General features: G+C 38.7%; 6 protein-coding genes, 2 long non-coding RNA genes and 2 pseudogenes across 12 annotated transcripts; 6 read left to right on the top strand and 4 right to left on the bottom strand.

Annotated features, from left to right (window-relative positions):
• The first annotated feature begins 1,932 nt into the window (after positions 1 to 1,932).
• LOC110785913 (uncharacterized) lies at positions 1,933 to 8,403 on the top strand. Of its 5 annotated transcripts, none has more exons than XR_002532733.2 (8): positions 1,933 to 2,164; positions 4,170 to 4,342; positions 4,525 to 4,651; positions 4,914 to 5,041; positions 5,189 to 5,282; positions 5,496 to 5,660; positions 6,477 to 6,684; positions 8,029 to 8,403. It is a non-coding gene; the product is annotated as an uncharacterized lncRNA (long non-coding RNA). The 5 variants fall into 5 exon arrangements; XR_008922624.1 differs by having other exon boundaries at positions 1,934 to 2,164; positions 4,166 to 4,342; XR_008922626.1 differs by having other exon boundaries at positions 1,934 to 2,164; positions 4,166 to 4,342; positions 4,974 to 5,041.
• A 15,097-nt stretch (positions 8,404 to 23,500) lies between these two features.
• LOC130462931 (uncharacterized) lies at positions 23,501 to 24,980 on the bottom strand. Its single transcript, XM_056831922.1, has 3 exons — positions 24,871 to 24,980; positions 24,492 to 24,579; positions 23,501 to 24,151 (listed from the first exon to the last, which is right to left on the bottom strand). Exons 1-3 carry the CDS (start codon positions 24,978 to 24,980, stop codon positions 23,501 to 23,503), a joined length of 849 nt encoding a protein of 282 aa, XP_056687900.1.
• A 6,282-nt stretch (positions 24,981 to 31,262) lies between these two features.
• LOC130462932 (cysteine-rich repeat secretory protein 9-like) lies at positions 31,263 to 32,130 on the top strand (annotated as a pseudogene).
• A 5,700-nt stretch (positions 32,131 to 37,830) lies between these two features.
• Positions 37,831 to 40,104, top strand: LOC130462933 (cysteine-rich receptor-like protein kinase 26; the record flags this gene model as incomplete). Its single annotated transcript, XM_056831923.1, has 1 exon — positions 37,831 to 40,104. A coding segment is annotated over one exon (798 nt), but the record flags the coding sequence as incomplete, so codon positions are not given.
• LOC110785928 (cysteine-rich receptor-like protein kinase 44) lies at positions 38,740 to 48,240 on the top strand (annotated as a pseudogene).
• An 18,818-nt stretch (positions 48,241 to 67,058) lies between these two features.
• LOC130462435 (uncharacterized) lies at positions 67,059 to 69,886 on the bottom strand. The gene is made up of 3 exons (XR_008922629.1): positions 69,628 to 69,886; positions 67,872 to 67,935; positions 67,059 to 67,091 (listed from the first exon to the last, which is right to left on the bottom strand). It is a non-coding gene; the product is annotated as an uncharacterized lncRNA (long non-coding RNA).
• A 21,462-nt stretch (positions 69,887 to 91,348) lies between these two features.
• Positions 91,349 to 96,245, bottom strand: LOC110785899 (cysteine-rich receptor-like protein kinase 44). The gene is made up of 7 exons (XM_021990415.2): positions 95,382 to 96,245; positions 94,399 to 94,536; positions 94,196 to 94,314; positions 93,018 to 93,228; positions 92,358 to 92,595; positions 92,105 to 92,255; positions 91,349 to 91,960 (listed from the first exon to the last, which is right to left on the bottom strand). Exons 1-7 carry the CDS (start codon positions 96,130 to 96,132, stop codon positions 91,643 to 91,645), a joined length of 1,926 nt encoding a protein of 641 aa, XP_021846107.1. The 5' UTR covers positions 96,133 to 96,245; the 3' UTR covers positions 91,349 to 91,642.
• A 2,520-nt stretch (positions 96,246 to 98,765) lies between these two features.
• LOC110785929 (uncharacterized) lies at positions 98,766 to 100,076 on the top strand. Its single transcript, XM_056831924.1, has one exon. The coding sequence runs from the start codon at positions 98,766 to 98,768 to the stop codon at positions 100,074 to 100,076; it is 1,311 nt and encodes a 436-aa protein (XP_056687902.1).
• Positions 100,077 to 102,064: 1,988 nt separating this feature from the next.
• Positions 102,065 to 102,631, top strand: LOC110785930 (uncharacterized). The gene has a single exon (XM_021990444.1). The coding sequence runs from the start codon at positions 102,065 to 102,067 to the stop codon at positions 102,629 to 102,631; it is 567 nt and encodes a 188-aa protein (XP_021846136.1).
• A 23,601-nt stretch (positions 102,632 to 126,232) lies between these two features.
• LOC110785931 (uncharacterized) lies at positions 126,233 to 129,332 on the bottom strand. Its single transcript, XM_056831925.1, has 5 exons — positions 128,134 to 129,332; positions 127,139 to 127,994; positions 126,959 to 127,054; positions 126,767 to 126,847; positions 126,233 to 126,658 (listed from the first exon to the last, which is right to left on the bottom strand). The coding sequence occupies exons 1-5, from the start codon at positions 129,330 to 129,332 to the stop codon at positions 126,233 to 126,235; spliced, it is 2,658 nt and encodes an 885-aa protein (XP_056687903.1).
• Positions 129,333 to 144,179: the final 14,847 nt, after the last annotated feature.

Below are 144,179 nucleotides of genomic sequence, written 5' to 3' on the forward strand. Positions count from 1 at the left end.
GGCCCTGAAGATAACATTTATCGGCAGTAAATGACACAGTGCATTGATGATTAGTACATAGTTTGTTTACAGATAACAAATTGTACTGAAAATCTGAAACATGCAGAACACCTGTCAGCTGTATGTTTTCATTTATGGTGATAGTTCCCTTATGAAGGACACTTACTTTTCTTCCATCTGGTATTGTTATGCACTCTCCAATTCCAGTAATAGGTTCATATGAATCAAACATGCTAAGACTAGCACACATATGGTCTGAAGCTCCACTATCTAATAGCCAACTCGAATGTGAACAAGTAAGAAAGCAATAATTGTTACCTGCCATGAATGCATGGCCTGAACTGTCCCCTTCCTCAAACTGAGCATGTGTGGCTGCCACTTTCTCAACATGTTGCTTGTTCAGTAAATTTAGCAATTGTGTACATTGTTCTGGTGTGAAGAAGTTTGCCTGTGGCTGCTATTGTGGTTGTTTCTCTCTGTCATTAGGAAAATACTGCTGTTGATATTCAGTCATATCATCATAGTAAGCTTCATCAGTATAGACAGCAGCAACAGCTCTTTTATCACTCTTGAAACCTGTGAATCCTGGTGAAAAACCATGTAATTTGAAACACCTCTTTGTGCTGTGTCCATTAACCTTACAGTGATCACAATAGTAGCTGGATGGAGGTCTCTTATAGCTAGTTGTTTTGTTCCCTCCATTTGACTGATAATTGTTCCTAGGATAGCCTGATTGTTGTGCCCTGTAACTATTTCTCCCTTCACTACTATAAAAATAGCCTAAGAAACCGTGTAAAACAAGGCAAAGAAACCTCACTTTATATGGTGCCTAGGTAGTAGGTCTCTTAGCATAAGAGACCGGAGTTTGCGTCTGGTTTCTTTGATATATCTAAGAAACCGATTTTGACAGAAAACTAGTTTCTTAGATCCTTTTCTGTGAATTTAAATACAAAGAATAAGGGACCGAATTGATGAAATATGCGGTTTCTTTGACTGCACTAGGAAACCACTTCGTTACAAAGTGCGGTTCCTTTGGTATTTTTAAGGAGACTGCATTTTAAGCATCTACGGTTTCTTTGATATGCAGTATAAGAAACCAGATTTTTAAATATTAGGTTTCTTTGATTTAATAAAGTTTTATTTATTAATTTTTAAATACCTGCTATAACCAATAAATTATTGGCTGATAATATATTTTCAAATTACATGGTACCTGTTAGATTCCATCCAATATCTAAATTGGCTCAATGGTATAATAATAATCCATCAACTCTATTTATATGCATAAAAAATCTCCAAACCGACACTACTACAAAAATGGGTTAAGGAACCATTGCTAGAGCACCGCATAAGTCACTTACTCCCTCCGTCCCGGAATACTTGACCTGTTTTACTTATCGGGCCGTCCCTTAATACTTGACCTGTTTCTAAAAATGGAAATATTCTAACAATATTATATTATTTCTCACTCCATCCCTATTAACCCACCTACCCCTACTCCATACAAAAAATAATTAAAAATTCAACCCCTACTCTCCCCCAACCCCACCTCTTAACCCACCTCCCACTAACTACATTAAAATAATACCCCACTATCAACTACTACCTATTAAATTAAATAAGTCAATTCAAGTCTCTTAAACTCTATGCCGGTCAAACCGGGTCGAGTATTCCGGGACGGAGGGAGTATTAGGTTTCTTAGATAAAGAAACCAATTATCTTACAAGTGTGGTTTCTTAGAAAAATAATAAGAAACCTCATACCTAAAATATATGGTTTCTTATATAATATTATATTTTAGAAGAATCAAAGAAACCGAAGATCTCTCAAAATCAGTTTCTTATGCATATATTGTATTAAATTATCATTTTTATTTTATTTTAAGAATTTACTTTAAGAATCATTTTTATTTTTAAGGAACCAAACTACCGAAGATTAGGGGTTGTGATTTTTCCCCCCTTTGGATTCGTTTAGAAATCGCTTACTGCCTTTAACTCCCCAGTCCCCAAATGAAAGAAAATGAAACCCCTAAATCCCCATTACTCTCTCTAACCTCCCCAGTCTCCCACGCACTCTTCATCTCTCCGATTTCTCAACTTTCTGCAACCCTAAATCCTTCTTTCACTCTTCGCACTCTTGGGAAGATTCTTCATGAATTTCGTTGGTATGTTTTCCCCATATGAATCTCTTTAGTACTATTTTTCATATGAATTTATCTCATGATTTTTTTGGAGTATCAATTTGACTTTTAATAATTGATTGCAATTTGCATCAATCTCTATCGAATTTTCTGATAATTCACTGTTAGTTTCTTTTCTATTTTTCGATTTCAATTGCTGTCCAATTTTATTTTTTCTTTCTTACATTTTCAGCAATTGATATAGTGTTGATAAGTCGCATTCTTCAATCCCTAAAAGTTGGAAAATGTTCTTTTGTATAAGTTTTAATAGTCCGAGAATGCTGCCATCAGTTGTTGCGCTTTCCTTGAACTTAAAGTAATGTTGTAATCTGTCAAATATTGTGTAATCTCGTATCTTTCTCATTAATAACACACGTATATATATAGTACAACTCATTACCTAAACCCTAGATTACATATTAGGTAACATACCATATGTAGGACTCATATTAGGTAACATACCATATTTAGGACTCTACAGAATATTCACAATATAATATCTCCTATATTCTATCTTAACATCCCCCTCAAGGTGGAACATGAAGATCTCGAATGCCCATCTTGTTCAAAAAAAACTCAAATTGCTTCTTCCCCAACGCTTTAGTGACGATATCTGCTAACTGAACCTTCGTCGACAGTCTCGACACATACGACGGGCTGATGACTGCCTTGTCTCACTCTCATCACTACACGTCGTCTCATCGACACCTGTCGTTGCTGAGACGACGTCTGATTCCACTCGACTGGGTGTATAATGTTGTTGTTCCTCCCTCACAGGCGACGACACCCCTTCGTCGACGCCACTAGTCAACGACACGTCCTCATTGTCACCTGTATGCGACAACACTCCCTCAGTATCACCCGTAGGTGACGACACTCCCTCAGTATCACCCGTAGGTGACGACACTCCCTCAGTATCACCCGTATCATATAACATAACTCTATCTCATATGATATTCTATCCTCTAGGATAACTACGTTATCCTTAACTCCCTCCCTCAATCGTAACGGCAGTTTCACGAACGTTGCGATTGGAATCACCATTCTTCGATTAAAAAAAATCGAGCAAGAACGCCATTCTTTTCGAACCTGCACTTTTTTTTTTCTCTCTTGATGAGAACGCCTTTCTTTTCGAACTCACCAATTATCTCAATATGAATACTCGAATTGGACGCGATTCCAAGTACGAGTCTTTTCTCCAACACAAACCTCATCTTCTACCAATTTGCAGCGGAATTATTATATTAATTACGAATCCCGCCGGTGGATTTATTTTTCTAACCCACCGGCAGGGGATAATTTTTTTTTTTTTTGTAGACGGGTCGTAGGATCTCCCTAAGCTCTTGATAAGTTTTAATAGTCCGAGAATGCTGCCATCAGTTGTTGCGCTTTCCTTGAACTTAAAGTAATGTTGTAATCTCATCAATAATCTTGTGTCCCGAGTCCTCAATGCTCTAATACTAAACGAAAATCTTGACTGTTGTCATCAGGCTTCTTTCTTTTGACAAGAAAAACACTGATTTAAACTTGTCTAAGACATTGTATTTTTTGTCCTTGTCTGAAGTTATTTGTCTTTCATCTGAACTTTTGTCATCAGTTCTGGAATGGTACTTCAATAAACCTGATCTAATTGGAAATAACCAAGCCTCGCTATGTTGCCTGTATTTGCTGATGTTAGTAGTTATGAGAAATATTTCATCAATAACAGGCCTAGACGCAAGGCTTTTACCCTGGTTCTCAAAGCTAACTGAACTGGCTTCTGATCTTTAGAGATGTACGATGTGTTGAAGACGTAAAGTTTTGTTCTCTAATTAAGTGATGATAGTATATTAGTACTCCGTAGTATTCTTTCTAGTAAATAATAAAAAGGTTATTTATCAACTGATGCAAAACCATTACCTATATATATCATATATGTTCATGGTTACGACTTAAGATTTACCAGCAAGTGAAAGATATACTCCGTACTAACAAGTTATTCTATAGGCAGTGTTCTGCAGACTAAGGAACCTTGAGGAGCTGGATCTAAGCAGGAACAAAGTTGATGGACGACTACAACTCTATCTTGGTCATTTAACTTCCCTACATCTTCTGCAACTAGAAGAGAATAATCATCGAGGAAGAATTCCTGCATCTTTGTTCACCAAACCTTGTTTCTCTTGAGTACGTCTCAAGTTAATTATTGACATTAATCGTATTTAAGTCTTAGAAACAATGGTTGTCTAATAACTCCTTATCTGGTGAACTATCGAATATATCATATTGGTGTTGGCTGTGTAGCATTGACAATTTTCAAGCTTTCAAACAACTATTAACAATGAACTTCTTCCTCAATCTTCTAACAGGATCAATTCCTGACAGCTTGTCCTACTTGAGTCGAATCGAAAGACCAGGTCGTTGCAAGCATCATTAAGCATTCTGAGCCAAGGATCAGGTCCGCCTACTGTGAACTCGCCTGGGGCAATTAGAAAGGTCAGTCCACTTGCTCCTGCATATACATTTTTTTTGTTGTTGTTAGTAAGTAAACAATAATGCCACATTTTTCTACCAGCCTGAAATGCGATGGTAATTGTTGCACAAAAATGTGTAGAAAATTTTGTAAAAGGAGTGATTCCAACTTCTGTGTCTGAAATTTGAATACATAGCTAAATTTTATGGACATATGCGGTTTTGAAATGTGCAAATGAGGTGCAACTATTTTCGTATTGTGTAAAGCTCAGACTCAAATATGCAGGCTGGATTTTCTAGGACGTTTTTATGGCTTTGTATGGCTTTTTGATGTTTGGGGGTTCAGCTGCAGAACTGATTAATTCAGCTTTACCGGGAAATACTGTTGTTGCCCAGCCTCAGGCTTACGCTCTGGTAAGTGGTAACATCCACTTGGACTAGAATAAATTACATCTTAATATTCCTATGTTGTTTTCATGAAACTGACAAAATTACTTGATTGGTTTTTCACGAGGAGGTATATGTACTGGTTTTCATTTACTGATGGGTCGAATTTCTCAGTTTTTGAAGTTTGGGAAAAATGCCGGAGTGTTGTTGTTGGAGATCCGGTTTACATCGCCACCGTCCTTGAGTACCTAGCTTGTTTCGATCTGAGGTATTTTCTCTCTCCTTACCGTGATTTCCATATTCAATTGATTTTGTAACTTTTTAATACTGTTTTAATGAATCTAGGGTTTAATTGTGTTAGTTGGTGATTTTGATTATTTTTTTTTCGATTGTTTAGAACTCTTAGTTTAGGATTTTGATTTCAGATGCTTGTTGTTGTTTTATTGGAGTGATTTAAACATATGCGTATATATTATCAAAGGAAGCAGGTAGCGCACTTCGATTTGACGGAGTCTCTGGCTTAGGGTCCGGCCATCATGTCATTTTAACGCTGAAGCGTGCAACAAGCAATGCATCGTTATGGATTGGGTTAATTTCAGCAGAAGCAGTGCATCCAGTATTCTCATCTGTGTAATTACTTAAGTTGGTACTTGTATCCATCTTCCCTTCAATCATTGCCCATTTTGTGTTCTCGATTATCTCTTTCTTCCTAGTTTCAACATACACCTGAAATATGAATTGTACAGAGTTCTCGATATCAATCTTAAGGTTTGAATTGTTTTTGTTTGCTCTTGATTAAACTACAAATATAATCTTTGGCTTGTAGGCTTGTAAATGATAGTAATTTGAAGTTTTAAGTTTTATAGATTCTAATTTATTAAATAACAACCAAAAATTGCCGACATCTTACCCGGTTTTTTACTTCAATTTCTTTGGTGAATTGTCTCTGAGAGATGAAATTTTGTACCTTGGCATACATATATCATATATGTTTCGATTATTATTGAGTTAAATTCTTGTCTATCGTTGTTTTCTTGTAACTTCAAGCTATGTACTAAACAAATAGTCTAGAATTTAGACCGGATATCAGAGCGGTTAGAAAACTGAAGTAAATATACAAGTTACATATAGTGCAGTTTTTAATGTGCTATCCTGTGTGTACAAGTTTCTTGCAGCAAGTTTAAAGATTACAGATCCATGCCGTTACTTCTGGTGTTAGAAGTTACCAGTAGAGTGAACATGTTACAGGCCAATGCACATTGTTTACCGTAAAGTTTGCATTTTCTCTGTTGTTTTTGAGTCCGAGGATCAGTACATCGTCTTTGCAGCATTGTAATTTGGATCTTATTCTGTGATGGCTAGAAAACCTTATCAGACTCACAGGAGTTTTCTTGTAATATTCTTTATACTTCATATTACTTTACTACTCCGTAGTCCTTAATCCATGTTCATTTATTTTCAGACTGAGATTCCGGCTCTAGTTAATTAGCAGGTCATCCCAGAGTAACTACCCTATAAGTTGCATAACCTCTACCTATTGTACTCTCCTCTGTTCCTGCTACCAACTCATCTCAATCATCTGCTGCTGGTGTTGCTACTGGTGTTGCAGCTGGTGTTGCTGCTGGTGCTGGTCTAGCAGTGTTTTGTGCTGGCAGGTCTATGCTACTGAGGTACTTCATCTCTCATACTTTAATTTCAAAGTTTGTCTTATTTTGCGTCTCTCTTATGCTGAGCATTCAGCATTGTCTGAATTTGTTGGTCAATTGGTGAATCTCATCACATGTATGATCTTTAGTCCATTGTCGAGAAATGTCTTGAAGACTTATTTGATAGATCCTGAGATTGGTCTTTTTATTTAAAATATTCCCCATGTGCTTAAATATGTAATATCTGCACAATTACTTGGAAACAAATACAGTTAAATGCTGCAACACATTGAAGTTTAACCTGTATGCAACCAAGAAACAAGAGTATAAATACAGTTAAATCCTGTATGCAACCAAGAAACAAGAGTATAAATCCTGAAATCCAATATAATGATTACATCACGGAAAATTGTAACTTGAAATTAATTGAACATGGACATGAGTCACTGACCTCCTAGAAACACAGGCAGACAAATAATAGGTGTACATGAATTTAATATGATAAAGTGTATAATTCAATAAAAATAGGGTTTTGTTTAATACAGTATTAAAGAATAAAATCAAGAAGGTGCAATCGAAACTCTATCAACCTGATTTATCTTCTGTGTCTTCCGTGGCAGCTAACTTGATTTATCTCTCTCCTTCTTCCCTCCCCTTAATTATGTTGCTTATGCATTTAAATTCATCAAATCTCCCAGTGTTCTGTTGTTCGTCTAGGTTAGTTTTATTTTGTTGTGTTATGAATTGAATTGATGCTGATTAGTAATTTAGAGAGATTGAATTTAATGTATTTCACTGCTTTAATTCCTAATGTTGAGCGGAATTAATGAAGATTCTGAGTTAGGATGGTATTGAATGTATCTTACTGCAAATACTTTGGTCTTCAGTTTGTTTGAGTCGGAACATGAAGAGTATTTTTGTTGTGTTCTTGGTTGCTTGGCTAAGACTTCTTAATATGATAACCTATTTCCTTGATCCCGGGAAAGTTTTACCTGATTCGTGAATTGATGGAACTAAAATTCCATATTTTCATTCGTGTGATTTTACTTATTGATTGTGAGGAATTCTGTTTTTATATTTGTCTGGTGATTGTGTATGTAGACATGGTTAGCTCCCAACTAAAAACTCCACATGTATCACACTGGTCGTGAGTCAAGGGTTATTACAGTCCCATCTAAAAAAAATTTATGTTTGATTTTTTGAAAAATAAATAAGGGAAAATAAATTTATCATTGCTAATACACCAAACAGCAAAAAATCTGCCCTAATAAAAAACATTTCTAGACACCATAACAAATTTCAACTTCCATTCGGCTCTATATCCTTTAACATATACCTATTTTAATCGTTTTTATGTCTTGTATGCAGTACTTTCCTCAAGTTCCTGCCACTTATTCTCAAGCGATGATTGACGAGACACGGGATACTTTGGTTACATATTTTTCAAGCAAAAACAAGTTTTCAATGATCAGATTGGTGAAGATGAAGAAAATGATATTTTGGACGTTGATCATGAATGATCTTTGTAGCTAGTTCATATTGACACTTTCTAACAAATGTTTTGCGAATCTCATAGCAAGTTAATACATTTGATGTATTCTTTTGGATTTAAGCTTGTGATTGGAGTTTGGAGAATGTTATATATTACAGTAGTTTTATTTAATTTATTGTTTTGGAGAACAAAAAGGTATATTGGTCGGTTTGGAGTATTTTTATGCATATATATAATATAGAGTTAATGGATTTTTACCATTAAATTGAGCCAATTTGGATATTGGATGGAATCTAATAGGTACCATATAATTTGAAAATATATTATCTGTCACTAATGTATTGGTTGTACCAGCCATTTAAAATTTAATAATAAAAAAAAATCAAATATTTAATAAATCTGGTTTCTTAGATTGCACGTTTATAATAGAGGAGCATCAAAGAAACCGTAGATCTTAAAATACAGTCTCTTTAAAATAAAAAAACAAAGGAACCGCACTTCGTAACCAAGTGGTTTCCTAGTACAGTCAAAGTAACCGCATATTTCCTCAATTCGATCTCTTTTTCTTTGTATTTAAATTCACATGAAATGAGATTTCATCTAAGAAACCAGTTTTCTGCCACAATCGGTTTCTTAAATAAATCAAAGAAACCAGGCCAAAACTCCGGTCTCTTATGCTAAGAGACCTACTACCTAGGCACCGTATGAAGTGAGGTTTCTTTGCCTTGTTTTACCCGGTTTCTTAGGCTATTTTTGTAGTAGTGCGACCAGTGTGTTATCCAAAGAATAAATTAAATAAAACTACTGTAACATAACATTCTCCTAACTCATATCACAAGTTCAAATCCAAATTAAGTACAACAAATTTTTTAACTTGCTACGTGACAGGCGATTTTCGCGTCGTTATACGAAAACCACCTAATCAAACAAAATCAGAACACCTAACTAACCAACTATATTGATTATAGCGGTAAGTTCGGGATCGTCCCAAGAGAATGAATATGTTTGACTCTTCAATCTAATGCGTTCAAAAGCTAATTCGAATGGAAAATGAGTTTGAGTATTAAACTAATGAAAGCAAGAAAAGCACGAAATACAAACAAGTAAAGAAATTCTAGAGATTTCGGGAATCGGCAATGGAAATTGGATTAAGGGAAGAACAAGGTCAAAACAATCATGATTATGCAAAGACTTGATTCATAGGGGAATAGAAACTAAAGACGTACTCGCCACCTCTCGGATAGAGCACGCGAAGCATCTAATCTATGGAAAAGCTTTCGCATAGTCCTAAACTAGACCACTTGCATATAAGACCTACTATTCACTTGCATAAAAGAGGTTCACAATGTCTTGTCAAACCTAAACTATGCATTCCAATCAATTCTAATCAACTAGCATTTGCAACTACTACTTAATTAGTCATGGATATCCTATCATCAACTCACATTTAATCACAACATCGATCATGAATTTCCCTATAATTTCCCAAATTCAATCCCAAGGCTTCACCCTAAATCTCTAGACTACGAACTACTCAATTAGCATAATTAAAACTAAGACTAAACTAAAACGAATCCTAATCATGAAACTAAACAAGCAAATCGAACTAATTCAATCAACTAAATCAAACATGAAAATTCAAAGCCAAAATCCAACAAAACTCCATCGAAAATATTCAAAATTCAAATCACAATAACCAAGCATAAACTAATTAAGCAATAAGATCAAAACAATTAAAGAACCAAAGAGAGAAATTATACCATTAGAAGTTGAATTGAAGCCAAAAAAATGAAGAATAAAAATCTGAAAATGAAGAACAAACAAAAAAACCCCAAACCAAAGAGAAAATAATCTGAAATTTTGTGTTTGTAATTCATAAAATTGAGATCTATACTTCAAAAATCGAAAAGCTAAATATCTAAACTCCTCGCTACTATTCTAACATGCACTAGTAGAAAAAACCCTTATTGCAGCGGGCTTTTAGACCCCTGTTGCAGCGTACATCGTATGCTGCAACTGGGGGGCCTGCAACAAGTCTGACCTTTTTGCAGCGTACAATGTTCGCTGCAAAAAGTGGTTTTTTGCAGCGTACATATGTATGTACGCTGCAACAAGTGCCAAAAAATTGGCAAAAATTTGGACTTGTTGCAGCGTACATATATATGTACGCTGCAAAAAAACTCAACTTTTTGCAGCGTACATATATTTGTACGCTGCAACAAGTCTGGAATTTTGCGAAATTCTTTTCCCTTGTTGCAGCGTACAATATATATGTACGCTGCAACAAAGCAATTTTGGCGGGAAAATTCTAATCTTGTTTAGGGATACCTAGAGTGCCTTGCACCAAATATAGAAACCTGTCAAAACAATAATAGAATAACGCAACCTGTATAACAAATATAAAAACAACAACTGGAGTTTTGTATATTTCCCAAAACCAAAAGTGCACATACCGATACATTTAAATATATTTACGTTCCAATTTCAACGTACGCATACATTTTAACATAAAAGATTGTTCTATAACATCTAAACCAACTCGATCAAGCGCCCTCAGGTCAATAATAAATACTTGGTGGTAAAAAACTTCGCCCATTGCTCACGAACCACATCAATTTCCTCACTAGCATAAGGCGCATTCCTCGGAGTGTAGACCTTTACAAAAACAGAAATTTCAATTAAACATTAGTTTAAATACAAATTAAACATCACATTTTAACATTCAAGCAACTAATGACAATGTCCTAATAGTCTAAAATGAGTCCTTAGGTTTTTTAGTTCAAAGTTGGGAGCGAAAATGTCATTTTAGCATAAATATGACCTATAGCGACCCAATGAGCCTTAAAGGTGCATAAATAGATTGGAACGAGTCTTATAAAGTTAAAATTATGCATATTAAACATGTAATAAGTTTAAAATGAGTTCTTAGGTTCTTTATTTTAAAGTTGGGAGCGAAAATGTCTCATTTTAGCCTAAATATGACCTATAACGATCAAACAAACATTAAATGTGCATAAATAGATTAGAATAAGTCTTAGAAACTTAAAACTAAGCATATTAATCGTATAATAAGTTTAAAATGAGTCCTTAGGTTCTTAAGTTCAAAGTTGGGATCAAAAATGTCATTTTAGCCTAAATATGACCTATAACGATCAAACAAGCATTAATGTGCATAAATAGATTAGAATAAGTTTTAGAAACTTAAAACTAAGCATATTAATCATATAATAAGTTTAAAATGAGTCCTTAGGTTCTTAAGTTCAAAGTTGGGAGCGAAAATGCCATTTTAGCCTAAATATGACCTATAACAATCAAACAAGCATTAAATGTGCATAAATAGATTAGAATAAGTCTTAGAAACTTAAACTAAGCATATTAATCATATAATAAGTTTAAAATGAGTCCTTATGTTCTTAAGTTCAGAGTTGAGAGCGAAAATGTCATTTTAGCCTAAATATGACCTATAACGACCCAATGAGCCTTATAGGTGCATAAATAGATTGGAACGAGTCTTATGAAGTTAATATGTTTCTTGTTTTTGACAACTATTTTCATTAATCAAGTTTCAGGTATTATTTTCATTTTTGTCTTTTCTTCGTTTTATGCTTTTAGATTGTTTAATTATTGTTCTTCGTTATTCATTAAACCCTAATTTGTCTTCTATTAATATCATGATGAATTATTCAATGTCTTTAATTTCTTTAAAAATGTGTGAGTAGTCTAATTATATGGTTTTAAGGGATACATGAATACATGAAAGGGGTTGACTTTATTGCTTTCAATTATTGATTAATTTACTATTTCTCCTATTGCTTCTTTTGGATTCTTGTCAATCTTGTTTGGCCAGACTTTATTGATTAAGTGTTGCAATATTATATTATAATCTCACCTCATGTAACATAATCTGGGTTTGTTACAGCTTAAGGCAGCTAGGGTGTAAGATGTAATACGGGATTGTATTAATTATTTACTTTCTCTCTCCATACGTCTCTACTATCTCTCCCTAAACAATTCTCTCTAAGCTGCAGTTCTGAAATCACCACTGTTGTTTTCAAGTTTTCAAACAGCATAATTCTTCTGTTTTCTACATTTATAAACTTTTAATAACATTACATGTTATTGCAGAAACTCTAAATTTGGCTAAAGTTCAAACAATGAACTCCACATAAATATTTGCAAGGGAACATACCAAGCATTTTAAAATTGACAAACATGCATGACAAATAACCAAAACAGCAAAACACAAAGGGGTCATAAAATCAATCTGGTCAAGTATGTTCAGTGGTTCATCTAGATACTCGATAATTTAAGCCAATCAGTTTACCAGATTGTTTCTGGAGTGCTGGTTAATGGACGAGAAAGGTTCTCCATTTCTTCTTCCTTCTTGGCTAAAGCTGCTTTGAGGTTGGAAACCTAGCACAGAACAGAGTGATCACATGCTTCAACTGTCAGTTCAAACTTCAGAGACAGTAAGTTAACTATAAGGAAGTCAACAACTGTAAATACCTGCTCTTTTAAGTCTTTTGTGTCTGCATTGTCTTGGTTTGCCCGAGCAGCACCAAGCTCCCCTGTAGATACACGCTAAGCAAATCCTAAAATTAATACGGAGTATATCTTTTGTAAATCAAAATGTTGAAAAAGTTATCTGGAACAACTTTGAGCAAATATTTAGAGACCGATGGACATGCTCACCAGTATTCGATGTTCCTGTGAGGAGGAAAACCCGTCAGACAGCAGCCCAAATTGTTGGCTATCCTAGTTGCATCTCATTATGGAAAATGCAAGTAACTGATGTGCAGATCAGTACGTGCAGATCAGTAGCCAACTTAGCTGCCACAACTTTCAGATTGGGACCTTGCGCCTGCTCACTCTACCATAAACAACATTGAGTTCAGGTATTGCTGCAGATCAATCCAGATCACTAGGGGCACAAGCAGCATCGAGAGTTGATGTAAGCTTCTTCATGCAGGGAGAAAGAAATAGAAGTCGAAACCAAACAAATTAAGAAGATATGTTGCAGAAATAAATCTAAGGCAGAAGTTATAGAAGATTCAAGAATTAAGAGATACTTATATGTACGGCATACCGTAGTGTCCAGAGCAGACCGTCATAATAAGAATGATCCACATTGGCATCAAACAGGATTCTACAGAATAACAGATATAACAGTGACCATTAAAACAAAGAATCTCCAAAATTGAAATTGCTAAACAAAAAAAGAAGTTTAAGAAGCCATTGACAACAGCAATAGCTCTAGTTTATTCCAGATATAGGAAGGCCTGCTTTTTGTTTCCTTGTCTTTAAAATAAAATAAAACAGCAACAACTCAAGCATGTATACATTTATTCCATTGGCAGGATCTGTGCAGGCCAAGTAAATACAGTTTTACCTCTAACCAACTAACCCAAAAATGACACTAAAAGTGCAGTATAATATATTATAAATAATGATGCTACGTAATAATGACATGAGAAAAGCTTATACCGAGTTACTGACTTACACCCCTGTACCATAAAACTCTGATAGGGGGTGGGGGGGGAGATAAATTGTTTCAAAAGAAAAAAGGTACACTCAGACAATTGAGAAGATTGAACAAACAAGAGTCGGGAGAAGTACACCTGTACACAGCTAACTGGGCCAACCCTCATAGAGAAAAAAAACTCAAGAGATAAAAAATTAGATATTAAATAATGAATAAAGTAAAGATTATTGTAAAGAGTCCTGTTTCTCTTAGTCATGCTTGCTAGAAGTGCAATGCATGATGCTATGAATTTGGTATGAAATAGGATACAATGATATCCCTCAAAGATACATGTATAATATGGAAACAATGATCAACAAGACCTTACTATTGTTGACCATGCTACAAACTATTAATAATATTATTCTCCATCACCAGGGACTTAGCTAGAGAAAACACGATTAAATAAACCATTAATTTAATAGTATAAATCACATAGTTACCTTCTTCGACCAACTGATAAGGCATAAATACAAATCTCTCTCTGGTTCTTCAAATATTGGCCTGCAAAATATCAAAAAAAGCTAAAAGTTCCTGACTGTCTAACAGTTTAGAAATTGTTTTGCCCTTAGACTATTCTTATCAAAATAAAAACGAAAATCAAAACGAAAATCAAAACGAAAATCAAAAACGAAAATCAAAACGAAAATCAAAACGAAAATAAAAAAAAATAATCAAAACGAAAATCAAAAACTAAAATTGAACCCTAATCTGAAAACGAAAATAAAAAACGAAAATAAAAATTGAACACACCATACCGAAACCACCGGAACCACGACGCCGAGCAACCACCGGAACCACGACGCGACGGGGAGATGCTGAACCCCCGGCCGACCAAGAATATATCTTTCAGTGACAGGCCGCGCGAGAATTGAACGGGATGGGGGAGATGAGGCGAGAACACCACACACCGGCGAAGACAGCGACGCAGGGCTGAGCAACGCTTGGGTTCGACGGCGACGCAGGGCTGAGTTCGACGGCGACGCAGGGCTGAGTTCGACGGCTGAGTTCGACGGCTTGCTTGGATATTTGTTTAAGGGAAAAAGCTTGGAGCTAGAAGAGAAGGAACAACGTACGTTTGAGCCCGCTCGTTTGAGCGCGGTTTGTTGCAACCTAGGAAAGTAAAAAATTTTGAAACGCGGACTTGTTGCAGCGGGCAATAACATGTACGCTGCAATAAAGTCGGGTTGTTGCTGCGGGCTTTTATTTTGTACGCTGCAACAAACACATTTGCTGCGAACAACTAAAATGTACGCTGCGATAACCCTTTAAAGGGTTTGACCCGCGTTGACCGACTGGTTGTTGAAGCGTATTTATACATGTACGCTGCAACAAGGGGGCTGCAACAGGGGTTTTTTCTACTAGTGATGCTCCTGCTGGTCTACTGCTCGACCCCAAGAGAAACCAAACCGCAAAAACAGGAACCAAAAACGAAGAGAAAATTCGAATCTGAAAACGAAAATCAAAGGGCTAAAAACTGAAATTCCATCTAATCTACTGCTAAATCTATTCTAAATCGTCGCTGCTCGACTCTAAAACCTAATTTCGAAAACTAAAAGAAACCTAAAACTAACTACTCCCAAAATCGTTGTTTGCTGCTGCTTAAATATAACTCGCAGCGCTGGCCGGTGCGAGCGCGGTGGCCGGAGGTGCGGGCGCACCAAAAGGGAACTCCAATTTCTTAGTTCATGGCAGGAACTTTTTGAGTGCGAGTTTGGTGAGGCTGCAGGCGCGGTGGTCTTTGGTGTGGGCGCACCACTTGTGCGCTGCTGTTGTGGGCGCAGCAATGTATGTGTGGGCGCACACCCTACCAAGGCTGCCTAGGTTGGTGCTCGCTTGTGTGCTCGTGGCATGCCCATGGGACTGTCAGTGCATCGTATAGCATTCGTCGCTACCCATCGTCAAGCATCGTATAGCACGCAATGATATCGTCGCTGTACACAATAAAGCATCGTATAGCTCATTAGAAAATCGCCTAGCACATTAAAAAATCGTATAGCACAACGACGATTCGGAAAACACGTTATTAATTCGGAAAACACTTTATTAATTCGTATCACATTTTTACAAATCGTAAATCATTTCAATCGTCGTCTAAGCTTAAATTCACATTACATAACACGTTAATACTCCAAACGACCCTACGCTATGAAAGTGAGCATAAAAGGCACATTTAGAGCAAAAACGGCTAAAATATACGCAAGACGAGATAATGTTACGATTAATGCAAAAACGCGATAAACGAACTAAAAAATGATAAAACTAAGTAAAATAATAATAAAATCCTAATAAAATGAAATAAAATCCTAGGCTAAGAGCGACATTTAATGTCGCTCATCAAACTCCCCCAAGCTAAACCTTTGCTTGTCCCCAAGCAAAGCTAGAATAAAAACGGGAAGGAGAATGAGCTCATTTATTTGAAATCAAAATTACGAAAATAAGAACTACAAGAATGCACACTAACTCACTGTCGTAGGAATCACGGTTGCATTTAAGCACATGCAACAAGCTCTTTGAACCCCGCAATCGCTCAAGAGGGCGAGTGAGATCTCGCAAGGGTTTCCAAAGAGTTCAACCCATAACTCTTCCAAAAACTCAATCAAGGCAAGACCTAAAAGGAAAACAAACCAAGAAAAGGAAAGAAAATAAAAGAAAAAGAAAAGAAAGGAAAATAAAAGGAAAGGAAAAAAAATAAAATTAAATTACAAAATCCAAGAAAATGGCCCTTATTATGGAACGAGCGCAAAAGAATGCTAATATTACTAACTAAATAAACGAATGCACGCTAACCAATGTCCTAAGTCGAGTGAAAGATTCAACTGCCAAGCAAAGAGAACTAAGGGCAAGCACTTATCAATTCCCCTTCAACCGAGCATACCACGTCAAATCTCTAGATCCCATCTACCCTTAAGAATAGTTTCTCAAGACGCCCCGAAGGCGCCGGAAAACAAGAATTGCAAAGGAGAAGAGAAGGTTACTCGACATCTTAGCATGACAATCCCATTCCATAAACTTGACCAAGTCCTCCCTCCACCGACAAGGACTCAACTCAAAAGGATCAAGAGGACTTTTTAGGGTGTAATGTAGGCTAGGGGTAAGGTGTGGAACAAATTTGGTAATTGGTGCTCATACCTAAAGTGAAGCGCAATGAATGAACTCAACTCAAGCAAATCGAACCAAAACAAACTCATACCACTTATTTGGGGCACCCCCAAGCTTATTCAACAACAAAACTAAACTAAAACTCTTTTTGAAATTTTCCTTGATTTGATTTTCTCTTATTTTTTTTGTGTTTCAATTGAAACTTTTCTCATTGCCTTGTTTTTCTCTATTTTTGGCTTTTTCAAAACTTTCCTTTCTCTTTTTGCTTTTGCTTATTTATTCACTATATACAACATATTTCCCAAACTTTGCCATTCATACCAATATCAATCATTCCTCAACTTTGCATAATCATTCAAAACCATCAAGCATCATAACTCAAAGCTTCACTATCATTTCTAAGGGTGAAAATAAAACAAAGGCTACTAGGCTTGTAATGTGCTCATAAGAAATGAAGGGGAAAGGCTCAAATGGCTAGCAAGGGGGCAAATGCAAACAAAAATATATGAGAAATAGAAAATAAAGTCCTAAACTAAAACGAAAAATAGTCACCGAAAGAAAATGCCTCTATCGTCCCCTAAAGTAGTTCGGTCGCGTCTCGGGAAGGAAATAGTTAAACTCGGGAGATAAGAAAGTCAATGCCAAGGATCCATGCCACTAAATATGTGTAAACAATGTGTTTGGGCTAATGTGAACATGATCCTCACATGGGAGAAAATACTACTCTCTCCGATTTCAAGTCGCTAGAGAGATCGACACCATCTTACCACAAACCAAGGGTTCAAGACGTATGCTACCCAAAGTTCAACCAACTTTCTTGACACCTAAATCCTAGATTCGGACCAAGACATTGAAAACCGTGCAAACATCTACCAATTAGGAATAAAAGCATTCTAACCTACAAGTTCCAATTTTATTTTCCTAAATCAAGAATAATTCCTAAAAGCTAGAAAAAAACTTGCCTTGACAAAGATCGAAAAGGAAAAAGAAAGAAAGAGAAAAGAGAAAGAAAATAAGGAAAAGAAAAGGAAATAAAAAGAAAAAGAAATTAAAGAAAATCAACTAAACTAATCAAGAAATATGCACAAAATCGCAAAATATTCACAAAATCAAGCAATCCATCACATGGAGATCAAAGTAGCAATCCAAAAAATCAAATCTACCCCAAGCTTGAATTAGGCCATGTCCTCAAGGCCTAAAACGAAACTAGGAGGGGCACAACTACCCATCCAACTAATGCCCCGCAAGAAATATGCCCGATCCCAAAGAATGCATGAGAGTTAGAATGATATTACCGGAAATGTCGTGGGAGCAAGTCCCGCAAAGAACCGTAATAACGAACGAACTCACCAATAAGAATAGCCGGACATGGCAAAGATGGATGCAAAGATTTCCACATCAAGAAAGCTTGGGGCACACAAAAACTTCAAAAATCAAGAAAAATTAGTATACATGGGCCAAATGGCCAACACCCACGGGTTGCCTCCCGAGAAGCGCTCTTTTTACGTCATTAGCTTGACGACTTTTACCTCTAGTAAGTACCCCGACAACGATCGCAATAGTTTGTCATATGCAATGGCAAACATATCCAATAGTAACAAGTAGGCAAGAGTCAAATGAGATGCAAGCACAAAGTAGAATGCAACTCTATGCCTACGGGGTGTGGGGTGCCAAGAGTAGGAAAAATCAAAAGCAAAAGTAAGAAAATAAGAAGAAAAATCAAAAGGAGAAAGAGAAAAAGGGAAAAGAGAAGCCTCATGCTCCTCGACGAACTCTTTTTGGGTGGCAAGAGAGCCAATTTCCTCAATATTGTTCAAACAAGGCATAGGGGAGTGAATAGGGGGTGGAAAATCCTCAAGTGGTGGGGTTCGGAGAAAATAAGGAAGTGAGATGGGAAAGGATGGATAAATCTCGAGTTTCTTGATTTGGAAAGGGGTATGAGGGAAGGGAGTGGGAACACAAGTTTCACAAACAACTTCACTCACTTCACAAGGAGCACAAGAAATCTCAACAAGGGATCTTTCAACCAAAATCTCATCATCAACTTCATCACAAATCTCAGAATCATCCAAAACCACCAAATTAGGTGATTCACACTCAATGACATCCTCACTAGAACTATCACATCCCAAATGAACCAAATCATTCTCAATATTCAATGGGCAATCATCAATGGGGTGAGAGTCACTTTCGCTCAAGGGAGGGGAGGAGGGAGAAAGAGGAACAACCTCTAAGTTCAATACCTCACCATTTTCAACATCATTCCCATCACTAGATTGATTATCATCCTTAGCATAACATGAATCGTAATCATAATCATCATCATCAATATAATTGCGACACGGACAAGATTTTGAAAATTCACAATGCAAGGAGTTTTGAGAATCAACATGGGGAGAATGGTTGTCATCAAGCTCATGAGCATTAGCATTAGAAACATGAGGGAAATCATTGACATTCATGCAAGGATGCGAAAGATCACGAGAATAAGCATGAGAGTCAAAATATTGAACTCTAGCAAACCACGTAAAGAAAGGCATGGCATCTCTCCAATGCATGTGTTGAAGCTCTCCATTACAATTGGATTGAAGAATCTCAAATGTTTCCCTATTTACACCATTATATATGACATTACAAGTGTCCCAAGCCGTTAAACCATTAAGAGTTCCATGGGTGTGACGATATTCAATCACCGCATTTACTCTATTAAAATACATCCAAAATGGTTCATGAACACCTTGAGGAAATGAGAAAACTCTTGACATTTTTTTATTTATTTTATATGAAAACGAAAAGAAAAGAAAAAGAACTAGACTAGTGAACTAGAATGAAAAAACAAACAATGATGCCATTCCCTGGCAACGGCGCCATTTTGACAAGCGATTTTCGCGTCGTTATACGAAAACCACCTAATCAAACAAAATTTATAGAAACACCTAACTAACCAACTATATTGATTATAGCACTAAGTTCGGGATCATCCCAAGGGAACGGTGAGAATGAGTTTAACAAAATCAAGCTAGCTTAGAAGAGGAGAGTAAATTGGATTATACTATCTAACAATTCTACACTAATTAACAAGTTAAACAATAGGGAAAGAGCTAGGGGAATTGGGGTTCCGCTTGGGTTTATTAGGGGAGGACAAAGATTCAATCACTAAGATGTTGCAAAGACATGATAATTAGGGGAAAAACTGGTAATGTTGCATTCACCACCTTTCGGATAAAATGCATTGAGTTGCCTAATCCGAGGGAGAGCTTTCGCATGACCCTTAGACTAGGTGACTACCAATTAGAACTAGTTCATCCACATGCTCACACTAATTCACAATTTCTTGCCAAACTAACATGAAATATTCCAATTAATCCAACTAGAAATAGCATTCGCGACTACTAATCTAACTAGACATGGAAATCCTTATCATCAAATCACAATTTAATCACAACATCAACATGAATTCTCTTCTAAAGTCCCCTAATTCATTCCCAAGCTTCCCCCCTAACCCTAGCAAGTAACTACTCACAAGCCATAAAAGGGATCAACAAGCTAAACTTGAAATTCAAACAAAGAACCATCACAATTGAGCAAAATTCAAAGAAATTACCAAAATCAAACAAGCATGTAGTGGGAATTATGGGTATGAAAAACATCAACAAAAATAACAAAGAGAAACAAGTTGAAGAACGAAATTCAAAGGACAAGAGGAAAGAGGAAAGAAATTACTTGAAGCTTCAAAGAATTCTACAAATTGAAGTTGGGTACCAAAGCAATAAGATTATCTAAGTGTTTATCTCTCTAAAAAACCCTAAAAACTGAAAACTAAGAGCAATAAAAATGAATGTCCTCTAAAGGTGGGGAAGAGGGGGTATTTATACCCTTTCCCGAAAAAGAACAAAAGAAAAGTAAATATTTCGAATCCGGACAATGGTGCGGGCGCGCCAAAAAAAGGTGCGGGCGCACAAACGAGGGTCTTCAAGGGCGCACCCTCATTGGGTGTGGACGCACCGATGAGTGAGAGAAAATGGGCAAAAACCAGATCTGACTTGGGTGCGGGCGCACCACATTTTGGGCGGGCGCGCGCCTCTGAGGCGTTTGAGGCGAAGGGAGGCTCAACATGAAGTTGGTTGTGCAAATTTGGTGAAGGTGCGGGTGCAGCCCTTTCTGGTGCGGGTGCACCTTCACAGAAACGTCATTTCACACCTTAGACATAATGTCTTGGAAATCTGCTGAAATGGAGCTTCCCTTCAGGTGCGGGCGCGGCGGGTTTGGCGCGGGCGCACCTTTCTACATTCATGCTCAACTTGCTTTTTCCATTCTCAACTCCATCAAATCCTAGAAAAATCAAACAAAAACGAAATAAAACCAAAGAAAAGTGAACTAAACTAATTAATATACACTACAAATTCAATTAAAACTAAAAAGTAAGCGAAATCATGAAGCAAAAAGGGAAAATAAGAACGGAAATTATAAGAAAATAATAAGAAAATAAAGGTTTAGAGCGACATAAATGTCGCTCATCACTACGAGATTCCCAAAATATTTGTTAGAAAGTTTCAATATGCACTAGCTACAAAGATCGTTAATGATCAACGTCTAGAAGATCATTTTCTTCCCACGTGTCCCCATCTGCGCCATATACCTTTTAATTGCAAAACACTCTCCCTACAGAATACACAAACAACTGAGTATTGGAAAATAGGAATTTCATTTCCACAATTTGAAATTTCAACTGAGTATTTTTACAATGAAAAAAAAGCAAAATATTCAATAAAATCTGAAACTAGTTTTGGATTCTTATACGAAGTATTTTCCATTTCATTTGAAGGTTTCAATGAATTATTTTACAAAAAAAAAAAAAAAAGGTTCAATACACAACTAATTGATGAATGAAACCAATATGACAATCCATCCATCTATCAATTCCCTTTCAACAAATCTCAATCTCGCCTAATGCAAACAAGCTTTAATTTTCTCACTCCTTAATCCCACGAAGCCCAAACACTATTTCCTCCAAATTTTGGTCGACCTCTCCGGCCCCTAAGTCCGTAACCCTAATCTCGGGGCCTCGAACCACTGTTCTTCACCAGAATTTGTTAATTCAAAGGACTTACGGCCACCGTAGTATCTCAGCTTATCATACAAAACAACTTTAACCTATCAAACTAGCAGAAATTTTCAGATCAAAGTGACAGAATTAATGAAGGTTTAAAGACATATAGGAGAGAGAATTACACAGGGAGAGAAGTATCTTTCGCCACTAACAGATCCTTTATCTCCACGCCCTCTAGGAGCACCACCTTGTCCTCTACCTTTGCCTGCACTTTTCTTGCTCTTAGTGATATCTTCTAAAGACATATCCAAAGCTTTATCCATAAGAAAAAAGATTTAAAAGGAACAGCTGCTATCGCAAGTTGAGTGATAAACCCTGAAAATGCACTAAGTTAATTACAAATCGACCTAGCATTTAATTATAATTGAAATGAACATTAACTGGTATGGAAGACCATGTAAATGCAAGTATAAATTACAGAAGAATAATGAACTACGCAATTAATTATAATCGATGACAAACATTTTCAATAACAACCAATACAAATCAACCAGCGGAATAATGGCAACATATACGATGAATGTTAAAATCCCTCATGAATAATTGAACAATAGAGATACAACACAGATACCAAACAACCCATACTCTACAAATGGTACCAAATTATATAGTCATGTAATCTGAAGATCTCAAATAAGAAAATTTCAGACCCATACTCGAGAAACAAGGTGACAAATTAAATTGCAAAGCATTCAAAAAAAAATTAACGAAATCTGCCCTAAATTCAATAAAATCGAACGAAATAGCAGTAAAAAAAACATAACAAAAGAACCCTAAAATTATCAGAATCGTATTCGCAACAAAAAAAAACACGCAAATATCATCAAATACATAAAATCAAATGGAAAACCATAAATCAACCCTAAAAACAACCAAATCGCACAAACATTATAAATCAAAACAATTCGAAGAAAGCAAAGAGTTTGAAAATTGAATCCCTACAACAATGAATGAATGAAGCGAAGGCAAAACGTCGAGCGCAGCAGGAGGTCGGCGACTTTTTCTCTCTTCCGCCCTTTCTTTTTCTCTCTATAGATCGGGGTTAAATACTAACGAAAAAATCGAAAGATAGCGCGGTATCCTTAAATGCTGAAGTCTGAAGCACCATTGAGAAGTTGCTTGGAGGAGAGAAAAAATGGATCTGATTGTTGAAAGAGGAGGAAGAAAGAGAAAACCAGGTCGAAGGAGGAAAGAAATGAATGGCAGAGCCAAAAGAGAAAAACGGAAGTAAAGAAAGGAAAAGATGGGAGGGCATAAACGTCTGCACACTTTCCGCAAGTTAAAGACAAAAAATAAAATAAGGCACAAAATTATGAGTAAGAAACTGGTTTTGAAAGATCTCCGGTTTCTTTGATTCTTTCTTAATTATAATATTATCTAAGAAACTATATTTTCAGGTACAGGGTTTCTTATATTTTTCCTAAGAAACCACACTTCTAAGATAATTGGTTTCTTTATCTAAGTAACCTAATAAGTGACTTATGCGGTGCCCAAGCAATGGTTCCTTATCCCATTTTTGTAGTAGTGCTTGGTAATCATTATACCTTCTTCTGTCTGCTGCAAAAGCATGACTCTCATGTTGTACAGGAGCACTAATTTCCTTCTGTCTTTCTTCTTATGCCAACATCCTATATGCATGTGATAGTGTTGGGAGTGGTTGCATGAGTAAGTTGCCTCTAGCTGCAGCTAAATGCTCTCCTAATTTCATAAGAAACTGCATTAGCCTTTGTTCTTGTTGCATCTTGAAGATCTTTTGTGTCAAATTGCAGGTGCATAAGTTGTAGGTACAAGTTGGTAGAGGATTTGCTGCACTGATGTTGTCCCAAATTGACTTGATCTCAGTAAAGAATTCTGCTACATTATGTGAGCCTTGTGTGATGTCTGATGCTTGTCTTTCAAGAGCATAAAGTTGTGGACCAGAAACAAACCCAAATCTGTCCTCTAGGTCAAGCCATATCTCTCTAGCAGTGTTGAAATACAACACACTCTTAGATATCACTGAATCCAGGTAAAACAATAACCATGAGATCATCATGTCATTGCATCTCAACCATGCTTCATATGTTATATCAGTAGGATCAGGTTTTGGCAATCTTCCATTCACAAAGCCTAGTTTATTTTTGGAAGACATAGAGATCATCATACTCCTTCTCCAATCTCCATATCCTTCTCCCTTAAACTTCACTGAAACCAACTGATTTGCAGTGTTATCTGTAGGATGCAGATAAAAAGGCCTTGCAGGATCTAATTGATTAGGTGGTAAATTCTGTGTTGTCATTTGTAAGATTTTTTAAAAATTTTCTCAGGAATGATTTGAATATTTTGTATGAGGAAAAATGTAATCAAAAGAGTTTTTATGTGTTAATCTAGATGAATTAGATCAACAATTTTCTGGTTAATAGGTTTGGACTAAAAACAAGGAAAAACTGATCGAACAATTGATCGATCAATTTCAGGAAAAAGGAAACAGGTAATACTAGAGTCTAATCACTGATGTAAGCACAGAATCAATCAACTATTGCACTATTCAGAAAGAATCAAGGAGAAACATGTAATATTGTTGCAGAAATCGAAATCAGGTGAACATACCCTCAAGAACAAGATACTGAGTTTCTGGAATCAATTGTATCTACGAATTTAGAAGTTGCTACTGATTTAGGATCTTCAATCACTGCTCTGATACCATGTTGAAAACTGAAATCATGATCAAAACAAATACAGAAAACTTTGTGGCTCCACTGCAGTATAACAGACTGCTAGAAAGAGTAATATTATTGCAATTAGGAAACGGATTACATGCTAAGAAGATTAGGAGAGTTAGTTCTAATACAAGCTACATAACTAACTATATATACTCCTGACTTGGTGTGCTGTCACAACCAATCACAATACAGGAAATAATTCTCAGCCAATCACAAGGCTTTACCAATTAGAGGAAAATAAGACAGCTGGCACATGGCTGACAATGTAACAGAAAACGGCTACATGGGTATCAATCCTCTGTGTGCAAGTCCAGCATTGTAATTCTGACTCAATGGCTGCTCCACTGTGTTGTCAACAGTTGCAGTATCACCAACAGAACTCATACAACACATGTTTAATTCTAAATTCCAACAAATAAAAATAAAAATAATGTATATGTAACCGGATTAAGATGTTCCATTCACACTAAAAAGTACTACGGAGTACCTAAAAGTTTACTATAATAAACTTTAATTTTCTAATCAATAAAATGATACGATCGAGTTAAACTGGCATTAAATAGTCTAATTAGAAACTACTTTACCACTCTACCAAACCCGGATCCTACTATATGTACACCTAGTGTACAAGTGTCACGGTCCGAATGTTTTGGGCACCGGGCCGTGCGGCGCGCTCCTACCTAGAGGGCGGTAGGGACGCAAGCCTTGTGCGGAACGAGTTCAACGGGGCTCGTGAAGCACGAGCAACCAAGGTTTCTGAGAATGAACGCTCTTGTCTTTTGACGACAAGAAGGGACGTGGACGCCGATCGGGCACTTGTGTGCGCACAGCAGTCACAAGTGGGACCGACGACGCGAGTGTATCTGTTTGAGGGACTTTGTTGAGGCAAGTAAGCTTAAAAACGAGCGACAGCACAATATCAATAAAGGCACACAACAACGCAAGTGATTAAGCAAAGGCAACTTCTGGTGAGAGGTACTGAGTCATACCCCTCATAGAGGTTTATTTTGAATTAGCTAAAAGAACCCAGTGAACACTGGAATGACAGTAACATAATAATCTTATCTAAAGCCTAGAAACTTCAAAGAAAAGTCCTAGAAAGTTTAGATAAGATCAATACAAGGGAAATTAAGAAAAGTACAATGCAAGGAAGGTTGGATTCTAACATCCTCCCCCACTAAAGATGTCGACGTCCTCGACGACTTACAAGATTACAAAAGAACTAAAGAAAGCAATAAATAGAGAAGCTGCTTCAGTCTTCAGTTGAGGTGGTTCCGCGCTGGCGGAGCCTGATGTTGGCGCGGGTGCTGATGTTGCGGTTAGAATCTTCTTCATCTGGGTGGTAGGGTTTGAGCCTACTAACATGGAACACCGGATGTATCTTCATCCATGTAGGAGGGTCAACCTTGTAAGCACTCTTCCCAATCCGTTTAGTGATGCGGATGGGGCCTTCATATTTTCTGATGAGCCTGCGGTCTCTGCCTCGGAGGAACCTTAGTTGTTCCGGCAATACCTTCACCATTACCATATCTCCCACATCAAACTCGACTGGCCTTCTGTTTTGATCGGCCCATTTCTTCATGCGCTTCGATGCTCGTTCTAGATAGGCACGAGCAATTTCAGTATTCTGTTCCCATTCTTTTGTGAACTCTCGAGCTTGACGGCTTCTCCCATCTTCGGTTCCCGCTACCGTGTGTGGTAGGAGGGGTTGTTGGCCAGTTACCAACTCAAAAGGGCTTGTATTCGACGCAGAGCTTTTCTGAGCATTGAAGCAGAGTTGTGCCACATCAAGGAGCCTGACCCAATCTTTCTGGTTGGCACTCACAAAGTGACGCAGATATTCCTCCAGTAGTCCGTTGAATCTCTCAGTTTGCCCGTCCGACTGGGGATGGTGACTTGATGACATATTCAGCGCCGACCCCATCATTTGGAACAATTCTGACCAAAAGATACTTGTGAATCTAGGATCTCTGTCACTGACAATGTTCTTCGGCAAACCCCAATACTTCACTATATGCTTGAAGAATAGAGCAGCAGTTTCTTCAGCACCACATGTCTTATGTATCGGTACAAATGTGGCATACTTGGAAAACCGATCAACTACTACCATTACAGAGCAAAACTGGTCCACTTTCGGTAATCCACTGATGAAGTCCATCGAGACACTCTCCCATGGCCGAGTGGGGACGGGGAGTGGCTCCAGTAGGCCTCCAGGTTTCTGTTTATCAATCTTATCTTGTTGGCACACGAGACAAGTCTTCGTATAGCCCATCACATCTTCTTTCATTCCAGGCCAGTAATAGCCCAAGGAGAGCAAGCTGAGGGTTCTCTGCCAACCGGGGTGACCTGCCCACAAGGTATCGTGACATTCTTTCAAGAGCATTCGGCGAAGGCCTCCAGATTTCGGGATGAACAGCTTGTAGCCTTTGGTGTATATAAGATCATCTTCTATCCAAAAGCGTCTGGTCTTCCCCTCTTCTATCATCTTCTTTATGGTGTCCGTCATAGGATCCCCCGCAAGATGCTGCTTGACTTGATCTTTGACAGATGTGGCCACGTTGCTTGCGGACAACGGAGCAAGTCTTCGCAAAGGAGCTAGGTCGGCACGCCGACTTAGGGCATCTGCAACTTTGTTGCTCACTCCAGTTCGATATGTAAATTCTACATCGAACTCTGCAAGTAACTCCTGCCATCGAGCCTGTCTACCTGTCAGTTTGGGCTGGGTGAGGAAGTGGCTTGCAGCTGTGTTGTCCGTGCGGACGATGAACTTCGAGCCCAACAAGTAATGTCTCCATCCTCTCAAACAATGAACGATGGCAAGAAGTTCCTTCTCTTGTGCAGCATACTTTCTCTCAGCCCCATTCAACTTTCGACTCTCGAACGCAACTGGATGCCCTTCTTGCAAGAGCACTCCCCCGAGAGCAAAATCGGATGCGTCTGTTTCTACCACAAAGGGTTTGTTGATGTCGGGGAGAGCCAATACTGGTTCTTTCATCACTGCTTCTTTCAACTTGCGAAATGCCACTTGATGGGTCTCCGCCCATTGCCAGGAGTTGTCTTTTCGCAACAAGTCTGTGAGAGAACTAGCTATCTCCGAGTAACCCTTTATGAATCTTCGATAGTAATTAGCTAGTCCCAAGAACGACCGTAGTTCAGAGGCGTTCTTTGGGGCTTGCCAATCACGTATAGCTTGAATTTTCTTCGGATCCATTCTGATACGGCCAGCTCCTACAAAGTGACCAAGGAAGCCAATCTCTGCCTGCGCGAACGCGCACTTCTCCCGCTTCACAAACAAGTGATGTTCTCTTAGTTTCTCGAACACCTTCCTCAGATGCTCAATGTGTTCTTCAAGTGTCTTGCTGTAGATCACAATGTCGTCCAAGTATACCACTACAAACTTGTCGAGGTATTCATGGAAGACTTGATTCATGAGTGTGCAGAATGTGGCTGGAGCATTGGTTAGCCCGAAGGGCATGACGAGCCATTCGAACGCTCCGTATCTCGTAACACATGCTGTCTTTGGTTCGTCGCCTTGAGCGATCCGAACTTGATGGTACCCCGACCTCAAGTCTAACTTAGTGAAGTAGACTGCATCCCCCAACTGGTCGAACAAGTCTGCCACTAGTGGAATTGGATAGTGGTTCCTCACAGTCACCTTGTTCAGCGCCCTATAATCGATGCACAAGCGGAGACTACCGTCTTGTTTCTTCTGGAATAGGACCGGAGCACCATAGGGTGCCTTAGAAGGGCGGACAAATCCACCTCTCAGCAAATCATCTAGCTGTCTTCGCAGTTCGGCAAGCTCTGGAGGAGCCATTCGATACGGACCTCGTGCCGGAGGCTTGGCTCCGTGCACTAGCTCAATTTCGTGATCAATGGCCCTCCTCGGCGGGAGAACTTTCGGAAGTTCCTCCGGAAGGATATCAGCAAACTCTCTAAGTAAGTCCATGAGATCTGGTGGTGTATCTCCTTGTGTTTCATCGTCTTTCATCGACAGGGTAGCGAGGAATGTAGGTTCATTCATCTTGAGCCCTTTCTTCAACTGCATGGCTGATAAAAGAGGCCCCTTTTGTTTCTTCGTCTCTTTGCCAGGGGCACATGTCTTGAGGAGGCAAGGTTGTTGCCCTGCCACTAGTAAGGAACCCAGGTGCGGCATCGGGACGGCTTTGCTGGCACGGAAGAAATCCATGCCCAACACCAGATTGAAGTCGTCCATAGTCGCCACTGTGAAGTTGAGATGTCCACTCCAGTCTCCCAGCTGGGTGGGAACATTCTTTGCAATGCCGTGAATGGGCCTCGCTGCCGAGTTGACAGTTTTCATTTTCCCCCCTTCACGCATCAACTTTAACCCGAGTCTTTTTGCTTCGCTTTCAGTAACGAAGTTGTGAGTGGCACCTGTATCTACCATAGCTCGGGCTCTCTTCCCATTCACCTGGACTTCTACATACATCAATTCAGTACTGTGGGGTTTTTCTCCTTGAGATTCTTTTCCCATGGCATACATCATGTGGACGGCCCCCAGCTTTGATGGCTCCTCTTCATCATACTCCGACTCTTCTCTATCATCCTGTGGAGTCGACTCTGAAGTGGTCATGGCGGACAACTTCTTCTGCAAACTGTCAATTTCTCCTTTGTGCTTGCATTCAAACCATTTGTGTGGTCCACGACACAATATGCAAGTGAGGGTTTTGTTCCACGACGAAGATCCGGACTGAGCTCCCCCTTTATTGGAAGAGGAGGGACCGCCACTCCTCCGTGATTCTTCTCCCCCACCTCGGTACTTGTTCCCCACACTGTTGGAACTAGCTTGGGAGCCATTCCCAGAAATCTTAGGAGTGCTCGCTGCAGAGTTGTTGTTCCCCTTCTTCTGAGCGGGTGCTCTATCGGACGAGTAATCCATCAACCTTTCTGCTGCCGCAATGGCCCCTGATAAGGTGTCAACTTTTGAGCGCCAGATTTCACGCTGAGCCCACTCCTTCAATCCCTTGACGAAGTTGAATAACCGATCCTTCTCGGTCATGTCTTTAATGTCGAGCATGCACGCGGAGTACTCCTTCACGTACTCTCGGATGGATCCCTTATGTTTCAAGGTTGTTAGCTTCGTCCGAGCAATGAATTCTGTGTTTTCAGGGTAAAATTGGGATATGAGCTCTGCCTTGAACTCTTCCCATGTATCAATCACCACCTTCTTGGCTTGGATGTCGGCGTATTTACACCGCCACCAGAGTTTAGCATCATCCGCCAAATACATTGTTGCAGTGTCCACCATCAGATTGTCCTTCAGTTGGCATATCCTGAAGTATTGCTCCATGTCGAAGATGAAGTTGTCGACCTCTTTGGAGTCCCTCGCACCACAGAAGGTACGAGGCTTGGGTGGCTTGATTCGGCTTGTACCGCCCCCACTAGTGTCTCTGTTAGCACGCATCAGAGTAGCGCACTTGTCCTGCGAGTCATCCACCATCCCTTGTAGATAGTTGAGATGCTCGCGCAATGAGTCTCTTTCAATTTTCAGTTCTTCGACGTCGGCCTCAAGATCGTCTATCCGCTTATCCTGCTTGATGACGATCTTTTCGGTCTGGGTCCATGATTCAGACTTGCCCTCCAGCCAGGCTAGTCTCTCTAGTATTGCTTCCATCTTGAGGTGCTCCCTCGGGTCTCTCGGGTCTAGATTTGAGCCTTGGCTCTGATACCAACTGTCACGGTCCGAATGTTTTGGGTACCGGGCCGTGCGGCGCGCTCCTACCTAGAGGGCGGTAGGGACGCAAGCCTTGTGCGGAACGAGTTCAACGGGGCTCGTGAAGCACGAGCAACCAAGGTTTCTGAGAATGAACGCTCTTGTCTTTTGACGACAAGAAGGGACGTGGACGCCGATCGGGCACTTGTGTGCGCACAGCAGTCACAAGTGGGACCGACGACGCGAGTGTATCTGTTTGAGGGACTTTGTTGAGGCAAGTAAGCTTAAAAACGAGCGACAGCACAATATCAATAAAGGCACACAACAACGCAAGTGATTAAGCAAAGGCAACTTCTGGTGAGAGGTACTGAGTCATACCCCTCATAGAGGTTTATTTTGAATTAGCTAAAAGAACCCAGTGAACACTGGAATGACAGTAACATAATAATCTTATCTAAAGCCTAGAAACTTCAAAGAAAAGTCCTAGAAAGTTTAGATAAGATCAATACAAGGGAAATTAAGAAAAGTACAATGCAAGGAAGGTTGGATTCTAACAACAAGGCATCGGACAATAATAGAGTGACCCTAAGGGTTGGTAACCCTTTTAATATTGAATTTTGATTGGTTACAAATACATTGAAACTTTACATACAACACTTTTTCTCTCCAATTAATTATGCTTACATATTATTTTATGTTATATGTATCTTAGGGGTTGCCAACCCTTAGGGTCAACCAAACATTTTCCAGAATCTTGAACACTAGGTGTACATGTAGCCTTTTCCACCAAACCCAACACAAGCAAATTGATGTTTTAATTTACTCTTTCCTTTATTCATTTGACTTATAGTTTTCTCCACATTAACCACTTCTTCTACAATCTTTGAATTATTAATTAAAAACGACCCGCGACCAAATTTGAATACATTAATTAAGCTTTGAAATATATTGAAACCTACCAATAAGTAGACCATGTCAACACAATATAATGTGATTAATGATGTCTACATGACGACGTGGCCCAGCCCGGCCCGTTAATAAAATCCTTTATTTTTGTAGTTATTATCAATCTTATCATCACTAATTCTAAAAAAATTCGTATTATTTGTTTTCATGGGGAGAAATCTGTGTGTTTTTACCATACTTTTGAGCTCCCAATTTTTTTGTTTTCGTGCTACGGTAGTCTTCGAGGGTCAAGAATGTTCTAGCTATGGTAATTACAACGAGGGAAGCATCTATCAACGAAACCTCAACCGCCTTTTATAAACTTTCTCCTCCCAAGCGTCATCCCGGAGGTTTCACAACTCCACCTCGGGAGATTCATCTAACAAAGTGTACGGCCTTTATCAATGTCGAGAGGATTTCACCCTAGAAGTCTGTAACGAGTGTATCCAAATCGCGACGAAAAAACTTACACAAGCATGTTCTTGGTACGGTGAAGGTATTATATGGTACGATCAGTGTATGTTAAGGTACGCAAATCGTTCGAGTTTCTCCTTGTGCGAGACATCTCCAAAACAAGCCCCGTATTACGATGATAGTGTCTCGAATTATAATTTATTTCTCCCCGTTGTAAATAAAACGATGGCGAATGTTACAAGTCAGGCTACTCGGGGACATTTTGCAAGCACGTACGCGAATTGGACGTCGATCGATAAAATGTACTGTTTTGCTCTTTGCACTGATGATATAGATGAGTTTAATTGTAAGAACTGTTTGGCAATTGGTTTTACCGAGATATCTGGATATTATAACATAAGTACGGGGGTAACGGTGTTCTATCCAAGTTTTTTTTTTTTTGCTAGGCAAGCAAGATCGAATAATATTAAGTTCAAAACAGATTTACAACCTAAACTAACTCAAGGATGAAACAAACCAACTAGGTTGGACCATTCCATCAAAGAGCTAGAAACAGAAAGCTATCTTACAGAGTAGCAAACCACAAGCTATCTCTCCTAGATACATGTTTAGATAAAACTACCAAAATTCGATCTCTAACATTTTGCTTAACTCTAGCTACCATATTCTGAACAGTTGGAAAGGAAGCATTCCAAAAACAACCATTCCTACTTGACCAAACAGCATACACTGCAGCAGCTAGCATTGCAAAGCTAACCTGCCTTCTAAACTTTGACAGTCTGCCATGAGCAATACACCTCATGAGCTGCTTCAGATTACCAGTGGAATAAGTAATCCCTAACCAAGCTTTGAGAGCACTAATGCATCTGCTGCTATAGGGACAAGCAAAGAACAGATGCTTATGATCTTCATCAGCTTGTCCACAAATCAGACAACTTGCAGTATTACTAACACCAAATCTTGCCAATTTTGCAGTGGTTTGAAGCCTGTCCTGCACTGCCAACCAACATATGAATCTATGCTTAGGGATATTCAGCCTATTCCACACCATATTATCCCACTGAATCACAGGTTTTGGACCAATAATTTTCTCATAAACTGTTTTCACAGAATAATGAGGCATAGCAGCTAACTCAGTTTGAGTATAGACTAGTTTCAACCTCTCTTTTATGGCACAAATCTTCTTCCAATACCAGCTAGCAGAAGCTACAGGTTTATACTCCCACCAATCCCCATCCTTAATGTACACAGCATGAACCCATTTGATCCAAACATTATCCTGCTTGGAAGCAATGGCCCAAACATATTTTCCAATGCTTGCAATATTCCATCTGATAACATCTCTAAATCCAAGTCCACCTTGCTTCTTATCACAACATGAACTTTCCCAAGAAATGTTACTGTTTTTCTGACTATAAGCTTGCCCACTCCAGAGAAATGCTCTACAAACTTTAGTAACTTCCTGCAGTACTTTCTTGGGTAAAATAAATACCTGAGCCCAGTACATATGAATACTCATCAACACAGAATTAATGAGCTGCATTCTTGCTGTGTAGGAAAGATTCCTTGAACTCCAGACTTTAATCCTAGCAACCATCTTATCCACTAAGACATCACATTGAGCAGCAGAAATTCTTTTAGCACAGATGGGAACACCTAAGTACTTAAAAGGAAGCTGACTCCTAGTAAAACCAGAAACATTGACAATTCTGTTGATTTCATTCTCAGCCATACCACAGCAGTAGATAGCTGACTTCTGCTTGTTGGCTAACAAACCAGAAGAGTTGGAGAACAGCTTAAAGGCTTGAAGCAGAAGATACACAGAGGGGAACTCACCTTTACTACACAAGATTAGATCATCAGCAAAACATAGATGAGTGAGCTTAAGTTCTTTGCATCTAGGATGAAACTGGAATTGAGACAACTCACTCATTTTGTAGAGAATTCTGGACAGGTACTCCATGCAGATCACAAACAGAAGGGGAGACATGGGATCACCTTGTCTTAAACCCCTTTTTGACTTGAAAAAGCCATGCATTGTGCCATTAAGCATTAGAGAGAACTTAGGGGTGGTCACACACTCCATTACAAGAGCCACAAAAGCTACAGGAAAACCCAGCTGTACCAACATTTCTTGCAGGAAATCCCAATCAACTGTGCCATATGCTTTTTGAAGATCAATCTTCATCATACAACTTGGTTTAGCACTCTTCCTACCATACTGTTTTACCAAATCCTGAACCACCATGATATTATGCACTATGTATCTGCCATGCACAAACCCCCCTTGATTCTCAATGATCAAATCTGGTAATACTTGCCTCAATCTGCTACAGATCACCTTAGTAATGCATTTATACAGAGTATTGCAACAGGATATAGGTCTGAATTCACTCACATTCTTTGGACATTTAGTCTTAGGAATGAGAGTAATGACTGTATGATTTAACTCCTTAAGCAACCTGCCTTGTTGGAGGACATCCAGCACAGCACTGACAACATCATCACCAACAATGCTCCAAGCATCTTTATAGAAGTAGGATCCATACCCATCAGGCCCTGGTGCTTTCCTACCAGGAATAGAGAACAAAGCTTTCTTCACCTCATCAGCTGTATAAGGAGCATTTAGAATATTTCTATGAGCATCTGTAATCAATGGACCAGCTTGGACAATATGACTAAGAACAGGTCTTCTATCAGTGTGAGTAGTACCCAACAAAGTTGTGTAATAATCCAAGAAAGCTTGAGAGATATCAGCAGGGTTATCTCTCCAAATCCCATCCATGCCATGAATGCTGTAAACTTGGTTATGATTATTCCTAGCTTTGATACTCTGATGGAAGAGGGAGGTATTTTCATCACCATCCCTAATCCATGAAACCTTTGCCTTCTGTTTCAAAAACTCTAAATAGGCTTGATGCTTATTTTTGTAATTCTGCACTGCATTGAGTTCTGCATCAGCAAGACTCTGATCAGCAGGATCAAGATGCATTGATGTCTAAGCTGCAATCATGTCATGGTATGCTTGAAGATCAGCAGCTTGAACATCAGAGAATCCCTTTCTATTCAACTCTTTGAGAACCAACTTCACCTTCTTCAGTTTGTGAACAACACCAAACATCTTGCTCCCTTGAACTGTACCACTCCATTGTGCTTGGATAAGAGTCAGAAAATGAGGAACAGATTTCCACATTGTAAAATACTTAAAAGGCTTTTTCCCCCCTGTATCCCTAGGATAGACAGTCAACAATCCAGGGGAATGATCAAAACAACCCTCATTCATAAAACACACTTCAGCTGAGCTATAAACACCTAACCACTTAGGATTAGCCATTATTCTATTAATTTTAGAAAAAACTCTAGCTGCACCATGCTGCTTATTGTTCCAAGTGTAGAAATTACCCACACTCTTAATATCTTCCATACTACAGAAATGCATACAATCACACATATCCACTATTTCAGTATTCCTAACAGGGGAGCCAACTCTCTCATCAGTACTCATAACACAATTGAAATCTCCACACAAGATCCAGGCATCCTGTGTGTTTAAAGCTTTCAAATCTTTCCACAACACTTCTCTATTAGAGCTATCATTGAAAGCATAAATGAAAGTACAGAAAAAACTAGGCATACCACTCACTGGTTGAATGAAGCAATGCATAAACTAACTAGAAGCTGCTTGGATACTCACAGAAAAGCTTCCTGGATTCCAAGCCAAAATAATTCTGCCACCATTATGATAACTTGCATTACTAGAGAAACACCAATTTGGGAAAACTCTTTGGTAAAGCTTCCCTAAGTTAGGAAGCTTAACCTTATGCTCTAGGAGACCAACTAACCCCACATGATATTTATGAAGAAGATGCTTCACAGTATCCTGTTTCTGAGCTAGGTTGATACCCCTAACATTCCAAGATAATATCCTATCCATAAGATTTGGAAGAGTTCCCTCTTCCTGTGCTACCCTCCTCAATGTCATCTTCCCTATCCAACTCAGCAGTACTGCAAGCACTGTGACCACCATCATCATTCAGTATTTGGAAAGAATTAACAACTGGTGTTGGAACCAAATTGGTAGGTCTAACCCTGATTGGCCTGAGAGTTCTCTGAAACCCCTCCTGATCCACCTCTGGTGCCACCACTTCTGTGTGATTCTGAACTTGTTTTTTCTGCACCCATATTCTCTTAGTTTTCCCCTTCCTACACTCAATGGTTGAATGTCCAACTAGTTTGCAATTATCACAAACAGTTGGTCTCCACTCATAGGTGATAGGTACCTGAACCAGCTCACTATGCTCATTCATAAATGAAACTTGATCAGGAAGCTTTTGTGTGATTGGCATATCAACCAACACCCTAGCATACTGAAGTTTATCCCTACTCACAGTGGCTGCATCCCTCTTAATTGGTTTGCCTAACTGACTCACAATCTTGAAAAGAGATTTTTCACCCCAATATTTAAAATTCAGAATCAACTGAATCCAGATGGGGACAGATTTGATCTCTTCCTTCTCCATATCCATATCAACACTCCAGGGTTTCACTATCATAGGTTTGCTGTCAAAGAAAAAATGGCCAGAAGTGACTTTGTCTCTCATGTCCATAGTCAGAAATCTCACTAAGTAGATCCCCTTTTTCACCAACACCACCTTATTAACATTAAAGTTCTTCCAGATTCTCCTAATAAACCCTTCCATAACATGTATTGGGGGATTAGCACCAATAATATAGCAGATTATGGAAGAATTCCAAAAATCCACCTCATCCTGTATATCATTAAAATCAATCTGTACAGGGCTAGAAACAGGATGCATTTCAATTGGATCAGGTGGCCTAAATTCATCATCAACACTATCAGCCTGTTCAGTCATTACTTCATCAAATTGTTGCAATATTGGAATGGAAATCGTACCAATATCAACATTAGATGGAGTATTATTCACCTTGTTAGCTGATCTGTGAACAGATTGCATCCACTCATTGAAGGAATGCCTGAGTTCAGAACGAGCTTGCAAGTGTTTCAATCCAGATTTGGGGGTGAGAATTTCATTTTCAATCGTCAAATCCAGTGCTTCGACTCCTAAAACCTCCTCAATCGATCGAGTCCTAAGAGCCTGAGAATCAGATGAAGGTCCTCTTGGTTTCTGCTTTGCATTGCCATGCTTACTACCTTGCATTTTGCCCCCAGACTTCCTTGCCATGGCAGCAGTGCACAATGGAGATCATGCACCGAAGGGAAACTTGGGGGAGAAGGCAAGGTTTTCTCTCGCTTCTCTCTAGAGTTTCTCTCTCTTTAGATTGTAAGCTTTTTGTTCTATCCAAGTTGCCAATTAGGTTATGATACGCAACTTGATGAGATGACGCACACACACCGCTAGCTCCCGGTCAAGCTCTAGGTCAAGCTCCGACTTCAAGTAAGACCCTGAATTTGTATACTTTCTCCGTTTCATAAACATCGCATTGTATTGCACTACAAGAATTTGTACCTTTAACGACACCCTAATTATGACGGGTTAAAAATCTCGTCGTAAAAGTCTTTTGCGACGGGGCTAATAACCAAACAAAGACGGGAACAACCGTCGCAAATATCTTTTACGACGGGTTAACGACGGGATTTTCCATTAGCGACGGCCCCCTTTTATGACGGGTTCGCGACAGGAAATCCCGTCATTAATCAACGATTATTGGCCTTTAGCGACGGGATTTCCGTCGTTAATGGTACATTTTCTTGTAGTGTTGTTTTTTACACTATTCACACTAGACATTTGCTTATCTTTTACGATTCATACTTAAGAAAATTGTATTCATAGGACATCTTGTTAGATTCATATTGATATATATTTTATAAATATCAATTTTTTTTATAATTTTTACATTTACATAATTTGAGATATTAGAGTCAAAGTATGTGTTGGAAAGCAAAAAGTCAACCATTGTGCATATCTAAGGAGCGGAGGAAATATATGCTTGTTAAAAGCCCACATGTCAAACAAACATGTGTGAATAATGTCAAAACCCAATTATATTATGTAAATAAGAACGAGGAAAATATATATTAAAGGCACGGGCATCCATGTTGTTTGGGAAAAAGTAGGTTGTCCTTTCCACACGATGACATGATAATTGGCGAGTAACCGATGCCAAAATTAGGATATGTATGCCTTTATTTCTCTAGTGACAAGTTTTCTTTTTCTTTTTCTTTCCCCATCTGATTTTTTTTTTGTTTTCACACCGATTTATTTTGTTGACTTTTCCAACTATTTGGCCGATGTTAATGTAGCGGTTGTCTTTGAACATTATGATTGTTCTTCTACACACGGTAACTACACCAAGGGAAGTACGTACCAACATAATCTCGACCGCCTTTTCTCAAGCCTCTCCTCCCAAACCTCATCTCGAAAGTTCTACAACACCACTATTGGCGATTTTCCTAACAAAGTATACGCCATTTACCAATGTCGAGAGGATTTGAGCTTCGAAATATGCACCAAGTGTATCCAAGTTGCGACGATAAAAATATCACAAGTATGCCCGTTATATGTCGAAAGCATAGTTTGGTATAACGAATGTATGTTAAGGTATGCAAACCGTTCCATTTTCTCCTTGTGTGAGACAACTCCAACAAGAGAGTCATGGTATGAAGGTAGTGTCTCGAACTATGTTATGTTTAGTCCAGTAGTCAAAAGAACGATGAATACGATTGTTAGGCTGGCTTCTCGAACTACTGCTCGGGGACATTTGGCTAACACGTATGCCAATTGGACATCGATAGATAGAATGTACGGCTTTGCTATGTGCACACCTGATATAAATGAGCTACATTGTAAGAGATGCTTGACAATTGGTTTAGATGAGATATCTGGATTTTACAACATTAGTAAGGTGGTGACTGTCTTCTATCCAAGCTGCCAATTAGGTTATGATACAGAACTTGATCGAATGACACGTATACCATTGGTACTCGCTCCATCTCCGGCTAAAGCTCAAGCTCATATTCCAGGTTAGATCTTGCCAACATGCATACTCCCTCCGTCCCAAATTAATTGTCGCGTTAAGTTTTTCATAGAGTTTTATGTGATAAGTAGATATCGATTTATCTATTACTCTGTATATTTTATGAAAAGTAGATGTAGCAGCAGATAGTGGAGAAATATTTTAATTGAATGATAGAAAAAGTGGGATCCTAACTTTTGGTAGAGGAATAGAGAAATAATAAAGTATTAGTAATTCTTCTCCTGCCCTTATAGCAAGCAGTGCATAGAAGAGATTAAGATTTGGCTAGGTGTTACTGCTACTACTGTTGATTTACACCATCTGCTCAGAGGGATTGGTCATAACAGGCATTCCAAGTTTCAGAAACAAGTCTATTATGCAGGGTTGGCAGCAGCAGTGTACTCTGTATGGCAGTGTAGAAATGGTAGCTTCTGGGATAAGAGTGTTCCAACTGTCCAGAATATTGTAAATGGAATTAAACAGATTGTTAAAGCTAGAATTAAGGTAGTGATGCCTAAGAAAGTTAGTAGGAGAGATTACTTGTGGTTTATGGCTCTGTGAGCTTGTGATTTTGAATAGTTGTGTGTTTGCTTGCTCTTAGGTGATAAGGTCCAACCTAGTTGGTTCGTGTCCCTTTGAGTTAAGCTTAGGTTGTTTTGTTGAGATTAATATTATCATTACCTTGCCTAGCAAAAAAAATAAAGTATTAATAAATCCATGCCGTAAAAATAAAATATGACAATTAAATTGGAACGGTTGGAGAGATAAAGTGTGAAGATTCATTTATACGGAGGGAGTAGTACTCTACTTGCACTTACCCTAACACGTATGCATCACAAGTACTAAGCATGTAGATTAAGCTTAAATTCATTTGGGAATCTTGTAGACAGTAAAATTAGTAACTATTGTGAATTTAGCAACTAATGTTGGAGTAAAATTAAGGCATGGTTGAATACGGGTTGTAGGTCTTCTTCTATTATGCAGAGTTATAGGTGGATCGACAGAATAAGAGGTAGTTTTTTCAGAAGAAGTGTAAGATTTGCAGCTCTATTGGCTACTGTATACCATGTGTGGATGCAACGTAACCTCGCTCCATGGGAGCATAAAATGCAGCACCCTGATATCGTTGTTGGAACTGTTAAAGCAAATTTATGTCTCAGAATATGTAAAGTTATGCCTGGAAAAGATTAGCTCCGTCGATAAGAATTGGTTCTTTTCCTTGTAATTGATGTTCAAAGGTCTATGTGATAGTTTTTGGTTAAACATTACTTAATTTCTGGTGTTTTGGGTGTAAAAGTAGATTATGTTGTTTGTGGAGTGCTTTCCTTTGGGTTTGGAAAGACCCTTCCTAGAAGGTAAGTCCCTCCCCCTTGTCTAGTTGTTGTGTTGGGGCCTTTGAGCCTTTTTTGGCAATATATTTTTCTTACTTACCAAAAAAAAAAAAAAACTTGTTGACAGTGAGGAAGAAAGGATCCACACATACCATCGTTGCTGTTACTGTTCCATTAGTTCTTGCAGTCGTGCTTTTCTCAAGTGCTTGTTTATGCATCTATTGTCACAAGCGCAAAAAATCTTCCGCAGGTAACTTTCAAGTTTGTGTTGAAAAAAATTAATAAAAACCTAACAAATAATTAAATGTCTATATGTTTGTTTTTTCAATCGAATATTACAGATTTGGAAGAGATTGTTGGAGTAGAGTCAATACAATACGACTTCAAGAAAATAAGAGATGCAACAGAGAACTTCTCCCCAAGCAATAAACTTGGCCAAGGTGGATTTGGTGGGGTTTACAAGGTACACTTCTACATTCCATAACAGGTTAAGTATATACTACATCCGTTTCATAATGATATTTATATTTATATTTATATTATCTTTGGACATGAAAATGTATTATATTATGCTTTTATCCCATAAATTTTACATATATTATTCCACTCACTTTTTCTTATTTTAATCATTTTTTTCTTACCTTCACTCACCTTTTTACTTATTTCTCTTACTTTATCCAATCACTCATCTTATTATACTTTATCACATTTATCTTAATATTTTGGCAAATAATAAATGTAAAGATCATTATGAAACGGTTCTAGTACTAGCTATTCCGGCCTTCTAATTTGAGTGTCGATGATTGACACATTTATTTGATCGAGGTCAAATGAAAAGTCCACATGATATAAGAACTTGTTGATAAAATCTCATTTTTATTTTATATATCGACGTGTTATACACTACAAAAATTTGTATCTTTAACGACAACCTAATTACGACGGGTCAAAAATCCCGTCGTAAAAGCCTTTTGCGACGGGGCTAACAACCAAATAATGACGGGAATAACCGTCGCAAATGTCTTTTACGACGGGTTTACGACAAATTTACGACGGGATTTCTATTAACGACGGCCCCCTTTTAAGACGGGTTCGCGACAGGAAATCCCGTCGTTAATCAACGATTATTGGCCTTTCGCGACGGGATTTCCCGTCTTTAATAGTACCATTTCTTGTAGTGTTAGGGTAAACTTCAAGATGGGCAAGAAATAGCAGTGAAAAGGTTGTCAACATACTCAGGGCAAGGCACTACAGAGTTCAAGACAGAGATTCTTTTAGCCGCGAAACTCCAACATAACAACTTAGTGAAACTCTTTGGATTTTGCTTGCATGGAGAAGAAAAGTTGCTAATCTACGAACTACTACCCAATGCAAGTCTTGACAAAGTCTTGTTTGGTACAATCTTCTTAATTATTCACCATTAGTCTATTTTCTTTATAATTTGTACTAAAAGTAACACAAGTCCATCTATCATATAACATGTCTATCCGTAAAGTTTTTTTTTAGAAAAAAGCTGAGAGACTTTCTCCCCAAGTTTTCTCTCGGTGCATGTTAGCTTAACGTGCACCGTAGCCATGGCAAGGAAATCTGGCTCAAAATCTCAAAGCAGCAAGCATGGAAATGGCAAAGGCAAACCTCGAGGTCCATCATCAGATTCACAAGCTTTGAAAACACGCAGTATTGAGGAGGTTATGGGGGTAGAGGCACTGGATTTTGGGCTCGAAAATGAAATTTTCACGCCAAAATCAGGTTTGCAGCATCTTCAAACTCGATCAGAAGTGAGGCATTCTTTTAATGAGTTTATGGAGGTGATTCATGGCTCAGCAAATCAGATGAAACAAGGTACTGCTCGATCTAATATGGAAGTGGGTACGATTTCAATTCCTATATTGCAGCAACTTGATGAGGGGGCTGCTACTGATAATGCACCTATTTTTGATAATAATGTTGAAATAACTATGAAATTGAATCCAGAACAGATTGTTTCTGATAATGTTGATGTTAGTGAAATTCATAGTGATGAGAGTAACCCTGTTGAAATTGGTTTTGATGATATTCAAGAGGAGATTGAATTTTGGAGTTCTGCTGTGGTGTGTTACATTGTGGGGGCTAATCCTCCTATCAATGTCATGGAGGGATTCATTCGAAGGATTTGGAAACAGTTGAATGTTGATAAGGTTGTCATGGTGAGAAAGGGGGTTTTTCTGGTGAGATTTCTTACTATGGACTCGAGAGATAAGGTGTTGAGAGGACACTATTTCTTTGATAGTAAGCCTCTTATTCTGAAACCTTGGAACTCTGATATGAACATGGATACACCAGAACTTCAATCTGTGCCAATTTGGGTGTAATTGAAGCTAAACTTCAAGTATTGGGGGGAAAAGGCTTTGTTTAAGATTGTAGCCCAGTTAGGCAAGCCACTAAGGAGGGATCAGGCCACAATCAGTAGAGATAAACTTCAGTTTGCTAGAGTCATGGTGGATGTACCATTGTCTCAAGAGTTGCCTGATTTTATTTCTTTCAGAGATGAGAATGGCATTATGGTGAGAGTTGCCATATTTTATGAATGGAGGCCAACAATTTGCACTAAATGCAAGATGTTTGGTCACCTACAGACTGAATGCACACAAGGTCAGAAGAAGATCTGGATTAGGAAAGCTCAACCATCTGTTTCAATTCCAGTTCAATCAACTGAGCAGGGTGAACATGTGGTTAGTCCTATTGTGGATCAAGAAGGTTTTCAAAGATCTTTGAGACCAATTAGAGTGAGAGTTGGTCTAGAAACTCCAGTTAGAACTTCTAATACTTTTCAGGTATTGGAGGCTTCTTTAATTGATAAGGAGGAATTGGTAGGAGAACAGTATAAAGGGGATGAACAAAGGATAGTGGTGCCTGGAGGAGGGAACTCTTCCAACTCTAATGGATAGAGTGTTAGCTTGGAATGTCAGGGGCCTAAACTCAATACAGAAACAGAATGAGGTGAATCACTTTATTCAGAAGTATGCAGTGGGTTTGGTGGGGCTCTTGGAACATAAGGTGAAGCTCTCTAATATAGGGAAGCTTTATCATAAAGTTTTTGTAAATTGGTGCTTTACTAGCAATTCTAGCTATCACTCTGGTCGTAGGATAGTTGTAGCCTGGAAGGCTGGTTGCTTCACAGTTAACATTGTTGCTGCATCCAGATAGTTTGTTCATTGCCTATGTTACTCCTGTAAGTGGTAGGAAACCCTTTTATTGCACTTTTGTTTATGCTTTTAATGATGCTGGTATGAGACAAGATCTATCGAGGGATTTGTTATTGCTTAACACTCAAGAACCCTGGATTGTGTGTGGGGATTTCAACTGTGTTATGGCATTAGATGAGAGAATTGGAGCTCCTGTCAGACATAGAGATATTGTGGATGTGAGCAACTGTATGCATGCTTGTGGTATGGAGGACATTAAGTGTGTGGGTAATCTTTTCACCTGGAACAACAAGCAACAAGGTAACAACATGGTTTTTTCAAAAATTGATAGATTTATGGCTAATCATGCTTGGCAAATCCTGTTGCTAAAGTGTGTTTTATGCCAGAAGGTCTTTTTGATCACTCTCCTGGTCTTCTTTCTGTGTATCCCAGAGATGATGGAGGGAAGAAACCATTTAAGTATTTTACTATGGGGAAGTCTTCACCTGTGTTTTCTGAAATTGTTCAGCAGGCTTGGAATACTCAGTTTATTGGCACTAAAATGTTCACTTTGATTAATAAACTGAAAAGAGTTAAACTGGCTCTTAAAGAGTTGAATAAAGTAGGTTTTACAGATATTCAAGCAGCAGATTTGAGAGCTTGTCAGACTATGGTGAGTGCACAAACTGCAATGCATAATAATCCTTCTGATCAAAGTTTTGCAGATGCAGAGTTGATTACAATTCAGGATTATAAGGAGAAACATAATGCTTATTTGGCTTTCCTCAGTCAGAAAGCAAAATTGTCTTGGCTTAAAGATGGAGATGAGAATACTTCTCTTTTTCATCAGAGTATCAAGACTAGAAAGGTACAGAACCAAGTGTATAGCATTTATGATATGCAAGGAAAATGGAAAGATACAGCTGATGGGGTGTCCCAAGCTTTCTTGGATTATTATAAAGTGCTCCTAGGTAGTACTTCTGATAATAGAACACCAGTAAACAAGGAGGTGGTGCAGCAGGGGCCAGTCTGTTTGGATCATCATAAAGCTATACTCAATGCTCCTTATACAGCAGATGAAGTTAAGAAGGCTCTTTTCTCTATTCCAGGTATTAAAGCTCCTGGTCCAGATGGTTTTGGTTCTTATTTTTACAAAGATGCTTGGCATATTGTTGGGGATGAAGTCATTGTAGCCATTCTTGATATGTTACAGCAAGGAAGAATCTTGAAGGAGGTGAACCACACTGTGATTACTCTTATTTCCAAGACTAAATGTCCAAAGGATGTGAGTGAGTTCAGGCCAATTTCTTGCTGCGACACCATTTATAAGTGCATAACAAAAGTATTGTGTGGGAGATTAAGACAAGTTCTTCCTGATCTCATCATGGAAAATCAAGGAGGTTTTGTTCATGGGAGATACATAGTTTATAATATTATGGTTGTGCAAGATTTAGTCATGCATTATGGGAGGAAATGAGTTAAGCCTAGCTGCCTTATGAAGATTGATCTTCAAAAAGCCTATGATACTGTTGATTGGCATTTCTTACAGGAGATGCTGGTTCTTTTGGACTTCCCAAAGCAATTTGTTGATATGGTTATGCAATGTGTTACTACTCCCATGTTTTCTTTGATGCTGAATAGTTCTATGCATGGGTTCTTTAAATCCAAGAGAGGATTGAGGCAAGGAGACCCTATCTCTCCTCTATTATTTTTCATTTGCATGGAATATTTGTCTAGAATTCTGAATAGAGTGAGCTCTATGCATCAGTTCCAGTTTCATCCAAGGTGTAAGGGGATTGGTCTTACTCACTTATGTTTTGCTGATGATCTGATTATCTGTAGCAAGGGAGATTATCAGTCTATTTACTTGTGGCTTCAAGCTTTCAAGTTGTTTTCTAATACTTCTGGCTTAAAGGCAAATCAGCAAAAATCCTCTATCTACTGTCATGGCATGCATGAATCTGATATTCAGAGGGTAGTAGATGTTTCTGGATTTTCTAAAAGTATGTTGCCATTCAAATATTTGGGGGTCCCTATATGCTCTAAGAAGATCTCTGTGGCTCAGTGTGCTCATTTGGTGGATAAGATAATCACTAGGATAAAAATTTGGAGTTCTAGGAATTTATCCTATACAGCAAGAATGCAGCTTGTTAATTCAGTTTTACTAAGTTTGCACATGTATTGGGCACAAATTATGTGCTTCCAAAAGGTGTTCTTCAAGATATAGTGAAGATCTGTAGAGCCTTTCTATGGAGTGGCCATGCTTTCAGTCATAAACCAAGCAACATAGCTTGGGATAAAGTTTGTAGTGACAAGCACACTGGGGGGTTGGGTTTTAGAGATGTTCAGAAGTGGAATATTGCCTTTATGGGGAAATATGTTTGGGCTTTAGTCAAGAAGCAGGATAATGTGTGGATTAGGTGGATTAATTCAGTCTACTTAAAGGATGGGGATTGGTGGGAGTATCAGCCTGGTTCTACTGCTAGCTGGTACTGGAAACAAGTGTGCAATACAAAGGAGCAGCTAAAACAGTTTTTTACTTGTGCAGATTTTGAGAACATGCCTCATTATTCAGTGAAACAAGTGTATGAGAAACTCCTAGGGGACAAGCCAAGGGTGCATTGGGATAAAATGGTGTGGAATAGGCTGAATGTTCCAAAACATAGATTCATTTGCTGGTTGGCTGTTCAATCAAAGCTTCAGACTACAGACAAACTAGCAAAGATTGGCATTAGTCAATCTGCTAGTTGCTTGATTTGTGGCTTGGATGATGAGACTCATCAGCATCTCTTCTTTCAGTGCCAGTATAGTAAGCAAATTATTATAGCAGTCCATCAGTGGATAGGTTTCTCTATTCATGGCAATTTGGTTCAGTTAGTCAGAAAAGATGGACAAAGTAAAGCTTCAAAGTTCAGGAAGCAGGTGTATTTTGCAGCTGTTGGTGCTGCTGTCTACCTGATCTGGAGGTGTAGAAACACAAGTTTTTGGGATAATTTCATTCCCACTGTCAGTCAGAGTATGAAGGATTTGAAGCAAATGGTCAAGAGCAGAATTCAGGTAGTTCTGCCAAAACATGTAAGCAAGAGAGATAGTGAATGGTTCACAAATTTGTAATAGCCTTTTAGGCATTCTGGTTGTGTTTTAGAGCTTGTTTAGCTTTGTGTTGCTGGTTTCAAGGGCATAGAGTCCAACCTAGTTGGTTTGTATGACTTGGAATTGGCTTAAGTTGTAATTGTTTGATCCAATTAATATATTTCTCTCTTGCTTAGGAAAAAAAAAACATGTCTATCCAGTATTAATTCCTCTTGAAAACATTGCAGGCCAAAACAAACACACATCGTTAGATTGGGAAACGCGCTACAAAATCCTACTCGGGACAGCCAGGGGTCTCTTATACCTTCATGAAGATTCAAGGCTGAAGATTATCCATCGCGATCTAAAACCTAGCAATATACTTCTGGACGAAAATATGAACCAAAGATATCAGATTTTGGATTGGCAAGACTAGTGAGAAGGGATCAAAATCAGGCTGATACGAGTAAAATAGCGGGAACATAGTAAGTACATACTACCTCTGTTTCATAAAGATTTTATTGTTACTATTTGCACAATTAAACAAAAAAGTAGATAAGTTGGCTGAATATAATTAATGAAATATGGATAAAGTAAGAGTAATGTGTAACAAGGTGAATGGGTGTAAGAAAAAAAAAGAATAAAATAAGATAAAGTGGGTGGAAAATTGTAAATACTGTGGGGTAAGAAAGGTAAGGTAGTATATTTTCATGTCCAAAAATAGAATAAATCAAAATGTAAACAACATTATGAAAATGACTAAAACGTAAAGTGAGATCATTTTGAAACGGATGTAGTAATACATTTCATTTTCTATTTCGTGGGCTCGTTTTTTAATGCTTAACCTGACTCGTGAATTACCACACTACAGCGGATACATGGCTCCGGAGTATGCACTAACAGGTCGTTTCTTAATCAAGTCAGATATCTACAGCTTCGGAATAATAGCTCTAGAAGTAATAAGTGGTCACATGTGTAGTTCAATTTCCTTCCCCTATAATGAAAAAAGTCTACCTCTACGAGTAAGTTCATAGTAAATTTTTATATAAAGCGGTCATACACAAAAGACTATATTGATGTCATATAAGTTAAGCAATGGAATCAATTAGTTAAGCACTGAAACTAATTAATTTTGCATTGAAACCAATTAGTCAAACACTGAAATCAATTAGTTAAGCACTAGAACGTACTAATTAGTTAACCAGTGAACCCAATTACACTACAAGAATTTGTATCTTTAACCACAACATAATTACGACGGGTCAAAAATCCCGTAGAAAAAGCCTTTTTGCGACGGGTCTAACAACCAAACAAAGACGGGAACAACCGTCGCAAATGTCTTTTACGAAGGGTTAACGATGGGATTTTCCATTAACGAAGGCCCTCTTTTATGACGGTTACACGACAGGAAATTCCGTCATTAATCAACGATTATTGACCTTTAGCGACGGGATTTCCCGTCGTTAATGGTACAATTTTTTGTAGTGTTAGTTCAGCAATCAAAGTGGTTTTTCCGTAAGGCGGTCTTACACAAAAGTTACCGTTTTAGTTATTATTTTGTCCTTTGAAAGGTGAAACTTGTTCATATCGTTATTCTAAAACTTGATGCTTAATTTCAGGCATGGAGCCTATGGAAGGAAAACGCAGCATTAGAGTTGGTAGATCCTAAAATTGATGGAAAATTTTCGCGCGCTGAAATGAAAAGATGCATTCACGTTGGTATGCTTTGTATTCAAGAAGATGCAAACAAGAGACCAACAATGGCTACAATTGTGTCGGTGCTCAATGGTCACCAAGTGGCTTTCATTGGTCACCGCTGATTGGTCCATCATCAAACATTCACAAGAACTTTGGTGTAAAATCCTCTAATGAGTTCCATTCATATATGGATGATATAACAGAAGTCTATCCTAGGTAGAACAAGGGCTTTGTAAAATGTAAAATGTAAAATTTAAAATGCAACTTTTTTCCTAGGCAAAGTGTTACATATGATTTTTATTCATAGCACAAAGTTGATCAATTTCTAAAGTCCAGTATGATATCGATCTTATGTAAAATATATTGCACATATTTATGCATCGATGCTCTATCTTACTCGTTCATTGATGTGAACTAATGCTTTTTGAAAAGTTCAATCCTCGGTTGCTCTTGAAAACAAATACCGGCTCTTTTTTTGTTTTTTTTTGACAGAGGTGAAAAGGGTACAAACAACCGACTGCATCATCCCTTTTCTAACTTTAGAAACTAGATTATGGGGTGGCTGCACCGTTAGTCTACTACTTTTAATACAAGCAACAAAGCTAAATTGATGGGCTAAGCCCAGGAACTCCTTAACTATGTGAGAAATTCTAAAATCTGCTTTCCCAGGAGAGGAGAGAGCATCCACTGCTTCTTGGCAGTCGGTTTTGATGATTACGTTGGTAGCCCTAGACCCCACTGCTTTGAGACCATGAAAAATCGCTAAACATTGCGCCTGTAGTGGGCTTTCAGCAAAAATTCTACTACCTCCTTCCAAAAGACCACTGCAACTTCCCTCCTCCTTCCATGCAATCGCCGCCCCCCACTCCTTCGTGGAGCGTTTGTTGAAGTGCTTCCATGTTGCATCGACTACCATCGAGCCAAACGTACCCCCACGCGGACAGCCTACCACCCATAGTGGTTTCGTGATTGTCTTCGTAGCGGTTCGAACCGCTCCACCCTCTTTAACCTGCTTTGCCGCCCCCAAGGATTTGAGCCACCTTGATTGTCATTCCTGGATCAGCATGATAACTCTAATAGGGGAACAAGCTTGGTGCCCGAACACCACCTCATTTTTGTGTAACCACAAAGCCCATAATGTTGAGATAAACTCAACGGCTCTTGTATCATCTCTTTTATCTTTATGGAAAAAGAGAGATAAGAAATTTTTTATCCACACACCCAAATTCATGTGCGTGTTGGACGGTACTACAATACCAAGGCCCCTTGCCTTCCATAAATGGTCACTTATAGTGCAATCCCGAAAGAGGTGTTCTGCTGACTCCGCCGAGATACGACATAAGGGGCAATCTTCCACTACCTCCACCTTTCTTCTTCTCAAATTTGACCGGGTTGGGACGGCGTTATAAATGAGTTTCCAGCAGAATAACTTCCATTTGGGGAGATATTGAGCTTCCAAAGATTTTTCCAAAAACCCGGACCAACTATTTAGGATTCTTGGGTGTCAATGAGCGACCAGTAAGCTGACTTGGAAAAAAACTCACCCGTCTTTCCTTCCTTCCACCAAAAGCCATCTTCCGAATCTGCTATAGGAGTACGACATACGAAAATTTTCTCTGCAGACTCCCTATCGAACTTCCCTCTAATTGCTAGCATATCCCACAGCCCATTCGGTCCAACTAGATCAGCAACCCACTTTGTAGAACTAGCCGAAGCAGCAGGCTTCATTCTAACAAGGCTATTCCCCGCCCAAATATATGTATGAACGTCCGTTGATCGGTCGTCCCCTATCGATCTTCTAATACCACCCTTTAAGCAAACAATGCTACCACACATACTCTTTGCCGCCCATGAAGGTCTATACAGTTGCTTACCCGCATAACCATTGGAGACCGGGTCCGCTCCGTACTTTGCCCGAAACATTTTGCTAGCAAGCAGGTTAGGGTTAGAGTATAATCTCCATGCTTGTTTTCCTAGGAGGGAAGAATTGAGTGGTTTAATGTGTCTAATTCCCAAACCACCACTTGACTTATGCATGAACAGAACTTCTTTCTTCTTCCAATAAGTCGGCCTTTTGGTCATCGAGGAACTCCACCAAAACCGCATGATCGTTGCTGTAATTTTTCGCGATATCCCTTTCGAAAGAAGATAAAGGGAGAGCACATTCGCTGACAACATGGACAAGATTCCATTGATCAAAATAATTTTGCCAGCTTGAGAAATATTACAAAACTTCCAAGAAAGAATTTTTTGCGAGACTTTGGAGTGAATATCCCATGAGAGAACGAGAGCTCATACCATCGATGTCCATTGGACATCCAAGGTAAATACCCAATTTATCTTGACATTCCACTCCCAAAGGTCTCCTCATTTGATCAATAAGGCCCGAGGAAGAGTTCGGGCTAAAGATGACGAATGATTTCTCAAAGTTTATCATTTCACCTGACATGTTGCAAAATTTGGAGATGCATCCTCGAAGGACTCTGCACGATTTCGGTCTTGCTTTAAAGCAAAAATAGAGCTTCATCAGCAAAAAATAAGTGAGAGATCAGAGGGGATGATCTTGCTATTCGTAACGGAGAGAGATGCATTTTAAACTGCAGCCAAGACAACCTCCTCGAAAGGACCTCTATACATAGAATAAAGAGGTATGGTGAGAGCGGATCGCCTTGCCGGAGACCGACCTTAGGAGCGAAAGGGGCGGTAGCTTCACCATTAACCAGGACGGAATATGAGACCGTAGACACACACTCCAAAATAATCTTCACCCATTGAGGGGGAAAAGCCATCGAGACTAGAACGTTTTCCAAAAAATCCCATCGAACACGATCATATGCCTTGCTTAGGTCAACCTTTAGGATTCCAGCTGACTGAGTACCCTTCGCTTTCCTACGCACATAAGCCATAAGTTCCGAGGCCATATAACAATTATCAACCATTAGCCGTCCAGGAATGAATGCATTTTGATAGTCAGCCACAAGAGAAGGGATAACCAACTTCAACCTATTCACAAGACATTTCGATATAACCTTATAAGTTGAGTTGCACAAACTTATAGGTTTAAACTTACCCACTTCCTCTAGACGATCGACTTTCGGGATCAAAGTGATAAAGGTCTAATTGACCTCTTTTAATAAGTGACCAGAAGCGAAGAACGATTTCGTTCCATCATAGATATCCGCTCCAACCTCCGACCAGAATTTTGGAATAAAAGTCGGCGGTGCACCGTCAGGTCCCGGTGACTTCAACGGCTTAGAACTGAAAGCTTCTACTTTAATCTCTTCATTGGTGAAGGGGGATCGGAGGACAAATATCTGATTTGGTCATCACTAAGGCGAGGCAGGTCTGACATCCATTCTTGATCAATCGGAAAATTCGAATTGTCCTTCTGTAGAATCTCCATGAAGTGGGAACGAAACGCTTCCTTTATTTCCAACGGGTCCGTGACCCATGACCCATCCCCCGCTTTAATGCCCCGCACTTCATTCCTTGCTGACCTGCATTTGACACTCTTATAAAAAAAAATTGAGAATTGGTCTCCTAGGGCATACCATTTGGATTTAGCCCGCTGCTTCCAATACCACATTGCTCGGTGGCTTGGGCTGAAAGGCAGCTCCTTTTTTCCAAGTTATGGCCCGCGTCCGATGGGACGCAATGTTTTCTTGTATGGCCAAAAGTTCAGTCTCAAATAAGCTCCAGTTTAGCCCTAGGTGTTTTTTGAAATCCAGGCACCATACCTTCGTAGCGCGAACCACGTCGTTGATTTTACTCTGAACCGAGAACAAGTTGGACCCATGCATCTTCTTTTCCCAAATTTGGTGAACCATGATCTTGATTTCTTCTTTGTAAAGGCATCAAGCTTCGAGTTTGTAAGGCCTTTTTCTTTTCGTTGGTGTCGGAGCCAGGTGCAAGATTATAGGGCTATGATCTGACAAGAAGATAGGGTGGTTCGAAATCTCAGCTTCGGGATACATCATGCGCCACTTAGCAGTGGCATAAGCACGATCAATTCTTTCCAAAATAATATCTTACCCCTTTATGTTATTGCACCAAGTGTACTTTGCGCCATGAAAGGGCAACTCTGACAGGCCACAACTTACTCTCCAATCTGAAAACGAGGTCCCACCTCTTGCGCAGTGGAGACCCCCCATTTTTTTATCAGACCGTTCCACTTGGTTGAATCACCCACTAAGACCACTTTGTCTAAACCAACCATAAGGTCCTTTAAATTATCCCAAACTTGGGGTCTATTTTGGACAATAGGCGAACCGTAAACAAAAGCAGTAAAATATTCATTACCACAAGCAGCTTGAACCTTACAGAATATGAAATTCTCAGCTACTACTATCACCGATACTACTACCTGCGAGGACCAACACAGAAATAATCCTCCACTACTTCCCACACTATCCCACCCCACATTTCCCTGGAAGCCTCTACGAGAGAAAATAGGCTCCAGTTTACTGCTATTACACTTAGTTTCTTGCAAGAAAATGAAATCAACACTACTAGAGGATGCTAAGCTACAAATAAAACTAACTAGGGGAGATGCACCCTCGGAAATCCCCCTACAGTTCCAAGCTAGAACACTCATTTGATTCCGGAAGGCTGGTTCTAGCCCGCCGCGCCGTTATCCTTGTCTGAGATGACCACAGAGTCTACTGAAGAGGCATCATCACCGTCGCTGAGCCCATATTTCATCTTTCCCTTTCCCTTATAGTCCTTTTGGGTGTTCCTTTTCTTTGCCATAGAGGTAGAGGCCTCATTGTCATTGCTCCTTTAATTATCAACACCACACATCTCTCTTTCCGGGTTGCTGTCCTCGGAGCTGCTGTTATGAAGTTGGCTTGCTAGCACAACCATTAGTGTCCATAGCTTTTTCTGCTTGTCTTGTTTTCCTTTGTTCACCTTTGCACTAGCCATGGGCCCCTTCCTCTTCCCTTTCTTCACTTGCTCAGCCAACGCACCGTCACTCGATTTTTCCGACACATCTCCTTCATCCTCCGAAGATATCGGAATGAAGTTCATATCCCGAAGCGAGCTCATGATGAACTCGTCACCTTTCGACACTAGAAATTCTGAAAGTGCTGACTCAAAGGATGTTTCCGTGGTCGACGAGTTTGGTGGAGCTAGGGGGACAGATGCAGTGGAATTTGGGTGAGGGGGGATTAATGCCCTAGATTGAATAGAAGGTTCTAGTGATGGGAAAGAGAAGTCCTCCTCTGGCGAGAGATGAAGATAGTTTTGAGTATGGGAATTCAATGGGTTTTGGATTTGGTTAAGAGAGGCGGGTGGGTCATTACCAAGGGAGGCCAATGGAATTGGGGGTAGAAGACCAAATTGAATTATTACAGAGGTGTTTCCATTGGGGACCAGTTGGGCTTCTCTCTCAGTGGGCGTAAACGGGTTAGATAATGGGGAGGATCGAAACACAAGTCTGTCCCCTTCTTCTAGACAAACTTCAAAGTTTGGATTTAGTAAGTAACTGTTAGGTTATGATACATATGAAAAACATAAATCATGCGGAAAAACCTTAATGCCAGGAAACATATTATCTACACAAAATCAGTTAGCATAATTCAGATGCATACACTTTGAAGCGTGCCCTCCCTAGCTGCGCCCGAACCGAACAAGAACAATTCTTTAGGACTCCAAGTGTCGTCCCTCCGTAGATAGTCCACAACACGTCCGGATCCGCCTTAAGATTGACCAACTAGAATCGCCCTTAAGGTACTATTATTTTCGGCTAAATGGGCAAGTAATGTGACTGGTTTTTTTGCTCAAAAATCACAGCTTTTATTGTATGAATACTTGTTAAAAAACTCGTGTATGAATTTATGACCCTAGGCATATATTTATAGAACCATGGAAAAGGATTTCGAGTCCTGTTAGAATACTAATTAATTAATTAGAATCCTTTTAGAACTCTAAATAATTAATTTTATCTTTTAGGATTAGGATTTAATCATAGCACGAATTCCGATAGCTTTAGGATTCGTATAGCACACACACGAGCACGAGCACAAGCACCGCACCTGGCCCATGCTCGCAGCCCACCTGATCCGTGCGCGCGCCAAGCCTTTGCTGGGCTTGGCCTTGCGCTGGGCCTGGAGGCTTTGGCGTGTGTTGATGCGTGTGGCTTGCTGGGCGACAGCTTGGCTTCGTGCTGGGCCTTCGTCTAGCAAGCCTCGTCCGATGCTAATTCGTACGATACGCTTCCGATTAAATTCCCGATTTCGGAATTCATTTCCGATACGAACAATATTTAACATTTCCGATTCCGGAATTAATTTCCGTTTCGAACAAATATTTAATATTTTCGTTTCCGGAATTATTTTCCGATTCTTATAATAGTTCTGATTCTGACTATATTTCCGTTTCCGGCAATATTTCCATTTCCGATAATATTTTCCGATATGTACCATGTTTCCGTTTCCGACAACATCTACGACTTGGATAATATTTATATTTCCGATACGATCCATATTTCCGTTTCCGGCAATATCATCGTTTCCGGAGTATTCATTTACTTGCCTTTGACGATCTTAGCTCCCACTGAAACCAAGATCCGTCGATTCCGGATATCCATAGATGGAGTATTTAATTCCATTAAATACTTGATCCGTTTACGTACTATTTGTGTGACCCTACGGGTTCAGTCAAGAGTAAGCTGTGGATTAATATCATTAATTCCACTTGAACTGAAGCGGCCTCTAGCTAGGCATTCAGCTCACTTGATCTCACTGAATTATTAACTTATTTAATTAATACTGAACCGCATTTATTAGACTTATCATTGAATGCATACTTGGACCAAGGGCATTATTTCCTTCAGTCTCCCACTTGTCCTTAGGGACAAGTGTGCATTTCCTAATTCCTTTGTCGCTCGATGCTTGCTTTTGAACATAAGGTAAGAGTTGTCATCCTTATTATGTCCAGAGGTGTTTCTCGGTTTCAGAGTTCAACTGATCAAATAAACTGAAAATCATAGCCTATGATTCATCTGAGCACGGCCATGCATTTTACAGTTTCTAGCTCTCCGAGTGGCCTTGTACAACTTTCAGCATCTCATCCCGATTTATGGGATGACAATCCCAATCTTGCGATCTTGAGATTAGACTTCGTTTGATAGGTGATTACCTGAGCGTTGCCTTTATAGCCTCCTTTTACGGTGCGACGGTTGACAACGTCAAAGTAAGCAGTTCTCAAACAAGTAATCTCAAATCACTCAGGTATTGAGGATTAGTGTCTAATAATTATAATGAAATTTACTTATGACATATTTTCATCTCTTACAGTAAAGTTTCATAGGTATGTCCGATACTAGTCTTCCTAAAGTAAGTATCTATGCAAATGATTACGACATTGCCATGTCCACATAGTTCAAGAAACAGAACCACTAGTCATCTTGCATTCTAGTCGTCTAATGTTTTCTATGCGTCTATCTTTATAGAAAACTCCGACCAGGGAACATTTTCAACTTTTGACATTCAAGTTCACTTGATAGACGTTTCTTAGTCACAGGACTTGTCCTGACAGTCTATCTTGAATATATTGTCAAATTGAAGGGACTCGTCATTTAATACTAAACCAAGATTAAATGGAATATGAAAATACATTTCATATATGATAAATGTTCAACCCCAATGTTTTACAACCATGGGCCTCAAACCCATCTTTAAAACAGTTCATGGAATTCAAAGCTATGCTTGATTTCCAGTGCTACAACGTGAGTGTTGCTTCTCACTTGTTGCATAGGTTTAGTTATCATGCTTTTCCAATCTTAATATCCTTTTCATCGAATGTTCTTCGAATATGATGATAAGATCTTTTGAGTATGTTTATTTTGTGATCTAGTCTTTCTTGCTACATTAGTGGTTCTACGCATTTCTCAATGAAGAACCATCAAGTCAGTAGACGTCTTTCTTGCTTCAAGAGTGGTTCTACACATTTTACAATAAAGAACCATCAAGCCAGCAGATAGGTGATGTACCCAAGTTCAGTGAAGAACTTTTTAACATAAACAACCCTGTTTTATTGTTTCTTAGGCAATAAGTACTTTTACTTCAACTGTTTAGGTTGCTAGTGATGCTTTGTTTGGATTTACTTATCCAAGCAGTTCACAGATATGTGGAAGACTTTCCAGCTGTATCCTAGAACATAGAAATTAATATTTAATTTCCCACGCAACAACTCATGGTCTCCGATCCATGTTGCCATTTCAAAACACGATGATCTATAGCTCGTCCTTGCCAATGGTTAACTCCAAAGGGTCTTGCTTGATCCTTTGCCAGTGTTTATGCGTGCAGCATCAATATTTAGCATATCTTTATTTCCTTGAATCAAGAACTATTCTTATGTATCTTTTCAAGTACCATATGTTTTTTTTTTATCTCAATCTAGTTGATCTTCACTTAGATCAATAGAGATTGTTATATGTTCTTTATGCCTAAAGCCATACGATACATTTTTGGCGATCCTCATATTATATCATACATGATAAATTCTTTTGCAGAATTATTCTCAATTGAATTCTATTCATGTGACTTTAGCTCATTCAATTTCAGTAGATACTGAATCCAACTAAATTCTTTGACATATAATATAGGTTAAGAATCTCATTTAGAATCTTTAATGTTTAACTTAGTAAATGCTTATACATAGTTCAAACATTCATTACTTAGATTTATTCACATGGGTCGAATATCTCCAATGGAGTCTTTCGTGTTTGATTTAGTAAATGTCATTACTTTATCCAAAACAATATCATAAGATCTTTGTAAATAGATCTTAATACCTAGTATGCACTAAGTTTCGCCTTGGTCCGTCATTGATGAATAGTTTCAAATCTAAGTCATTAGCATTTGAATGTCATTTCACAATAGAGAGATATGTGTGTGATACACATAGGACCAATTAAGTTTTATGTACTCCCACTAAACTTCTTATACATCTATAAGAATCATGTACATTTTATGAAACTAAAATGCTTATTAGCTTCACTAAAATACAGTTCCAATTCCCAATTGCTTGCTTAAATCTGTACTTAGATTTCATAAGCTAGCTTTCCTTTTCAAGCATTTATTTGGATCCACAAATCCTATGGCATGCCATGTACATAGTTTCTTCCAACATTTGACTGAGGAAGATGTTTTGTCATCCAATTGCCATATGTACCAATATGCAATCATTGCTTGAATTATAGACTTGAGCATTACGATTATGCATGAGGTTTCAACACAATCCATGCTATGAATTTGCTTGTAACCTTTAGCAACTAATCTAGCTTTGTGTTGTGAACACAATTCCATGTTTGATGGTTTTTATCCTTAAAACCAATTTGCAACCAATAGATGTAAATCATTCTTGCAAATCAACAAAATTTCAATTTTGTCATCAGAACATTGAGTATGTTTTTATGGCTTTTAACCAATTAAACATTAAGTCTATATACGGCCTCTAACCATTTTAGGGAATCTAGGCTTCGTCATAGCTTTCTTACAAGTCACAAACTCATTAATCTACAGGATAATAGTTTGACTACAAGTTGTAGGTTTCTTCACTATCTAATAGAAGAATCGCATAGCTTCAGTGACATGAACTCCATGTTTCTTCACTATCTAATAGAAGAATCTCATAGTTTCAGTGACTTGACCTCTATGCCTACATGGGTATAGAACATCAAACAATTAATAGAATATCTATAGCCACTTGAAAGTCCTTTGAATATTCCGTTCTCCTTGAAGCACTTGTAAAGTCTTCTAAGAGATGTCTATTCTTAAAAGCCACTTCTAAAGTCCTTAAAGAATACGTGTTCGGATTTTCTGAAGAACTTCGAAAAGCCTCCGGAATGTCCGTTTATGTTTGTTGTTCGCCTCGAATACTTTTGAGGTCTATTTTCTCCCACTTGCCATTTTGGAAACGAATCTCCAAAAGGACATTATTTCGAGCAAACAAACATTATGTTCTCAAAAATTTGTGGTAGAAACAATACCCTTGTGTCTCATTTGAATAAATCACAATGAAACATATATCTATACTTGGGCTTTAGTTTGTTAAATAACAAACACTAAGCTCCCACTGAGTTTAGAAACTCTTTAGATATATATTATTGAAAAGATATTCTGAAATTACTTTTCAATAGCTTTGACTAATTTGGTTTAGTTTGGTGGTAGTTGAGCATTTTGTTTTAGAAATTATAGGAAAAGTCTTTATGATCCATCATTGATCGAATCAAGTACTAATCGACTTCGATCATTCCAACTTAGATATGCCATATCTTATGGAGCTAGATCGTGAACACACAATCATTGATGATCATTTTTGGTCTTAAAGTAATCATTAACATGATCTATCCTAGATCTTTATGATTTCTTACCAAGTGGATTTTATACTTCTGAATCTTTGAACTAGCCAAACAGATTCAAACTTATATCACATTTGAGTAAATAAACCTATATTCACTCAAATCCATGTGAAATAATAAAGTCATAAAATCTTTCTTTAGCTTTGAATTCTATTGTCTAGGCGTTCTAACAATAGTTCATATCTTTTGTTACTTTCAACAAGTAAGACTAGCTTGTCTTGAATTGATCTAGAAATCAACCAACTTTCAAAAGTCCATAAAATAGAGTTTTTGAATGTTAACTTGTTGATATGGTCTAAGCAACAATGCCAAAGATTAGTGGAACTCAAATCAAGAGATTGATTTAAACCTAGTAAAGTTTTTATTGTTAAAGAGTTGTTTGTTTAAATCAAGCATATTGACTCAACCCGTAAATGACCATTTCATTCAAATAAACAAACAAACATTGTTTTTGTTTTTCTTAAATGTGAGTCTTTCTGTGTTTGAAGCAGAAATTTAGGTATGCTGATTATGGAACAAAATAGCCATTAAGTTCCAGCCTTGAAAGGACTTAAAACAAACTAGATGACCCTACAACTAATGTAGCAATCCTATGCTTCATTTCCTACTTGTAGGTCATTAGTGTAGCCTAGGTTCCATCATTTGAGTTATTACCGAAGTAAGAACCTCAAGCGGTATATGATACCTAGGAAGTTTGATTGCTAGGTCACTTCTCTTTAAACATAAACTTTTAGGTAGAAACGGAATCGTAAATTCCTTTCATTTGTTCCTTGTTTTCCTATTTCTTGTACCCTTTCTTATAGCCTTAAGAATTGAATTCTCTAGTGTTGACTTTTATACTTTGTTAGACATGTTTAATGTCACTCCAACAAGGTTCTTACCATTTTATTTATGTTTAATATTTTGTTTCAACTAGATGATCTTACCAGAAGCTTCTAAAGTTCTCTAATTAGCATCGATCTATTCGAATCTCTAGGGACTAGACTCATTCGAGGATTAAATGGATAAAGATATTAGGTTGTTAACCATTGGTAAAGCTGAGCGTTTAAACTCAATGCTTTATGATCTCAAAACTTACATTGTATTTTGAGTTCACAAGCACCAATCGGTTCGCCATTCGAATTTGATACTCGAAAACAACCATAAAAGTCGCTAAAAGAAACGTACATTTTAAATTGCTCATATTCTCTCATTTCCGTGAATCGTTCTTGGATTCACTACCAATCGAGGAAATTTACTGTTACTTTTCTAAAAGGGTTTAATGCAATACAAGATATTTAATTATAACCAATAATTAAAACATACATCGAAGCATGCAAAGTCTAAACATTTATCATGAACAATAACTTGAAAATTAAAGTAATCATGCAATTTAAACAAGTCATTAGCATTTTATTCGAATTTATTGTTCCGGCAGGTGTGAATAAAATGATTCCAAGACCCTAAAAACCATTGAAGAATTAAGCACATTATGTATTTTGACTCAATTCTAAAATCTTTTAGGTAAGCAAAAGCCTTTTGCTAATAGTCTAGAAACTACTCTTGGTTGATAGGTATGTCTAAGAACTTATTAGGTAAACCTATCGATTTTGCCACGACATAAAAGGACTCCTTACTTATATCGTTGAGTTTCACCAAAACTAACATGTACTCACAATTGTTTGTGTACCTTACCCCTTTAAAATCAATAAGTAACACCTCGCTATGGCGGAAAACTATTACTAAGATTGATGTAAAGGTTATCCAAGTAAGTGTTATTTTGGCATGGCACCTTATAACTCAATTTTTAAGTTTGGAACTTAAGGCTCTTACTATGTTGGTTAGATTTAAAGTGAACTAAAATCCTTAATCATGCAACATAATCAAGCCATAATCTCATGCATATTTAAGACATATTTAAAAGCAATAAATAACTTAAAGCATGCATAAGATAAATGTGATCTAGTATGGCCCGACTTCATCTTGAAGCTTCAACTTCAAAGTCCGTCTTGAAAATGGATTGGAAACTCCGTCTTGAATTTCACCATGGGAGGCGCCATTTTCTTCAAATAGGATCAGCTATAATTAAACTAATTACAACTATTTGATGGTACGCAGACCATATTTGAATTGAAAAACAAACTTTGGTGCATTAGACCAATTACATTCAAATTAATGGTACGCAGACCATATTTTCTATCCTATTTGGGCCATACTAGTCACTTCATAACCTGCAAAACAGTACATATACAATATATACCATTCACCCATTCATTATCATGAATGGCCCACATAGCTGGTTAGTAAAACACATTGTCATGCATCACATAAATATTTGCAGCAATTAATCAAGGGCACCAATAATCTACCAATTATTCAGTCCTTATTAATTCTAATCAAGTTGTTTTAACCTTAAAGGATGGTAGACCTAATCAAGAGTTTATGACTAAAAATGCTCCCACTCAAACCAATACATTTATATGCTTTACTAATTTTAAACATAAAAATGTATTTCTAGTCTAACCGGAAACATACAAGTTTAATTAAAATTTAAAGCTCATATAAAATTAAAATCGAATCCATTTATTGAATTTATTTTTCAGTTGAATTAAATGAATTTAAATTGATTCAAGGTTTAATTTTAGTAAAATAATTAGTATAAATTAAAATTTATAATAATTATAATATTCAAAATTAAAATCCGAGAAAACAATTTAAATTATTAATTTTAAAATTAATTGAAATTATTTCCGAACTGAAAATTTAAAATTAAAACGTAATGTATCAATTGTTTGCAAGACGAGGCACTTGGGCTTGCGCCAAGCCCCATCGAACTACAAGGCCCCATGCCCCGTGCCATTGATCGTTGCACACGGCTTGCACAACCACACCGCACACACGCTCCTCTGCCACGCACACACGCAGCCTTGCGGGCTACGCTGCGCGCAGCTTCGTGCTGTGTCGTGGCTGCCTGCCCCTTGGCGAGCCTGGTGCGTCGTGGCGCAGCACATCGCTGCCCACACGCATCTTGCTCGTCGTATGTGTTACCCATTGCCCTCGCCCATCGCCCAGCATGCACGCCTAGGCTTCGAGCCTTGCGTGCCGCCTAGCTTGCTGCTCGCTGCATTCGTACCGCACGGGCGACGAGCTCCCTTGCTCGTCGTCGCGTGCCCGCACTATACAACACCCCTTAAGGGTAACACGCAGCTTCCATTGCTTTGTGCGTGCAACATTCATGAGCTTATTTCATAAAAATTTAAAATTATTAATTCAAAATTAATGACAAATTAATAAATCATATTAATTTCATAATTTTAGGGCGAAAAATCGAAAATTTATTAATCAATTAATTTCCGATTAACATGGATTCAAATCTAGATCATAAAAATTAAAAGTTTATCATAAATTAACAATTTTTATGGTGGTTTTTAATCATGGATACCTAATTAAATCATTAATTAATTATGAAAATCAAATCAAATCTAAATTATTCGAATTTCAACAAATTAATCATAATTACAAATCAGGTTGTATAATTAACAAGTCTAGGCATTCAAAATTTTTAAACATATACAGTAGGTCAATAAAAAATTCAAGATTTATCAACAAGAATCGCAAATATTCAATTTAACATCTTAAATTTACAAACTTTTGCGTTCGAAAAACTAAAACCTCCGAAAGGTCATAGTTAGGCTTCGAATTTGGGAATTCTGGGTTCGGCCGAAAAATACAACTTTTGTCAAAATTTTAGAATGACTTTTACATGCGGAATTCACACAAAAATCACTCGATTTGGATGAGTAACGAAGAAATTGCCGAAAAACTGCGTACATATAATTAAATAAACGCAATTTGCAATTAATTAACAATTACGAAAATTAATCACCCCTTTTAATTCTTTGCAAAATTTTAAAATTTAACCATGTTATGCAATTTAGATTATGTAAATAATAAGAGGCTCGTGATACCACTGTTAGGTTATGATACATATGAAAAACATAAATCATGCGGAAAAACCTTAATGCCAGGAAACATATTATTTACACATAATCAGTTAGCATAATTCAGATGCATACACTTTGTAGCGTGCCCTCCCTAGATGCGCCCGAACCGAACAAGAACAAGTCTTTAAGACTCCAAGTGTCGTCCCTCTGTAGATAGTCCACAGCACGTCCGGATCCGCCTTAAGATTGACCAACTAGAATCGCCCTTAAGGTACTATTATTTTCGGCTAAATGGGCAAGTAATGTGACTGATTTTTTTTCTCAAAAATCACAGCTTTTATTGTATGAATACTTGTTAAAAAACTCGTGTATAAATTTATGACCCTAGGCATATATTTATAGAACCATGGAAAAGGATTTTGAGTCCTGTTAGAATACTAATTAATTAATTAATTAATTAGAATCCTTTTAGAACTCTAAATAATTAATTTTATCTTTTAGGATTAGGATTTAATCATAGCACGAATTCCGATAGCTTTAGGATTCGTATAGCACGCACACGAGCACGAGCACCGCACAGCCCGCGCGCATGCCTCTCGGCCCACGCGAACAGCACGGCGCCTGGCCCATGCTCGCAGCCCACCTGATCCGTGCGCGCGCCAAGCCTTTGCTGGGTCTGGCCTTGCGCTAGGCCTGGCGAGCCTTTGGCGTGTGTTGATGCGTGTGGCTTGCTGGGCGACGGCCTGGCTTCGTGCTGGGCCTTCGTCTAGCAAGCCTCGTCCGATGCTAATTCGTACGATACGCTTCCGATTAAATTCTCGTTTCCGGAATTCATTTCCGATATGAACAATATTTAACATTTCCGATTCCGGAATTAATTTCCGTTTCGAAAAATATTTAATATTTCCGTTTCCGGAATTATATTACGATTCCGATAATATTTCCGATTCTGACAATATTTCCGTTTCCGGCAATATTTCCGATTCCGGCAATATTTCCATTTCCGATAATATTTTCCGATACGTACCATGTTTCCGTTTCCGGCAACATCTACGACTTAGATAATATTTATATTTCCGATACGATCCATATTTCCGTTTCCGGCAATATCATCGTTTCCGGAGTATTCATTTACTTGCCTTTGACGATCTTAGCTCCCACTGAAACCAAGATCCAATTCTGAATATCCATAGATGGAGTATTTAATGCCATTAAATACTTGATCCGTTTACTTACTATTTGTGTGACCCTTCGGGTTCAGTCAAGAGTAAGCTGTGGATTAATATCATTAATTCCACTTGAACTGAAGCGGCCTCTAGCTAGGCATTCAGCTCACTTGATCTCACTGAATTATTAACTTGTTTAATTAATACTGAACCGCATTTATTAGACTTATCATTGAATGCATACTTGGACCAAGGGCATTATTTCCTTCAGTAACCTGGATCATCGTTTTCAAACACCAAATCCTCCAATTGGGATTCTTTGTGGGTCATTTTAGGAGAGAGGTGGGGTAAATTTTTGAAAGAAAAGTGACTGCACAGAGCATGAAGGTGGAATAGAACTAACTGGAGTTGTGAGTTTATATTGCTAAAAGAGGAAGGGTTACTAAATAAGGTGGTTGGATAGAATTTAATGAAGCCAGTAGAGATGAGATAGTTAAATAGTAGCAAGTACAAAGCTACCTCCCAAAAGGGAGCCAACTTTTGAAAAAACTCAAGAGATGGGTTTCCCCTAGGAGAGGCATTTCCACCAATTACACTGGTACCCTTACGAAAAGCATTTAGAAGGTTACAATAAGGGGCAGCACTGACCTTTTCCCATGCAGAATTGTCGAACGAACCAGATAATAGCTTGCCTTCTGCGCCATAAGGCTGGCAAAGCTCGAGACTTGCAACATGCATTAACTTCCGTCTTTTCGACGAACGACTAGGGGGATGGCTACCTCCCCTAGCTCTAGACTTTTTGCAGCATCTGGATACGTTCATCACAGAAATGCCCCTCGTCGGAATAAACAGTGTCTCCAACTGTTCCACGCCTCTTCTTTCCCTAAGATTCTTTCCGTTGACTGAGTTATGAGAAGAGACCTCTGAGTTTGATGAACTAGACTCCGGTGAAGTATAAAAGCGTCGTTTCTTACTTGTTCCTTCTCCTGGAGCCATCTTTCTCTTTCTAGGGGGCGGTGGAGTGCCGCTGGAGTTCCCCGAAGACGAGTCTGAATCGTTGTCCCCTTCCACCGGAAACGGGGCCGGATATATGCAAAGATTAACCCTAGATGTTCGAAGTCGGTCTGAATTTTTAAGGCCACGTAACTTGCTTGAGAACAGCGGTTGCAAAGGTCATTCCAACATTAAATTTTCATCATCAATCCCACATACTCGACGAATCCGATACTTCATTTGCCATTCGTCTTCCCTCACCTCGGTGGAGCAGGCATAAGTTTTATGGCCTACTTTGCCACATTTCTTACAGAATACAAAAATACCCTCATAACGAATAAATGCCCATTGAAACATATTTGGTCGAGCTTCGTAGAAAAAACCCGGAATCAGAGGCTCCGATAATGAAACTGAAATTTTTGCCCTAACAAAGGATTTAGGGCCATCTTGCAGAGACGGCTGATCGAACCGGAAAACACGCCCCATTCTCTCAACGCACGACTCGCCACATAACATTGATTAACGGCTACTGGGAGTCCTTCTACCTTGACCCACATAGACACCTCTGAGAAATCAAACCTTAAGATGGAAGCACCTGGAAACCATGGCTTAAAGAAGATTACAGCTCCATTAAAGCATGCGGAGCCTAGAGCCATCAAGTTATCACGATCATCAATGTTGTCACAAAAAAGGAAGAACACCTTCCCTGTTTTCTGGACTGAGATAATGGCGTGGGTTGTCCAGCACGACCAAACCCAGTCCTGGATTTGGGTGGCCGAAAAATCCCTGAAGTCACAGAATTGGCCTACCACTGACATGTAATACCGGGAGCCGTTGGGTTGGATATCAGCCACTTCCGACCTGACTTTCAGCCCCATTCGGCTGTACCCCTTAGGGGGAATTGCATTTCCTGACATTGAATGAAGAGAGATTGGGGGGGGGAGATGGGTTAGAGAGGAAGGAGATGAGATCAGAAGAAGGGGAAGAGAACAGAAGGAAGGGGAGAGAACAGAGAGAGCTCTAGAATTCTAGAGAGAGATGCTCTCGTTTAGAGAGAAGTTGCTTTTGTCCAAAAAAATTTCATAAATAAATACCGGCTCTTTCGGGTTGGAAGTGTGTATGAATTACTGTGTAAGACGAGCACAACTAATTCCATCGTAGGTCTGTTATCAATCGTCTCTTGAACAGATAATAAGCCAAGGTGCATGCATCTCATGACTTCGTCACTTGAGCAAGAGTCTCTTATTGTTGGATCCACAAATTCTAATAAAGGTTTGTTCTCTCTCCATTTTTCCAAGAGTTAAGCTAAACAATGGGGACTCATCTTTCACATTTTTACTTTAGGACCTATACTTTTCTTTTCACCCTTTAGTACCTCAAACTGAAGTCCAACCTAGCTGGTTTGCTTCCCATTGAGTTAGTTTAGGTTGTAAATTGGTTTTGCTTCTTAATATATTTTCACTTGCTTGCCTAGCAAAAAAAGGATCTCAAACTCATTTTCCGACAAGTTAACTCAAGGTTAACTCATCGTTAACCACACCAACCATATGTATACACATATAAAAGGAGTTAAACTAATGTTTGGGGTCAAGAAAAATGTAGACACATATCGAGGACATAATATACGAAAAGTTAAGATGTTTTCTCCTAATCTTCTATGAGTTTAACATAATCCTTCAATTTAGATGTAAAATTGTATGTAGGTTGTCCCTAATCTTCTGACGGTTGTTATTGTTGTTGTGTTTTTTTGTTCAAATTGTTCGCTGTTTTATTTGTTAGATTCTTGGATTCTTTGCATAATGAGGATGATGATGATCGATGTAGTTGTTGTTGTTGGTTACATAATTGCTTTTCTGAAATTCTTTCGTTCATTAGACTTTATAATCATTCATATTTAGTCTTATAACTGCATAATCGTTAAAATTCCTCTACTACTAAAAAAGCCGACATTACATTTGGGTTTTGTATTATTTTTTTTGCCCCATTTTACCCTTTTTTTGCTTTACTATTTACAACATTGCCATGCAACACAACTAATTCACTACAAACAACATGTGTATACCAGTATATGTATTATTTCCATATGTCATTCCCTCTTCATAGAAAGTTAGAAAAAATAAAAAGCAAGCAGTTTTTCTATTTTCTGGATTCTTCCTCAAGAGCTGAGTCCCTTATTGTACTGATCCCATTACAGTCTATTGAGTTCGCACCGGCCTCATCTGAAATTAATCCGCGAATCCGGTGAATCTCTTCAGAGAGGAGTAATCTAGGTAAGTTATTTTGCCGTAAAATGAAGTTATGGTTTTGAGTTTAGTTCAATTTCATCAATTTTGTCTGAATTTCAGATCTATGTTGCAAATTCATTTTTGTTAGAATGAGTTTTGGGGTAATATTTGAAGAAAATAATCTAACTTTAAGTGTCCATAATTTATTTCCTTTGTTTTTTGTTGGTGTGCATGTTAGGATTATTGTAACGCCCCGACCTCTAATTCAATTATTAAAGCATAATTAGCAGCGGAATTAACCTAATTCGGTGGGGACTTACCTGCCGTAATCCCCTATTGGGAATTACAAGGCAACCATCAATCATAAGCTATTAAATCCCAAAAGTTATTATAATAATTCTTTATATTACCGAAATAACAGTACATAACTTACTAAGAGTCTTTAATTAAACTATTAAAACATTAAGCATAAACTAAGTGAATATTATTCAAGTGAAATTCCTCGCCACTACTCGTCTCCATTGATCCCCGCAGTACCTAAAACAGAAAATAAAACGGTGAGCCGAATACTCAGTAACGAACTATTCTAGCAACGTAAATTCATTTCAATTCATTTTATTTAATAACACAGGGAGAATAGAATAATTTAAAAACATTTTATAAAGTCCTTTATTTAATTCATTCATAATCTTTTGGGTGCACATGCTAGCCGTGGCAAGTATGACATGGTGGAACGTCTTCCACGATGGACCGTTGTCCATAAAACATGGGGCCTTGGCCTGAAAAACATGAGAGCCTTGGCTCAATGGGCGGATGCCCCGTTGGTACATGCATGACCGAGAATCGTAACCTGTGAACATATACTGTCAAACGGACTAGGTCTTTCACTTTCATTTATCATGTTTCGTTTAATTTTACATTTTAGTCTTTTTTTTTACTTCGATTGAAGTAACATATTTCCTTTGGATCATAAGATCAAACATCCTTTCTTTCATGGTTTCTTATAAACAGCATTTAATAAGAAATTCAATCAATCATAATATCATTTTATAATCAATCATAAAATAAGGAATAATTCCATCAAATTATATAATAAATTATTCAATCAAATCATATTATAATAAATAATTCAATCAAATCATATTATAATAAATAATTCAATCAAATCATATTATAATAAATAATTCAATCAAATCATATTTCATTTCCCGCAACTCATAAAACATGTCAAAGCATTCAGTTCATAAAACAATCATAACGTTGTAGTTTCATAATCGCATTTATAAGGGAACTGCGGGTACTAGCAATAGCCGTTACCTTAATTCCGCGTTACGTTAAGCTTTGTCCTTGGTTCGTTCTTTCTGAGCTCCGAGTCCGAATTCTTTCAAAAGATTAAATTATTGAATTAATATATAAAATGATAAATATTGTAAAATTAATATCGAAACGATTAATATTTCCCAAATAATATATTTAGTTCATAAATCAAGTAAATATGAAATAATTAAATAAAACTTATAATTAAATTTAAGTTTTACGTGAGTGCGTATATTTATAATTTTAAATAAAAGGAACAAATTTTATTTGTATAAGTAAAACATATTAATTTTACTTGAATAATACATATTAAGTAAAACATATTAACAAATTTTAGAGTAAATAGGTAAAACATATTTAGAATAAGTAAAATAACCTAGTAAAGAAAATTGGGCCAAAATAGGAGTTCGGGCTTACTTGAAATTGTAAAATAAAATAAAGTTCCAAAATAGGAACTTGGTTCCTAGAACTCACGCAAGGAACAGAGAGGAAGCAGGGGAGGCGACAGGGAGCACGACAGAGGGAGGAGGGAAAGAAAACAGGGGAGCTGGGCGGTGGCCGGCGACGGAGGAAGGTGGTGTTCCTAGGTGCGCAAGGAAGGGGCGGCTGAGCGGTGGTGGTTGTGGCGGCTGCGCGGTTGCGCGGAGGAGAGGAGGCAGGGGATTGGCGTGGAGGAGAGGGACGCGAAGGGGAGATTGGGCGCGGGGGAAGGGACGACGAAGGGTGGAGGTGGTGCTGGGTTGTCGGAGCAATAAGGGAGGTGTGGTACGGTGGTTGTAGGCGGCAAGAGTGGTGGTGGTGGTTTGATTTGAAATTAAAGTAAAAGTAAGAAATTTTATAGATTTCAATGGTGAAAATTGTAATTGATTGTTAATCTGATTTGTGTTGTATTTGGGCTGATTGAGCAACTATTTATAGTTGTCATGGGTGCTCCATTGATCCCACAAATCAGCTTGTTTGCAGTGCCAAGTGTAAGAGGTTGAGCAAGGAAATTGGTGATTCATATTGGCTATTCTAGTTTTAGGTTTACAGATTTGCAAGTAGCTTTGATGAATAAGGCTTGTAAATTTGGATTAGTGTCATATAGGTGATGAGTCATATTGAGATGAATTAGGGTGACGACAAGTAGAAAGTAGTTTGACTCCATGGCCAAAATGGCGTGAGGAAGAAGAAGAGAAAAGAGAAACTGACTTGTTTCATTTAGGTGTTAATAAGGGTAATTTCGTAGTTTTGAGCTAATTTTCAGAATTTAATTACTATTAACTAAAATTAAAATAATGATTTGGCTAAATTAATTTCCGAAAATAATTTTATAAGGTGCAAGTAATTGAATTTATTTTCCGAATAAGTCGTTAACGAAAACGTACGAAATATTTAAAACGTAATTATTCTCGAAAATACGAGATTAATATAATCTGAAAATTAAATCGTGAAATAAAACTTTTGTAAAATAGGTTTAGTTTTCGAATAAAGATAAGAACGTTTCGAAATTATTTAGAATCCGAAAATATTAAGATTAAGCTTGTAAATATGAAATTAAATTATAAAAATTAAAAATTCAAGCGAAATAAAACTTCGTTAATTAAAATAAAGTTCGAATTTAGGATTTAAAACGATTTTAAACTAAATAAAAATACTTAAGCATAATTAATCGAGTTTTAAAAATTCGGGGTATTACAATTATGATTTAGATTGTTTAATTTTTGCAATCTATATAATTTTTAATATGATTGTGAAATTGGGTGGGGAAACTTACAACCGCTGGAGACGATTGTTGAGGCTGAGCAACAATTAAGGAAGAAGAGCTTCTTAACTACTCCCTCCGTCCCGGAATACTTGACCTGTTTTCCTTATCGGGCCGTCCCTTAATACTTGACCTGTTTCTAAAAATGGAAATACTCTAACAATATTATATTATTTCTCACTCCACCCCTATTAACCCACCTACCCCTACTCCATACAAAAAATAATTAAAAATTCAACCCCTACTCTCCCCAACCCCACCCCTTCACATATTTTCCACTAACTACATTAAAATAATACCCCACTATCAACTACTACCTATTAAATTAAATAAGTCAATTCAAGTCCCTTAAACTCTGTGCCGGTCAAACCGGGTCGAATATTCCGGAACGGAGGGAGTACTTTTTTGATCTTAGAAGAAGCCCAAATTTCTGGTTGATTCTCTACCCATTTTTTGTTTTCCACCTCTCTCCAAAAGGTGTGAAAGTGAATAGAATAACAACAGTGAAATAGAGAGGAGGGAGTAGTGGTGGGTTTTTATTTAAGTGAAAAGGTAGGGTTTGGGTTTCTTCATTTCAGGAGATTACTTTCAAGAAAGTGGATTTCAATTTCATGGGTGGTTACTTATTTTTTTGACTGATTTGAAACCCCAGAATTTGTTTGTTGTTCTTGCTATTTACAGAGATTAAGCAAGACCTTTGATTGTTGTATCTCTTATTCTTTCTACCGATAACAAAATCTATGAAGTAGAATAGGAGTACAAGAGAAAAATAGTGTACTAGATGATAGAGTTATGAGAAAGCTTAATTGTATTGATATTTGCAATGAAGTATTTATACAAGCGTCAGAATATTACAAAGTCAACAATAATATCAATTGCTAAAATAACAAAGATATTGTACATAATTAGAAGATATTATAAAATCAAATCTACCACTAATATGTTAAGTATAATTACATAATAGTAATAATATAAAAGATATATTATCCTTTATATTATGATATTATCTCAATACTAGATTTCTCGTCTTTTTTTTATTCGAAAAGAAAAGTAAAAGGAGTTGGTGGGTTTTGGGGAAGAGAGTGGAGAGTGGAGAGTGGAGAGTTGGTGGGTGATCAAATGAAAGATTTGCCACGTGAGAATGTGAGATGATATGTCTTATTACCATTTACTTTCTATTGATTTCGACTTTGGAGAAAACGAGGTTGATTAATCAACGCGATTTGTATGGTACTCCATCGGTTCCTTTGCATTTGTCCCATTTGTCGTTTTGATCCGTCCCCAAAATATTGCTCCATTACAAAAATAAGAGACGAATGAGGGAAAAAGATGGACAAATTAACATAAATTTTATAGACAGAAAAACATATTATGGAGAAAGAAGAAAGAAGGGAGGAATTGGGGATGAACTACGGATAGGTTTCCGTACATGTGCTAACTTGTGGAATCATGGTCATGTGTAACGGTTGACTTATACTACCTCCGTTCCTAAATGATCTTTACGGTTACTATTTGCACGGTAATTAAGGAATTTTGGTGAACATGTGATGGTGGGGTAACAAATGGAAAATAAGTGGCTATAAATTGTACAACAATGTGAGTGGGTGGAAACTAATATTAAAGTATTGTGAGTGGGTAAGTTATGGTGGCCAAATAAGAGTAAAAATGGAATAAAGTAGGAATGTAAAGAACTTTCAGGAACGGACTAAAACGAAAAGCGTAAAGAACTTTTAGGAACGGAGGTAGTATAAAGAAAGAGGATACAGGATACAGAGCCAGTGTGTTTGTTCTTGTGTAATTTCTGATACTTGATGAAGTTAGTTTGGAGTAATGGCGATATATGGTGTTTCAAGGTCTGTTAGATTGTTCTCCTTTTTCTCAAGAGAAATTTGTGATAGGGGTAGAGATATTTAAGTGAAAGAAATACTCCCTCTGTCTCTTAATGCACCGTTTTGACTTTTTGCACTATTCACATAATTTACTTTGACCCTATTTTATTTCTAGTATATGAAAATAAATGTTAGCATATAATATATTGTTGGTTTCATCTTAATATATATTTTCAAAAAATTAATATTTGTATAAGTTTTTATAATATGTAATTAAAGATATTGGTGGTCAAAATTGTGCATTGACAAGCGTATCCAATCAAAACGGTGCGAGTATTAAGGGACGGAAGAAGTAAGTGCGCTTTTGAGCTTAATTTTTACAAGTCTTTCCCATTGAACTTAGGGATCCTCTCAAGATTTTGTCTTCGTCAAATATAGTTTGACTTATTAGCTGAAGGGTACACTTGTCTTTAGCAACTTCTATGCCCTTTTCTTTCGTCTTATCTGATTCCTTGAGAGTGTGAGATGCTTTGATATAACAGATGTCTTGGAGTCTATGCATCGGGCAGGAGGTATTTGATACAAAACACAAAATTATATATGATGTTTTTACCACATTATTCGAGGTTCCAAAAATTACATATTGTTTTATTTCTCCCCATAAAAATGATGTTTACTGACATACGTAGTATTTGCTATTACAAGTGCATGTATGTACGTAGGTCACAGAATACACGCAGATGAAAACGGCAAGCTTTCAAGATCGATTCTTGGAGCTTTGTTGTAGAGTATACTTGGTTAGGTGGTGGGCTCATTTCTTCATTGACGATCTTGTCATTGGTGTTATAAATCTCGCGAATAACAGGTACCGAGTGGTTTCACATTCTTGGAGTTTTAATTTAATTTTCAGCTTGTTTAATAAATCAAAGTTTTGTGTTCAGTAGTTTGTTTTAGTTTTGTTCACCATTTTTATTGGATTGTGATTGTTGGTTGTATAATATTTTGCTTTATTAATTTCAAATTTAATGGCATTCCAAGGTTATTAGGCTTGAATAAGGAGTCAATCTTGAAGTCTCATCGTCAATTTTACTTTATTAATTAATATTGTGAGTTTTGAGTAGGGAAACAATAGTACATCAAATTGTGCCATTATGGTGAATTTATACTTGATATTAAAGTTTATGATTTCTATTTACTAACCGTTCTTATTATATACTACCTCCGTTTCTTAATGTTCTTTACGTTTACTATTTGCACGCACTCCAATGCAATATTTAACCAATTATATATCCATTTCTATATGTGAAAAATTTATAAAAATTTGATATTTTGAAAATACATAACGAGACCAATCTAACAAGATCTTATATGATAACGTTTTGATGTATACAACAGTGAGAATCCACGGTCAAAGTTTTCATACTTTGTACACATATTCCAAAGCGTAAAGAACATTAAGGAACAGAGGTAGTATGTAGTATAAGTATATACATATAACTTCACCTTCCGACTATCTCTATCTATCCAGAAAAGAAATTGGGTATGGCGACTCCTTTAGAGAAAAGATTAAAATTAAATGAATACAAGAGAAAATGGTATGCCGAGTTGCCCGAGGAAAGGAAATTGGAAATTAGAAAAAGACGACGAGAAGCTTATCCTAATAAGAAAAATTTGAAAAACCAAGTTATTATAAATGATGAGAACATAAATGACGCTCAAATAATCGATGTTAAAAAAAGCGTCTACAACATAGGTCAATCTAAAACATTAAGACATGAAGATATAGTTGAAATTGAAAAAAGTAAAGGGAAGACCCAAGTGATATGTTTCAGCATCTTTGAGACAGGTTAGTTTAAATAATGTACTAATATAAGTCCTTTTTTTTATATTATTTCACAGAAAAGAAAATTTAATATTCTATATTTGGCAGGTTCAACTTCAAACACCTCACCACATGAAGCCACTAATATACCTGGCCAAAACAAAAGGAAAAAACTTAAAATTTAATATTCATTTTTGTTCATCTCCTTGAGAGATAGGGAAAATAGCTCAAATTTGCTGATTTATGTTTTAAATTTTACTATTCCCTAGGATCTTCTAATTTATTTTTATTCTGCAGGATGCTTGACGAGAACTAGAGCAATAAATGCTTGAAGGGGGACTCAACAGGAGTTTGTAGACTTTGTTTGACCTACCACTTCACTACTAAGTATATATAAGCAATTTTTTGACAACGTATAGCTTGAACAAGCGTCACTCAACTACTTTTGACTATGTACAGGTTTACCAAGCTTCTTTTGCCTATGTACAAATTTAACTAACTTCTTTTGAATATATAGCTATTTGCTAAGGCAGGATACCTACTTTTGAATGTAAACAAAACCATACTCTATGTTATTAGATATGCAACTACTTTTGTTGAATATAACAATAATGAAATGTATGTATATATTCTAATAATATTTTACATATAAACAAATTTCACTATCTTACTCCCACTTGCAACGCACGTGCTCTTAACTAGTATTTGTTAAAAGTGTAGAATCATTCAATTTAGTTGTCAAATTGTCTGTAATGAGTCCCTAATCTTCTGATCATTTGGGCTTGAAGATTTGCCTCCGTGGAACTCATACACTTCTTGGAAGAACGAGGATAAAAAGCAACAAGGTGAGATTAAAACCTGTTTAATTTCAAGATGAAGATCATGTTATGAAGATCATATCAAGTTGTTTATAATACGCTATATGAGATTATGTGCTATTTTTCCCCCTAGGAGGTTTTTCCTATGATGTTACTGCCGCAATGTATGGGATGATACCGCCTACAATACCGGTTGCGGTAAGCTCAAAAACTTTTACAATGTGGTTTCGATATGCTTGATAACTTCTACATGTTTTCGTATAACTTGTTATATACACTTCCGAGTGAAATTTGTAGTCTCATAGTCTAGCATAATTGTGTCTTCTTACTAAATTCATTGGACTATGAAACAGTTGGTAGGTAGAATTTCTTTCATTGACTAACTGTTTGGTAGATTCGTGAATTTATATAGGTCTTAGATTAAATGTAATTGTCTGAATTATTAGGCATAGTATGTTATGGTCTAGGATTCTATCAATAGGTTGATAGAATATGCAAGATAATGGATCAAATAAGAAAAAAATAATTTAGCAACAAATTTCTTGTTGAATGCTTTAAACTTGTAATTAATTTCATCTGCTTATCTGCTTTTACTGATTTTTTTTTCATGGTGTCCAGCAAAGATACAAACCCCCCAGAACAATTTCGTGGAGGCAAACCAAAGTTTTCCCTCAAGTATAAATGTGCTTCCCTTCCCCCTCAATCCTTCATTTCTTAGTTCTTGTGTACTACTACACAACACCTTGCACAAATCCAACAATGCAAGCTATTTATATAGATGCGTACTAAATGAGGAGATTCCTCATTTCTTCCCAACTAAAAAAGAACTAGACTCATCTAGGAGCTTCACTGCCAACTAGAAGCATCTAGGTAGTTGACTTTGTTAAACATTTCTAGAGCATCCTACCGACATAATAAGGCTCTAGAAATTACTACATAATTCTACCAACCTTATTCTTCTTCTTTAAGTAATTATTTTACTAGCTACAATATAATATATATTATTATATTTTGGGATTTGGTATTTCGGGAGGCTCAACCCAACAGTTTGGAGCTTTGATCGCAACCCACCACCTTTCCCCACAGCTTCATCTACCATGTCTTATGTTGATTCTTAAAGAAGGACTACCAGATGTTGGTAATGAAGACCTTTTTTTAGTTATGATTTTAGATTATTACTTGTAGTTAATGTGTTGCATGAAAAATGAGCAATATTAGATTGTAAGAAAACTCTGTTTTTTCCCTTCTTACCTCTGTCTAATACTATCTTTATATACCAACTCGGACCCTATATAGAGAACTTTAATGCTCTCAAATTGAAGCAAGTAGTAAGATGATGGTAAACACCACAACAATCTCCATTTACCTGTAACTCCATCTAGGCACTGACTGACTGATCCGACTGATCAACATCGATCTTGTACAGGTATTAGTAATGATTAATTGGGCAGGTTCAAGAAAAGAGAACGACCATTATGCATAGTAATTTATATAAGCCTCAATTACAAACATAGGCTCATTTATACTTTTAGATAGCCCGTATTGTTTTAGCAACCCACAAAAATTGTCCAAACCCCCCTTAAACAAGCAATACATATCATCATTCCAACAAAATAACCTGCACATATAAACCCAAACATTATATTAGAACACGTACCAATTGCCTGTTGGTTCAGTGGTGATTAGGGATGAACTTGGTAGGGAGAACTCGTGTTCGATTTCCCGCAACAACAATTGGGAGGGGACTGGAACCTATCTACGCAAAACTCGCCCCGAATCCGAATTAGCCCTAAGGGTGAACCGGGTGCTAACACCAAAAAAAAAACAAAGGCTTCCGAGTTTATCTCCTTGATATGCATATCACTTGATCTTATTACAATTCAATAAGGGTATATTAGGAAGTTTTGATAATAAAGTTTGTGCGCACATATGTACGAGTAAAACTTTATGACATTGGTTTGTAAAAACCAATATACTTTATAAACATAAATTACCAATTATTAGTCTGAGACATGCCACAATATTGTACAGTAATCATAATATGTTAATTCATTCTCCAGGCCGAGTAAGCACTTGATTACATTAATGACAACCGTTACTCCATGGTTTTGGAGCAAGTGAGTAGTATTGTACTATGTAAGCACGAACTTGGTTGGCTTTTCATCTAATATGGATTGAGTGCAAGTGTCTCCATTGTTGCAGAAGGCCAAGAATTTTACACAGTATTTTCCGAAGAACCAATTCTCCAGCTCATTCTTTTCTAAGAATGCCACCACCTCCTACAGCCCTACTTCATTAATTGTCGTTGTGTTTGTTTGTAAGTTACTCCGTAGTTGTTCGTAATCTAATATTCACCTAGCTCATTGAGCTTAAGCAACATTACTACTCTTCCAATATTGGGAACATAACTTTGACAAACATAGTTCATACACTTCTGATTTCAAATCTTTTCTAACTACACATGGATGAGGTCAATTGATCCATTTAAATATTTGCCTTCAACATCAAATGTCATCTACAAGCACTCTTTGGGAATTATAGTACCTTTAAATTTGTAGCGATAAGCCAATATTAAAACACCACCACCATCTTCTTAAACCAAATAGCATAAGGTGCAATTTAAACTTCATAACATATAAAAAATAGACATTGTACGTTTTGCATAATAAAAAAGGAAGAACATAGTCTGGAGGCTCTTTAAAAGCAATAAGATCGGACATTTGAGCAATTTGATAGGATCATAGCCTATACTAATTGTCAAATACACCTCAACTAAACTTAATTCGAAAATGATAAAGGTCGCAACATGCGACCTTTAAGCCGTGTCACAATGATGACATGGCATGCTTATGTGTCATGATTTAAATTGGAAACTAAAATATTTAACTTATATAATCTATTATATACCTTTCAAAAAAAGGTAGGAAAATCTTAATATTCTAATTTGTTTCCTTCTTTACATTGATTACCTTATTTATATTTTTTTATAGTAAAAATATTGAATTGATAGTAAAAATATTCTGATGACGCATAGCCTACGTGGCGCCTATATGTACCAATGAAACTGCGACACGTAAGATTGCGACAACTAAATGTTGTCGCAACTTGCGACCTTTATCATCACCCAACTTAATTAAACCCAATTTAAGGCAAGTCTATACAAACTTTTGTATCTAGGAAGATTTCAATTAATTATATATAATAGAGAATGGACAAAATAAAACCCAAGTCGGTCTCAAATTATCGGTTATATCGAAAAGCAATAAATTCGAAAGTACGCGTACCATTAGTGTAGTAGTTGAAGAAGAAATTACATATTTGCAGACTGTTACGTTATGATACATATGACAATTCATAAATCATGCGGAAAAACAATAAAGCCAGGAAAGCATATTATTTACACATAATCATTTAGCATAGTTTAGATGCATACTCTTTGTTGCGTGCCTTCCCTAGCTGCGCCCGAACCGAACAAGAACAAGTCTTTAGGACTCCAAGTGTCGTCCCTCCGTAGATAGTCCACAGCACGTCCGGATCCGCCTTAAACTTGACCAACTAGGATCGCCCTTAAGGTACTTAGAATTTTCGGCACTTATAGGCAATTGTATGACTGAATTTTTGCTCTCAAAAATCACTTTGAATACTTGAATACTTGAATACTCGATATAAATTGTGAGCATTGATCACCTATTTATAGGGCATGGGTATCGGATATTAGAATCCTACTAGGAAACGATTTAGTGAATCTGAATTAATCTAAAATTCAATCACTTAATTTATCTAGTAGACTTAGGAAATTAATCTTATACGAATCCTAACCGATCAAGGTTTCGTACGCAAGCACAAACACACACGCAGGCGCAGCAGCCCACGAGGGGCGCCATGCGCGCGCGCGCGCTGAGCCCAGGCCCAGCAAGTGCTCGCAGCTCACGAGGGGCGCGCGCCTGCTGGCCTTGCTCTCGCGTTTTGGGCTTTGCTTGCTTTGGTCGCGCGCGGGCTTTGCTAGGCGTTGGGCCTAGCTTCGTGCTAGGCCTTGCGTCTAGCAAGCTCGTCCGATGTTTATTCGTACGATACACTTCCGATTAAATTCCCGGTTCCGGAATTCATTTCCGATACGAATAATATTTAATATTTCCGATTCCGGAATCAATTTCCATTTCGAACAAATATTTAATATTTCCTTTTCCGGAATTATTTTCCGATTTCGATAATATTTCCGATTCTGACAATATTTCCGTTTCCGGCAATATTTCCGATTCCGGCAATATTTCCATTTCCGATAATATTTTCGATACGTACCATGTTTCCGTTTCCGGCAACATCTACGACTTGGATAATATTTATATTTCCGATACGATCCATATTTCCGTTTCCGGCAATATCATCGTTTCCGGAGTATTCATTTCTTGCCTGTGACGATCTCAGCACCCACTGAAACCAAGATCCGTCGATTCCGAATATCCATAGATGGAGTATTTAATGCCATTAAATACTTGATCCGTTTACGTACTATTTGTGTGACCCTACGGGTTCAGTCAAGAGTAAGCTGTGGATTAATATCATTAATTCTACTTGAACTGAAGCGGCCTCTAGTCAGGCATTCAGCTCACTTGATCTCACTGAATTATTAACTTGTTAATTAATACTGAACCGCATTTATTAGACTTAACATAGAATGCATACTTGGACCAAGGGCATTATTTCCTTCAGTCTCCCACTTGTCCTTAGGGACAAGTGTGCATTTCCTAATTCCTTTGTCGCTCGATGCTTGCTCTTGAACATAAGGTAAGAGTTGTCATCCTTATTATGTCAAGAGGTGTTCCTTGGTTTCAGAGTTCAACTGATCAACTAAACAGATAATCATAGCCTATGATTCATCCGAGCACGGCCATGCATTTCACAGTTTCTAGCTCTCCGAGTGGCCTTGTACAACTTTTAAGCATCTCATCCCGATTTATGGGAGGACAATCCCAATCTTGCGATCTTGAGATTAGACTTCGTTTGATAGGTGATTACCTGAGCGTTGCCTTTATAGCCTCCTTTTACGGTGCGACGGTTGGTCAACGTCAAAGCAACCAGTTCTCAAACAAGTAATCTCAAATCACTCAGGTATTGAGGATTTAGTGTCTAATAATTTTAATGAAATTTACTTATGACAGATTTTCATCTCTTACAGTAAAGTTTCATAGGTCTTGTCCGATACTAGTCTTCCCAAAGTAAGTATCTATGCAAATGATTATGACATTGCCATGTCCACATAGTTCAAGAAACAGAACTACTAGTCATCTTGCATTCTAGTCGTCTAACGTTTTCTATGCGTCCAATTTTATAGAAAACTCCGACTAGGGACCATTTTCAACCTTTGACATTCAAGTTCACTTGATAGACATTTCTTAGTCACAGGACTGGTCCTGACAGTCTATCTTGAATACATCGTCAAATTGAAGGGACTCATCATTTAATAAACCACAAATTAAATGGAAAAAATGAATTCTTTTCATTTATTGTGAATGATTAACCAATAATGTTTTACAAAGATTTAAACTCTAAAACTTTAAAACATTAAACAGGGATATCAAAGCCATTCTACAATATGCTTGATTCCCATAGCTGCAGTGTGCGAGTTGTGCTTCGCCTGCGGCAGAGGTTTAGTTATGGATCTGATATGTTGTCATCAGTTCCAATCTTGTTTATCTCGACTTCTTTTCTTTCAACGAACTCTCGTAGAAGGTGAAATCTACGAAGTACATGCTTGACTCTCTGGTGGTGTCTAGGCTCCTTTGCCTGTGCAATAGCTCCGTTATTATCACAATACAGGGCTATTGGTCCTTTAATGGAGGGGACTACACCAAGTTCACCTATGAACTTCCTTAGCCATATAGCTTCCTTTGCTGCTTCATGTGCAGCAATGTACTCCGCTTCAGTTGTAGAATCTGCAATGGTGCTTTGCTTAGCACTTTTCCAGCTTACTGCAACCCCGTTGAGGCAGAAGACAAACCCAGACTGTGATCTGAAATCATCTTTGTCGGTTTGGAAACTTGTGTCCGTATAGCCTTTAACAATTAATTCATCATCTCCACCATAGACCAGGAAGTCATCTTTGTGCCTTTTCAGGTACTTCAGAATATTCTTGGCAGCAGTCCAATGCGCCTCTCCTGGGTCTGACTGGTATCTGCTCGTAGCACTGAGTGCGTACGCAACATCCGGTCGTGTACATATCATAGCATACATTATTGAACCAATCAATGATGCATATGGAATCCCATTCATTCGTCTACGCTCATCAAGTGTTTTTGGGCACTGAGTCTTGCTTAGAGTTATTCCATGAGACATGGGTAGGTAGCCTCGCTTGGAGTCCGCCATCTTAAACCTATCAAGCACCTTATTGATATAAGTGCTTTGACTAAGTCCAATCATCTTTTTAAATCTATCTCTGTAAATCTTGATGCCCAATATGTACTGTGCTTCTCCTAGATCTTTCATCGAAAAACATTTCCCAAGCCAAATCTTGACAGAGTTCAACATAGGAATGTCATTTCCGATAAGTAATATGTCGTCGACATATAATACTAGGAAAGCAATTTTGCTCCCACTGACCTTCTTGTATACACAAGATTCGTCTGCGTTCTTGATGAAACCAAAGTCACTGACTGCTTCATCAAAACGTATATTCCAGCTCCTGGATGCCTGCTTCAATCCGTAGATCTCTGAGTTTCATCCTGAATGTCATCTTGAGCATTCTCTAGAGTTTGTTGTTCGACTCGAATTTCTTCGAGGTCTACTTTTCTCCCACTTGTCATTTTGGAAATGCGATCTTTCTCCAAAAAGACACCATCTCGAGCAACAAACACCTTGTTCTCAGATGTATTGTAGAAGTAATACCCCTTTGTTTCCTTTGGATAGCCCACAAGGATACATTTGTCAGATTTTGGATGAAGTTTGTCTGAAATTAATCGTTTGACGTATACTTCACATCCCCAAATCTTCAGAAAAGACACATTTGGAGGCTTTCCAAACAATAATTCATAGGGAGTCTTTTCGACAGCTTTAGACGGAGCTCTATTTATAGTGAGTGCAGCTGTATTTAGTGCATGTCCCCAAAATTCTAATGGAAGTTTGGCCTGACCCATCATTGACCTGACCATGTCTAGCAAGGTTCTATTCCTCCGTTCCGACACACCGTTCCATTGTGGTGTTCAAGGAGGAGTCAATTCTGATAGAATTCCACATTCTTTCAGATGGTCATCAAATTCATAGCTCAGATATTAACCGCCTCTATCAGACCGCAGTGCCTTAATCTTCTTGCCTAATTGATTCTCTACTTCACTCTGAAATTCCTTGAATTTGTCAAAGGATTCAGACTTATGCTTCATTAGGTAGACATAACCATATCTACTGAAGTCATCAGTGAAAGTGATAAAGTAGCTGAAACCACCTCTAGCATTTGTACTCATTGGTCCACATACATCTGTATGGATTAAACCCAATAGTTCATTTGCTCTTTCTCCAACTTTAGAGAAAGGTTGCTTTGTCATTTTGCCAAGTAAACACGATTCGCATTTACCATAATCCTCTAAGTCAAATGGTTCTAGAATTCCTTCCTTTTGAAGTCTTTCTAAGCGTTTCAAGTTTATATGGCCTAATCGACAATGCCACAGATAGGTGAGATCTGAATCATCCTTTTTTGCCTTTTTGGTATTTATGTTATATACTTGTTTGTCGTGATCTAATAAATAAAGTCCATTGAGTAATCTAGCAGATCCATAAAACATCTCTTTAAAATAAAACGAACAACTATTGTCTTTTATTAAAAAGGAAAATCCCTTAGCATCTAAGCAAGAAACTGAAATGATGTTTTTAGTAAGACTTGGAACATGGAAACATTCTTCCAGTTCCAAAACTAGCCCGGAGGGCAACGACAAATAATAAGTTCCTACAGCTAATGCAGCAATCCGTGCTCCATTTCCCACTCGTAGGTCGACTTCACCCTTGCTTAACTTTCTACTTCTTCTTAGTCCCTGTGGATTGGAACATAAGTGTGAGCCACAACCTGTATCTAATACCCAAGAAGTTGAATTAGCAAGTATACAGTCTATAACGAAAATACCTGAAGATGGAACGACTGTTCCGTTCTTCTGATCTTCCTTTAGTTTCAAGCAATCTCTCTTCCAATGCCCCTTCTTCTTGCAGTAGAAGCATTCGGATTCAGAAGTGGGTTGACTGACCTTCCTCTTTACAGATTTGGCGCCAGTTTGCTTAGTTGGGCTGGCCTTGTTGCCACCTTTCTTAGCATTCCTCTTCTTTCCAGATTTCTTGAACTTGCCCCCACGCACCATAAGCACATCCTGCTTATCACTTTTGAGCGTCTTTTCAGCGGTCTTCAGCATACCGTGAAGCTCAGTGAGCGTTTTGTCCAGACTATTCATACTGTAGTTCAGTTTGAACTGATCATACCCGCTATGAAGAGAATGGAGGATGGTGTCTATAGCCATTTCCTGAGAAAATTGCTGATCCAGCCGACTCATATTCTCAATGAGTCCAATCATTTTAGAACATGTGGACTTACGGGCTCGCCTTTCTTAAGCTTGGTCTCAAGAATTTGCCTATGAGTCTCGAATCTTTCGACTCGAGCCAGATCTTGGAACATGTTCTTCAACTCACTGATGATTGTGAAAGCATCTGAGTTGATGAACGTTTTCTGCAGATCTGCACTCATGGTGGCGAGCATTAGACATTTCACATCCTTGTTGGCATCAATCCAACGATTGAGGGCTGCCTGAGTGACCCCGTCGCCTGCGGCTTCGGGCATCGCCTCTTCTAGGACATACTCCTTTTCTTCCTGCATAAGAACTATTTGCAAGTTCCTTTGCCAGTCAAGGAAGTTTTTCCCGTTCAACTTCTCCTTTTCGAGAATTGATCGAATGTTGAATGAATTGTTGTTTGCCATATTTAAAACTACAATTGAAAAGAATAAACAAATAAATAACCATTCACAATTTCTCTTAATAAACTTAAATTCTAGCATACATGCATAATTCAATGTTCATTAAGCATTTTATTCAAGTTATGTGTTCCGGCAGGTGTGAATAAAATGATTCCAAGATCCTAAAATCATTGAAGAACTAAGCACAGTTTGTCGACTTAATCCTAAAACATCTTAGGTAAGCAAAAGCCTTTTGCTAATAGTCTAGAAACTATTCTTGGTTGATAGGTACGTCTAAGAACTTATTAGGTAAACCTATCGATTTTGCCACGACATAAAAGGACTCCTTACTTATATCGTTGAGTTTCACCAAAACTAACATGTACTCACAATTATTTGTGTACCTTGCCCCTTTAGGACCAATAAGTAACACCTCGCTGAGCGAAAACTATTACTAGATTGATGTAAAGGATATCCAAGCAAGTGTATGTTTTGGCATGGCACCTTTTAACTCAATTTTTTAAGTTTGGAACTTAAGGCTCTTACTATGTTGGTTAGATTTTAAGTGAACTAAAATCCTTAATCATGCAACATAATCAAGCTTTTGATCTCATGCATTTTAAGACATATTTAAAAGCAATAAATAACTTAAAACATGCATAAGATAAATGTGATCTAGTATGGCCCGACTTCATCTTGAAGCTTTAACTTCAAAGTCCGTCTTGAAAATCTCCGTGGAAGGGACCATTTTCTTCAAATAGAATAAGCTATAATTAAAACTAATTACAACTATTTGATGGTACGCAGACCATATTTGAATTGAAAAAACAACTTTGGTACTTTAGACCAATTACATTCAAATTAATGGTACGCAGACCATATTTTCTATCCTATTTGGGCCATACTAGTCACTTAATAACCTAGAAAACAGTACATATACAATATATACCATTCACCCATTCATTATCATGAATGGCCCACATAGCTGGTTAGTAAAACACATTATGCATCACATAAACATTTGCAGCAATTAATCAAGGGCACCAATAATCTACAAATTATTCAGTCCTTATTAATTCTAATCAAGTTGTTTTAACCTTAAGGATTTGTAGACCTAATCAAGAGTTTATGACTAAAAGGGGCTCCCACTTAAACCAATAAATTCATATGCTTTACTAATTTTAAACATAAAAATGTATTTCTAGTCTAACCGGAAACATACAAATTTAATTAAAATTTAAAGCTCATATAAATTTATAATTGAATCCAAAAGTTTAATTTAATTTCAGTCGTATTTAAATTAATTCATGATTTTAATTTTAGTAAAATAATTAGAATAAATAAAATTTATTATAATTACAATATTCAAAATTAAAATCCAAGAAAAAATTTAAATTATCAATTTTAAAATTAATTAAAATTACGTAAACTGAAAATTTCAAATTAAAATTTCAAAACGATCTAATCGCAACGCAACAACCCCACGCATCGCACGCCCACACGCACACAACCATCGCTGGCCATGTGCGCGCAGCCCATGCGCTGCCTCGCATCGCTGCTGCTCACCATCGCAAGGCATCACGCGAGTTGGTGCTCGCTGCGCGCGCCAGCGCTCGACGCACGAGCATGCTGTCGCAGCCCATCGCTGGGCGCAGCACTCGTCGCACGTCGCAACAAGCAAGCTGCTTGCCATCGCTGGGCGCAGCGCTCGTCGCACGTTGCAACACGCACTCGCACGCCATCGCTGGGCGCAGCGCTCGTCGCACGCACAACAAGCACTCGCACGCCATCGCTGGGCGCAGCGCTCGCCGCACGCACAACAAGCACTCGCACGCCATCGCTGGGCGCAGCGCTCGTCGCACGCACAACAAGCACTCGCACGCCATCGCTGGGCGCAGCGCTCGTCGCACGCACAATAGCGCTCGCTGCGCGCGAGCGATCGATGCTTGGCGCAGCACTCGTGGCACGCGAGCTTACGCTCGCTGCGCGCGAGGCTCCGCACGCTTACGCGAGGCAGTGCGCGCTGTGGCGCAGCTCGCTTGCTGCCCACACGCGACTGCTCGTGCCTTGCTCTCGCCCTCGCCCATTCGCCCATTGCACACAGCCCACGACACAAGGCAGGGCTGCTGCCTTGTGCTCGTGCACCATGGTGTTGCTCATTGCATTCGTACCGCATGGGCGACGAGCTCCCTTGCTCGTCGTCACATGCCCGCACTATACAACACCCCTTAAGGGTAACACGTAGCATCCATTGCTTTGTGCGTGCAAGTTATATGAGCGAATCGCATAAAAATTTAAAATTTATATTCAAAATTAATGACAAATTAATAAATAATATTAATTTCATAATTTTAGGGCGAAAAATTGAAAATTTATTATTTAATTGATTTCCGATTAACATGGATTCAAGTCTAGGTCATAGAAATTTAAAATTTAACATAAATTTACAATTTTTATGGTGGTTTTTAATCATAGGTATCTAATTAAATTATAACTAATTATGAAAACCAAATTAAATTCTAAATTATTCCAATTTTCAACAAATTAATCATAATTACAAATTAGATTGCATAATTAACAAGGCTAGGCATTCAAACTTGTTAAACATATACAGTAGGTCAGTCAAAAATTCAAGATTTATCAACAAGAATCGCAAATATTTAATTTAACATCTTAAATTTACGAAATTTTGCATTCGCAAAACTAAAACCTCCGAAAAGTCATAGTTAGGCTTCGAATTTGAGAATTCTGGGTTCGGCAGAAAAATACGGTTTTTGTAAAAATTTTAGAATGCCTTTTACATGCGGAATTGACACAAAAATCACTCGATTTGGATGAGTAACGAAGAAACTGCCGAAAAACAGCGTACGTATAATTAAATAAACGCAATTTGCAATTAATTAACAATTACGAAAATTAATCACCCCTTTTAATTCTTGCAAATTTATAATATTTAACCATGTTCATGCAATTTAGATTATGAAAATAATAAGAGGCTCGTGATACCACTGTTAGGTTATGATACATATGACAATTCATAAATCATGCGGAAAAACCATAAAGCAATGAAAGCATATTATTTACACATAATCATTTAGCATAGTTTAGATGCATACTCTTTGTTGCGTGCCTTCCCTAGCTGCGCCCGAACCGAACAAGAACAAGTCTTTAGGACTCCAAGTGTCGTCCCTCCGTAGATAGTCCACAGCACGTCCGGATCCGCCTTAAGCTTGACCAACTAGGATCGCCCTTAAGGTACTTAGAATTTTCGGCACTTATAGGCAATTGTATGACTGAATTTTTGCTCTCAAAAATCACTTTGAATACTTGAATACTCGATATAAATTGTGAGCATTGATCACCTATTTATAGGGCATGGGTATCGGATATTAGAATCCTACTAGGAAACGATTTAGTGAATCTGAATTAATCTAAAATTCAATCACTTAATTTACCTAATAGACTTAGGAAATTAATCTTATACGAATCCTAACCGATCAAGGTTTCGTACGCAAGCACAAACACACACGCAGGCGCAGCAGCCCACGAGGGGCGCCATGCGCGCGCGCGCGCTGAGCCCAGGCCCAGCAAGTGCTCGCAGCCCACGAGGGGCGCCATGCGCGCGCGCGCTGAGCCCAGGCCCAGTAAGTGCTCGCAGCCCACGAGGGGCGCGCGCCTGCTGGCCTTGCTCTCGCGTTTTGGGCTTTGCTTGCTTTGGTCGCGCGTGGGCTTTGCTAGGCGTTGGGCCTAGCTTCGTGCTAGACCTTGCGTCTAGCAAGCTCGTCCGATGTTTATTCGTACGATACGCTTCCGATTAAATTCCCGGTTCCGAAATTCATTTCCGATACGAACAATATTTAATATTTCCTATTCCAGAATCAATTTCCATTTCGAACAAATATTTAATATTTCCGTTTCCGGAATTATTTTCCGATTCCGATAATATTTCCGATTCTGACAATATTTCCGTTTCCGGAAATATTTCCGATTCCGGCAATATTTCCATTTCCGATAATATTTTCGATACGTACCATGTTTCCGTTTCCGGCAACATCTACGACTTGGATAATATTTATATTTCCGATACGATCCATATTTCCGTAGTATTTAATAACTCAAACCACTAACCTCACATCTCTTCTTTACCAATCCACGTGTCCCACTTTCCTTTCACTGCTTCTCCTTCAACACTTCCTCTTCAATGTCTCATAGACCTTTCCTCTTCCTCTTCTTCTCCAACTAATTTATTTAATATTTATTTGGCAATCAATTCAATAATTGTTTCATGTTCAATGCCCCATTCAATGGATCATCTAAACAATTAAATTTTCACCTTCCTCTTTACAAATTGATCATTTAAACAATAAAATTTTCACCTTCCTCTTTCCAAATTTAATTTGACTGTTTCAGTCAATATTATTGGAACCATTAATTCGATTATTGAGAAAAAATGATCGATAGTTTGAGTTATATGACACTGTTCAAATTCAATAATTGTAGGAAGATGAAACAACATGAGTTTGTGGGGGTTTATGAGTTCGATTATATATCCACCTCAAAATTGTGGGGATATATTTTAGGAAAATTTGTCAGAAAGGACCTTTTAAAACACAAATATTGTGAGAAAAGACCTTTTAAAAAAAGTTATGAAAGAAGGCCTAATTAGGTTTTTTTGTTGTGAATAAGGACCATAAGCCATATTCCGGTGGTCAACGACTGTTTTCCGGCGTTGACCATCACGTGACATGCACGTGTCTTAAATTAGACAATTTTTCCCAATTTACATCATGGGTAGATCATTCAAGCAGCTAATTTCCCAAATTTTGAAATTAGTGTTCTTCACTAGTTGAACGGGTTTTTTAATTTGCGATTTTAAATGAATTGTTTGTGTTTATGATGTTACCCAAGGAACCATAATAATGGTCAATCTATGGACTACATAGTTAGGGACCCAAAGATATGAATGGAGCCTGAAATTTTTATTCGTGTGCATTCCAGGGGAAACGAAGGGGAATCTCTCTACAAGCATTTGTCATTTGAGCTTGGAAGGAGAGCTTGTCTTGGCTATGCTATGCGTAAAACATCAGTATGTTTGGTTTTAGAGTCAATTAATACTTCAGTGCTTCAACTTGGAGCGAGCTAGTAAAGAGGGTTGATATGTACAATTAATAGGATCTTTTTGACAATTATCATCTTAAAAAGTTCTAACTTTTGAAATTAACATCTTATAATATATTATTAGTTTTGAAAGTTACCACATAAAGTTAAATTTTTTTTTTAAAAATTACCACCTGTTAACGAAACAGTTAAGTTCACCGTTAACGGGTGGTGATTTTTCAAAACCTTGTAAAACCAAGGTGGTAATTTACAAAGTTGGAAGCTTTTAAGGTGTTAATTGCCAATTTCTTTTTTTTTCTTTTGGAGTATTTTTCGTAGGCAGGTTATATCGTGTCAATTTTGTGTCGATACTCTCTAAAAAGTAAAATTTATCTCTTGCTATTTTATTAAGCGTGACGTGTTGACTCGTTTAACACGAAACATGCATTTATACCTAGTATTTAAAAAGGAAAATCATAGGCTATTAGAAGCCATGTGGCATCTCATTATTATAAGCCATATCTATGGCATCTCTCATTTTATCCATCATTTTGTTTTGTTGTTTTTTTCAATTTTTCTTTATTGTTTCTATGTTTTACAATTTCTAACGTATCTTCCACTCCATTTTCCTTATTCAACATCAAGTTATTAATAATCTATTATACTCATTAGTCTTTTCCACTCCACCACTTTAACAACCAATATTTATTCATCATTATAATTTTTATATTTTTCCAACCTTTAAATTACACCTCTATTTAATTTATATGTTACCAAAAGTCACAAGTTCTAATTAATTAAAACTTCAAAAGACATCTGAACAACCAATATACAACCGCCCGTTCTTTGAACGGGCTCAAAAGCTAGTTTAATTTAAATAGTCATACACCCTACCTTTCACTCTAGTTTCTTTTTCGTGTCCGATTTATCTCGTGTTGTTTCATTTGTTTACTACTTTCCTCTTCCTTAGTTTTTCCTTGGTTAAAAGTAAACTTTTCATGAATGGTAACTTCTCGATCGATGAAATGGCAAGATGCATTCAAATTGATTTACTTTGTATTCAAGGAGATCCAAACAAGAACTAGAATATAACCTCGACCTGATTGGTAGAGCAAGGCCTTAAATAGTACACAATCAATTTCTAAAATATTAATTTCAACTCGTCAAAAACAAAAACGAAGTATATATATTTATTTCACTTTAATTAGCTTTATCCATACTAAAGCTTAGTGAGACTGTTAATGAAAAATGTTGATCATCTATATACATTTAAATATTTGCCTTCAACATCAAATGTCATCTACAAGCACTCTTTGGGAATTATAGTACCTTTAAATTTGTAGTGATAAGCCAATATTAAAACACCACCACCATCTTCTTAAACCAAATAGCATAAGGTGCAATTTAAACTTCATAACATATAAAAAATAGACATTGTACGTTTTGCATAATAAAAAAGGAAGAACATAGTCTGGAGGCTCTTTAAAAGCAATAAGATCGGACATTCGAGCAATTTGATAGGATCATAGCCTATACTAATTGTCAAATACACCTCAACTAAACTTAATTAAACCCAATTTAAGGCAAGTCTATACAAACTTTTGTATCTAGGAAGATTTCAATTAATTATATATAATAGAGAATGGTCAAAATAAAGGCAAATTTGTCAAAAACTACCTTATAAAATATGATTTTTGCGAAAAACTACCTTATAAAAAAAATGTTGTAATAAACTACCTTATAAAAATTTTATGTTGTAAGATACTACCTTTGGCCATATTATGAGCATTAATTCAAAATTACGACGTTGACTTTACTAGGTGCATATTACGCGACATCTAACGGGAAAGACGTAATTATATGACACGTGACATATATATATGGTAAAGTCAATCCCGAAATTTCGATCAAACGTTCGTAATTCGGGAAAAGGTAGTATTTTACAACATAAATTTTTTATAAGGTAGTTAATTGCAACATTTTTTTTATAAGGTAGTTTTTTACAAATAATTAATTTTATAAGGTAGTTTTTGACAAATTTGCCCAAAATAAAACCCAAGTCGGTCTCAAATTATCGGTTATATCGAAAAGCAATAAATTTGAAAGTACGCGTACCATTAGTGTAGTAGTTGAAGAAGAAATTACATATTTGCAGACCCAGAATACATCCTCTTCCGATCAATTTCCTGGAAAAAGAATCACATAAGAATAAGTTATTTTTGTTATGGAGGAAAGAAAATAAAATATATATATATATATATATATATATATATATATATATCCCCACAATTTTGAGGTGGATATATAATTGAACTCATAAACCCCCCCCCCCCCCCCCCTACAAACTCATGTTGTTTCATCTTAATTCCTACAATTATTGAATTTGAACAGTGTCATATAACTCAAACAATCGATCATTTTTCTCAATAATCGAATCAATAGTTCCAATTATATTGACGGAAACAGTCAAATTAAATTTGGAAAGAGGAAGGTGAAAATTTTATTGTTTAAATGATCAATTTGTAAAGAGGAAGGTGAAAATTTAATTGTTTAGATGATCCATTGAATGGGACATTGAACATGAGCCAATTAATGAATTGATTGCCAAATAAATATTAATAAATGAGTTGGAGAAGAAGAGGAAGAGGAAAGGTGTATGAGACATTGAATAGGAAGCGTTGAAGGAGAAGCAGTGAAAGGAAAGTGCGATACGTGGATTAATAAAGAAGAGATGTGAGGTTAGTGGTTTGAGTTTTGAAATACTAGGTATAGATGGTTCGAATCTTTGAAACCAACACGTTTTTTTCTTGTCCGATTTATATTGTGTTGTCATGATTCATTTAATAGTGGTGTCCCCGTTCTAAACATTTATTATGAACTATATTAAACTATTAGTTATTTATTTTTCATTTTATTTGTAATTACCACGTTAAAAAGTTTTAACTTTTGTAATTATCACATTATAAGTTTATGTTCAAAAATTACCACCTTAAATTTAAAAATTAACGGAATCTATCAAGTATTTCATTAATGGGGCTCACTCCAACGACTCTTTTGGTTTTCCGTCCTTTTCTCCTCCATCAAATCACGATTTCGTCCATTGTTCATAACTTGTTTCAAACCTTCGCAATAAAATTAGATATTCGATCAATTTCACTTCACTAATTCAAGTAAGTTGATTTAAGGCAACAAAATTCAACAATTTTTTCCAATTTACCTCATGGGCAGATCATTCAAGCAGCTAATTTCCCCAAATTTTGAAATTAGTGTTCTTCACTAGTTGAAATTAGTGTTCTTCACTCTAGTTTCTTTTTCGTGTCCGATTTGTCTCGTGTTGTTTTATTTGTTGACTACTTTCCTCTTCCTTAGTTTTTCCTTGGTTAAAAGTAAACTTTTCATGGATGGTAACTTCTCGATCGATGAAATGGCAAGATGCATTCAAATTGATTTATTTATTTCACCTTAATTAGCTTTATCCATACTAAAGCAGTAAAGCTTAGTGAGACTGTCACTGAAAAATATTGATCATCTAGATATCCTATCTTGGGTTAACATCAGTCACAGTGATACTATTAGCAGACTTGTTCGTCGAGTGATCTGAACTAATGCCTTCTGGAATGTTTAATTCTCGAGATCTACTAAACGCAAAAACTGGCTCTTGTGGTGTGGGAAGTGTATATGAGTCCGTGTGTAACACGAGCACGGCTAGTTCCATCGATGGTCTGTCATCTATGCCCCCTTGAACACACAACAACCCAAGGTGCATGCATCTCATTACTTCGTCACTTGAGCATGATTCTCGCATTGTTGGATCAACAAATTCCAAGGGGAAGTTTTCTCTCCATGTATTCCACGCCTGCATCAAAATTTTAATCCTTGAATTTCTTGTTTTTCGATCTTTTGTTAATTTTAATCCAAATGTAAAAGTCAACTCATGAGTTTTCTTATATAATACATATTAAAAATTAAGGGACTGCAAATGAAAATGATGAGGACTCACATGGCTCACAAGTCCATCTGTGTCGTCCCCTGATTGGTAAGTACTATTCTTTTTCCCGGCGATGATTTCTAATACAAGTACACCGAAACTATACACATCCGATTTGTCAGAGAATTGACCTTGCATTACATACTCCGGAGACATGTAACCACTACACAAAAAACATTGTTAATTAACATCAAATTATATAAGAACAATTAATCTTTTGGTAAAATGATACTCTTTATTGAAGTTTGAAATTATATATACTCACTAAGTTCCAACAATCCTGCTAGTACTTCCTTTGGTTTGATCCACACCAAAAATCTTCGCCAGACCAAAGTCTGAAACTTTGGGATTCATTTCTTCATCCAACAACACATTACTTGCTTTAAGATCGCGGTGTATAATCTTAAGTCGAGAATCTTGGTGGAGATATTGCATTCCTCTTGCGATCCCTCCTATAATCTTGTAGCGGGTTCTCCAGTCTAGTAAACTTTGTCTTTCTGAATCTGTAGATCATAAGCCACCACAAAATATTTAGTCTGTTATTCGAAACGTTACAATATACTACCTCTGTTTCATAATGATATGTACAGTTACTATTTGCACAAGTACTAAGACAAAAAAAAGAGAGATCGGATGTAAAAAGGTGAGTGAATGTAATAAAATATGTGTAAAGTAAGTGAGAAAGTGTAAAAATTTAGGCATGAGTAAGAAAAAATTAATAAAGGAAGAGAAAGTGATTGAAAATTTGTAAATATTGTCGTGTAAGATTGTAAGAGTGGTTAGGCAGTAAAGCTTAATGTTAAAAAATAGTATAAATCACATAAAAAGTATTATAAAACGGTTAACACATAAAATATGAAGATTATTTTAAAATGGAGGTAGTATTTTATAACAGGTAGATCTTACATCCTTAAATGTATCATACCAAATAGGAAGTGATCAAGGCTTTTATTCGCCACGTGTTCGTACACAAGAAGCTTCTCTTCCCCTGCCAAACAAAACCCTAGTAGTCTCACCAAGTTTCTATGTTGAAGTTTTGCGGCCAACAAGACTTCATTCTTAAATTCTTCGTCACCTTGGAAAGAACCTTTGGATAATCTCTTTACTGCTATTTCTTGTCCATTTTCCAGTATACCCTGAGACAATAATCACGAACTCTTAATTACTCCCGATTTACAATAAATATTATAAATCGGATATAAAGTTACTTCAACATTGTTAAAAGTTACTTTGGTACAATGTAAAGCTATTTATTTATTTTTTAGTGATAAAGTTTTCTTTTCAATAAAAGTTATCACATCGGGATCAATCAATCATAATGTATAAAAGTAAACATGTAACTCTTTAAGACGTTAACCAGATAAAAGCATTTCATACTGCATGCTTACGTTTCAAAATAATCTTTTCATTTACTGTTTTAGTCTGTTTCATAATGTTATTTACATTGTCTTTTATACTATGTTGGACATGAAAGTTTACTATATTACGCTTCTTACCACTAAATTTCTTTTACTTTATTCATTTTTTCTTGCACTTACCCACCTTTTTTTATATATATTTCTCTTACTCTATCCATATTTATTTCCTCATTTCACTACAAGAAATTGTACTATTAACGACGGGAAATCCCGTCGCGAAAGGCCAATAATCGTTCATTAACGACGGGATTTCCTGTCGCGAACCCGTCATAAAAGGGGGCCGTCGTTAATAGAAATCACGTCATAAATCCGTTGTAAACCCGTCGTAAAAGACATTTACGACGGTTATTCCCGTCGTTGTTTGGTTGTTAGCCCCGTCGCAAAAGGCTTTTGCGACGGGATTTTTGACCCGTCGTAATTAGGTTGTCGTTAAAGATACAAATTCTTGTAGTGTTTGTCTAATGTTTCGGCAAATCGAGCTATGCAGATCATTTTTAATCGAAGGTAGTAATATAACATAAAATATTGATCACAACCTATTAAAAGTTACCAAAATATAGATAAAAGTTATCTCGATTTACAATAACTTATTATACCCGAGTGTATGTTGGATAATAATTAAACATTTGACAAGTTTTTGAAGTTTGACTTGCTAAATATAGAGAATCTCCGATCTTATGATTACCTTATAAACACCACCGAATCCACCTTCGCCTAGTTTATTCTCATCGGAAAAGTTATTTGTCGCCGATAGAAGTGTTGCCACGTCATATTGCAAGGACTCAATAATCGAAAAATCCTGACCTGTTATATCAATCATAGCATCAATAATTCATTCTCAGGTTGCAAGCAATAATACTATTAAAGGTTAATTTATGATTTTCCTACCACTTCTAACTTTGAAAGCGTCAAACTTCTTAGCTCTTTTGATCTTTAGACAGATAACTAGAGCAATAATTATAGCTGATATAATTGCCGCTGGAATGACAATGGCAACAATAATATTTGTTGATATTCTCCTGCTTCCTGCATGATTGCAAGTGGTCTTACATTAAATCAAAATTCTTATTGATATAAATATCTATACGTAGTACTTTATACAAGTAAACTTCTTTCATCTACAAATAATAATCATCACGTCAGGTGCATTTATACACCCATGTTAAGAGATGTAGGCCATATTTGGTAATTAACCGTTGGATGTTACATGTTAGCTGGTTTGACTAGTTGTCAAATGTTATATAGTACATGTTTGTATTATCTGGTTGAATTAGCTGTTTGTGTAAAGTGTTTGTCATATTAGTTGTTTAATATGTAAAACACTCCATAATCATTAACGACACTGACATAAAATGATGTAAGTTGGTCAAAGTTGTAATTTTAGACAATATTAGGACAAAATTATAATTTTACACCTTCAAACCACTAGTACAAAAAAGTACCTATATTAAGCTTTTCTAAAGTTAACTTTTTAATCATAAAACTCTCTTATAAACCTCTCTAACCAAATACTCCCATAAGCTTTTTAAAATGGTCAAACTTCTAATTCACCTAAAAAAAAAAATTCTCCAAATTAACTTGTCGTAAGTCGTAACCATACACCCCGTCATAAGGAAACACTAACATAACAAATAAATATGAAGTCAAGTGTCAAAGAATTGAAAGAGAGTTATGGGTCGAGTGGCGCGAATATTTTTTTTAGACGGGATTTGATTTTAAGTTTTGGGAACCACCTTTTAAGACTTTACAAACTGACTTAGATGACCTCCACGGAAAATCCATTATAAGAAACTTGAAGATTATTTTTAGACATCCAAAAACAAATATAAGAAGATTATTTGTAGGTGGAAGAATCACAAATAAATACATACCTTCTTGAATCATTACTGCTGTTGTTCGATTCATAATACTCAAATCGAATCGAACATAACAACTAGGAAACAAAACCCATGTACCAATCCTCGTCTGAAGTTGATCAACCGCAATACCCAAACACCGATTACAATCCTCATTACTCAAATCTGGTGTACACTGTGCTCTTGTATTAAACCTCAACGACGTCGTAATATCACCATCTTCAGCACCAAACTTCGTACCATTATTCGCAACTCGTGGTACTAATTCCGCCATGGTATTATTCCTCACCTCCAAAAACGCTCGAACCTCTTCGCTAGGAATGAGTGGCACAACGTTGTACCCGACCGTACTTCGACTAACATCAAGTCGTTGATAAATCGGCACATTGGAGAAACGAATAGTGCAATTTTCGTTCCATTGAATTGCCGAACTTTGCGTAGGACACTCTTGGAGAATACTAAGACGTGCGTCGAGAACGCATTGGCTACAATATCGAGGATCATCGAGGTCGCCTCGGCATAGGTAAAGGCCGTAGACACGATCCGGAACTCGGCCGAACGAGGCGTGATGAAATATTTCTTGGGATTGTAAAGCATGGGAAGTTAAGTTGTTTAAAACGTTAATGAGGTTGGATTGATAAGTGCTATTTTGTGTGTAGTTTGAACTACCAGTAGTACAATTTGTATAGTAGTAAAAATAAGCTTGTGTACTTGGGATAATAAGCTGAATCGAGACGACTAATGTAAAGAATGTTAGCAATACCATGGTGTGTTTGCGCGAAAGTACGCTATAGAGAAGAAGATGATGATTGAGTGGGTTGTCTTTCAACTTATGAGGAAATTCAAACAATTTTTATACTAGCAATGATAATTTGTGTAGCCATGGTTGACAATTTCAAATGATGAAGAGGTATGTTATTCTATATGCTTGACTTTCGTGATCAACCTTGGTTATATAATTATATACATAGAATTTCGCCGGTCATTTAAAGATGGAGATAAATAATATATCCACCCCATTCCAACATATTTAGGTACGTAATAATTTACTTCCTCGATTCTTTTTTAAATGACACAATTATTTAGGCACGTTTGTCAATGAAAATTTTCAAACTTAAATATCTTTTATTATGGATAAGAAAAGTTATAAAAAGTTAATATTGAAAAAATATTTATTAAGACGAATCTAATAAGACACCTCACGACTATATTTTTTCTTAAGTATAAATCGCAAAAGGAAGTCAAATAAACTTAATTGCGTGAATAGTGTCAAAAACTCAATCGTGTTAGGTAAATAAGATCGGAGGAAGTATATCTAACCAGCACGAAAATTGTTAGAGTTTGTGGGGAACTCACCTTATTATTTAAAGGTCACAAAGTTGAGCCCCATCAATTGTATAATGTTTGAGAGCTGCTCAAGCGATTTTTTTTTAACTAGGCCGGTTAATTAACTTGTGATAGCTGCTGGTTCAGTAGAGTCATTTTTTCTTACCTAATAAAATTTATGTAATATATAATTATATATCTTGTCGAACTACGCATAGCTCTTCATCTTCAACTCATTCTAAATCCATTTCGACTAAGTCATAATTGCTCAATCATTCGATGTCCCTCTTCCTTGTTTAAATTTTGTAATCCTATGTAGGGCGTTGCCTACCTAGCTTAAATAATTCTTCAGCTGGAACACCGGAGGCTAAACTAATAGTAAATCAAGCAATATCAGCAATCCTACTTTTGCGGTCATGCTAACTTAGTCAACAACAAGTATAGGTCTCGCACAGTATCGTATGGCGTGCTCTTACCTATTAGGCGGTAAGAGTGTAAGCCTTGTGCGGGACGAAGTTGGCAACAAGAAACGGATGCGAGCGTCGATCGGACACTTAGATGCACTGTGCACAGAATGTACAGTAATAACTGGGACCGACAACGAGAGTTTATCTGCTCAAGGAAACCTTGTTGAGTCTATAACACTACAAAAATTTGTATCTTCAACGACAACCTAATTACGACGGGTCAAAAATCCCGTCGCAAAAGCCTTTTGCGACGGGGTTAACAACCAAACAATGACGGGAATAACCGTCGCAAATGTATTTTACGACGGGCTTACGACGGGATTTTCTATTAACGACGGCCCCCTTTTATGACGGGTCCACGACAGGAAATCCCGTCGTTAATGAACAATTATTTGCCTTTCGCGGCGAGATTTCCCGTCGTTAATAGTACAATATCTTGTAGTGTAAAGATTAATTAAGAACGAGTCACATCACAATATCGATAAAGACTTGCAATAACGCTAGTAATTAAATAAGACAACTTCTGATGAGGAGTATTAAACCTCGACCCATCCGGGATTTGTATCAACATCCCATATACGTTATCTTCCAATTCGAGATTTTTTTTTATTGATTATTGTTCCTGGTTGGATGGCTGTCCTATGAAGCGTGTATAAAATTCATTGTTATTTTAAAACCCTTTGGTGGGCTTATATAATGCTTACCTAAAATGGTTTTGTTTCCATGTTGAGTGTTTTTTATTTTGTTTTTAAAGTTTTTAGTGCATTTTGCGGTCAAAAGCCTCCCTGACTTTCTCTCTAAGTTTTCTCTCGGCTCATGTTAAGCTAATGTGAGCCGTAGGCATGGCACGAAAATCTGGTTCGAAATCTCAGGGGAGCAAGCATGGACATGGTAGAAGGAAGCTCGCAGGACCATCTTCGGATTCGCAGGCACTTCGTATACGATCGATTGATGAAATTCTGGGGGTGGAGGCACTGGATTTTGGATTGGAGAATGAGGTTTTCACGTCGAAATCGGGGTTGCAGCAGCTTCAAATACGATCTGAAGTTAGGCAATCATTCAATGAATTTATGCAGGTTATTCATGGTTCAGCTGCTCAGATGAAAGATCGATCGAATGTTGATATAGGTACAATTACTGTACCCATCTTACAGCAGTTTGAAGAGGTTGTTATGAGTGATAATGATGATGATGTGATTATTGCTGAACCCATTTCTGAATCTGTTGCGAATAATACCCCTGTTAGAATAGAACTTGATGATATACAGGAGAAAGTTGATTTTTGGAACTCATCTGTTGTGTGCTCTGTTGTTGGTGCAAATCCCCCAATTTATGTGATGGAGGGTTTTATTCGAAGAATTTGGGGAAACCTGAAAGTAGATAAAGTGGTGATGGTGAAGAAGGGTGTCTATTTGGTTAGATTTACTACAATGGAATCAAGGGATAAAGTGCTTGCTGGGCATTTTTTCTTTGACAGTAAACCATTAGTTTTGAAGCCATGGAGAGTAGACATGGATATGGAGAAGGAAGAGGGAAAATGGTGCCTATTTGGGTTCAGTTGCAGCTGCATTTTAAATACTGGGAGGAGAAGTCCTTGTTCAAAATAATGAATCAGTTGGGTAAGCCTCTTAAGAGAGATTATGCTACTACATGTAGGGACAAAATTAAGTATGATAGGGTAATGGTGGAGGTTCATATGGATCAGGCTCTACCTGATCAACTCTCTTTCATGGATGAACATGGAGAGATGGTTGGTGTGCCAGTACACTATGAATGGAGACCTGCAGTGTGTACTAGGTGCAAGTTGGTTGGGCATGTGGAAGCAGATTGTAGACAGACTAAGACTAAGAGAGTGTGGGTTCAGAAGCAACAAGTAAGCACTTTACCTGTGCCAGCTTTTGAAGTGGAACCAGTGGTAGATCAAGAAGGATTACAGAGGGCCCTCAGACCTATCAGGGTTAGAACATCTAGTGTTCAACCAACTCAGGTTGATAATCCTTTCCAGTTATTGTTGGCTCAGCAAGATGGTGATGGTATAGTTGAGCATGTTGCAGGTGCAGGACATATTGGTGACTCAGTTGGAAGGGGGGACCTTCTATCCCTAATGGATAGAATCTTGTGTTGGAATGTCAGGGGCATCAATTCCACTCAGAAGCAGAATGAAGTGAGGAAGTTCGTTCAAAGGCATGATGTGGGATTAGTTGGACTCCTGGAGCATAAAGTAAAGCTTGCTAAGTTAGGTAAGCTTTACCAGAACATCTTTATGAACTGGTGTTTTACTAGTAATGCTAGTTTTCACAATGGTGGAAGAATTGTTGTTGCCTGGAAGCTTAATTCTTTTACAGTGAACATTGTTGCTGTAACAAGCCAGCTTATCCATTGTCATGTTAACCCTGTTAGTGGCATGACTAGTTTTTTCTGTACTTTTTTTTATGCGTTTAATGATAGTTCTCAGAGGAAAGAGTTATGGAAAACTTTGATGGATGTGAACACTCGGGATCCTTGGCTATTAGGTGGGGATTTTAATTGTGTGATGGGGGTTAAAGAAAGAATAGGAGATCCTGTGAGGCATGCTGAAATTCTTGATATTAATGCCTGTATGCATGGATGTAGTATGGAAGATATCAAAAGTGTTGGTAGTCTGTATACTTGGAACAACAAGCAATATGGGGCAGCTAGAGTTTTTTCTAAGTTGGATAGAGTCCTGTCTAATCCAGCTTGGCAAAGTGCTTATTGTTCTGCAGAAGCTTGTTTCTTGACTGAGGGTGAGTTTGATAATTCACCTGGGTTGATCACTGTGTATCCAAGACACACAGGAGGTAGGAAACCATTTAGATACTTCACTATGTGGAAGTCCTCTCCAGATTTTGCTGGAATTGTGCAACATCAATGGAATCAGCAGGTTCATGGAAGTTAGATGTATAGTGTTGTTACCAGATTGAAGAAAGTTAAGCAGGCTCTTAGAGAGCTTAATAAAAAGGGATTCTCAGATATTAGGCAAATGATTTAAAAGCCTATCATGCTATGATAGCTGCACAGGAAGCCATGCATTTAGATCCTGCTAATCAGGAATTTGCTGATTTGGAGTTAGTGGCTATTCAGAATTACATAATACAACATCAAGCTTATGTGGATTTTTTGAAACAAAAAGCCAAGATAGACTGGATTAAAGTTGGTGATGAGAATACTGCTTTGTTTCATCAAAGTATAAGGAGTAGAAATGTTCAAAACCAGGTGTATATCATTCATGGTATGGATGGGGTTTGGAGGGACACACCAGATTCTGTTTCTCCAGCTTTTTTAGAATATTATGTTGATTTGTTGGGGAAGAATCATGATCATAGGACACCAGTGATAAGGCAAGTTGCTCAAGAGGGTCCTCTGGTTTCTGAACAGCATAGAATTATCCTAAATGTCAGTTACACTAAAGAAGAGGTGAAGCAAGCTTTATTTTCTCTTCCTGGTGTGAAAGCACCTGGACCTGATGGATTTGGATCTTTTTTCTACAAAGACACTTGGCACATTGTGGAGAATGATGTGGTGATTGCAGTTTTGGATGTGCTAAATAATGGAAAATTTCTAAAGGAGCTTAATCATACTGTTATAACTATTATCCCTAAGACTAAATACCCTCAGAATGTGAGTGATTACAGACCAATTTCTTGCTGTAATACATTATATAAGTGTATTACAAAGGTGATTTGTGGGAGGTTGAGGTATATCCTGCCTGATTTGATCTTAGAGAACCAAGGGGGGTTTGTGCATGGTAGATATATTGTCCATAACATAATGGTTGTGCAGGATTTAGTTAAACACTACGGAAGGAAGAATGTCAAACTAAGATGTTTACTAAAGGTGGATATGCAGAAGGCATATGATACTGTTAACTGGAGTTTTCTTCAGGAAATGTTGGTGCGGATGGGGTTTCCTCAAAAGTTTGTTCATCTGGTAATGGTGTATGTTACTACCCCTAAATTTTCCTTAATGATCAATGGTTCTATGCATGGCTTTTTCAAATCCAGTAGGGGGTTGAGACAGGGTGATCCTATGTCACCTTTGCTGTTTGTCATTTGTATGGAGTATTTATCCAGAATACTTCATAAAATGAGCAGAATGGAACAATTCCATTTTCACCCAAGATGCAAAGAAATCAGACTTACTCATCTGTGTTTTGCATATGACTTGATCTTATGTTGCAAAGGAGATTATCCTTCTATGTATCTCTTGCTGCAAGCTTTTAAGCTGTTTTCTGATTCCTCTGGTTTGGTTGCCAATAAGCAGAAATCCTCAATTTTTTGTCATGGCATGCAGGACAGGGATGTAACTAGAATGGTGGAAGCTTCTGGTTTTGCAAGGAGTTCCTTGCCATTCAAATACCTTGGTGTTCCCATTTGTTCCAAAAGAATCACAGCTGCTCAATGTGGTGTGTTAGTAGACAAGATGACAGCAAGAATTAAAGTGTGGAGCACTAGGAATTTGTCCTATTTAGCTAGAGTTCAGTTGATCAATTCTGTTCTTCTTAGCCTGCACATGTATTGGGCTCAGATTTATATCCTTCCTAAGAATGTGTTGCAGGATATTACTAGAATATGTAGAGCCTTCTTGTGGAGTGGCCAAGCTTACAGCAGCAAACCAAGTAATATAGCCTGGGAAAGTGTATGTTGTGACAAGCAAGCTGGTGGTTTGGGCTTCAGGAATGTTATACTGTGGAATACTGCTAGCATGGGAAAGTATGTGTGGGCAGTGGCTATTAAACAAGATAATGTTTGGATCAAGTGGATCAATTCTGTCTATATTCAGAATAGAGATTGGTGGGAGTATCAACCTAAAGCTTTTGCAAGTTGGTACTAGAGGAGAATATGTGCTACTAAAGAACTGCTGAAGCAAGTTTATACTAAGGCAGAAATGTGTAGTATGAGTGTTTATTCAGTTAAGCAGGTGTATCAGAAGCTTGCAGGAAGCAACCCTGCAGTGCATTGGGATAAACTGGTTTGGAATAGGCTTAGTCTTGCTAAGCGCAGGTTCATTTGTTGGTTAGCTGTGCAGAAAAGGCTCCATACTACTGCAGTCCTGGCAAGGATTGGTATTAGTTCTTCTGCTGCTTGCTTGTTGTGTGCGCAGTCTGATGAAGATCATAACCATTTGTTTTTTAATTGTCAGTATAGCAAAGAGTGTCTGGAAAAGCTTACAAGATGGTTTGGGATTCAGATTCAGGGTACTAATTTGCTGAATGTTGTTAACAGTCCCAGTCACAGAAGATACACTAAATTCAGGAGAATGGTGTATTATGCTGGTGTTTCTGCTCTGGTCTACCTGATTTGGAGAAGTAGAAATAGTAGCTATTGGAATCAGTTAGTGTTTACTACTCCGAATGTAATAGCTAGTTTAAAACAGATTGTAAGAAGTAGAATCTTAGTGGTTATGCCTAAGAAAGTAAGTAGGAATGATCATAGGTGGTTTGTAGAGCTGTGAGGGATGTGCCTCTGGTGTAGCTTGTGCTAGCTCATGTTGAGGGGGGCCAACCTAGTTGGTTCGTCTCTCTTGAGTTAGGTTGGTGTATGTTTGGTTGATGGATTAATTGTTGTGGGCAAAATTACTGCACCATCATGTACCAATAAGGATGTGACACGTGGCACGTATTGCGCCCCGTAGGCAAAAACCATACGATGTCTATTACGTAGAATAAGTATCAGTCCATGTATCTCTTAAGTATATGTATTTGTATTTATGTACGTATAATTACATGTATTGTATCTATACCTAATGGGCATATAAAGCAAGTACCCTATGCCCATTTATGCCAAAAAGGCCAGAAAACTGTAAAAGGGAAGGACATGTGTCCTCCTCCCATAGCTTAGCCAATCAGGTGAAGAGAATGTTAGGTTATTCCTACAATAACCTAGTACTACAAATAGCCCCATTTCCCTAGAAAAAGGGGGTCATAATCAATACAATCAAAAACAATTACTGCTCTGCCTTCTCTCTACTTTCTCTCTCTAAAATTAGATTCTTGCTTAAACATTAACTATCGCAAACCTCCAAGTCTAAATCTCCCGGAAAAACCCCACTACATTTGGCGCCGTCTGTGGGGAGGTACGGTAGTATGGAAGGGCAACAACAGGAGAACGATGTTGGGCGGCCTCTACGGGTGGAGCGGCCACCGCTGGAAAGGGAAACGCTGACCGAGCAGCAGTATACGCCGGCTCCGAGAATCTCTGGAGAAGCCACCCGGATTTTTTCAGCAGGGCACACACCTCGTCATGCCGCCGAGGTGGAAGTGCTCAGTGAGGAGGACGAGCATGCGAACTGCACTCCCCCTGGTGGGCATCTAAATCCCCAAGCGGATACAGTAATGGAGGAGAATCCAGACCTGCCTGTGTCTGTGGGCGCCCTTCGAGCCATTTTAGTCGAGTTCCAAGCTGATAAGGGAAAGACAATCAACGCTGAGGTGCAGAAGAGCATGATGATTTACACCTCCACTGCAGCTGCCAATCATGAGAGACCGGCGGATACCAAGCCGTCCTTGTCCCTGCGGCCTCCCAACGTCTAGACCAGGCAGACAGGCGGGGATGTAAGGAGTCGGCTGCCAACAAATCAGGCCTTCTCTTACTTACCGCGCCGACTACCTCAACGGCTGGTCGGCGAAACGTCTCGAGGACGTGAGCAGCCACACCCAGAGCAGGTGCCTGATTCTGAGTCTGAACTTTCTGATACCGGGTCAACCCCCGTCATGCCGGATAGACCTCTCCCTCACCCAACTTACACGCACTTGAGCCAAGCGCGCCCAGGGGCCACTCGTCCAACTCTTCAAACTCGCCGACGTGAGTCTTCTTGGCGGGAACCGTACTCAAGGCGTCAGGATCCTGTGTATCACATTCAGGAGGGTGTGTCCAACATGGCCCTGGGACACTCCACCCCTTTTGCAGATAACATCATGAGAGCCCCGAGGGAGCACAAAGTTAAGCCGCCCAACATTGATGCCTATGATGGGACCACAGACCCAGACATGCATCTCATAGTCTACCGGCATCACATGTATGTTCAAGGAACAACTGACTTAACTTGGTGTAAGTATTTTCCAGGTACACTCAAAGGAGTAGCATCTAAGTGGTTTGAGAGGCTTCCAGCTGGAACAATTCGCTCTTTTTCGGAGCTCGAGTTATTGTTTTCTACCCGGTTCATGGATCACAAGGAAGAAAAGAAGACGAGCATGCATTTGAGTAGAATTCAGCAAGGGAAAGACAAGTCTCTGAGGAGCTATGTGAAGAGATTCAATTTAGAGGCTGGGCAAATTCCAGATTTTCCGGATGGTGTTGCATTTGATAACTTCATTAGAGGGCTTAAGAAGGGCTCCTTCATGTTTGATCTGGTAAAGAAAAGCGTCTGAACCATGGCAGAAGTGCTAGACGAGGCCGAGGCCTTCATCCACGCAACAGAAATTTTCAGTGTCCCAAAAGATCCCAGGGGAAGTGATATGGCTGAGCCGGCGGCAAAAAAGGAAAAATTTGAGAAGAAGAGTCGGCCTAACGGGACGTGGGCTATTGCAAAAGAGTCAGAGAGGGCTCCCGGGGCGGCAGGCCAAAAGAGATCCAGAACTTATGACCGGGAGCGATTTGAGTATAACACAGACATGTACACAATTCTGATGGACGTTGGGTCCAAGTATGAGATTGACCGTCCATTTCCCATGAAGTCGCCACCAAGCTGTACTGTCACTTCCATAGTGACATTGGACATGACACCAAAGAATGTAAGAGCCGCTAATGGATTCCTAAAGAGTTATATCAGCAGGAACACGAGAGGTTCTGGCAAACCGTTCTACAAAAAGAACAAATCACCTCCCTCGGAAGAGGATGGGAACCGTACTGACCCGGAGTGTGTGGCAGTCATCTCAGGAGGATTGGCCGCCGGTGGTCCGACCATGAGGGGTCAGAAAGATTATGCCAAGCGGCTGGGGCAAGTGATGCTGTCAGGCAAGGCCACAGCCGACCCATTTCCAAAGGTAGAAATCGGCGAGGCCGACCGTGGGAAAATAGCCACCCCGCATGACGATCCGTTGGTGATTGAGTTAAAGGTTGCTAATCTAAGGGTTAGGCGTATCTTGGTTGATACATGAAGTTCGTCAGACATAATTAGTCTAGAGTGCTTGAACCGGCTGCAACATGATTCCTCAAAGATTGAGAAAATCCACTATCTAATCATAGGCTTTGGAGGTAGTATCATCCATCCAGTCGGCATCATTGCTCTTCCTCTGCGAATGGGAAATAAAAAAGAATCTCGTCAAATGGACGTCCGTTTCCTCATAGTGAAAGATCTGACGGCATATAATATCATCTTGGAGCGCCCTACCTTGAATAGGGCAAAGGCTGTTATTGTGACTCACTTGATGCTTCTTAAGTTTGTCTGTGATGATGGGAGCGTCAGCACCATACATGGTGATCAACAACAAGCTAGAGACTGCTATTTAACCACCTTGAGTCCGGAAGCGTGGGGGTCAGGTGAAGAGAAAGACACGGTGGGAAACAAATGAAAATGTGGCGACACACAACCCAAAGTCGTCAAAGAAACATTAACTATCTCAGCAGGGCACATGAAAGAGAGACGACCAGAGCCTGTTGGGGCTCATTTCAATGTGGTATTAAATAAAGACAAACCAGACAGAGTAGTACCCATCGAAATTCCTCATGACGACCCGCTGGCGGCAGAGTTGGTCCACCTACTAAGAGAAGTTGAAGATATCTTTGCTTTCACAGTGGAAGAAATGCCGGGTATTGATCCTGTTGTGGCCGTCCATAAGCTGAATGTGGACCCAAATTTTAAACCGGTTCGTCAGAAGAAAATGAACCATGGGGAAGATAGAAATCAGGCGGCAGCGGCGGAAATACAGAAGTTGATGGATGCAGGGTTTGTCCAGCCTAGTCAGTATCCCGTCTGGGTTGCTAATGTGGTCCTCGTCAAGAAACCAAACGGCACCTGGAGGATGTGTGTTGATTACACCAACCTCAATAAGGCATGTCCCAAAGACAGTTTCCCATTGCCAAAGATTGACCGGCTTGTCGACTCTACAGTGGGGCATGCCATGATGAGCTTCATGGATGCAACTCAGGGTTTCATCAGATCCCCTTGTGGCCTGACGACCAGGAAAAAACGCCATTTGTTACTGAACAAGGCCATTACTGCTACAAAGTAATGTCGTTTGGATTAAAGAATGCACCGGCCACCTTTCAGCGTCTTATTAACACTATGTTCACCAAACAGCTCGGCAGAAATATTGAAGCTTACATTGATGATATGATCGTGAAAAGTAAGCTGCGGGCGGCACACATAGCTGATCTTAGGGAGACATTTGAGACTATTCGAGCTTACAACATGAGATTGAATCCTAAGAAGTGTGTGTTTGGGGTGACGTCGGGCAAATTCTTAGGTTTCTTGATTGATGAAAGAGGAATTGAAGCCACCCCAGACAAGATCCAGGCAATAATTGATATGAGCTCACCAAAGACAGTAAAAGAGGTCCAGCGGCTCACAGGTTGCCTGGCCGCCCTGGGCAGATTCCTTTCCAGGGCCGGAGACAAGTGTCACTACTTTTTTAGGGCAATCAGAAAGAAGGCTAAGTTTGAATGGTCGGACGAAGCCGAGGCGGCGTTGGTCAGATTAAAGGAACATTTGCACACCTTACCTCGTCTTGTTAGGCCCTTGCAGGGAGAGACTTTATACATGTATCTTGCCGTGTCTGAACACTCGTTTAGTGCCGTTCTACTGACAGAGAGGGAGGGAATACAGATGCCAGTATACTTTGTCAGTCATGTTCTTCAAAATGCTGAAATTAGATACCCTACAGTGGAGAAGTTTGGCTTAGCCCTGTTCATGGCCAGCAAAAAACTCCGTCCTTATTTCTTAGCTCACAGAATAGTGGTCTATACAGATCAACCGCTTAAACTGCCCTTCACGAAGTTGGAGGCGTCAGGACGAATGCTAAATTGGGCAATAGAGCTGAATGCCTTTGATATCACCTATGAGCCGAGGAAGGCTGTCAAGGGGCAAGCTTGTGCCGACTTTATTGTTGAAATGACGAGGCCTGACTTTTCCAATAATACAAAGACTGTATGGACACCGTACGTAGATGGCTCGTCCACGCAGAATGGGTGTGGAGCTAGGATAATCTGCCACTCCCCCGAAGGGGATACTTTTGAGTATGCTATGCGATTTAACTTTCAGGCGTCAAATAATGAAGCCGAATATGAAGCCCTGCTTTGTGGCATTAAAATATGTAAGGCGGCAGGCGCCGAGGAGATCGTAGCACTATCTGACTCTCAATTGATTGTGAGCCAAGTTAATGGAACCTACGAGGCTAGGGATCCGACGATGGTCAAATACATGCAGGCCGTCCACCAGGAAGTAGAGCCACTGAAAAGCTTTGAGGTAAGACAAGTCCCTCGCTCGGAAAATAACCAAGTTGATGCCTTGTCAAAATTGGCCAGTTCTGCGTCTTGTGATACAACTCGGAACGTGTTTTGGGAGATAAAGGAGCACAAAAGTATTGAGCAAATGGAGGTGGAAACACTTGACAGGACCTCCACATGGATGGATGACATAGTTAACTTCAAAATGAATGGAGTCTTGCCAGAAGACTCAAGGCAAGCGGCAAAACTTCAGAAGAAATGCTCTTGGTTTGAAATGTGGAACGGCACCCTCTACAAAAAGGCCTACTCCCGTCCCTTGTTAAAATGTGTGACGCCTGAAAAGGGGCAGGAAATTCTAGAAGACCTTCACCAGGGATTGTGTAGCTCGCATATTGGCGGAAGGGCTTTGGCTGAAAAGGCACTTCGAACCGGCTATTACTGGCCGACTCTTAAGGATGATGCAATCTCATTGGTCAAGAAGTGTGACAAATGTCAACTCTTTTCTCACCTAATACACCGACCGGCACGAGTTCTGACGCCCATCACGAGCCCAATCCCGTTTGCTAAGTGGGGAATGGATCTCCTAGGCCCATTTACTGCCGCTCCTGGAGGGAGGCGTTACGTCATTGTTGCTGTAGATTACTTCACAAAACGGGTGGAGGCAGAAGCACTCAAAAACATAAAAACCAGTGATGTAAGAGCATTCATTTGGAAAAATATCATGACTCGTTTTGGGATTCCACAGGCTATCGTCTTTGATAATGGGCCTCAGTTTGAAACTCCTAAGCTGAAAGAGTGGCTGGCAGACCACGGCATACATACTTGTTTCGCATCGGTCGGACGTCCCCAAGACAATGGCCAGGTCGAGGCATTTAACAAGATTATCTCTGAAGGGATGAAAAAGAAGCTTGACGAAGCCACAGGTCTATGGGCTGATGAGCTGCCAAACGTCTTATGGTCTATCCGCACCACGGCTAAGAATTCAACCGGTGAAACACCCTTCTTGCTAGCCTATGGTGCCGAGGCCGTCTTACCCATAGAGATGTGTGAGCCAACTTTGAGGGTCATGCTGTATGACAAAAATGCTAACTGGGAGATGATGAAAGCAACCCTAAACTTCTTGCCCGAGGTTAGAGGAAATGCAGCACTAAGACAACAGCTGTACAAGATAATAATGGCAAGAGAATACAACAAGAAAGTCTCTAACAGAGTGCTCAAAGTGGGAGATTTTGTCCTCCGAAAAATGGAATCCACAGGCCGAGAAAATGAACAGGGTAAGCTGACGACCACCTGGGAAGGACCTTATGAGATTTATGATGAAGTCAGGGATAGAACTTACCGCATTCAAGACATGCAAGGCCGACCTATTTTGCGCACGTGGAATGCTGATAATCTCAAGAAATATTTCTTCTAGACGTGTTTTTAGCTTTGTCTTACATAGAACTATCCGTTGCCTAAGGGGCGGCCTCTAATGGTCCTAATAGGGTAGTAATCACTTTTGTAACCGGCTAAATTCGGGATGCAAAGTAATAAATAATACTCCTTCTGAGGGGGTCGAAAAAGCACGAGGCTAATGCGTGACCTCGTCCCTCGTGGGCGTGACGTTGTCAGATCAAGTGTAATTGGATTTCCTGTGAGTTTACACCCAATCGACTAGTAATATAGGAGTCGCCATTCAGTTTTTAAAAACAATGAGAAAAACTGACAAAACCCGGTTATCGTGACATAAAGGGAGTGCAATTATGTTCGACCACGACGGCCATAGGTTCCCTTGTGATCCCTGGTGTGGGGATCGCTCAACGTACACCCGCAGGGCAGAGATTGAGATTTCGGGGGACTGTAGCTACCGAGAGGAGTGCTCATCGATAATACTCCAGAGGCAGGTTATCCTTACTAGCTCAGCATAAATAATTGAAGGGACATGCGTTAAACTATTAAACTATTCTGTATTGATTTTAGCAATATGCAACACATAATACTAAATCGATCGTGATTATCTTATTTAGATTGATTTAAGGTACCTAGCATGATAATTCAATTGTCCAAGGTATTATCTTATTAGGCGTGATAGATCAATCAAGTTAATAGTTTGACAATTTTATAAAAGGGTGATGAAAGAGATTAAATCATATGAGGGACACATTAAAACGCACCCTTGAGAGGTGCGTTGTGGTTCTCAGAAAACTAACCACTTGGCTTTGCTATTTCTCCTTTTATTTAACGAATCTCGAGTTTCTAAGAAATGTTCCAGTATTTAGGCTTAATTCATCAAGCTACAAGGGGCAGGATGCGTTCTGTTCGACTTTTGGGTCGATTGCGACAGAACGCTGGATCAATTTCGCAGCGTGAGGCTTAGGCTTAAGGCTAGAGTCAATACTCAGATTATGGAATTGTGTGTCCTTTTCACGTCGGTTTTGAGGCTGTATTTATAGGAAAAGGGTGTGTGGAAAGATAGATTTTAAGATACGAATCCAAGAAGAATCCAGAAATAAAACGGCCCCAAGCATTTTCAGCGCCCAGGGCTGGGAGCTGAAGATTTCGGCGCCCAGATCCAGGCGTTGAAAATGGGATCTAGGCCGAGTTCTCTGTCAGATTTGGACTCTTAGAACACGGAGCTTTTGAGATTTATCCGAGTCTTTTAGTGCGTATTAACTTATGACGGAATGTGTCTGGGCCCGTTACGAACTCTAGGTTCGTTAGGAATTTAATTAATACGTAACTCTTATTTTCGAATTATACCAGGAATGCAAATTTTATCTATTTTAGGATTTATGTTGGAGTGCAACACCTAATTCTGACAGGTTTCTATCTTTTATGACTTTGCCACTTTTAACAACTACCTTTTACGACAGTTACTATTCTTAGCAGGTTTCTATAAATAGTAGCTTTGGCTGAAATGAAAGGGTGATTGAGATTCGTTTATTTTATAGGAGATGCGTTGCCAAGTGGAGATTTATGTTCTCATCATCGAACCTTCCCTTTCGCGAATGGGGACAGAAGTAGGTGTCTATAGTTAGCCCCCACTTTGACTGAGTCTTGAGATGAGACGATGGTCAAAGTACTAGACAGAGTGCGTCATACAAGCCATGGTGTATGTGACCTGTTTTGCGAGGGTCTCACGAGCCCCCGAGTGATAACATTTGACTTAAGGGTCATCACTTGATGTGTTAACACATTCCTCACGCGTCATTGGAATTTGTTAACTGATAGTATAGAAACTCCCTCACTTTGTCATTGGAAGTATCTAAAGATTTTTTCGAAATCAAAGCTATAAAGTGTAACTAGGCATGGCCAAGCCCAATCACGAGGTAAAATGTTTTAAAGATTCTCATTTTCAGGGTTAGCTAAACGAGAAAACCCCCTTGTTTTTATAGGACGTAAAACGAAGGAAAATCCAGCACATCGCTCTTTTTTGGAAAAACGAAAAACCAATCCTTTGATTTTTGGAAAAGGGAAACCATCCTTTGATTTTTGGAAAAGGGAAACCATCCTTTGATTTTTGGAAAAGGGATACCATCCTTTGATTTTTGGAAAAGGGAAACCATCCTTTGATTTTTGGAAAAGGATAAACCGGGAAAAGTTATCGCTGCAGCGACTAAGGACCTGCGTGGTTAGTGACGCAGACGCCGCCCGCTGAAGGTGGGCGAGCCTGTCCGCTAAGGGTGGACGCCCCGTCCGATAGAAGTGAACGAATCTGTTTTGATTTTTGAAAATAAGGACCTACGCGGTTTGTGACGTAAACCCCGCCGGCTGAAGATGGCGAGCTTGTTTTTGTTTTTTGAAGAATTTATTTTCTTTTCATTTTTGAAAACTAAGGACCTGCGCGGTTAGTGACGTAGACCCCGCCCGCTGAAGGTGGGCGAGCCCTGTCCCCTAAGGGTGGACGCCCCGCCCGCTGGTGGTAAGCGAACCTGAATTCGTCTTTTTGATTTGGGACTCGCGTGGTACGTGCCGCGATCTTGCCCGATTGAGGTGGGCAAGTCCCTATTTCATTTGGTTCTTGTGATTTCTTTTGAGAATTTCTTTTTATTCATTCTTGTAAGAGCGAATTCTTTCGAGGGATGCTCGGATTTAGTTGCAACCTGAATGTGGGTTGACAACGTGCTTAGACGGACCATTGTCTCGTGGTCATCGTTTTTCATGGTTTTGAGCTAGTCTTTACGGCTCAATTTTTCCACTACCTGGGTCCTTGATTAGGGGACTATGTATAAGTATCAACGGCGACCTTTGTCTTTGAGGTCGTAATCCGGTTTTATCTTTTGAGATTATCCAAACACGGGACTTCGTACAGCGTAGTCTGGGAATATTGTTTTAACTTTTCATACTCTCTTTTGAAATATATATTTTCTTTCGAGCCCCCAAGCACTCGTGCTTGACGTTCATTTCTTGTCAAAGAGGTTCCTTGGGGATACGCATTTTGTAATGTCCTTGTCGTGTTTGGGATCGTGCTCGTAAGTGCGAGCGATCTTTGTAGTGGTGTGCTACTCTGATGAAGTCGTGAGGTGCGACTTTCAGTAAAGAAATCGGCAATTTTCGAGTCGAATGGATACGGCAGGACCCTATAGAAGTCAGGGCCTCTTTTGGGCCTGGGCTCATTTTCGACGCCCAAACCTGGGCGTTAGAAATAATTCACGCCCAGATGGGGCGTTGAAAATACTGTTTGGCCTGCTCTTTCGATGACACAGTTGGCCTCTTGTTCGTTCGTTTATTTCACTTGGAAACTCTACGTATTCTCTTCTCTTTTGTTTTTCTTTATTTTTGGAACGTAGAATTTTATTGGAGATCACAATGATTTGAGTGGTCGTGATAATTTCTCGAGAAGCCGTAGCCAATAGGTGGACTACGGTGTTTGTCGCTTTGGGGCGATTATTTAAAGGAACTGTCGCTCTTAAGGTGTTGCAATAGTTGGGCGAGTCTATATGGCCTGAGGAACATACCTTGAGGCGTAAGACTTTAATCGCTCTTGTTGTTATTTTGAACGTATATTTTTTCTTTTAAACGCGTTAGTGAATGTTCGATACTTAGGATGATGATACGTATGTGCGAACGAGCGTTCATAGAATGGCCGTTGCGTGTGGTCCATTAATCAGTTTGCTTGAATCAATTTTTTTTTTTGAGAAATGACTGATGTTGAATAATTTGCTTAGAATCTTGATAGGGTTCAGGCCCATTCATGAAGTGGGCTCAAGCATCGTGCCCTTTTGATCGTTCAAACATTTGCTTTGAGACTTTTTTTATTTTTTTTATGGTCGTTTCGTAGCTTGGAGCCCCCAAGTATGCATGTTGGGATGCTTCCTTTTGGCGTACGATTTTTGTAGGTTCTTTCGAGAAAGATGCCTTGGGGTTCTGCTCGTGTAGGTGCGAGATATCCCTTCCGTGGTAGGTAATGTTTTGCTACCTTTAATGTAGAAGTCGTATGGCTTGCATTTTGAATTTGGGCGATAAGTAGTCTTTGCCTCTTTTACACATGCTCTTAGTCGTGCCCGCATTAGTGCAATATGCCTTACTCTTTTATTTTTAGACTTGTATCGTGGGATGGTTGAACTTATGGTGCGACGTAGGCTTGTGTGGCCTAACAGCGTGTCTTAGAACATTCCTCCAGGTGTTAGGATATCATTATTATTTTTTGCATTGGAGTACTTCATCACACCTCGTTTAGGTGCTCGAACAAGTGTAGCACCTTCTGCGTTGGTGTGCACGGCTCATTACTTCGTTCGATGCGAGGATTCATAGATGTTTCTTTCTTTTTTCTTTTTTTTATCCTTGATTTTTCTTTCGCTTTTGCTTTGGAACGACGTAGATTGTGTAACGGGCGCTTGTAGGGCGAGCGTTATGTGCAGTAGTTTGATCGGAGTTTTGGTGACTTGCGATTTTCAGTTACCCTTGTTAGTAGGGTGACTTTATATATTCTAAGTAGCGCTTAGAATTTGGGAGGGGTTGTAGCTATTCTAAGGTTCGTTTTACACGATCAAACCATAGGATTGTGCCCCTATGACGTGTGTAGCATTAGCGTCGAGAATTTGCGATAAAATCGTCATTTCGAGCATTTTTAGAGTGTTTTTCTCAAGCCCCCAATTGTAGCTACGGGATTGGCTTGGTGCTATAATGCTTGGCATACGTTTTTATGCATTCATGGTGACATGGATCATGAATAGTTTGAACCAGACTCGTTTAGTGCGAGGTACGTTCGAGTAGTGATTTGCTACTTCTCTTGTAAATGTCGTATTGTGCGACATTGCCATGGTCAAGGTAGTCACATGTTGAAGTGTGCCTTGACCAAAATCTAGGTGCCTTTCTTTACCCATAATCATATTTAGAAATCTTTTCGACTCACTTGCAACATCGAGATAAACGCATACTTAGCTTAAACCAACGACACTTTATTATGTTCGAAGAAGTCTTTGAAAATTATTTGAAATCCGAGTCCTATTGTGTACAATCCGAGGTGTCCTAAATAAGTTGACTTATAGAAGGATTCGTACAGGATTACATGAGTGAATCAAAATACTGTTACGATTTTCGGAATGCTGTCTAAGGATTTGCTGGAAGCCAGGGTGCAGGTGTCAAGATATTACTTGTGCCCGTGTGGAACATGCTTTAGGCTTTTAGGGCCATCATTTCCAGAATTGCGGGAATATAAACCGCTTTCAAATTGACTTAGATTTACTTGGTGTATGTCTGCACAAAAGGTCAAGGTATACTTAGTTCTTTCCCTAGCTCTTTCATTTCAATTTTTAGCCCCCAGTTGCTATTATGTCTTCTCATTAATAATGCTTTCAGATTTCGATTTTAGATGCCCATGTCATATGTCTGAGTAGGGTGAGCCTTGGTTAAGTGCTAAGTCCTATTGACAATGTCTGATTTTTCCAAAGGGGATTCTCAAGCATTTGAATTACCATGAACGGGTGCCCTGAGTTCGAAGGAATGATGGGGCGATGCCGTAGAACAATCCTCTTTATTGCAAGCTTACTGCCTTTACTACTTGTTGGCGATTATGAATGTGTCTAGTGGTGAAAGGAGGTCTTAAGTGAGTTACTTTGCTTTAGGGAGGGTCAAGTCGAGTACTTTAGAGGTCATGGACGCTCGCTCTAGCCCCCATTCAATTGAGGCAAAGCGATCTTTTGAGTATTGGCTAAGTGCCTAGGAATGTGAGTGCTCCTTCTGGCAAGGGTACGTGCCCTTATTATTTTTCGATGTGTGCTCATTTTGGCATCTTGATAACTTGGATTCTTCCTTTGACTTAAATTTTTCTTTCGACTTGGATTTCAATAAGGGACTCTATTTTTTATTCTTGTTATTCTATAGACTTTAACATTTTTGCAAATTGGTTGGACCGAATCATGGATTGCCTACGTATCCGCCTTAAGTAGATTTAATTTGGAATCAGGTCTTGCGTAGTTCTTAGCCAGAAAATGGTTTCTTAGAATGCCGATTTTAAACAAGTACGTTCGAGTGGAATCGTAATGTTTGAAATAGGGTGAAATAAGTGTACGAAAATTTTGGAGCGTGCGTATTTTGCGTATTTTATATGATCTTCTACCCCCAAGTGTTCGTTATTCTTCCGCATGTATATAGGAAAATATACGAACACTTTTAGGAATTGGGAGTTGAAAAGTGATAAGCAAGAACGGCGCCCAGGGCTGGGCGTTATTATTTTTGGCGCCCAGGCCTGGGCGTTGAAAACGTGTTCTGGGCTGCCTTTTTGCGCTGCTCCTTTTCGTTTTCTGCCAAATATTTGGGAATCTTTTTTGTGCGCTAAATGCTTCTTTTTCTTTTTAGACGAACTTTAAAGGTGCTTTGCAAAGTTTCTTTTTTATTGTTTTTTTTTTTTACGTTAAGCGTAGAATGTACTTTTCATTTGTCTTTTTTTATTCGTGACTCAAGACGGCTTGAAAGATGGGTTGAATGAGATGGGATAATTTGTATAGGTATTAGTTAAGCATGAGGATTGGAAAGGGTAGAGGATCGTAGAACTTTATGTAGTTTTTGTGGTATGATTTGGATTGGTTGACTCAATTCTTTTTCTTCGTTTACTTGGGTAAATTTCGCACTTTGGGAGGTACGGGCTAAGTATTTCATGGCTAGCTCTTTTCGCTCTCCCTTTTCTCTTTCTCTTTTTCCTTTTTTGCTTGGGATTTCCGCCCTTTTTAATTGGGCTAAAAGGTAGATGGTTGTGGTCTTTGAGTCACGAGGCGAGACTGAGTGAGCCTCGTTTCGTAGGCCTATAGTGGACCTTTAATTTTAGTAGGCCTAGGGTGGACCTTTAAATTGTCTTACTTTGCAAGTGAAGGAAATAATGCCCTTGGTCCAAGTATGCATTCTATGTTAAGTCTAATAAATGCGGTTCAGTATTAATTAACAAGTTAATAATTCAGTGAGATCAAGTGAGCTGAATGCCTAGCTAGAGGCCGCTTCAGTTCAAGTGGAATTAATGATATTAATCCACAGCTTACTCTTGACTGAACCCGTAGGGTCACACAAATAGTACGTAAACGGATCAAGTATTTAATGGCATTAAATACTCTATCTATGGATATTCGGAATCGACGGATCTTTGTTTCAGTGGGAGCTGAGATCGTCACAAGCAAGAAATGAATACTCCGAAAACGATGATATTGCCGGAAACGGAAATATGGATCGTATCAGAAATATAAATATTATCCAAGTCGTAGATGTTGCCGGAAACGGAAACATGGTACGTATCGGAAAATATTATCGGAAATGGAAATATTGCCGGAATCGGAAATATTGCCGGAAACGGAAGTATTGTCAGAATCGGAAATATTATCGGAATCGGAAAATAATTCTGGAAACGGAAATATTTAATATTTGTTCGAAACGGAATTTAATTCCGGAATCGGAAATATTAAATATTGTTCGTATCGGAAATAAATTCCGGAATCGGGAATTTAATCGGAAGCGTATCGTACGAATTAGCATCGGACGAGGCCCGCTAGACGAAGGCCCAGCACGAAGCCAGGCCATCGCCTAGCGAGCCGCACGCACCAACGCACGCCTCGACCAGGCCCAGCGCAAGGCCAGGCCCAGCCAAGGGCGCGCGCGCGCAGCACAGCAGCGTGGGCTGTGCTCCTGTCGTGGGCCGCAAGGCTTGCGCGGGTGCACGGCTTGTGCAATGCTTGTGCGGGAAATCCTAATCCTATTAGGATTTGTGCAAAGATTAAAATCCTAATCCTATTAGATTTGCTTTGTTATTTAGAGTCCTAATAAAGTTCTAACTAGAAAATCCACATCCTAGTAGGATTACAATTCCTTTTCCATACTCCTATAAATAGGTGCCTAGGGTCACAGTTTATGGGTACGATTGAAGTATTCAAAGGGTAAGTTTTTGAAATAAAAATCAGCCATACACTTGCAAACACTAACCGAAATTCCTAAGCACCTTAAGGGCGATTCTAGTTGGTCTAACTTGAGGCGGATCCGGACGTACTGTGGACTATCTACGGAGGGACGACATTTGGAGTCCTAAAGACTTGTTCTTGTTCGGTTCGGGCGCAGCTAGGGAAGGCACGCTACAGCATGTATGCATCTATTCTATGCTAAATGATTATGTGTAAATAATATGCTTTCCTGGCTTTATGGTTTTTCCGCATGATTTATGAATTGTCATATGTATCATAACCTAACAGTGGTATCACAAGCCTCTTATTATTTTCATAATCTAAATTGCATAAACATGGTTAAATATTACAAATTTGCAAGAATTAAAAGGGGTGATTAATTTTCGTAATTGTTAATTAATTGCAAATTGCGTTTATTTAATTATACATACGCAGTTTTTCGGCAGTTTCTTCGTTACTCATCCAAATCGAGTGATTTTGTGTCAATTCCGCATGTAAAAGGCATTCTAAAATTTTGACAAAATAAGTGTTTTTCGGCCGAACCCATAATTCTCAAATTCGAAGCCTAACTATGACTTTTCGGAGGTTTTAGTTTTTCGAACGCTAAAATTTCGTAAATTTAAGATGTTAAATTAAATATATGCGATTCTTGTTGATAAATCTTGAATTTTTTATTGACCTACTGTATATGTTTAACAAGTTTGAATGCCTAGCCTTGTTAATTATGCAATCTAATTCGTAATTAATGATTAATTTGTTGAAAATTGGAATAATTTAGAATTAATTTGATTTTCATAATTAGTTATAATTTAATTAGATACCTATGATTAAAAACCACCATAAAAATTGTAAATTTATGTTAAATTTTAAATTTTTATGACCTAGACTTGAATCCATGTTAATCGGAAATCAATAAATTAATAAATTTTCGATTTTTCGCTCTAAAATTATGAAATTAATATGATTTATTAATTTGTCATTAATTTTGAAAATAAAATTTTTAATTTTATGCGATTCGCTCATATAACTTGCACGCACAAAGCAATGGACGCTACGTGTTACCCTTAAGGGGTGTTGTATAGTGCGGGCATGCGACGACGAGCAAGGGAGCTCGTCGCCCATGCGGTACAAATGCAGTGAGCAAGGGCATGGTGCACGAGCACAAGGCAGCAGCCCTGCCTTGTGTCGTGGGCTGTGTGCGATGGGCGCATGGGCAAGGGCGAGAGCAAGGCACGAGCAGTCGCGTGTGGGCAGCAAGCGAGCTGCGCCACAGTGCGCACTGCCTCGCGTGCGCGTGCGACGAGCGCTGTGCCCAGCGATGGTGAGCAACGTGCTTGTTGCGACGAGCGATGGCGCTGCGCCCAGCGATGGTGAGCAGCGTGCTTGTTGCGACGAGCGCTGGCGCCCGCCTTGCGATGGTGAGCAGCAGCGATGCGACGCAGCGAATGGGCTGCGCGCACATGGCCAGCGATGGCTATGTGCGTGTGGCCCATGGCTATGCGTTGCGTGGGGTTGTTGCGTTACGATTAGATCGTTTTAAAATTTTAATTTGAAATTTTCAGTTTTCGTAATTTTAATTAATTTTAAAATTAATAATTTAAATTGTTTTCTTGGATTTTAATTTAGAATATTATAATTATAATAAATTTTATTTATTCTAATTATTTTACTAAAATTAAAATCATGAATTAATTTAAATACGACTGAAAAATAAATTAAATAAGCGGATTCAATTATAAATTTATATGAGCTTTAAATTTTAATTAAATTTGTATGTTTCCGGTTAGACTAGAAATACATTTTTATGTTTAAAATTAGTAAAGCATATGAATTTATTGGTTTAAGTGGGAGCCCTTTTAGTCATAAACCCTTGATTAGGTCTACAAATCCTTAAGGTTAAAACAACTTGATTAGAATTAATAAGGACTGAATAATTGATAGATTATTGGTGCCCTTGATTAATTGCTGCAAATGTTTATGTGATGCATGATGTGTTTTACTAACCAACTATGTGGGCCATTCATGATAATGAATGGGTGAATGGTATATATTGTATATGTATTGTTTTGAAGGTTATGAAGTGACTAGTATGGCCCAAATAGGATAGAAAATATGGTCTGCGTACCATTAATTTGAATGTAATTGGTCTAAAGTACCAAAATTGTTTTTCAATTCAAATATGGTCTGCGTACCATCAAATAGTTGTAATTAGTTTTAATTATAGCTTATACTATTTGAAGAAAATGGTGCCTCCCACGGAGATTTTCAAGACGGACTTTGAAGTTGAAGCTTCAAGATGAAGTCGGGCCATACTAGATCACATTTATCTTATGCATGTTTTAAGTTATTTATTGCTTTTAAATATGTCTTAAATATGCATGAGATCAAAGCTTGATTATGTTGCATGATTAAGGATTTTAGTTCACTTAAAATCTAACCAACATAGTAAGAGCCTTAAGTTCCAAACTTAAAAATTGAGTTAAAAGGTGCCATGCCAAAATATACACTTGCTTGGATATCCTTTACATCAATCTAGTAATAGTTTTCGCTCAGCCAGGTGTTACTTATTGGTCCTAAAGGGGCAAGGTACACAAATAATTGTGAGTACATGTTAGTTTTGGTGAAACTCAACGATATAAGTAAGGAGTCCTTTTATGTCGTGGCAAAATCGATAGGTTTACCTAATAAGTTCTTAGACGTACCTATCAACCAAGAATAGTTTCTAGACTATTACCAAAAGGCTTTTGCTTACCTAAGATGTTTTAGGATTAAGTCGACAAACTGTGCTTAATTCTTCAATGATTTTAGGATCTTTGAATCATTTTATTCACACCTGCCGGAACACATAACTTGAATAAAATGCTTAATGAACATTGAATTATGCATGTATGCTAGAATTTAAGTTTATTAAGAGAAACTGTGAATGGTTATTTATTTGTTTATTCTTTTCAATTGTAGTTTTAACTATGGCAAACAACAATCAAAACATCATCATGGGTTCTGAGCTTATGGTCAAGCTGAACCTAGCAAATTTTCTTGAATGTGAAGCTAAGCTAGTTGAAATAGTCAGACTCAATGGGCTTGAGTATGTACTATTACATCCCATGCCAAGCTACTATGCCAGAGACATGACCCCTGAGAGATTTTTCGACTGGGATGCGGATCTCAAAAAGGTTATGAGTCTCATGCTGAACAATATCCCTGAAGATTGGGCTAGAAGGTTTTTAGCCTATGAACCTTTTACGCTCATCAAGAATCTGAGGGATATCTGTCGTGGAAGCACGGAGGACAGGGACCTGTACGTCCATGAGTTGATTGAATCAATGTCTGGTCTAAAGGTTAGTTCTCCCAACAGGTGTTATAGGATGGAAGTCCAAGAAACACATGTTTAGCTCCTTCGCACTAAACAGAGGGTAGGCGTCCCACTGAGGTTCCATGTGGATCTTATGCGTTCATACTTTGATCGCCTAAGTCTACTAGGAACACCAATAAGCGAAAGGATGGCAGTCTCTATCTTGCTCAATTCACTACACAGTGGGTTTGGTCGCTTCAAGCAACTATACCTAAGTGAACCAAGAGAAGAAACAGTTGCAGAATTTGTTCACCTTGTCAGAAAGGCTGAGATAATACTGGACTGTGAAGCCAAAGATTTACTCAAGGCTAGAGGGAGACCGTTCAAGAAAAGTGGAAAGTCCAAGGGCAATGCTAAATCAAAGCAGGACAAGTCCACATCAAGCTGTCTTTATTGTGATGGAATAGGCCATTACAAAAGAGAATGTCCAAAGCTAAAGGAAGATCAGAAGAACGGAACACTCGTTCCATCTTCAGGTATTTTCGTTATAGACTGTATACTTGCTAATTCAACTTCTTGGGTATTAGATACAGGTTGTGGCTCAACTTATATTCCAATCCACATGGACTAAGAAGAAGTAGAAGGTTAAGCAAGGGTGAAGTCGACCTACGAGTGGGAAATGGAGCACGGATTACTGCATTAGCTGTAGGAACTTATTATTTGTCGTTGCCCTCCGGGCTAGTTTTGGAACTGGATGAATGTTTCCATGTTCCAAGTCTTACTAAAAACATCATTTCAGTTTCTTGTTTAGATGCTAAGGGATTTTCCTTTTTAATAAAAGACAATAGTTGTTCGTTTTATTTTAAAGAGATGTTTTATGGATCTGCTAGATTAGTCAATGGACTTTATTTATTAGATCACGACAAACAAGTATATAACATAAATACCAAAAAGGCCAAAAAGGATGATTCAGATCTCACCTATCTGTGGCAATGTCGATTAGGCCATATAAACTTGAAACGCTTAGAAAGACTTCAAAAGGAAGGAATTCTAGAACCATTTGACTTAGAGGATTATGGTAAATGCGAATCGTGTTTACTTGGCAAAATGACAAAGCAACCTTTCTCTAAAGTTGGAGAAAGAGCAAATGAACTATTGGGTTTAATCCATACAGATGTATGTGGACCAATGAGTACAAATGCTAGAGGTGGTTTCAGCTACTTTATCACTTTCACTGATGACTTCAGTAGATATGGTTATGTCTACCTAATGAAGCATAAGTCTGAATCCTTTGACAAATTCAAGGAATTTCAGAGTGAAGTAGAGAATCAATTAGGCAAGAAGATTAAGGCACTGCGGTCTGATAGAGGCGGTGAATATCTGAGCTATGAATTTGATGACCATCTGAAAGAATGTGGAATTCTATCAGAATTGACTCCTCCTGGAACACCACAATGGAACGGTGTGTCGGAACGGAGGAACAGAACCTTGCTAGACATGGTCAGGTCAATGATGGGTCAGGCCAAACTTCCATTAGAATTTTGGGGACATGCACTAAATACAGCTGCACTCACTATAAATAGAGCTCCGTCTAAAGCTGTCGAAAAGACTCCCTATGAATTATTGTTTGGAAAGCCTCCAAATGTGTCTTTTCTGAAGATTTGGGGATGTGAAGTATACGTCAAACGATTAATTTCAGACAAACTTCATCCAAAATCTGACAAATGTATCCTTGTGGGCTATCCAAAGGAAACAAAGGGGTATTACTTCTACAATACATCTGAGAACAAGGTGTTTGTTGCTCGAGATGGTGTCTTTTTGGAGAAAGATCGCATTTCCAAAATGACAAGTGGGAGAAAAGTAGACCTCGAAGAAATTCGAGTCGAACAACAAACTCTAGAGAATGCTCAAGATGACATTCACGATAAAACTCAGAGATCTTTAGAAGAATCTGGTGAGAATCATGGCCAATCTAGAAATGTTACCCCGCGTAGATCGCAAAGATATAGATCTCAACCGGAAAGGTACTTAGGTATTTTGACGAACGAGAGCTATGACGTTCTATTACTTGAAAGTGATGAACCTGCGACTTACAAACAAGCTATGACGAGCCCTAGCTCCAAGCAATGGCAAGAAGCCATGCAATCTGAATTAGACTCCATGTCTAAAAACCAAGTATGGGATTTGGTCGATTTGCCAGATGGCTACCAAGCCATTGGAAGCAAATGGATTTTTAAACTGAAAAAGGACAAGGATGGGAAACTTGAAGTTTTCAAAGCTAGATTGGTTGCAAAAGGTTACAGGCAAGTCCACGGCGTGGATTACGATGAAACCTTTTCACCAGTTGCAATGCTAAAGTCTATTCGGATAATGTTAGCAATCGCTGCATATTACGATTACGAAATATGGCAGATGGATGTCAAAACTGCTTTCTTAAACGGTGTTTTAACAGAAACTGTGTTTATGACACAGCCTGAAGGTTTTGAGGATCCAAAGAATGCTAAAAAGGTATGCAAGCTAAAGAAATCAATCTACGGATTGAAGCAGGCATCCATGAGCTGGAATATACGTTTTGATGAAGCAGTCAGTGACTTTGGTTTCATCAAGAACGCAGACGAATCTTGTGTATACAAGAAGGTCAGTGGGAGCAAAATTGCTTTTCTAGTATTATATGTCGACGACATATTACTTATCAGAAATGACATTCCTATGTTGAACTCTGTCAAGATTTGGCTTGGGAAATGTTTTTCGATGAACGATCTAGGAGAAGCACAGTACATATTGGGCATCAAGATTTACAGAGATAGATCTAAAAAGATGATTGGACTTAGTCAAAGCACTTATATCAATAAGGTGCTTGATAGGTTCAAGATGGCAGACTCCAAGCGAGGCTACCTACCCATGTCTCATGGAATAACTCTAAGCAAGACTCAGTGCCCAAAAACACTTGATGAGCGTAGACGAATGAATGGGATTCCATATGCATCATTGATTGGTTCAATAATGTATGCTATGATATGTACATGCCCGGATGTTGCGTACGCACTCAGTGCTACGAGCAGATACCAGTCAGACCCAGGAGTGGCACATTGGACTGCTGCCATGAATATTCTGAAGTACCTGAAAAGGCACAAAGATGACTTCCTGGTCTATGGTGGAGATGATGAATTAATTGTTAAAGGCTATACAGACGCAAGTTTCCTAACCGACAAAGATGATTTCAGATCACAGTCTGGGTTTGTCTTCTGCCTCAACGGAGGTGCAGTAAGCTGGAAAAGTGCTAAGCAAAGCACCATTGCGGATTCTACAACTGAAGCGGAGTACATTGCTGCACATGAAGCAGCAAAGGAAGCTATATGGCTGAGGAAGTTCATAGGCAAACTTGGTGTAGTCCCCTCCATTAAAGGACCAATAGCCCTGTATTGTGATAATAACGGAGCTATTGCACACGCAAAGGAGCCTAGACACCACTAGAGAGTCAAGCATGTACTTCGTAGATTTCACCTTCTATGAGAGTTCGTTGAAAGAAAAGAAGTCGAGATAAGCAAGATTGGAACTGATGACAACATATCAGATCCATTAACTAAACCTCTACCGCAGGCGAAGCACAACTCGCACACTGCAGCTATGGGAATCAAGCATATTGGAGAATGGCTTTGATATCCTTGTTTAATGTTTTAAAGGTTTAGCGTTTAAATCTTTGTAAAACATTATTGGTTAATCATTCACAATAAATGAATAGAATTCATTTTTCCATTTAATTTGTGGTTTATTAAATGATGAGTCCCTTCAATTTGACAATATATTCAAGATAGACTGTCAGGACCAGTCCTGTGACTAAGAAATGTCTATCAAGTGAACTTGAATGTCAAAAGTTGAAAATGGTCCCTAGTCGGAGTTTTCTATAAAATTGGACGCATAGAAAACGTTAGACGACTAGAATGCAAGATAACTAGTAGTTCTGTTTCTTGAGCTATGTGGACATGGCAATGTCATAATCATTTGCATAGATACTTACTTTGGGAAGACTAGTATCGGACAGACCTATGAAACTTTACTGTAAGAGATGAAAATCTGTCATAAGTAAATTTCATTAAAATTATTAGACACTAAATCCTCAATACCTGAGTGATTTGAGATTACTTGTTTGAGAACTGGTTGCTTTGACGTTGACCAACCGTCGCACCGTAAAAGGAGGCTATAAAGGCAACGCTCAGGTAATCACCTATCAAACGAAGTCTAATCTCAAGATCGCAAGATTGGGATTGTCCTCCCATAAATCGGGATGGGATGCTTAAAAGTTGTACAAGTCCACTCGGAGAGCTAGAAACTGTGAAATGCATGGCCGTGCTCGGATGAATCATAGGCTATGATTATCTGTTTATTTGATCAGTTGAACTCTGAAACCGAGAAACACCTCTGGACATAATAAGGATGACAAATCTTACCTTATGTTCAAGAGCAAGCATCGAGCGACAAAGGAATTAGGAAATGCACACTTGTCCCTAAGGACAAGTGGGAGACTGAAGGAAATAATGCTCTTGGTCCAAGTATGCATTCTATGTTAAGTCTAATAAAAGAGGTTCAGTATTAATTAACAAGTTAATAATTCAGTGAGATCAAGTGAGTTGAATGCCTAGCTAGAGGCCGCTTCAGTTCAAGTGGAATTAATGATATTAATCTACAGCTTACTCTTGACTGAACCCGTAGGGTCACACAAATAGTACGTAAACGGATCAAGTATTTAATGGCATTAAATACTCTATCTATGGATATTCGGAATCGATGGGTCTTGGTTTCAGTGGGAGCTGAGATCGTCACAAGCAAGAAATGAATACTCCGGAAACGATGATATTGCCGGAAACGGAAATATGGATCGTATCGGAAATATAAATATTATCCAAGTCGTAGATGTTGCCGGAAACGGAAACATGGTACGTATCGGAAAATATTATCGGAAATGGAAATATTGCCGGAATCGGAAATATTGCCGGAAACGGAAATATTGTCAGAATCGGAAAATAATTCCGGAAATGGAAATATTAAATATTTGTTCGAAACGGAAATTAATTCCGGAATCGGAAATATTAAATATTGTTCGTATCGGAAATAAATTCCGGAATCGGGAATTTAATCGGAAGCGTATCGTACGAATTAGCATCTGATGAGGCCCGCTAGACGAAGGCCCAGCACGAAGCCAGGCCATCGCCCAGCGAACCGCACGCACCAACGCATGCCTCGACCAGGCCCAGCGCAAGGCCAGGCCCAGCCAATGGCGCGCGCGCGCAGTACATCAGCGTGGGCTGTGCGCCTGTCGTGGGCCGCAAGGCTTGCGCGGGTGCACGACTTGTGCAATTATTGTGCGGGAAATCCTAATCCTATTAGGATTTGTGCAAAGATTAAAATCCTAATCCTATTAGATTTGCTTTGTTATTTAGAGTCCTAATAAAGTTCTAACTAGCAAATCCACATCCTAGTAGTATTACAATTCCTTTTCCATACTCCTATAAATAGGTGCCTAGGGTCACAATTTATGGGTACGATTGAAGTATTCAAAGGGTAAGTTTTTGAAATAAAAATCAGCCATACACTTGCAAACACTAGCCGAAATTCCTAAGCACCTTAAGGGCGATTCTAGTTGGTCTAACTTGAGGCGGATCCGGACGTACTGTGGACTATCTAGGGGACGACATTTGGAGTCCTAAAGACTTGTTCTTGTTCGGTTCGGGCGCAGCTAGGGAAGGCACGCTACAACATGTATGCATCAATTCTATGCTAAATGATTATGTGTAAATAATATGCTTTCCTGGCTTTATGGTTTTTCCGCATGATTTATGAATAGTCATACGTATCATAACCTAACAGCAAGCGTTTTTTTTTTTTTTTTGCTAAGCAAGTGAGAATAATATTATAGCTCAAAACAATCAATTACAACCTAAGTTCACTTCAAGAGAGACAAACCAACTAGGTTGGACCATCTCAAACAAGAAGCAAACCAAAACAGCTAGGCTTACACAGATTACAGATTCACAAACCAATTACAATCTTTCCTATTCACATACTTAGGCATAACTGCCTGAATTCTACTTCTCACTGCTTGCTTCAAAGCACCTATAGTACTCTTGACAGTAGGGATACAATAATCCCAGAACACTGAGTTTCTGCATTTCCAGATGAGATAGACCACTGCTACAATAGCAGCAAGGTATACCTGCTTTCTAAACTTTGAGCTTCTGCCATATCTGATGGATCTGTATAAGAGATGGAGATCAGTTGCTGCCATTCTTATATCCAGCCATGTGTTCAACTCTGTCAGGCATTGCCTGCTATAAGGACAATCAAAAAATAGATGATGATGAGTTTCATCACCTTGGCCACAAATGAGACCGCTAGAAGAATTGTTGATGCCAATACTAGCTAACTTAGCTGTAGTTTGTAATCTGGACTGAATTACCAACCAAATAATAAATCTGTGTTTGGGAGTGCTAAGCCTGTTCCACACAAGCTTGTCCCAATGCACCTTAAGTCTATCCCCAGTTAGCTTTTGTTATACTTGTTTCACTGAATAATGAGGCATTGCTTCCAGTTCTGCTTTAGAATATATTGACTTCAGTTTCTCCCTTGTATTGCAAATCTGCTTCCAATACCAACTAGCAGAGTTGCTAGGTTGGTAATCCCACCAATCCCCATTCTTTAAATACACTGAAGTGACCCACTTAATCCAAACATTATCCTATTTGGTAACCAAAGCCCAAACATATTTGCCTAGATTGGCAACATTCCACAGAAAAACATCTCTGAAGCCTAATCCACCAGCTTTCTTATCACAACAGATGTTATCCTAAGAGATATTGCAAGTTTTATGACTAAAAGTTTGACCACTCCAAAGGAATGCTCTACAAATCTTAACAATACTCTGCAGCACACTCTTAGGAAGAACAAAAATCTGAGCCCAATACATGTGAAGACTAAGAAGCACATAATTCACCAACTGCATTCTAGCTATATAGGATAGATTTCTGGAACTCCAGAGCTTAATTCTGCTGGTCATCTTGTCAACCAACACCCCACACTGAGCAGTAGAAATTCTTTTTGAGCAAATGGGTACACCAAGGTATTTAAAAGGTAGGCTACTTCTGGTGAAACCAGAAGTCTCCACCACTCTTTGTACTTCACTTTCTACCATGCCATGACAGAAAATGGAAGATTTCTGAATATTAGCTTTCAAACCAGAGGAGTCAGAGAACAATTTGAAGGCTTGCAAGATAAGATATATGGATGGAAATTCACCTTTACAGCACAGAATCAGGTCATCAACAAAACACAAATGAGTGAGCTTTGTATCTTTACATCTTGGATGATACTGGAATTGAGGTAAACTACTCATTTTGTGCAGAATTCTTGACAGATACTCCATGCAATTAACAAAGAGTAGGGGAGAAAGAGGGTCCCCTTGCCTCAACCCCCTCTGGGATTTGAAAAATCCATGCATGGAGCCATTGATCATGAGAGAAAACATTGGTGTGGTGACACACTCCATTACTAAATTCACAAAGTGCTCAGGAAAATCCAGTGCAACTAACATCTCTTTTAGGAAAGACCAATCCACTGTGTCATAAGCTTTTTGCAAATCAATCTTCATTAAGCAACTAGGCTTCACACCCTTCCTTCCATAGTGCCTCACAAGGTCCTGTACTACCATAATGTTATGCACAATGTACCTGCCATGAATAAAGCCCCCTTGATTCTCTAGAATAAGATCTGGAAGGATTTGCCTTAACCTACCACAGAGAACTTTAGTGATGCACTTGTAGATAGTATTATAACAAGAGATAGGCCTAAAATCACTGACATTCTTAGGACATTTAGATTTTGGAATCAAAGTAACAACTGTGTGATTCACCTCTTTTAGCAGTTTACCATTCCTCAACACATCCAAACACAGCCTCAATCACCCCACTCCCAACTACATGCCAAGCATCCTTGTAAAAAAAAAAGCCAAAGCCATCAGGACCTGGTGCTTTGATACCAGGAATAGAGAAAAGTGCTGCTTTCACTTCCTCAACAGTATATGGAGCATTAAGGATTGTTTTATGATAATCCTGACAAACAGGACCAGTGTGAACTACCTGTGTGATAACAGAAGTTCTACCTTCATGAACACTCCCCAATAACATCTTGTAATAATTCAAGAAAGCTTCTGAAACATCTGCAGCCTGATCTTTCCAATCTCCTCTCATATCATGTATACTGTAAATCTGATTATGAACTTGTCTGCTTCTTATACTTTGATGGAACAAAGCTGTATTTTCATCACCAGCTTTAATCCAAGCCAGTTTAGCCTTCTGAGCCAAAAAATCAAGATATATCTTGTGTTTGATCTTATAATCATGGATGGCCTGTAATTCCAAATCTGCAAGAGAGTGATCTGTAGGAGCTAGGTGCATAGCTTCTTGAGCAGCTATCATTGCATGATAAGCACTAAGATCAGCAGCTTTTACATCTGAGAAACCATTTTTATTGAGTTCCTTAAGAACACCCTTAACCTTCTTAAGTTTACTCACCACACAGAACATTTTACTACCATTGATAGGAGTGTTCCAAACATCAGTCACAATTGTATTAAAGCTGGGAGATGTTTTCCACATTGTAAAGTATTTAGATGGTTTTCTTCCTCCATTAACCCTAGGATACACAGTCAAAAGACTAGGAGAATGATCAAAATGACCTTCTGGAAGAAAGCAAGCTTCTGCAGAAGGATAGCAATCAAACCAAGCAACATTTCCAAGAATTCTGTCAAGCTTTGAAAAAACTCTGTCTGCCCCTTGTTGTTTATTATTCCAAGTGTAGAGATTCCCCACAGATTTAACATCCTCCATTCCAAATCCATGCATACAGTTATTGATGTCAACAATTTCCATATGCCTGACAGGAGCACCAATTCTTTCATTCACTGCCATGACACAGTTAAAATCCCCACAGATAATCCAGGGACTCTGAACATTCAAGGTGACTAAATCTCTCCATAAAACTTGTCTTAAACTATGTTCATTGAAAGCATAGACAAAAGTGCAATAGAAACTAGGCATACCACTTACAGGGGTGACATGACAATGCATGAACTGACTTGATGCTGTGAGGGGGTCGAAAAAACACGAGGCTAATGCGTGACCTCGTCCCTCGTGGGCGTGACAACGTCAGATCAAGTGTTGTTAGATTTCCTGTGAGTTTACACCCAATCGACTAGTAATATAGGAGTCGCCATTCAGTTTTTAACGACAATGAGAAAAACTGACAAAACCCGGTTATCGTGACATAAAGGGAGTGCAATTATGTTCGACCACGATGGCCATAGGCTCCCTTGTGATCCCTGGTGTGGGGACTGTAACTACTGAGAGGAGTGCTCATCGATAACTCCAGAGGCAGGTTATCCTTACTAGCTCAGCATAAATAATTGAAGGGACATGCGTTTAAACTATTAAACTATTCTGAATTGATTTTAGCAATATGCAACACATAATACTAAATCGATCGTGATTATCTTATTTAGATTGGTTTAAGGTACCTAGCATGATAATTCAATTGTCCAAGGTATTATCTTATTAGGCGTGATAGATCAATCAAGTTAATAGTTTGACAATTTTATAAAAGGGTGATGAAAGCGATTAAATCATATGAGGGACACATTACAACGCACCCTTGAGAGGTGCGTTACGGTTCTCAGAAAACTAACCACTTGGCTTTGCTATTTCTCATTTTATTTAACGAATCTCGGGTTTCCAAGCAATGTTCCAGTATTTAGGCTTAATTCATCAGCTACAAGGGACAGGATGCGTTCTGTTCGACTTTTGGGTCGATTGTGACAGAACGCCGGATCAATTTCACAGCGTGAGGCTTAGGCTTAAGGCTAGAGTCAATACTCAGGTTATGCAATTGTGTGTTGTGTGTCCTCTTCACGTCGATTTTGAGGCTGTATTTATAGGGAAAGAGTTTGTGGAAAGATAGATTTTTAGAATACGAATCCAAAAAGAATCCGGAAATAAAACGGCCCTAGGCATTTTCAGCACCCAGGGCTAGGCTTTGAAAATGTTATCTGGGCCGAGTTCTTGTCAGATTTGGACTCTTTAAAACACGGAGCTTTTGAGATTTATCCGAGTCTTTTAGTGCGTATTAACTTTATGACGGAATGCGTCTGGGCCCGTTACGAACTTTAGGTTCATTAGGATTTTAATTAATACGTAACTCTTACTTTCGAATTATACCAGGAATAGAATCCCTTTTGCAAATTCTATCTCTCTTAGGATTTATGTTGGAGTGCAACACCTAATTCTGACAGGTTTCTATCTTTTAACAACTACTTCTTACGGCAGTTACCATTCTTAGCAGGTTTCTAAAAATAGCAATTTTGGCTGAAATGAAAGGGTGATTTGAGATTCGTTATTTTATAGGAGATGCGTTGCCAAATGGAGATTTATGTTCTCATCATCGAACCTTCCCTTTCGGGAATGGGGACAAAAGTAGGTGTTTACAGTTAGCCCCCACTTTGACTGAGTCTTGGAGTAAGACGATGGTCAAAGTATCAAACAGAGTGCGTCATACAAGCCATGGTGTATGTGACCTGTTTTTGCGAGGGTCTCACGAGCCCCCGAGTGATAACATTTGACTTAAGGGTCATCACTTGACGTGTTAACACATTCCTCACGTGTCATTGGAATTTGTTAAGTATAGAAACTCCCTCACTTTGTCATTGGAAGTACCTACAAATGTATGGAAACTCCCTCACTTTGTCATTGGAAGTATCTACAGACGTTTTCGAAATCAAAGCTATAAAGTGTAACCAGGCCTGGCCAAGCTCGATCACGAGGTAAGAATGTTTTTAAAGATTCTCATTTTCAAGGTTAGCTAAACGAGAAAACCCCCTTGTTTTTATAGGACGTAAAACGAAGGAAAATCCAGCACATCGCTCTTTTTTGGAAAAGCGGAAAACCAATTTTTTGATTCTTGAAAAGAGAAACCATCTTTTGATTTTTGGAAAAAGATAAACCATCTTTTGATTTTTGGAAAAAGATAAACCATCCTTTGATTTTTGGAAAAGGATAAACCGGGAAACGTTACCGCTGCAGCGACTAAGGACCTGTGTGGTTAGTGACGCAGACCCCGCCCGCTGAAGGTGGGCGAGCCTGTCCGCTGAGGGTGGACGCCCCGTCCGATAGAAGTGGACGAATCTGTTTTGATGTTTTGAAAATAAGGACCTACGCGGTTTGTGACGTAGACCCCGCCGACTGAAGATGGCTAGCCTGTCCGCTGAGGGTGGACGCCCCGTCTGATAGAAGTGGACGAATCTATTTTGATATTTTGAAAATAAGGACCTACGCGGTTTGTGACGTAGACCCCGCCGGCTGAAGATGGCGAGTGAGGGTGGACGCCCCGTCTGATAGAAGTGGACGAATCTGTTTTTGATGTTTTTTGAAAATAAGGACCTACGCGGTTTGTGATGTAGACCCCGCCGGCTGAATATGGAGAGCCTGTTTTGTGTTTTTGAAGATTTCATTTTCGAAAACTGATGACCTGCGCGGTTAGTGACGCAGACCCCGCCGGCTGAAGATGGCGAGTCTGTTTTTGTTTTTTTGAAGAATTTATTTTCTTTCGAGGGATTTAGTTGCAACCTAAATGTGGGTTGACAACGTGCTTAGACGGACCATTGTCTCGTGGTCATCATCTTTCATGGTTTTGAGCTAGTCTTTACGGCTCAATTTTGCCACTACCTGGGTCCTTGATTAGGGGACTATGTATAAGTATCAACGGCGACCTTTGTTTTGAGGTCGTAATCAGGTTTTATCTTTTGAGATTATCCAAACACGGGACTCCGTACAGCGTGGTGTGGGAATATTGTTTTAACTTTGCATACTCTCTTTTGAAATATATATTTTCTTTCGAGCCCCCAAACACTCGTGCTTGACGGTCATTTCTTGTCAAAGAGGTTCCTTGGGGATACGCATTTTGCAATGTCCTTCATCGTGTTTGGGATCGTGCTCGTAAGTGCGAGCGATCTTTGTAGTGGTGTGATACTCTTAACAAAGCCGTGAGGTGCGGCTTTCAGTAAAGAAATCGGCGATTTTCGAGTCGAATGGATACGGCAGGACCCTACAGAAGTCAGGGCCTTTTTTGGGGCCTGGGCTCGTTTTAGGCGCCCAGGCTTGGCCGTTGAAATAATTCACGCCCTAGGTTGGGCGTTGAAAATGTTGTTTGGGCTGGTCTTTTGATGAAACAGTTGGCCTCTTGTTCGTTCCTTTATTTCACTTGGAAATTCTACGTATTCTCTTCTCTTTTGTTATATTTTATTTTTGGAACGTAGAATTTTATTAGAGATCACAATGAGTTGAGCTGATTATCAGCGCCCAGAGCCGGGCGTCGGAATATCTGCCGCCTGGTCCTGGGCGTTGAAAGTGCATCCCAGGCAGGACTTTCTCGTGATGATTTCTCAAGAAGCCGTAGCCGATTGGTGGACTACGGTGTTTGTCGCTTTGGGGCGATTATTTAAAGGAACTGTTGCTCTTAAGGCGTACAGTTATTGCAATAGTCGGGCGAGTCTATATGGCCCGAGGAACATGCGTTGAGGCGTAAGACTTTGATCGCTCTTGTTGCTATTTTGAACGTATACATTTTTTTTTCTTTGAACGTGTTCGTGAATGTTCGATACTTAGAATGTATGTGCGAACGAGCGTTCATAGAATGGCCGTTGCTTGCGGTCCATTAATTAGTTCGCTTGAATCTTTTTTTTTTTGAGCAATGACTGATGTTGAATAATTTGCTTAGAAGCTTGATAGGGTTCAGGCCCATTCATGATGTGGGCTGAAGCATCATGCCCTTTTGATCGTTCAAACATTTGCTTTGAGACCCCCCCTTTTTTTTTTTTGCTATGGTCGTTTCGTAGCTTGGAGCCCCCAAGTATGCACGTTGGGATGCTTCCTTTTGGCGTACGATTTTTGTAGGTTCTTTTGAGAAAGGTGCCTTGGGGTTCCGCTCGTGTAGGTGCGAGCTATCCCTTCCGTGGTAGGTAATATTTTGCTACCTTTAATCCTTAATGTAGAAGTCGTGTGGCTTGCATTTTGAATTTGGGCGATAAGTAGTCTTTGTCTCTTTACATGCTCTTGGTCGTGCCCGCATTAGTGCAATATGCCTTACTCTTTTTTTTAGACTTGTACCGTGGGATGGTTGAACTTATGGTGCGACGTAGGCTTGTGTGGCCTAACAGCGTGTCTTAGAACATTCCTCCTGGTGTTGGGATATCATTATTATTTTTCTGCGTTGGAGTACTTCATCACGCCTCGTTCTGGTGCTCGAGCAAGTGTAGCACCTTTTGCGTGGGTGTGCACGGCTTATTACTTCGTTCGATGCGAGGATTCATAGATGTTTCTTTTTTTTTATTTTCTTATCCTTGATTTTCCTTTTGCTTTTGCTTTGGAACGACGTAGACTGTGTAACGGGCGCTTGTAGGGCGAGCGTTATGTGCAGTAGTTTGATCGGAGTTTTGGCGACTCGCGATTTTCAGTTACCCTTGTTAGTGGGGTGACTTTATATATTCTAAGTAGTGCTTAGAATTTGGGAGGGTTTGTAGCCATTCAAAGGTTCGTTTTACACGATTAAACCTTAGGATTGTGCCCCTATGATGTGTGTATAGCATTAGCGTCGAGAATTTGTGATAAAATCGTCATTTCGAGCATTTTTAGAGTATTTTTCTCAAGCCCCCAATTATAGCTACGGGATTGGCTTTGTGCTATAATGCTTGGCATACGTTTTTATGCATTCATGTGACATGGATCATGAATCGTTTGAACCAGACTCGTTTAGTGCGAGGTAGGTTCGAGTAGTGATTTGCTACTTCTCTTGTAAATGTCGTATTGTGCGACATTGCCATGGTCAAGGTAGTCACATGTTGAAGTGTGCCTTGACCAAAAGCTAGGTGCCTTACCCATAATCATATTTAGAAATATTTTTGACTCACTTGCAACATCGAGACAAACGCATACTTAGCTTAAACCAACGACACTTTATTATGTTCGAAGAAGTCTTTGAAAATTATTTGAAGTCCGAGTCCTACTGTGTACAATCCGAGGTGTCCTAAGTAAGTTGACTTATAGAAGGGTTCGTACAGGATTACATGGGTGAATCAAAATACTGTTACGATTTTCGGAATGCTGTATAAGGATTTGCTGGAAGCTAGGGTGCAGGCGTCAAGATATTACTTGTGCCCGTGTGGCACATGCTTTTAGGTTTTTAGGACTATCTTTTCCAGAATTGCAGGAATAAAAACCGCTTTTAAATTGACTTGGATTTACTTGGTGTATGTCTGCACAAAAGGTCAAGGTATACCTAGTTCTTTCCCTAGCTCTTTCATTTCAATTTTTAGCCCCCAGTTGCTATTATGTCTTCTCATTAATGATGCTTTCAGATTTCGATTTTAGATGCCCGTGTCATATGTCTGAGTAGGGTGAGCCTTGGTTAAGTGCCAAGTCCTATTGACAATGTCTAATTTTTTTTTCCAAAGGGATTTGCAAGCATTTGAATTACCATGAACGGGTGCCCTGAGTTCGAAGGAACGATGGGGCGATGCCGTAGAACAATCCTCTTTATTGCAAGGTTACGGCCTTTACTACTTGTTGGCGATTATGACTGTGTCTAGTGGCGAAAGGAGGTCTTAAGTGAGTTAGTTTGTTTTAGGGAGGGTCAAGTCGAGTACTTTAGAGGTCATGGACGCTCTCGCTAGCCCCAATTCAATTGAGGCAAAGCGATCTTTTGAGTATTGGCTAAGTGTCTAGGAGTGTGAGTGCTCCTTCTGGCAAGGGTACGTGCCCTTATTATTTTTCGATGTGTGCTCATTTTGGCATCTTGATGACTTGGATTCTTCCTTTGACTTAAATTTTTTTTCCGATTTGGATTGCAAGTAATTAAATTTCAATAAGGGACTTTATTTTTTATTCTTGTTATTCTATAGGCTTTAACATTTTTGCAAATTGGTTGGACCGAATCATGGATTGCCTACGTATCCGCCTTAAATAGATTTAATTTGGAATCAGGTCTTGCGTAGTTCTTAGCCATAAAATGGTTTCTTAGAATGCCGATTTTAAACAAGTACGTTCCAGTGGAATCGTAATGTTTGAAATAGGGTGAAATAAGTGAAGTTTATTATTATTTTGATATGCTGCTTTGCCGTAAGCCAAAAATTTGTTTTATTTTTTAAGTATATGTATTTGCACAAAAATCTTTTCATGTGTTTTTTGGTACGTATATTTGAATACGTGCTGTACCCCTCCAAGTGTTCGTTATTTTTCCGTGTATGTGCGGATAAAATGACGAGCACTTCTGGACAAAATTTGGCAAGCAGAGAGATTCAGCGCCCAGGCTGGGGCGTTATAGATTCCGGCGCCCAGCTCTGGGCGTTGAGAGTGATTTCTGGGGAGATTTCTTGGCGCGTTGTTTCTTTTCGTTTTGTGCCAAATATTTGCGAATCTTTTTTTTTGTGCGCTAAATGCTTTTTTTTTAGACGAACTTTAAAGGCGCTTTGCAAAGTTTCTTTTTTATTATTTATTATTATATTTTTTTTTTTACGTTAAGCGTAAAATGTACTTTTCATTTGCGTTTTTTTTTTATTCGCGACTCAAGACGGCTTGAAAGATGGGTTGAATGAGATAGGATAATTTGTATAGATATTAGTCAAGCATGAGGATTGGAAAGGGTAGAAGATTGTAGAACTTTATGTAGTTTTTGTGGTATGATTTGGATTGGTTGACTCAATTCTTTTCCTTCGTTTACTTGGGTAAGTTTTGCACTTTGGGAGGTACGGGCTAAGTATTTCATGGCTCGCTCTTTTCGCTCTCCCTTTTCTCTTTCTCTTTTTTCTTTTTTGCTTGGGATTTCTCCCCCATTTTATTTGGGCTGAAAGGTAGATGGTTGTGGTCTTTGAGTCACGAGGCGAGACTGAGTGAGCCTCGTTTGGTAGGCCTATAGTGGACCTTTAATTTTAGTAGGCCTAGGGTGGACCTTTAAATTGTCTTACTTTGCAAGCGTTTTTAGTCGTTTCTTAAAATTTACAAATAGCGTAGATTCAAAATGTTGTTTTTACTTTATTGAAATTTAACGAAAGAATTACATCGAAAATAATTTTTTTCTCCTTTTCAGATTCCAGTTTCCGGGATTTAATTGGAAGTTGCGATTTAGACTCGAACTTTCATTAATTTTTCTGATTATAACCCGTGTATGAATACAAGGAGGTGGCCTAGACTCAAAATAATGACGTGGCGTAAGCCTATAATATTTGACCAAGCGACTCTCGGACTTAGGCTAATCGGACCATAACTTTGGTTGGTTAACACTTTAGATTTTAACCATTGGGTGTTCATTTGTCATGCGCCATTTTGCTTAATGTTGGCAAGGTAGTTAGTTGGGGAGATCGAATTTTCATTTTCGCAAGACTAGAATCATTAGTGCGGCTTCCCTCTTAGTGTGTATTGCTTTACCCCGATGGTAGCCTTATGGCATGCCGATTTGGGTATTTTCATGGTTCGTCATGTTGCATTCATGGAAAATCTTTTAGTCCGTACTTAGGAGTATTTCAAGGAGCGAGTGGCTCGAGAGGACTATGATAGTGTTGACCCAATGTGATCATAAGCCTTAGGTTCACTTTGGGGGTTGTGCGACTATGGAGGAATGATTTTCAGAATGTGACTGTTTCCATTTTGCAAATACTTGAATTACATAATATAATCTTTTTATTGGTATTGTGGCCGTAGATTCTTAGAAAGGGATGACAATTACTTATGGGTGCTTATTGATTTCTTTTAAATGTTAGGAAGGGAGACTCAATTCGGTTTAACCTCTTTAACTTGCACAACGACACCAAGCATTAAGACCGATTCTATGTATAAGACAACTAAGGCTTAGGATTTAGATTGTACTTTGGCATAGCCTAGTCTAGACTCGGATTTATTTATTTTTTATTCGAACATTATTTTTCCTTGAAGACTCTATTTGAACATTATTTTTTGAATACCTTGCCCATGTCACATTCAAGGTTATTTTAATTAGCATGCTCGGTTTTGGTGCCGAACATTGTCTTCATAGGAGGCCTAATAACGACACAAGGAGTTGTTTATTTTATAAGTCGTTCTTAGAATCGAGTGCCTTTTTCATACGTCCTCGTAGAAAATTTGTTACGCTTTTTTTATTGCTACGTATATTTTGTGCGCGGGCACCGAGGCTGCGGTGCTTGGCCAAAAGGCCAAGCAGCAACTTGAGCGCCTAGCAGGGGCGTTGAAATAATTGGCGCCCAGCCAGGGGCGCTGAAAATGCGTCCCTGACTGGTACTCGTATTCTGTTCGTCTATTTGTTTTCCTACATACGACTTAATTTGCGTGCTTGCCCAATAATGTCCTTTGCGCATTATGCAGCGTCGTGGGATCCGTTACAGGCCGTCCTGGGCGTCGCTTATTTTTGTGGCGATCGCCCGGGATTGCGGGATACGTACTTAGGTATAACTCTTTGGCCAATTGGTGTTTATGAATGTTTGGGAAATTTTTAGGGTCGTTGGTTTTCTAGCGTTATTTGTCACACAGAATCACAACACGATAACGTAATTCGCTACACATAACTAACATTACAACATGAAGCAAAAATAATATGTCACGTAGTTTATGATAGGCTTCTATGGGTAATATTTGCGCCGGCTTGGTACCGCTTCTATCGTAGATCCAACACATGCCCCGGTCGAGGTAGTGCATTCAACAGACGAATTTCGTCCCAATAGGCCAATCACGATGTAAGCCAAGGGGGCATGCACCAATGAGAGGGACCTTAGTGGGCGAGCGATTGGGTTTGGGACGGGTGTACTACTAGCGAAAAGTGCCGAGTGAACAACATTCGAAGCGTATGCACCCCCCGGTTGGCGATGGGTATCCTTAGTCCCAACTCTCGAGATGAAACATGCCAAGGGAGCCGAGATTCGTTATGCGGTTCTATCCGTTCACATTAATATGCTGATTTTCAGGTCGTCCCAACTTGATAAGGAAATAAACGCGGAGTAGGATCGTTTCACCCTTTGGCTATTTTGACTACCTACGAGCACGAGTATTTCTTTAACGTTCCCTAGTGGAGTCGCCACTGTGAGGGGGTCGAAAAAGCACGAGGTTAATGCGTGACCTCGTCCCTCGTGGGCGTGACGTCGTCAGATCAAGTGTAGTTAGATTTCCTGTGAATTTACACCCAATCGACTAGTAATATAGGAGTCGTCATTTAGTTTTTAATGACAATGAGAAAAACTGACAAAACCCGGTTATCGTGACATAAAGGGAATGCAATTATGTTCGACCACGACGGCCATAGGTTCTCTTGTGATCCCTGGTGTGGGGATCGCTCAACGTACACCCGCAGGGCAGAGATTAAGAGTTCGGGGGACTGTAACTACCGAGAGGAGTGCTGATCGATAATTCCAGAGGTAGGTTATCCTTACTAGCTCAGCAAAAATAATTGAAGGGACATGCGTTTAAACTATTAAACTATTCTGAATTGATTTTAGCAATATGCAACACATAATACTAAATCGATCATGATTATCTTATTTAGATTGGTTTAAGGTACCTAGCATGATAATTCAATTGTCCAAGGTATTATCTTATTAGGCGTGATAGATCAATCAAGTTAATAGTTTGAGAATTTTATAAAAGGGTGATGAAAGCGATTAAATCATATGAGGGACACATTACAACGCACCCTTGAGAGGTGCGTTACGGTTCTCAGAAAACTAACCACTTGGCTTTGCTATTTCTCCTTTTATTTAACGAATCTCGGGTTTCTAACCAATGTTCCAGTATTTAGGCTTAATTCATCAGCTACAAGGGACAGGATGCGTTCTGTTCGACTTTTGGGTCGATTGCGACAGAATGCCGGATCAATTTCGCAGCGTGAGGCTTAGGCTTAAGGCTAGAGTCAATACTCAGGTTATGCAATTGTGTGTTGTGTGTCCTCTTCACGTCGGTTTTGAGGCTGTATTTATAAGGAAAGAGTTTGTGGAAAAATAGATTTTTAGAATACGAATCCAAAAAGAATCCGGAAATAAAACGGCCCTAAGGCATTTTCAGTGCCCAGGGCTGGGCGTCAAAGATTTCGGCGCCCAGGGCTGGGCGTTGAAAATGTTATCTGAGCCGAGTTCTTGTCAGATTTGGACTCTTTAAAACACGGAGCTTTTGAGACTTATCCGAGTCTTTTAGTGCGTATTAACTTTATGACGGAATGCGTCTGGGCCCGTTACGAACTCTAGGTTCGTTAGGATTTTAATTAATACGTAACTCTTACTTTCGAATTATACCAGGAATAGAATTCCTTTTGCAAATTCTATCTCTCTTAGGATTTATGTGGGAGTGCAACACCTAATTCTGACAGGTTTCTATCTTTTATGACTTTGCCACTTTTAACAACTACTTCTTATGGCAGTTACTATTCTTAGCAGGTTTCTATAAATAGCAGTTTTGGCTGAAATGAAAGGGTGATTTGAGATTTGTTATTTTATAGGAGATGCGTTCTCATCATCGAACCTTCTCTTTTGGGAATGGGGACAAAAGTAGGTGTCTACAGATGCTGCTACAATGTTCAATGTAAAACACCCAGCCTTCCAAGCTACAATAATTCTACCACCAACATGGTAACTAGAATTACTAGTTAAACACCAATTAACAAACATTTTTTTGGTAATGCTTACCTACATTAGGCACCTTCACCTTGTGTTCCAGAAGGCCTACCAATCCCACCTCATATTTTTTAATGAAATTTCTAACTTCATTCTGCTTCTGAGATGAATTGAGCCCTCTGACATTCCAAGTGAGTATTCTATACATAAGAATAGGAAGAGTCCCCCCTTCCACTAGCATTACTCTCATTATCTACTTCCACCAAAGTATCCACTCCAAGACTAGCATCACCTTCCTTCTGCATATCAACTAACAACTGAAAAGTATTAGTTGTGTGAGTTGGAACAACTGGTGAGTTCCTAACTCTGATTGGTCTGAGGGTCCTTTGAAAACCCTCTAGATCCATGATTGGCACTTCATTGGCACCATTTCCATTCTCCTGAACTGTACTCACAGTAGTGTGTTTCCTAACCCACACTTTCTTACTGTTCCTTTTCTACATTCAGCAGCCATGTGTCCTATCATCTTACATGCTGAACATAAGTTTGGCCTCCATTCAAAGTGAACCCCAACTCTTATCATTTCTCCATTCTCATTCCTAAATGAAATAGCATCCACAAACTCCTGAGATAATGGCACATCCACTAAGACCCTTTCATACTGTAACTTATCTCAGCAAGCTGTTGAATAGTCTCTCTTAATGGGTTTTCCAATCTGACTTACAATTTTGAATAGAGATCTTTCTCCCCAGTATTTGAAATTTAGTTTCAGCTGTAACCAGATGGGTACTGATTTCACATCATCCTTCTCCATGTCCATGTCAACAGTCCATGGTTTAAGAATCACAGGTTTGCTGTCAAAAAAGTAGTGTCCTGCTACAACTTTGTCCCTAGAGTCCATTGTTAAGAAACGAACCAGGAATATACCCTTTTTCACCATAACCACCTTATCAACATTCAGATTCCTCCATATCCTTCGAATGAAACCCTCCATCACATTCAAAGGAGGATTTGCTCCCACTATGTAGCATACTATTGCAGAATTCCAGAATTCAACCTCCTCTTGAATATCTTCAAGATCAATTTCAATCGGATTATTGGATTCCATTAAAACAGGTTCATCAGGAATTATGTGTAAATCAGATTCAATCAATTCATTCGTATTCACAGTATGATTAGAGTCATCATCAGATTCATTATCAATCATCGAATCAATTTAGTGCAAAATAGGAATTGTACCTACATCCACATTTACTCTGGATTGAGTTTTGCCAGCATTTCCAGCTGATTGATGAATATGCTGCATAAAATCATTGAAAGAGTGCCTCATTTCTGATCGAACTTGCAATTGGTGCAAACTCGTTTTCGGAGTGAAAACCTCATTCTCAAATCCAAAATCAATTGCCTCCACTCCAACAACTTCATTGATTGATCGCGTACGTTGAGCCTGAGAATCCGGAGTAGGTCCTCGTGGTTTCGCTTTCCCATTGCCATCCTTGTTCCCCTGAGTTTTTGATCTTGATTTCCTTGCCATGGCGGAGGTGTATGGTAAGCTACCATACACCCGAGAGAAAACGTAGAGAGAAAGTCAGTAACGTGACTATGTTATCCTCTTTGCAAGCGTATTTAGTCGTTTCTTAAAATGTGCAAATAGCGTAGATTCAAAATGTTGTTTTTACTTTATTGAAATTTAACGAAAGAATTACATCGAAAATATGTTTTTTTTGCTTCTTTTCAGATTCCAGTTTCCGGGATTTAATTGGAAGTTGTGATTTAGACTCGAACTTTCATTAATTTTTCTGATTATAACCCGTGTATGAATACAAGGAGGTGGCCTAGACTCAAAATAATGACGTTGCGTAAGCCTATAATACTTGACCAAGCGACTTTCAGACTTAGGCTAATTGGACCATAATTTTCGTTGGTTGACACTTTAGATTTTAACCCTTGGGTGTTCATTTGTCACGCGCCATTTTGCTTAATGTTGGCAAGGTAGTTAGTTGGGGGGATCGAATTTTTGCAAGACTAGAATCATTAGTGCGGCTTCCCTCTTAGTGTGTATTGCTTTACCCCAATGGTAGCCTTATGGCATGCCAATTTGGGTATTTTCATGGTTCGTCATGTTGCATTCATGGAAAATCTTTTAGTCCGTACTTAGGAGTACTTCAAGGAGCGAGTGGCTCGAGAGGACTATGTTAGTCGTGACCCAATGTGATCATAAGCCTTGAGGCCATTAAATATTTTTTTTGCCAATGGTATTGACACCTTAGGCTCACTTTGGGGGTTGTGCGACTATGGAGGAATGATTTTCAGAATATGACTGTTTCCATTTTACAAATACTTGAATTACATAATATATTCTTTTTATTGGTGAGAGAGAGTATTGAGGCCGTAGATTCTTAGCAAGGGATGACAGTTACATATGGGTGCTTATTGATTTCTTTTAAATGTTAGGAAGGGAGACTCAATATGGTTTAACCTTTTAACTTGCAGAGCGACACCAAGCATTAGGACTGATTCTATGTATAAGACAACAAAGACTTAGGATTTAGATTGTACTTTGGCATAGCCTAGTCTAGACTCGGATTTATTTATTTTTTACTCGAACTTTATTTTCCTTGATAACTTTATTTGAACGTCATTTTTTGAATACTTTCCCCATGTGACATTCAAGGTTATTTAATCAGCGTGCTCGATTTAGTGCTGAACATAGTCGTCATAGGAGGCCTAATGACGACACAAGGAGTTGTTTATTTTATAAGTCGTTCTTAGAATCGAATGCCTTTTTTCATACGTCTTCGTAGCAAATTTGTTACGAATTTTTTGTATTGCTACGTATACTTTATGCGCGGGTACCGAGGCTGTTGTGCCAGACCAAAAGGCCAGGCAGCAACTTCAGCGCCCAGCAGGGGCGTTGAAAATTATTGGCGCCCAGCCAGGGGCGCTGAAAATGCGTCCCTGACTGGTACTCGTATTATGTTCGTCTATCCTTTTTTCGTATAAACGACTTGATTTTGCGTGCTTGCCTAATAACGTCCTTTACGCGTTGTGCAGCGTTGTGGAATCCGTTACGGCTGTCCTGGGCGTCACTTATTTTTGTGGCGATCGCCCAGGGCTTCGGAACACGTATTTTGGTATAACTCCTTGGCCAATTGGTGTTTATGAATGTTTGGGCAATTTTTAGGGTCATTGGTTTTCTAGTATTATTTGTCACACACAATCACATAATTCGCTACACATAACAACATTACAACATGAAGCAAAATAATATGTCACGTAGTTTGTGATAGGCTTCTATGGGTAATATTTGCGCCGGCTTGGTACCGCTTCTATCGTCGATCCAACACATGCCCCGGTCGAGGTAGTGCATTCACGAGGGAATTTCGTCCCAAGAGGCCAATCACGATGTAAGCCAAGGGGGCATGCACCAATGAGAGGGACCTAGTGGGCGAGCGATTGGGTTTGGGACAGGTGTACTACTAGCGAAAGTGCCGAGTGGACAACATTCGAAGAGTATGCACCCCCCGGATGGCGATGGGTATCCTTATTCCCAACTCCCGAGATAAAACATGCCAAGGGAGCCAAGATTCGTTATGCGGTTCTGTACGTTCACATTAATATGCTGATTTTCAGGGCATCCCAACTTGATAAGGAAATACACGCGGGGTAGGATCGTTTCACCCTTCGGCTATTTTGATTACCTATGAGCACGAGTATTTCATTAACATCCCCAATGGAGTCACCACTGTGAGGGGGTCGAAAAAGCACGAGGCTAATGCGTGACCTCATCCCTCGGGGGCATGACGTTGTCAGATCAAGTGTAATTAGATTTCAGGTGAGTTTACACCCAATCGACTAGTAATATAGGAGTCGTCATTCAGTTTTTAACGACAATGAGAAAACTGACAAAACCCGGTTATCGTGACATAAAGGGAGTGCAATTATGTTCGACCAAGACGGCCATAGGTTCCCTTGTGATCCCTGGTGTGGGGATCGCTCAACGAACACCCGCAGGGCAGAGATTGAGAGTTCGGGGGACTGTAGCTACCGAGAGGAGTGCTCATCGATAATACTCCAGAGGCAGGTTATCCTTACTAGCTCAGCATAAATAATTGAAGGGACATGCGTTAAACTATTAAACTATTCTGTATTGATTTTAGCAATATGCAACACATAATACTAAATCGATCGTGATTATCTTATTTAGATTGATTTAAGGTACCTAGCATGATAATTCAATTGTCCAAGGTATTATCTTATTAGGCGTAATAGATCAATCAAGTTAATA

This window comes from Spinacia oleracea, chromosome 6 (genome assembly GCF_020520425.1).
Source record: "Spinacia oleracea cultivar Varoflay chromosome 6, BTI_SOV_V1, whole genome shotgun sequence".
Classification (NCBI taxonomy): Eukaryota; Viridiplantae; Streptophyta; class Magnoliopsida; order Caryophyllales; family Amaranthaceae; genus Spinacia; species Spinacia oleracea.

Coding starts and splice junctions, on each gene's coding strand:
- LOC110785929 (XM_056831924.1), top strand. CDS start 98,766: ATGAATCAGTTGGGTAAGCCTCTTAAGAGAGATTATGCTACTACATGT.
- LOC110785899 (XM_021990415.2), bottom strand. CDS start 96,132: ATGGTATTGCTAACATTCTTTACATTAGTCGTCTCGATTCAGCTTATT. Junction 94,315..94,398: donor CGCTTTCAAAGTTAGAAGTG/GTAGGAAAATCA, acceptor TTGATATAACAG/GTCAGGATTTTTCGATTATT. Junction 92,596..93,017: donor CCTTGATCACTTCCTATTTG/GTATGATACATT, acceptor TATGATCTACAG/ATTCAGAAAGACAAAGTTTA.
- LOC130462931 (XM_056831922.1), bottom strand. CDS start 24,980: ATGTGTTGTATGAGTTCTGTTGGTGATACTGCAACTGTTGACAACACA. Junction 24,580..24,870: donor CACAGAGGATTGATACCCAT/GTAGCCGTTTTC, acceptor TCATGATTTCAG/TTTTCAACATGGTATCAGAG. Junction 24,152..24,491: donor CAATTGATTCCAGAAACTCA/GTATCTTGTTCT, acceptor ATGACAACACAG/AATTTACCACCTAATCAATT.
- LOC110785930 (XM_021990444.1), top strand. CDS start 102,065: ATGTGTAGTATGAGTGTTTATTCAGTTAAGCAGGTGTATCAGAAGCTT.
- LOC110785931 (XM_056831925.1), bottom strand. CDS start 129,332: ATGCATTGTCATGTCACCCCTGTAAGTGGTATGCCTAGTTTCTATTGC. Junction 127,055..127,138: donor TTTTTGTTCTTCCTAAGAGT/GTGCTGCAGAGT, acceptor AATATCTCTTAG/GATAACATCTGTTGTGATAA. Junction 126,848..126,958: donor GCAAATATGTTTGGGCTTTG/GTTACCAAATAG, acceptor TATTGGAAGCAG/ATTTGCAATACAAGGGAGAA.